Genomic DNA, 144,179 nt, shown 5'->3' with positions numbered 1-144,179 from the left:
TAGTGCGATCCACTTAGATTAGAAACATATAGGGACCATCACCCTATGGGGTCCTGGTAGTGCAACTTCTCCTATGGGATCACCTCTTTATCCGTGACCAATGACCAACAAGTGGCACGCTCACCTTGCTGCAAGGCTGCCCAGCCCTACAGACAGCAACTGCGCTTACGAGGTTAAACCAACTTCTTTTCAACGATCAGTGGTATATCCGATCTCAAACAAAGCAACGAGACAATATCATAGTGCAATCATGTTTACACAGTGACTCCATACATCAGATCAATAGCACCTATAGATCTCCTGCTCACCCTTTCTTACTGCTGCCCACACTCACAGACAGCTGTCCACGTTTTTGGGTGTGCAGTCTCAGCCTCAATGCTATAATCCACTTCCACAGTCTTATGACAGGATACCAGGCATGCCAGGCATATATCTATAAACTGAAAGGCTTCCAATAGTGTAAAATCCACGGTTTATTATATAGAATTTCAAGAGTTGTACTCACAAACATCAGAGTAAAAAGCGCTTGTATAGTAAAATCATTCAGAGGACGTCTCCTCCTGCTGCTGGTCGCTTCCCTTCCAGGCTCCGCCCTACGCGTTACGTCATACGACTCATCAGGGGCTATTGGTTAGGAAGCGACCCAGCAGTCTCATATACTCCCATATCTCATTTGCATACCAATCACTTCAAGTTATACATTCCAGTTTCCCGCCTACCATTAATAATTCTTACTTATATTAAAATCGCTCTCTATACCTTTGACATATCATGGTAGTTTTGTTATGTTCAATCCATATTTGCCTACTAAGCCACATTACATTTCCTACTCGGATTACCACCCTCCGCATAAGACAGAACTACATTCCCCACAATGCCCAAGTCTCGCTATCTCGCGAGACACTAGGCCCAATCCTATGCATCCAATATACTCTTCAGAGAGGACTCCACTTCCCATGTTCCCCACATCTCGCACTCTCGCGAGACCTCGGCCGCCATACTACACGCATTGGACGCCTTCCTCACAAAACTACATTACCCACACTCCCCTACCCTCGCGAGATTATGACTTTAACTTTGCTTTTTCCCGGCCGGGTTACATTTACACCACTCAACCTAGTACTTTGTGCAGCTTCAGTGTTGGGCTCATTTTCGACCATGATCTCTCCATTAGACCACCCCATTAGACCACCCCTTTTAAACAGTGTTTTGTGCAGCCTCAGTGTTGGGCTCATTTTCGATCATGATCTCTCCATTAGACCACCCCTTTTAAACAATCCCCACCCACTACCCAGCCTCCTCCTACCCATATCAAGAACCTTCGTAACATACAATCCTATATTCCACTTACTATACACATCCCCCCAATCTCAAGTGAACAACTTTCCACAAATTACTTCAGCCCCATATATCAGTGTAACCTTATACCACCCAAATTCTTGCTATATTCTGAACTTGAACATATAGCTCATTCTCATCTGTAATTGTAGTGTGCATACATACATACATATTGTAATAACCTGCCTTGCTATTGTGTGAATTAATGATAAACAACCTATATATGATCTATAACAACTATCCTTTACGTGAACCTCAATAAATTCTTTATGTCAAACCACACTGTCCTGAACCATATCCAGTTAAATAACACTAATTCAACCTCAAAAGTGCACCCATATTCCCCATTTTTTATATGTATATCTATATAACACATTTTCTTACTAGTGCATGTACTTTATCTCCCATCCTCCAATTTTATAATCCCCCATGTATCTATTCCCCATATCTTACTCATATTCATACTGTAAACCAGGCCCCAAAGATCCTCTGGAACTCTTGATCCCTTACATATAGGGAAATAGCCCACAAAATCTAATCATCCGAAATAAAACAATTTAGGTCCATTTCCACATTTCGACCATTAGGTGTCATTGTCTTCATCTCAAATATCCACTTTGTCTCCATTTTGGAGATTTCCCTTGTCTTGTGACAACCTCTCCAGTTGCCTGTTAGTTTTTCAATTGCACAAAATTTCATATGACTAGGATCTTTCTGATGGCACAACTTAAAATGTTTCGAAACACTATGCCCTTCAAATCCACGCTCAATATTGTATACATGTTCAGATATCCGTTTTCTTAATAGTCTAGTTGTCCTCCCAATGTATTGATATCCGCATGTGCACCATAATAGGTACACCACATGTGTAGAGTTACATGTAATACAATCCCTCATTTTGTATGACCGTCCAGTTACTTCTGACACAATCTCATATTTTCTTTCTGAGCGGGTTGCCTCACATGGTCCACACTTCCTACATGGGAAAAAACCTTTCCTGCCTAACATGTCCCCTTTTCCCTGTTGAGGACCATCCACATATGAGGGTACTAAGATGCTTTGCAAATTCCGGGCCTTTCTATATATGAATTTCGGTCGGGGTGGTAAGTGCTGTCCCAATATATGGTCACTCTTCAGTATATTCCAATGTCTTCGAATAATATTCTCAATCTCCCTATATTGACTATTGTAGTCCAGGAGTATAGCAAATTCCTGGTTGCGCCCCACCCCATTTCCATCTTCCCTATCCCTCAACAAAACCTCCCTATCCATCTTCTCCACCTTCCTAAATTCCTCCCACAGCATACTCCTGTCATATCCCCTTTCCTCAAACCTTTGGATTAGGATTCCACCTTGCTCCCTAAAATCCTCCTCATTAGTACAATTCCGTTTGATCTGGCAAAACTGTCCTTTTGGAATGTTTTTTAACCATTTTTCATGATGGCAACTATTCCTCGGAATGTATCCATTCCTGTCTGTTTTCTTGAAGAATGTTTTTGTCACAATTTTCTTCCCTACTTTTTTTAGTTCCAGGTCCCGAAAATTTATACCAGTATCACTACTTATTGCTGAAAGTACAATCCCCAAGTTGTTCTGATTGAGCCAATCAATATATTCATCTATGCCCATCTGCCCATTTTTCCACACTATCAATAGGTCGTCAATATAACGCCACCAATGTTGTACCTGTGTGCTCTTTTCATCTCTGACAACCTGCCTTTCCCATTTGTCCATAAAAATATTCGCAAGGCTGGGGGCATATTTCGCCCCCATTGCACATCCCACCTTTTGTCTGTAGTAATCCCCTGCATACCAAAAATAGTTGTGCTTCAGTGTATACACCAACAACTGGATCAAGAAATCAATTTGCTGGAACTTCAATCTTCCCTCCTGTACCAAAACCTCCCTTACAGCCTCCACTCCTTCTTCGTGTGGGATTATGGTATACAGGGAAGATACATCTGCTGTAACCAGCAGGCATTTCTCATCCACCTCATTTTCCCTCAATTTCTGTAACATCTGTTTCGTATCTCTAATTAAATATGGTAATTTCGCAACTACTGGCTGCAGGTATGTATCTATATATTCTCCTATGCGCTGATTCAGACCGCCTATTCCACTCACAATCGGTCTTCCAGGTGGGCATTGTGCATCCTTGTGGATCTTCGGGTTTTGATATAGAACCGGAATCCTGGGAGCATCTGGGAGTAAATATTTAAACTCCCTATCAAGTAGAATCCCATCCTCTAATCCTTGCCTTAAAATATGGCATAATTCCTTCCTGTATTGCTGTGTGGGGTTTCCTCTTAATTTCTCATATGTATTTTCATCTCTAACTATGCGATCCATTTCTTGCCTGTATTGTGCCCCACTCAGCACCACCACCCCTCCCCCCTTATCTGCTGGTCTAATTTCAATATCTTCCCTCTTTCTCAGGCCCTCAATGATCCTATTGTCCCGATCTTTTCTTGAATTTTCACATTTCTCAAGGTCCTTGATAACCTGATTTTTAAACGCATCCACCGTATTGCCTTTGCCTTGATCCAATGGATTGAATCTAGACTCATTTTTAAGTCCAGTGTGGACAAAGTGATCGTTTCCAATATCATTCCCCACTTTGGGACCTGGTTTACTCAGAAAATACCTCTTAATATTCAGTGTTCTCGCATATTTGTTAACATTTATGTACGTGTCAAATTTATTAAGCCCTTTTTTGGGGGCATATTTCAACCCTTTATCCAGTACCCTCACTTCATCTACTGTCAAGTTAATACCACTAATATTGAAGATTCCCTGTCCAATCACTCCTTCCTTCTTATTTTTCCCATCCCCTCCCCTGCATCCCCGTCTATTCCCCTCTTTCTTCTTATTCCTGGATCTTCTCCTATATTCCATCGCCACTCCGTTTCCGTCCCCTCACCCCCCCATGCCCTCTCTAAAAAACCTTGCTCACCATTCACATATTCGTAGTGATTATAATTAGGAACACTCCTTAGTGGTTCATATCGATTAACATTAATGGGTATCCCATATCCATCATTCCCCAAATTCGTGTCCCCCTCTCTCCCATATTCCATTCTACCACGTGACCCACTTCCCATTCTCTGACCACCCCCCTGAAATCCTCTCTGCAAATTTTCCTGATATTGTCGAGTCGGAGCTCCTCTCCAATAGCTACCACCTCTCGGGGGTCCCCCTCTCCCTCCACCCCGGGGGTTCCTCCCCCTATTTCCTTGTACAGGTTCCCACCATTCCTCTCTCTGTGCACCCCTCCCCTCTGGTCTACTAGGTTGTATGGGCCTTTGTCCTCCTCCAATGTTCCCCTGACCCGGACCCTCACCCCCAGGCACCCCAACATTACCTTGTGTGACATTTTCTTCAGTCACCTTAGTTTCCAGGTCTTTTCTCTTCTTTTGCTCCACCTGCCACTTAGATGCCTGTCCCTCTTTGTATTCCAACCAATCCCTCTGAAACTGTGTCACTCTCTGGTCTCTAGCTTCTCTCTCCACCTTTTCCATTGTTTTATTCAATTCTGCAGAATATTGGATAACATCCGTATTTTGCTTATGTGGCTCAATCTTCCCTTTAATTTCATCTATCTCCCTCCCTAGATGTACCAACCTATTTTCTTTCCTTTTAATCAAAATTTTCAACAAATTAATCCCACATTCCTCCAAGTAACCCCCCAATTCCTTATCTGTAATGTCACTCTCTTCTCCATCATTGACCATAACATCATATCTAAACCTTCTCGGTACTATCCCTCAATATCTTCCCTCTTTCTCAGGCCCTCAATGATCCTATTGTCCCGATCTTTTCTTGAATTTTCACATTTCTCAAGGTCCTTGATAACCTGATTTTTAAACGCATCCACCGTATTGCCTTTGCCTTGATCCAATGGATTGAATCTAGACTTATTTTTAAGTCCAGTGTGGACAAAGTGATCGTTTCCAATATCATTCCCCACTTTGGGACCTGGTTTACTCAGAAAATACTTCTTAATATTCAGTGTTCTCGCATATTTGTTAACATTTATGTACGTTATTGAAATTAGACCAGCAGATAAGGGGGGAGGGGTGGTGGTGCTGAGTGGGGCACAATACAGGCAAGAAATGGATCGCATAGTTAGGGATGAAAATACATATGAGAAATTAAGAGGAAACCCCCCACAGCAATACAGGAAGGAATTATGCCATATTTTAAGGCAAGGATTAGAGGATGGGATTCTACTTGATAGGGAGTTTAAATATTTACTCCCAGATGCTCCCAGGATTCCGGTTCTATATCAAAACCCGAAGATCCACAAGGATGCACAATGCCCACCTGGAAGACCGATCGTGAGTGGAATAGGCGGTCTGAATCAGCGCATAGGAGAATATATAGATACATACCTGCAGCCAGTAGTTGCGAAATTACCATATTTAATTAGAGATACGAAACAGATGAGGTGGATGAGAAATGCCTGCTGGTTACAGCAGATGTATCTTCCCTGTATACATTCCGAGGAATAGTTGCCTCATGAAAAATGGTTAAAAAACATTCCAAAAGGACAGTTTTGCCGGATCAAACGGAATTGTACTAATGAGGAGGATTTTAGGGAGCAAAGTGGAATCCTAATCCAAAGGTTTGAGGAAAGGGGATATGACAGGAGTATGCTGTGGGAGGAATTTAGGAAGGTGGAGAAGATGGATAGGGAGGTTTTGTTGAGGGATAGGGAAGATGGAAATGGGGTGGGGCGCAACCAGGAATTTGCTATACTCCTGGACTACAATAGTCAATATAGGGAGATTGAGAATATTATTCGAAGACATTGGAATATACTGAAGAGTGACCATATATTGGGACAGCACTTACCACCCCTACCGAAATTCATATATAGAAAGGCCCGGAATTTGCAAAGCATCTTAGTACCCTCATATGTGGATGGTCCTCAACAGGGAAAAGGGGACATGTTAGGCAGGAAAGGTTTTTTCCCGTGTAGGAAGTGTGGACCATGTGAGGCAACCCGCTCAGAAAGAAAATATGAGATTGTGTCAGAAGTAACTGGACGGTCATACAAAATGAGGGATTGTATTACATGTAACTCTACACATGTGGTGTACCTATTATGGTGCACATGCGGATATCAATACATTGGGAGGACAACTAGACTATTAAGAAAACGGATATCTGAACATGTATACAATATTGAAGTATTTTCTGAGTAAACCAGGTCCCAAAGTGGGGAATGATATTGGAAACGATCACTTTGTCCACACTGGACTTAAAAATGAGTCTAGATTCAATCCATTGGATCAAGGCAAAGGCAATACGGTGGATGCGTTTAAAAATCAGGTTATCAAGGACCTTGAGAAATGTGAAAATTCAAGAAAAGATTGGGACAATAGGATCATTGAGGGCCTGAGAAAGAGGGAAGATATTGAAATTAGACCAGCAGATAAGGGGGGAGGGGTGGTGGTGCTGAGTGGGGCACAATACAGGCAAGAAATGGATCGCATAGTTAGGGATGAAAATACATATGAGAAATTAAGAGGAAACCCCACACAGCAATACAGGAAGGAATTATGCCATATTTTAAGGCAAGGATTAGAGGATGGGATTCTACTTGATAGGGAGTTTAAATATTTACTCCCAGGATTCCGGTTCTATATCAAAACCCGAAGATCCACAAGGATGCACAATGCCCACCTGGAAGACCGATCGTGAGTGGAATAGGCGGTCTGAATCAGCGCATAGGAGAATATATAGATACATACCTGCAGCCAGTAGTTGCGAAATTACCATATTTAATTAGAGATACGAAACAGATGTTACAGAAATTGAGGGAAAATGAGGTGGATGAGAAATGCCTGCTGGTTACAGCAGATGTATCTTCCCTGTATACCATAATCCCACACGAAGAAGAAGTGGAGGCTGTAAGGGAGGTTTTGGTACAGGAGGGAAGATTGAAGTTCCAGCAAATTGATTTCTTGATCCAGTTGTTGGTGTATACACTGAAGCACAACTATTTTTGGTATGCAGGGGATTACTACAGACAAAAGGTGGGATGTGGAATGAGGGCGAAATATGCCCCCAGCCATGCAAATATTTTTATGGACAAATGGGAAAGGCAGGTTGTCAGAGATGAAAAGAGCACACAGGTACAACATTGGTGGCGTTATATTGACGACCTATTGATAGTGTGGAAAAATGGGCAGATGAGCATAGATGAATATATTGATTGGCTCAATCAGAACAACTTGGGGATTGTACTTTCAGCAATAAGTAGTGATACTGGTATACATTTTCTGGACCTGGAACTGAAAAAAGTAGGGAAGAAAATTGTGACAAAAACATTCTTCAAGAAAACAGACAGGAATAGATACATTCCGAGGAATAGTTGCCATCATGAAAAATGGTTAAAAAACATTCCAAAAGGACAGTTTTGCCGGATCAAACGGAATTGTACTAATGAGGAGGATTTTAGGGAGCAAAGTGGAATCCTAATCCAAAGGTTTGAGGAAAGGGACAGGAGTATGCTGTGGGAGGAATTTAGGAAGGTGGAGAAGATGGATAGGGAGGTTTTGTTGAGGGATAGGGAAGATGGAAATGGGGTGGGGCGCAACCAGGAATTTGCTATACTCCTGGACTACAATAGTCAATATAGGGAGATTGAGAATATTATTCGAAGACATTGGAATATACTGAAGAGTGACCATATATTGGGACAGCACTTACCACCCCTACCGAAATTCATATATAGAAAGGCCCGGAATTTGCAAAGCATCTTAGTACCCTCATATGTGGATGGTCCTCAACAGGGAAAAGGGGACATGTTAGGCAGGAAAGGTTTTTTCCCGTGTAGGAAGTGTGGACCATGTGAGGCAACCCGCTCAGAAAGAAAATATGAGATTGTGTCAGAAGTAACTGGACGGTCATACAAAATGAGGGATTGTATTACATGTAACTCTACACATGTGGTGTACCTATTATGGTGCACATGCGGATATCAATACATTGGGAGGACAACTAGACTATTAAGAAAACGGATATCTGAACATGTATACAATATTGAGCGTGGATTTGAAGGGCATAGTGTTTCGAAACATTTTAAGTTGTACCATCAGAAAGATCCTAGTCATATGAAATTTTGTGCAATTGAAAAACTAACAGGCAACTGGAGAGGTTGTCACAAGACAAGGGAAATCTCCAAAATGGAGACAAAGTGGATATTTGAGATGAAGACAATGACACCTAATGGTCGAAATGTGGAAATGGACCTAAATTGTTTTATTTCGGATGATTAGATTTTGTGGGCTATTTCCCTATATGTAAGGGATCAAGAGTTCCAGAGGATCTTTGGGGCCTGGTTTACAGTATGAATATGAGTAAGATATGGGGAATAGATACATGGGGGATTATAAAATTGGAGGATGGGAGATAAAGTACATGCACTAGTAAGAAAATGTGTTATATAGATATACATATAAAAAATGGGGAATATGGGTGCACTTTTGAGGTTGAATTAGTGTTATTTAACTGGATATGGTTCAGGACAGTGTGGTTTGACATAAAGAATTTATTGAGGTTCACGTAAAGGATAGTTGTTATAGATCATATATAGGTTGTTTATCATTAATTCACACAATAGCAAGGCAGGTTATTACAATATGTATGTATGTATGCACACTACAATTACAGATGAGAATGAGCTATATGTTCAAGTTCAGAATATAGCAAGAATTTGGGTGGTATAAGGTTACACTAATATATGGGGCTGAAGTAATTTGTGGAAAGTTGTTCACTTGAGATTGGGGGGATGTGTATAGTAAGTGGAATATAGGATTGTATGTTACGAAGGTTCTTGATATGGGTGGGAGGAGGCTGGGTAGTGGGTGGGGATTGTTTAAAAGGGGTGGTCTAATGGAGAGATCATGATCGAAAATGAGCCCAACACTGAGGCTGCACAAAACACTGTTTAAAAGGGGTGGTCTAATGGAGAGATCATGGTCGAAAATGAGCCCAACACTGAAGCTGCACAAAGTACTAGGTTGAGTGGTGTAAATGTAACCCGGCCGGGAAAAAGCAAAGTTAAAGTCATAATCTCGCGAGGATAGGGGAGTGTGGGTAATGTAGTTTTGTGAGGAAGGCGTCCAATGCGTGTAGTATGGCGGCCGAGGTCTCGCGAGAGTGCGAGATGTGGGGAACATGGGAAGTGGAGTCCTCTCTGAAGAGTATATTGGATGCATAGGATTGGGCCTAGTGTCTCGCGAGATAGCGAGACTTGGGCATTGTGGGGAATGTAGTTCTGTCTTATGCGGAGGGTGGTAATCCGAGTAGGAAATGTAATGTGGCTTAGTAGGCAAATATGGATTGAACATAACAAAACTACCATGATATGTCAAAGGTATAGAGAGCGATTTTAATATAAGTAAGAATTATTAATGGTAGGCGGGAAACTGGAATGTATAACTTGAAGTGATCGGTATGCAAATGAGATATGGGAGTATATGAGACTGCTGGGTCGCTTCCTAACCAATAGCCCCTGATGAGTCGTATGACGTAACGCGTAGGGCGGAGCCTGGAAGGGAAGCGACCAGCAGCAGGAGGAGACGTCCTCTGAATGATTTTACTATACAAGCGCTTTTTACTCTGTTTGTGAGTACAACTCTTGAAATTCTATATAATAAACCGTGGATTTTACACTATTGGAAGCCTTTCAGTTTATAGATATATGCCTGGCATGCCTGGTATCCTGTCATAAGACTGTGGAAGTGGATTATAGCATTGAGGCTGAGACTGCACACCCAAAAACGTGGACAGCTGTCTGTGAGTGTGGGCAGCAGTAAGAAAGGGTGAGCAGGAGATCTATAGGTGCTATTGATCTGATGTATGGAGTCACTGTGTAAACATGATTGCACTATGATATTGTCTCGTTGCTTTGTTTGAGATCGGATATACCACTGATCGTTGAAAAGAAGTTGGTTTAACCTCGTAAGCGCAGTTGCTGTCTGTAGGGCTGGGCAGCCTTGCAGCAAGGTGAGCGTGCCACTTGTTGGTCATTGGTCACGGATAAAGAGGTGATCCCATAGGAGAAGTTGCACTACCAGGACCCCATAGGGTGATGGTCCCTATATGTTTCTAATCTAAGTGGATCGCACTATGTCTTTGGCCCCTCTTTTTTTTTCATATGAACTGTGCCGATAACGGGAGAATCCCTTGAAGCATCTGAAATCGGATGGTGGACAGTGGAGGACACATTAAAGAGAACTGTTTGTATTATTGAACAGTGGGAAAGGGGCAGCGCACTCCAGAAATACTGTTTTAATAAAATATGTTTCCCTAATTTTACAATATTATTATGTAGTAATTAAAAATAGATACTAATGTTAGAGTTGATACAAATTTTAACTTAATTTTATGCAGCTTGGACTTGAACTTTACTGGTCTGTATTAAAAAAATGCTGTCTGTTTCACATATTTCATCCATTTTGCCTGCACTAAAATAATACATTAAAGAGAGACTGAAGCGAGTCTAAAAGCATATTCTTACTGTAAAGCACGGTACGTAGTGCTAAACCGCCGCATCCCCGCAGTAAAACGAGGGGTTTATACCCCCCAAATCCCCTCTACAAACTCGGGGGAGTGCATTTTGATGAGGCAGAGCTTAGTGCTGTAGCTCTGCCTCTTAGTGCGTCAATCCCCGCTGATCACCGCCTCTCCCCCGCCCCTCTCAATCTGCCTTCACTTAGAGGGGCGGGGAGAGGCGGAGATCCACCAGCAGATTGACGCACATGGAGGCAGAGCTGCAGCTCATAGCTCTGCCTCCATGAGCAGCAAAATTCACGACCAAGAAAGTTGTGGATTTTGCAGAGGGGATTTGAAGGGTATAAACCCCTCGTTTTGCCACGGGGATGCGGCGGTTTAGCACTATCTAAGGTGCTTTACAGTAAGAACATGCTTTTAGGCTCACTTCAGAGTCTCTTTAAACACCAAATTAAATACTGTAGGATTCCTTAAAATACCAAATGAAATAATGCATGAGGTAGAAGTTTTTTTGGTAAATTAGGTACATGTTTTTTGGTAAATGACCAATCTTTTCCTGCATGTGGAAAAAAATGAGTGAATTTAGGGAAAAAAAAGTCTAAAATACGGAATGCGGAACCTATTATTTTTTTTTACCAAACAGGTCTTAGTGACCTGAAGCCCATGTCGGCTATAGGGAGTATATGATACCTTATTTGGCACATGGGCTCCAGTTTGAGGTGTTATGGCTTTTTGGAGATATCAAGCAGCTCATGTCCATCCACCATTTATTTCCAGTGTATTTCAATATAAGAGCAGGAACCAGAAAACACATTCTGCTCTCAATGCTTCAAGTAAAAAAAATGAAGAGGAAATACTTTATGGCAGACCATGCTGTCAGTCAGTCAAGGGACCAAAAATGCACTATACAAATTTTGGCATAGCTGCCCTGAACAGAAACACTTGCACATTTTTTTAAACCAAACCCTTCTTCTGTTTCCTGCACATTAAATGCACATCTGCAAAAACAAGTTTGGTACAAGCAAACACAAGTATGACATTTATTGGCCATTTTTGTCTTTGTTTGCCATACAAGAAAGTAATTATTCTTGTGCCTATTGAAGAGTACTTCAAGCACTGTAAGTTATGCTGGGAATACACGGTTCGTTTTTGCCTTCGTTTAAACCTTCGATTCGTTCGGTAAACGAATCGAGTGTTGAAAACGTATGTGAAAATAGTCATAATCTCATTATAGTTTCGATTAATAGACCCCAAAAACGAACGACTAGTGATCGAACATGTTTGATATTATCTCTCTTTATCCATCTAATCGAGCCATTGGTAGGCTTGATGGCTGTTCAGATCGATTATATATTCGTTTATGCTAGTCCGTCCCTGTAAAAAGGGATTTTCGTTTCGTTTCTTTACAGCCTTCGATCATTGGAAAAACGAAACCATCAGAATCGGGAAAAAAAACGAAACCGTGGGTGGTGATATTAACCGTATGACTGATTATTTCGGGATCGAAAAGGACAAAAGGCACAATCGAAACGAAGGTTTAAACGAAGGCAAAAACGAACCGTGTATTCCCAGCATTACAGCCAGCCATTATTTGATTTTCTTTTTGGCAGAAAGGAGACATCATCACTTATCCACTCAGTCTTTCAGCTGGTGCTACACATGAATGGTTTCAGATGACTTATAATCCATGGCAATAGGAAACTCTATATCCTTTGAGCTTCAGAGCAGTTCAATAAAACAGTTAGAAATTGTTTGATTTTCAGGAAGTATTGCTGGCTCTCCATTGACTGTTTAACAAAAACACTCCTAGCTTTTCAGGTAAGAGGTTTTAATTCTTCAACACACTTTTGTTTTCTGGTATTTAGTTCATTATACAGAAAGCTGGCCCACCTGCAGGTGTCTTCTTTGTCCTCTGCATTTATTCATGCATTTTTCCCTTTCTGGAATGGTGTGGTTACAGCTGTATAACTTCCAGAGGAGCAGGCCCTGAGGCTAGAGGAGTCTGTGGAGCTTTACCCCTGAGTGCTCAAGGAAGCACTGGAACCAGATTCATATCTAAGTTTAAACTTTTTGATTGTTTGGAAGTTTCGATCAGAATCTTCGAAGTACCACACACATATTTTCGAGATTGGTGCAATTTGGGGATAAATTGGTTGGTTAGAAAAATAAAGAGAAAAATGTACTGAATAGTTACATACAATTTTTTTCTGCTTGAATACAATTTCACAATCCATCACACAGCATACAATTCTTGATAAAATTGGTCTGAATTTTGCAACATGTCCAATCTCAAACAAATCAAAATAAATGGGAAATTCGATTGGATTTCTGATTTCAAAAGAAAAAAAGCTTTCGATTTTCAGGACAACCGATCGTATTAAACAATGAGAGCCCCACACAACTGTAGTCAGCTTAATGCCTCACTAATGTACAGAAGTTACAGATTGCCCAGCAAATTTAGGATGAACCAGAACTCCTAGGAGTGTGTAATGGCCCATACTCACGAGGGACTTTTGTCGCCTCAACACGCGGCGCGCCCGTGTTGCGGCGACAGGTCGCCCGTGAGTATGGGCCGTCGCACGCGCGCGCACCCTGAACTGTCGCCCGCCGCTCTTGTCGCCATGCGATTGAAAGTTTCAATCGCATGGCAACAGTCGCCGCCGCACCTCCGCCGCAACTGTCGCTAGTCTGCGTGAGTACGCGGACTAGCGACAGCAACCTCCATAGAGGTGAATGAAGCTTCCGGCGGGGGGAGGAGGAACGTCGGCGACAGCTTCCGTCTCGCCGCTGGTCCCTCTTCCGCGTGTGTACGCGGAGGGACCTGGAGAGAAGCTGTCGCCGGCCTGTCGCTAGCACGCTCACGTGTGCTGGCGACAGGCCACTTCTGCAGCCCGTGAGTACGGGCCATTAGGGGCTAAAATGGACCAAAAGCCCTCTTACTAAAATGCTACGCAAAACAGAAGTTTGCCTTCTTAGAACAGATGGTATTTGTGATTATTAGGGTTGGAGTAAGGATGTGATGTCTCCTACAATGCACTGATGAGGACCAACCAGTCTGAAACAGTCTGTATGCATGATGGATTATTGTGGCTCTGTACAAATAAATAGCTGATTCCAGCAGTTCTGAAAGTGTTTTTATCTTACAACAAAGGGATGATTTGTATATTCCGCAGTGATGCATTGTGGGAGACATCATACGCTCACTCCAACCTGAATAATTGTCAGGTGAGCGGATAGGGATGTGGACCAGTGGCCAAAGGAGATTGTTCTATCAAGATTTAAAGAGAAACTCCAGTGAAAATAATGTAATAAAAAAGTGCTTCATTTTTACAATAATTATGTATGTGTTTGCCCATTATAAAATCTTTCCTCTCTCTGATTTACATTCTGACATTTATCACATCATAGGCAAAAGCAGGGGGGATTACAGCTGCCCGGAATCCCCCCTCAGACCAGGGCTGATGCAGTATCTGGGGACAGGCACAAGTTAAGACACCAGAATATCTGCAGGCATCCTGCAGCTCACAGCACTGCCCCCTTTCTTTCTCTGCTACAGTTGACTTTGTATGGAGCAGCTGCGTGTATACAGAGCATGGAACAGCTCTGGGGAACTTTACAGAGCACATAGCCAGGTATGAACACAGCCCTGTGCCCCTGCTGTGTGGAGGCTTCACTTTCCCCTTCATTAGCAATGTCAGCTGTCCTCATTATCTGTATCCAAACTGCTCCTGATTGATCCCGTCGTCGATCTCTAGCAGATTGGACATGTAGGAAATAATTGTCAGATCCTGTCAGTCGGATGGGAAATTGCATTATGTTTACCCAGTATGATGCCCTACCATATTATTAAACTACATTGTGTGTGGCTGAGGGAGACCTTTCAGGAATCCCCCCCCTTGAAAATCCTGGGTTTGCCCCTGCACGTGGTGACATTTTTACTGCTGGCAGGTAATGTCAGTGGAAGGAGATGCTGCTTGCTTTTTTGGCAGTTGGAAACAGCTGTAGACAGCTGTTATTTCCCACAAAGCAACAATGCTCCCACAGTGTGATGTCAGAACCATGGTCCTGACATCACACTGTGGGAGGGGTTCCACCACAATATCAGCCATACAGAGCCCCCTGATGATCCGTTTGTGTGTAGGAAAAGATTTCTCATGGGAAAGGGGGTATCAGCTACTGATTGGGATGAAGTTCAATTCTTAGTTACAATTTCTCTTTAGAGGAGAAGAAACAAGCAAGAAATAAAAGAAATGAAAGATGAAAAACAGGAGAATACAGAAGTATTTTTCCCTAATAAAGTTTATCTCATTAGTTTATTTTTAGTACAGGTTTGCTTTAACTGCAAGTGTAGTATCATATGGGCCAACAAAGTCACCAAATATTTGTGAGTTGAATATAAATTATGTCATGATATATAGAGTGGCAACAGTACAGTACACAGTACAGGGTCTTCAAATTTACCTTATGATACCAAACAGATGTGAATTTTTATTATTTTGGTCCTGGCATTGAATCTGGATGGAGAGTGAGCCACAGTTTATCTGGCCCTGTTTAATAATGAAATGCGTAGACCAGTGGCCAGAGTGCAATATGTCTAGATGTGTTGCACAGTAGTTAATAATATTAGCGCACTGCTAAGTCCCCTTGAATAATTCAAGCAATTTTTACTTATCTTCTATTCTTGTATCCCCGTCTTCCCCACACACAGGGTATGTATTGATGTTCTAAAATAAGCATCATGATTCTCTCTTGTATTTAGGTTTGTGGTTACAAGTTACCTTAAAATACGCCCCAACCCCCTTTCCCCCACATAAATCAGACACCACTTCATGACCTATGATCTACCAATCTTCTCCACTTCCTTGAATCAGATTCCTGCTCCCTTTATTGTTTGGCAGAACCTTCTGTCACAGTATTGATAGGGTTTTTGCAGGTAACTGTGGTGCCTGTGGTACGTTTGTGAAATGGGCACCACATAGATCGCAATGCTAATTGCAGCAAATGCGGCACTCAGTGGGTGCCTCGGGCGTCGGTGGCACCTGATAAACATCAGAATTAGGTGGCACAGATATCGGCAGATGGTGAATTTAGTGGCAAAGGGTGACCCTGATATTGGCGGATATTGAGGCAGGGGTTGGAGGGGTGGGGCTGGGGGGCTGGATAAGATTAGGCATCGGTAGAGGGAGGGTTAGTGTTAGAACAGGGTTAAGTTTATCGATAGTCAAATATCGTTAAATGACAGATATTCTGCAGTTGTATTACCCATTGTCCACTAGTAGAATATCAATAATTTTACCAATATTCTACTAGCGGTTTTTCCCAGCGGGTTCCCTTTTTAGATGTATGTTTTTCTCAGACTTACAGAGGTCTGATACTACAGGAGAACTGTATTGTTCAGCCACCTGATATATTTTTAAAATGGCAATTGTTTCTTGTTGGAGAAAAGAGCAGAGTAGAAGCCATCTGCTGGCAACGTTGGAAAATGCAGTCTGCTTATTATTCTGCAGGAATTACATCATAGCCCAATTTCTAAATTTAGCACAGGCAATAAAAATAAAAAGACCAGCCTGGGAAGGATGCCAGCTTTTATGTCCAATTCTGTATTTGGAAGTTACAGTGTCAGATTCTGTTAACACATGAAGGGAAAAGCAGACATGTATTTTATATTTGTTTATTCTGACAGGAGAATGCTGTTAAAATCTGCAGATTTTACAGTAATGAATCAAACCACAGAAGGAGCGCTTGAATATAAAGAATTAACGGTTATTTTACTTTCACAAATAACTGCTATGAACATTTAGGCCTCTTTCACAGTGCGACGTTAAAGTCGTGCGTTAGAAAATGTTTTAACGTGGACTAACGCACAGCAATATTAAGTCTGTGCAACATTCACAGTGCACATGTTGCGTTGTGTGTAACGTGTAGCAATATTTAGACAGTGCTGCATGCTGTGCGTTTAGCAAAAAATCTGCTGCGTTGTGTGTGTTGCACATGCTCAGTAATGTTTTTTTTTTTTTTAATGTAACGCATGCGCCATTTTCGTTCCATCACTGTGCGACAAAAACGGTGCACCAAATGCAGGGCTAAAGAATGTACTATAACGTCCAAGTTATAGTCTTTCAATGCATTGCATTAGGGGCACGTTATGCGACCTTAACGTCTCATCAAACGCACCGTCCCACTGTGAAAGAGGCCTAAGTATTTTAATATAATAAATCTTTTCTTTGTTTTTTTAAATATGCAACTAACTAATGTTCAAAAATTGTTAAAGAGAACCCAAGGTGTGTTTAAAGAATGTTATCTGCATACAGAGGCTGGATCTGCCTATACAGCCCAGCCTCTGTTGCTATCCCAAACCCCACTAAGGTCCCCCTGCACTCTGCAATCCCTCATAAATCACAGCCGTGCTGTGAGGCTGTGTTTACATCTGTAGTGTCAGTCTCAGCTGCTACCCTGCCTCCTGCATAGCTCCGGTCCCTGCCCCCGTCCCTTCCCTCCAATCAGCAGGGAGGGAAGGGAAGCAGGCAGGGACTGGAGTTCTGCAGGAGGCGGGGGGAGCAGCAGACTGACACTATAGAGATAAACACAGCCAGCTCTGACAAGCTGTTTGTCAGCAGCGTGGCTATGATTTATGAGGGATTGCAGAGTGCAGGGGGTCCTTAGGGGGGTTTGGGATAGCAACAGAGGCTGGGCTGTATAGGCAGATCCAGCCTCTGTATGCAGATAATATTCTTCAAACCCACCTCGGGTTCTCTTTAGGAAGTTCAAAATATACTTCTTTTTTGCTATGGCAGCAATTACACTGGTTGCTGTCACAGATGACAGTTGGGCAGTGGACTCTCTGTGACACTGAGGTTTTACACAGGAGTAAGACTACAGGTTACAAATAATTAGGCTGCTGAAGCCAGCACAAGTCTGAGCAAAGTTAAACACAGAGCTGCTGCAAGCACAATCTGGGTACAAGTAGACAGAAATCATAACATAAGCTATCTGCAGGCAAGGTAAGCATAACAGGCAGACTCCATGTAGCAATAAACAGCCTCTGGGGAAACAAACAAACAGTAGACAAACTATGTCACAAAAAAAAGGTAGGAGGCATGTTTGGCTACAGGTCTGAAATGAGTACATAGCAGGTGATAAGGAAAACGGGTTGCTATGGGCAACCACAAATTTATAGTCAAGGCAAAGTCCTGACTAGGAATATATGGAAATATGTATTTTTTTGGTTAAATATATATATTTTTTTTAATAAGGGGAGACCAGGGTTTGAATCCTGGCCAGGGTCAGTACTTATTCAGTAAGAAGTCCTTGGGCAAGATTTCCTTACACTTAGTGGCTACAGCTCTTGAGCGCTTTGAGTCCAACAGGAGAAAAGCGTTGTACAAATGTTAGGAGGATTATTAAAAAGTCCTAAATAGGGCCTAGTAGGTGTCAGAGGGGCCAAACTTCACTTTCTCGGTCCCGTCTCCCACCTCAGATTGCCAGAAAGACCATCAGGATTAGCCAAAGCTATTACCTTGCTTAGGGCCCCATTTCATCTTAATCCAACATTGGGCAGCAGCAAACAGTAAGTTCTAGGTCACACTTTTTTAAGGAATTGGGTAGTGTTATCATCTTTGTCCTAGGCACTAGAGAGGAGACAATAATTTCAGTAGGAGTTCTCCCTCATGAAATATATGCACAAGTTGCACCAGTAAGCACACTCCTTATCGCTTTGCAATGGAAGCAAACGTTTCTGTCATGGCAAAGCATCAGCTCACCACAATCCAATGAATAGCCTAGTTGCATGGGTTCATCAACTGTGGAAAACATTCTTAGAACCTCTCTAGTGGGAAGATATTTTGGGCAGAAGTGACAGATTTTACAGGATCCAGGTCAGAAGGCAGTGAGAAAACCGACCGTCACAGAGTTTCAATAGCTACAAGCAAGTGGTTGACAAATTGACAACATTCTAAACATCACAATGTTGTATGTTGTATTTGATTATTTTCTGGATGAATGTCAATGTATTGATCTGACTGGCTGCATTTGCTGATTCACAGCATTAGGTTCAGTGCATTCCAGCCAGAACATCATCATAGTCCATGACCAGAACAAACGATACATGTAAAATTATCTTGGGTCAGCTCAGTGTCCCTAGTTTCAGCACTAACTTTCACTACTTAAACTGGGAGGCACCTGTCACTTCCTAAACTGGGGGCACCTGTCACTACCTAAACTGGGGGGGGTACCTGACATCACCTAAGCTAGGAGGTGGTCCCTGTCACTAAACATGGGTGGTCTCTGTCACTACCTAAAACTGGGGACACCTGTGTTGGAGGCGCTCACAATCTAATTCCTACTGTAATCCTAGTCTAATGTCCCACGATTGCTAAATTCATATAAATTTGGCTCCACCCGTGACCACACCCACATCCTTGTCCATGGCCTCGCCCTGTTTTACGTGCACTGCCCATTTCCCCCCCTATATTTCAGCACGCCCCCCCCCTGGGAAATTTTCTGCGGACACTCATGCCTATAAGCCACCTCACTACATTTAAAAAAGGTCTGTGTGTAAATATTTGTAAGTCACAAATTAAGTGAAGAATGACCCAGTGTTAGTCGTGGAGCAGATGTGCTGACATCAAGCCAGCAAACATTGATTTGGGTAACCATATGGTTCAGATCCAGTTCTGTATAATGCCTAAAGAAGAAGAAACTCAACGTTTTGGAAGCTTGCAGTAAATGATGCACAGCTAGTCATTAAAGTATTACCGGAATAAACATTTGTTGGTTTGATGTCAGCATAGGTACAAATGAATAAGCATGACAGTGCACATACCCAGTACTCAGTTATCTTAGTTATCCATGACAGCTGCAGCCACAGTAAGGATGCTGTGAGTCAGTGTAACCAGCTCCCAGTCACTGATCTCAGCCAGCTGACATGGGTCAGTGACAAAGCAATATTTATTAAAGAAGAACTAAACTGAAGACTAGAGGCCCGGTTCACATCTGCATTTGTCAACGGAACCGGCTGTACGGTTCCGTGATCCGTTCCTTTGAACGGACAAAAAAAATGCTGCAGGACCTAATTTTCCGGACCGTTTTGCTCAGCGGAACAGAAACGGAAGGTTTTGCAGCTGCATAGTAACACATGGAAATATATAATAGCAAATATATCAGCGCCAAGAAACAATAGAACCGCCGCCGAGAAGAACAATGTCCAAAAGTTCAGAAGTCAGGCATACATCAAAGGTCAGCGCAGGTTTAAAAAGTCATTGTATGTAGGGAATGATAAATTCTTCACCACAATACATCAAATGCTCAGGGGTAGGTATCCGCCAAACATCAAAACAAGAAAAGGCTTACCAGCTCCCAACAACCCACATTATAAGGTTACTAGCTGATTGCCCGGCGTTGCCCGGGTATGTATTTGGCTGGTGTTGGCTCCGCCTACTTTTTCTAACCCTAACACATAATTACTCACTGACCAACTTTGGTATCAATAATATGCTTTGAAATGAAACAAATCTGATTGGCTGTGTGTGGCTCCACCCCTTTTCTGAATTTGAACCCCAGTCACACAATAACCAACTGTACCAGGTTTGAGGCCTGTGCCATTAACAGTTCAAGAATGGTAGCAATTAAATATTCCCCTTGAAAAGCAACAGATGAAGTTTGATTCACTTTTGTAGGCTCCACCCACTTTTCTGAATATTAATCCCAGTAACCAACTGTGCAAAGTTTAAAAACCCTGGCATTAACAGTGTAAGAATGGCTGCAGTTTACATTTTCCCAGTGAAATGTGTATTTGTCTCCACCCACTGATGATCCGGCGTTGCCCGGGAATGTATTTGACTGGTGTTGGCTCCGGCCACTTTCTAACCCTAACGCACAAACACTCAATGACCAAGTTTGTGAGCTTTGGGGTCCTTGTCATCAATAATTTGCATATTCCCATAGAAATGAAACAAATCAGATAGGCTGTTTGTGGCTCCGCCCCTCTCCAGCATTCAAACCCCAGTCACCCAATGACCAACTGTAGCAGGTTTGAGGCATCTGCTATTAACAGTGTAAAAATGGCAGCAATTTAAATATTCCACTTGAAAATCAACAGGCGAATTTTGATTGGCTATTATAGGCTCCACCCACTTCCCTGAATATTAATCTTAATCACCCAGTGACCATCTGGGCAAAGTTTGAGAACCCTGCCATTAACAGTGTAAGAATGGCTGCAGTTTATATTTTCCCAGTGAAATTTGGTTTTGGTTCCGCCCACTATTTGTAACCTAGACACACAGTCACTCAATGACCAATTTTGTGAGCTTTGGGGTCCTTGGCATCGATAATTTGTACTTTCCCATGAAATGAAACAAATCTGATTCACTGTTTGTGGCTCTGTCCCCTTTTCTGAATTTGAACCTCAGTGACCCAATGACCAACTGTACCAGGTTTTAGGCTTGTGCCATTAACAGTGCAAGAATTGCAGCAATTTTAATATTCTCCTTGAAAAGTGACATGTGATTTTTGATTGGCATTTTTAGGCTCCACCCACTTTTCTGAATATTAACCCCAGTCACCCAGTAACCAGCTATGCTAAGTTTGAGAACCCTGCCATTAACAGTGAAGAAGGGCTGCAGTTTACAATTTCCCAGAAAAATCTGTTTTTAACTCCACCCACTTTTTATAAGCTTGACACAGTCACTACTCAATGACCAAGTTTGTGAGCTTTTGGGTTCCTGGCATCAAAATTGTGCTAATGGAAGCAGTTTATCCAGCAAAGAAATCTGGTTCTTTTTGGCTCTGCCCCTTTACTGAATTTGAACCCCAAACACTTAACAACCGACTGTAGCAGGTTTGAGGCCTCTGCTATTAACAGTGTGAGAATGGCTGCAGTTTCAATATTCCCCTTGAAAATCAATAGGTGAATTTTGATTGGCTCTTGTAGGCTCCACCTACTTTTCCAAATATTAATCCTAGTCACCCAGTGACCAACTGTGTGAAGTTTGAGGACCCGGCCATTAACAGTGTAAGACAAGCTGCAGTTTACATTTCCCTATGTAAAAAGTTAGTTGTTTTTGGCTCCGCCCACTATTTCTAATCTTGACATACAGTCACTTAATGACCAAGTTTATGAGCTTTGGGGTCTTTGGCATCAATAAGTTGCATTTTACCTTTGAAATTAAACAAATCTGATTGGCTGTTTTTGGCCCGCTCCCTTCAGAATTTAAATCCCAGTCTCCCAGTGACTGACTGTAGCAAATGTTAGGCCTCTGCTATTAAGAGTGTATGAATGGCAGCAATGTAAATATTCCCCTTGAAAATTAAAAGGTGAATTTTGATTGGCTGCTGTAGGCTCCACCCACTTTTCTGAACATTAGTCCCAGCCACCCAGTGGCCAACTGTGTCACGTTTGAGAACCCTGCCAATAACAGAATGGCTGAAATCAATCTAACAAATCTGATTGGCTGATTGTGGCTCCACCCCTTTAGTACATTTGGACCCCAGTCACCCAATGACTGACCGTATCAGGTTTGAGGCCTCTGCCACTAACAGTGTAAGAATGGTAGCAATGTGAATATTCCCCTTGAAAATCAATAGGTACATTTTGATTGGCTGTTGTAGGCTCCACCCACATTTCTGAATGTTCATCCCAGTCACCCAGTGGCCAATTGTGTAAAGTATGAGAACCCTGCAATGTAAAAAATGAAGTTGTTGGCACTGGCCACTTTTTCTAACCTTGACATACTGTCACTCAATTATCAAGTTTATCAGCTTTGGGTTCCTTGGTATCAATACTTTGTATATTCCCATTGAAAAATAAACAAATCTGGCTGTTTGTGGCTCTGCCCCCTTCCTGAATGTGGGCCCCAGTCACCCAGTGACCAACTGTACCAGGTTTGAGGCATCTGCTTTTACCAGTATAAGAGAATGGTAGCAGATGAAATATTCCCTTTGAAAATCAAATGGGGAATTTTTATTGGCTGTTGTAGGCTCCACCCACCTTCCAAAATCTTAATCTGTCACCCAATGACCAACTGTGCAAAGTTTGAGAACCCTGCCATTAACGGTGTAAGAATGGCTGCAGTTTATATTTTCCCAGTAAAAGTTGTTTTGGCTCCGCCCACTTTTTGTAACCTCAACACACAGTCACTCAATGACCAAGTTTGTGACCTGTCAGGTTCCTGGCATCAAAAATGTGTGAATGGAAGCAGTTTATCCACCAAGGAAATCTGATTGGCTGTATGTGGCCCCGCCCCTTTAGTGAATTTGGACCCCAGTCACCCAATGACCGGCTGTAGCAAGTTTGAAGCCTCTGCAATTAAAAGTGTAAGAATAGCAGCAGTTTAAATATTCCCCTTGAAAATCAATAGGTGAATTTTGATTGTGTCATACTCACGTGGCTCTGCTCCGTCCTCGGCGTCCTCCGCGTGTTACTTCCGCGTTGCACTGGCGTCCTCTGGTCTCTGTGCGCGCGCGCGTTGCCGGCCGCGGTTTAGCGACGGCTGCCGGGGGCGTGCGTACGTTTGTGCGGAATGGCGTCAGACCTCGCGTACGCATGCGCGGGGTTTTGGCGGACGTTCGTACGCATGCGCAGCGGCCAGGATTACGCGCCAAAGTGCAGCCCTGCCCCTATAAAAGGCCTGCTCTCCCAGCAGTCGGTGCTGTTCGTTCTGACAGCTAGTGTGTGGTTCGCCTGTCTAGCCCTTGAGCTCCGGCCAGCCTTTTACTTGTTTGATCTGCCGTTGTGACCTGGATTGCCTGACTACTCTTGATCTTCTGCCCCTGGTTTGACCCTTTGCCTGATACTTGACCACGTCTGTCTGCCGCCTGCCTTGACCCTGCCTGCAACTGGATTACGTCTGCCTGCCGCCTGCCTCGACCTTACGCCTGTACTCCGACTAACGCCTGCCTGCTGCCTGCCTCGACCTCACGCCTGCCTCTCGACTACGTCTGTCTGCTGCCTGCCCTGACCTTTGCCCGGACCCGGATTACGCTTACTGGATACTCTACACTGAGGTGTCGTTGTTCTTTCAACCACCAGCTGAGATTATCCCAGTAGTGACCTGGTGCACACTAGGCAGCTAAGTCCAGCCTTCCCTTCGGGGTTGTCGGTGAAGACCCGTGGACGCTTAGACCCCACTACTGGGCAACATCTCTTCCTGCGGTGGAAGAATCAACAGCGGCCGAAGATATAACAGATACGAACAGCCAACATGGACACCTCTGGAGTATCAAGTGCTGCGGAACTCTCTCCTATGGATCAGCTATGCCAACAGATTGCTGAACTCAGGATCTCTGTACAACAGGTCCAGCAGGGTTACGTCCAAATGCAGGATCAGATTCAAGCCAGGGCACCTGCTGTCGGCATCCTTCCTCCCGCTACACTACCTGCTCCTGCGCCAGAACCAAGGATCCCGCTGCCCGAGCGTTTCTCGGGGGATCGGGGAAAATTCAGACAATTCAAGAGTGCCTGTCTCCTTCACTTCTCCTTGCTGCCCCGGACTTTTTCGTCTGAGCCAATTAAGGTGGGAACGGTCATCTCCCTTCTGCAAGGAGAGCCTCAGGTCTGGGCTCTGCAGCTGAGAGACCAGCAACATGCATCTCTTAGTACCTTGGAAACATTCTTCACTGCCCTGGCCGAACTGTATGACGATCCAGGACGAGCTGCCTCTGCAGAATCGGCTCTACAATCCCTTCGACAGGGTAGACGCCCTGTGGAGGAGTATGTCACTGACTTCCGCCGTGTGAGTCCTGATACACAGTGGAATGACGCTGCATTAAAATTCCAGTTCCGATTGGGTCTTTGTGATTCTCTTAAAGATGAGCTGGCCCGAGTGGGTATTCCCGAGACTCTTCAAGAGCTTATAAAACTAGCCATTCAAATTGATCGTAGATTAAGGGAGAGACGTTTGGAGAAATCAGGTGTATTCAGATCCGCCTGGAGTCCGTCAGTTCCTGTTATCCCACCAGTTCCGGTGGTTAGTGGTCCTTCCTCTTCATTAGAAGAGCCCGAGCCGATGCAGATTGGGCTTACCCGTTCTCCATTAACTACTGAGGAACGCCAACGTCGACGTACCGCTAACCTATGCCTTTATTGTGGAGCTACCGGTCACTTCCTCCAAGCCTGCCCTGTAAGGCCTCCAAGTAAGTCTACTATAAGTAAGGATTACTTCTCACAGGTCTCTTCAGGATCCTCAGCTCATATCTCCTTATCTCTTTCCCTGCAGGGTCCAGGAGGAGTGATCGTACTTAAAGCCATTGTCGACTCCGGAGCATGCTCTTGTTTCATGGATACCAACTTAGCCCAGCAACTACATCTACCAGTTCGAAACAAGAGCCAATGTCTTCCTGTACAATTAGCCGATGGATCGGCCATTAGTTCTGGGCCTATTACACAAGAAACCCTACCTTTACTGGTTACCCTCTCTTCTGAACACCAAGAGTATCTCAGCTTTGATCTGCTCCCATCTCCCTTATTTCCTGTGATTCTGGGTATACCATGGCTGCAGGCACATAATCCCAGCATTGACTGGACAACAGGCAGGATCAACTTCTCATCATCATACTGTGCACAGTTTTGCCTTCCTCAGATTGGACGTCTCTTATGCATTAGTTCAGAGATCAAGTCCACAGTTCCTGCCTGTTACCATGACTTCCTAGACGTCTTTGATGAAAGGGCAGCTGAGACTCTACCCCCACATCGAGTCTATGACTGTCCTATAGAACTTCTCCCAGGTTCAGAAATTCCATTTGGACACATCTTTCCTCTGTCTGACCCTGAAACCAAAGCTTTGAAAGATTATATTGAAGAAAATCTTCGGAAGGGATTTATTCGACATTCTACCTCACCCGCAGGCGCAGGCATATTTTTTGTGGAGAAGAAAGATGGAACTCTTAGGCCGTGTGTTGATTACAGAGCGTTAAATAAAATCACCATTAAGAACAGATATCCTCTGCCCTTGGTACCCGATCTCTTCCAACGTCTTCGTACAGCCCAAGTGTTCTCTAAGTTGGATCTCCGGGGAGCATACAATCTTGTCCGCATCAGGGAAGGAGACGAGTGGAAAACGGCATTCCGGTCTCGCTTCGGACATTATGAGTATCTGGTGATGCCATTCGGCCTGTGCAACGCCCCAGCAACCTTTCAGCACTTCGTGAATGACATCTTTAGGGATTTTCTGGATACTTTTATGATCGTTTATCTGGATGATATTCTTATCTACTCTTCTTCCTTGGAGGAACATCGGAAGCAGGTTAAGAGGGTGCTAGGGCGCCTGAGAGTTCATGGTCTTTTTGCAAAACCTACAAAATGTGAGTTTGAAAGATCAACTGTTCAGTTCCTGGGATTTCATATTTCTCCCGAGGGTATAGCCATGGATCCTCAGAAGATCTCTGCTATTCTTGACTGGCCAGTTCCCACTGATAAGAAGGGAATACAGAGATTCATTGGCTTTGCCAACTTTTACCGGAAGTTTATAAAGGGGTTCTCGGCAGTGGTGGCACCTATCACTCAACTCACGAAGGCTCACATTAGTTTCTGTTGGACTTCTGAGGCACAAAGAGCTTTTGAACAGTTGAAGATTCTGTTTACCTCCGCTCCAATTTTACACCATGCAGATCCTACTCAACCATTCATAGTAGAAGTGGATGCTTCAGAAACTGCGGTTGGTGCAGTTTTATCACAACGCTTTGGACCAAAGAATCTCCTTTACCCAGTGGCTTTCTTTTCCAGGAAATTAAGTGGGGCCGAGAAAAATTATGATATCGGAGATCGAGAACTTTTGGCAATTAAGCTGGCATTAGAGGAGTGGCGCTATCTACTAGAAGGTGCCCAACATCCATTCATTATCTACACCGATCATCGGAATCTGGAATACCTCCGTACTGCTAAACGTCTCCGCCCCAGACAGGCCAGGTGGGCATTATTTTTCTCCAGGTTTGAGTTTCACTTAACCTATCGACCCGGTTCCAAGAATGTTAAAGCAGATGCACTTTCCAGAATGTATCCGGGGGAAGTTGACCTCCGGACATCTGATACAATTCTCTCATCTCGGCACTTCCTCTTAATCCAGACAGATATCATATCTCAAATCAAACAAGTATCAACCTCCTGGCAACCCGATCCTTCTTTAAGTCTTCAGTTTAGGGATGGACTCTTTATGCATGAAGAGAATATTTTTGTTCCTGAACCACTAAGATGCTCGGTTTTGCAGTTATTTCATGACCATAAGATGGCCGGTCATGGTGGTGTGGCCAAAACAGCAGAGTTACTCCAAAGGAACTTCTGGTGGCCCAGTCTGAAGAAAGATTGTTGTGAATATATTTCTTCCTGCTCGACATGTGCTAGGTCTAAGAGTCTGAGGTCAAAACCATGGGGCTTGTTATCTCCACTTCCCATCCCATCCCGCCCTTGGGACATGATCGCGATGGATTTTATTGTAGAATTACCATCTTCTTCTGGTTTCACCGTGATCTTTGTGATCGTGGACCGTCTCACCAAGATGGCTCACTTTATACCATTAAAATCCATTCCAACTGCGGCCATTACAGCTGAGGTCTTCATCAGAGAGGTCGTGAGGCTTCATGGACTTCCTTCTGACGTTGTCACTGATAGAGGGGTGCAGTTCACTTCCAAATTTTGGCAAGAGTTATGCAAGAAACTGGAGATCCGTTCTTCATTGACATCAGGATATCACCCACAATCTAATGGTCAAACGGAAAGAACGAACCAGACTTTAGAACAATACCTTCGTTGCTTTTCTTCAGTAACACAAGATGACTGGTCCTCTTTACTTCCTGTTGCAGAATTTGTTTATAATAACAACATCCACTCTTCTACAGGACAGTCACCATTTCTAGCAAACTATGGTTTTCATCCTACAGTATTCCCAGATGTTAAAGTGCATTCTCAGGTTCCGGAGGTTCAGGCAAGGATGGAATGGCTTGTTGAAAATTTTAAATTACTCCAGGAAAATATTCAGCAAGCTCAGGCAAGAATGAAGACACAGGCTGATAAGAGGAGAAAGGAAAGTCCTGACTTCAAGGTGGGTGATCAAGTCTGGTTATCCACAACTAATCTGAAGATACGATGTCCTTCGAAGAAACTGGGGCCTAAGTATGTTGGTCCTTTCCCTATTATTAAAAAGATTAATGAGGTTGCTTTTAAAGTTGCATTGCCGGATTCAATGAAGATCCATCCTGTTTTTCATGTTTCTTGTTTTAAGGCAGTAGTTCCGGACAAATTTCCTGGAAGGTCGGTCGGTCAGCCTCAGTCGGTCTTGGTTGATGGTGAGGAGGAATTCGAGGTGGAGAGGATTTTGGATTGCAGGAGACGGGGAAGATCGGTTCAGTATCTTATTAAGTGGAAAGGTTTTGGTCCGGAGGAAAACTCTTGGGAACCAGCACGGAACGTTCACGCACCTAGGTTAGTCAATACGTTTCATAGACAGCATCCAGAAAAGCCTTGTCCTGAAGGCATTCGGAGACTGCCCGTAGGGGGGGGGCAGTGTCATACTCACGTGGCTCTGCTCCGTCCTCGGCGTCCTCCGCGTGTTACTTCCGCGTTGCACTGGCGTCCTCTGGTCTCTGTGCGCGCGCGCGTTGCCGGCCGCGGTTTAGCGACGGCTGCCGGGGGCGTGCGTACGTTTGTGCGGAATGGCGTCAGACCTCGCGTACGCATGCGCGGGGTTTTGGCGGACGTTCGTACGCATGCGCAGCGGCCAGGATTACGCGCCAAAGTGCAGCCCTGCCCCTATAAAAGGCCTGCTCTCCCAGCAGTCGGTGCTGTTCGTTCTGACAGCTAGTGTGTGGTTCGCCTGTCTAGCCCTTGAGCTCCGGCCAGCCTTTTACTTGTTTGATCTGCCGTTGTGACCTGGATTGCCTGACTACTCTTGATCTTCTGCCCCTGGTTTGACCCTTTGCCTGATACTTGACCACGTCTGTCTGCCGCCTGCCTTGACCCTGCCTGCAACTGGATTACGTCTGCCTGCCGCCTGCCTCGACCTTACGCCTGTACTCCGACTAACGCCTGCCTGCTGCCTGCCTCGACCTCACGCCTGCCTCTCGACTACGTCTGTCTGCTGCCTGCCCTGACCTTTGCCCGGACCCGGATTACGCTTACTGGATACTCTACACTGAGGTGTCGTTGTTCTTTCAACCACCAGCTGAGATTATCCCAGTAGTGACCTGGTGCACACTAGGCAGCTAAGTCCAGCCTTCCCTTCGGGGTTGTCGGTGAAGACCCGTGGACGCTTAGACCCCACTACTGGGCAACATCTCTTCCTGCGGTGGAAGAATCAACAGCGGCCGAAGATATAACAGATTGGCTGTTGTAGGCTCCACCCATTTTCTTGAATCTTAATCGCATTCACCCAGTGACCAAGTGTGGCAAGTTTGAGAACTCTGTGATTAACAGTCTAAGAATGGCTGCAGTTTACATTTCCCATTTAAAATGAACGGCTGAAATTTGATTGGCTGTTTTATGATCCACCCACTTTTCCTGGATTTGTAACCTCGGTCGCCAAGTGACCAACTGTGCCATGTGTGGGGACTCTGGCTTGATTACTGTGAGAATGGCAGCCTTTTAAATTTTTTCCATTGACTTGAATGGGTGGAATCTGATTTGCTGTTTGTAGCTCCGCCCAGGTGTGCAGGGGGGCCGCGAGACCCCCAGAACATATCATCCCAGGTAGTAAGGGATCTGTGTACCAAGTTTCGTTCAAATCGGTCAAGCCGTTTTCGCATGATCGCGGCACATACACACACACATACACACACATACACACACATATACACACACACATACACACACACATACACACACACATACACACACACATACACACACACATACACATACATACATACATCCGATTTTATATATATAGATAAAATGGCTCAGGTCACAGATAACTTCCAGTGAACATCAGACGTCGTGAAGATCCAGTGGACATCCGTATGGAGGTAAAGTTTCAGGAATTTATATAGGAAAACAAAAACGGCAATATCTAAGCGTAACCCGTTTATTTAGATAAAATTTCTTTAAAAGGCAGTAGATATAAAAACAATAACTCACATACGGGGCCCATAAACAGGGAACCCCAGAAGATTAGCGCGCATGTAATGGTCAATCGTAGATCAATAGACAATGGTGCCGCCTGTTACCTACCCGACCGGTTTCACAGTCTTGCATCATCAGGGGAGAAAAGACAAATGGAAAACTGACAGTTTACAACACACTGGCTGTAAAAACTGACAGTTTTTCCTGATCCTAATGGCCGGATCCGTATGGCCGGCTTCGCAAAAAAACGCTAATGTGAACTGGGTGCTCATACATGGTACACTTTTTTAATTTTTTTCGATCAAAGAAATTTGATGGATTATTCCGTTTGGTTGAATAGTTTTTAAAATTATTTTCTAGATATCATACACGAATGTTTGATTTTTCCAAAAATCAGACAACAACGATAAAATATGAAAAAAGATTGGTTTATCTAATAGTATTTTCTTATACAACCTACCATACACTATACAATTTCATTATCACCCAGATTATAAAGGTCACCCTGAGGAGATGGCCAGGAAAAAAATAATTACTGCCCATCCACTTTAAATATTTTTATACAAAATGATTACATTTTAATATAGATCATTAGAAAAAACAGCATCAGTTTGTACATTTGTAAACCTTCCAAATATATTAATAATAATCTGATCAAGAAATAACACTATCTCTGTCACCGGTGGCTGATGTAGCAATGCATGCACTGCCCAGGGCATTAACCTGGCAGCTGGAAGCATTCTACAGGTAAAGCTGTGGAGACTGTAGGGGTTGGCACATTTGTGTGCGGTCATGGCCTAGCAGCAATCTGAATGTTGCTAGGTCACATAACTGCTGCACTGTAAAATGAGCCATTTGGCTCAATTCATTGTCCAGTACTAGCCAGCTGGGTGATGTTTGCTGGGCACAGGAATGCTCACTATGTGCCGCTTTTCAAATGTGCATAGATCCAGACTCTCTGTCAGCAGTCATTCTGTGCAGCCAAGATTTCAGGACACAAACAGCAGCATCCACACCCGTGGGCTTGCTGAAAGTATATGGATTTCTTTCCATAAACTTGAATAAAGGCATTAAGAGATGATCTGTATATAAACTGTGGCCACATCTTCCTGTGTACTCATGGATTCTCTTTAATGTTGAGTTTTCACTTAGGCTACCTACACAACTGGGATAAATATTCCAAAAATCTTCAATCTCAAGATTGATTCAGGTGAAAGTTTATCCCCTGTCTGTATACAGATGTGCTTGGCTACCTGCTGACAGGCCTGTGGAGTCGGTACAAACATCCACCAACTCCTCAGATTAGGATTCCACTGAGGCTAGATTCACAGTGGGACGTTGCGTTTTGATGCCACGTTAAAGTCGCACCGCAAGCTTACAACGCAACGCGCCCAAAAAGTGGCAACGCAGCGTTACCGTCGCATACAGCAGATACAGTAAAAAATACAGGCAATGAAAAGTATGCTTCCAAGTCATTACTGAGCATGTGCAAACAGTCCAACGCAGCTAATAACGTGTATAACGCACTGCATGCAGTACTTTTACTTAACGTGCAGCGTTAGTCACTAACGCAACGTGTGCACTGTGAACAGGGCATTGATTTTTCATTGCAGTGAGTTATTCTGCGTTAAATGCTGTTTTAACGCGCGACTTTAACGTCCCACTGTGAACTTAGCCTGACTCCAACGCCTCTAATTTGCATATTACAATCTTATTGACTGAAAGCAAATAATATAAAAAGCACCTTATCACTGCCAAAACTTAGGAATTTTAGGACAACTGAAGCCAGAGGGTTATGGAGGCTGCCATATTTATTCCATTTAAAACAATACCAGTTACCTGGTTATCTGGTTATCCTGCTGATCCTCTGCCTCCAATACTTCTAACTGTAGACCCTGAATAAGCATATGCAGATCATGTGTTTCTGACATTAGCTGCATGCTTTTTCTGGTGTTATTCAGACACTACTGCAGCCAGCAGGGCTGCCAAGCAACTGGTATTGTTTAAAAGGACATAAATATGGCAGCCTCCATATTCTTCTCACCTGAGTTGTCTTTTGGGAACAAAAAGCTCCTGGCCAGGAAGCCGACACTCTACCCTGTCAGCCATCCTGGCCTGTTTTTGTCAACATGAATACCCCAGTATGTTGTCTGCATAATAAGATTCACTGGAGCCCCATGTCTGCTGGGTTTCAGTGTATAGCCCTGCTACCTTGCAGAAAAAGGCCTCTACCGTTGCTATATCGGTTATAGAAAAGGCCAGGGCCATTTTCTGCAAGGGGGCAGATCTATGCAACAAAACCCAGCTGACACAGGGTTCCAGTGAATCTTATTAAACAGACAATGTGTTAGGACACTAACTTTTAAGCATTAACGTACCTCTGTTTTTTTTTATGTACACCAGAAATGCATTTTAACAAAAACTTAGGATATTGCTGTAGAGTAGCCGTTATATAGACTAAAACTAATCCTTCGTCAAAGTACTTGTAGAGGGTATAGACAGGAACAACGAACATCAGGCCCTAGGCAATGTAACTGTGGGTCCATGTAAAGCTATGTACCCACGCCTCGATTTTACGTACTGGCAATTTTTTGAGTGCCAAAAAATCGCGGTCTTTTCTGCGATATAGCGACGTGGGTACAGTCACACGACCACAGGAGCGTCACGCCACATGGCGGATTGAATCACTAAGATCCCCGACGACTCCCGCACAAAGTACCATGATCGCTTGAAGTCTCATTTGCTCCCAACGTGTAGCGTTTTGTGACGCCGTGCATACCTGCAGGCGACCGTCATCAAGGACCCGTCAGGCAGTGAGTACAGGGCTTTAGAGTGATGTGAAGGTAGTCTGCAAGAGGATGAGGGGATTCTTCCTCTATTACACATTCCTTGTGCACAATCTGAACCAGGTTTACTGGTGATAGACAACACCTCTGCGTTCAATGTGCACAGCATTCTCAGAAGATTCACAACAGCTCTGCAGGGAAAAAATATGTATATTAATACAGTGCAACTTAAATCGTAGACGTCAAACCCAATTTTAACACTGTATCAAATTAACTGATTTCATGAACAAAGGGAGTGCATACATGTGCATGAACCTGCATCTACGCAGAATTATTTCAATCTCATTGACCATCCCTACTAGTGACAACTGCACATCAGGCTTTATTCTTACAGCACAGATGTTACTTATTCTATATAAAAGATTCCTGTGTACACATCAGAAAAATACGGTGGCTGCTTTATTGCAGCAGCACAAGTAACCAGGTATTTTTGATTGGTTTATTTCATTTTTTGTGGACTAAGCACAGCTATTAGTGTATATATACACGTTATTTATAATGCCTATTATCTGAGATATAGAACATTTTATCATATTTTCTCTTTTAATTCCAGCTTCATTTCAGTCGGAGTCGGAGTATTTTTTCCCAACTCTCACTCTAGGTACCCAAAAACTGCTCCGACGCCAGAGCCCTGCCTGCTGAGCAGCCCATTCAGCCCTATACAGAGAGATGGACAGAAAACAAGTGGATGTCTTGCTATGGCTTGCAGTAATAACTGCAACAGTGGTCAAACAAGCTGTATCTATAGCTCAGTAGATCAATGAAGGGGAGGATGCTGAGATCGGGGAACATCACAGTCAGACTAGATTTTCCAGCCAAAATTATCATGAACAGTTTTTTTAAGGTGACAAAAATCTAATGTACACAATCTGTGGCAGTGCTCCCATCCATGCTGCACAGACACGAGTATAGTCTGTGCTTACGCAGTAACATATTGCCACCGATGCCTGACCTTTCCCAGCTTTGTGCTACTGTGCAGGCTGGACCACAGTCGCATGCATAGTATGGCTGCGCTGGTGCACAGACAACAGCATGGCCACAAAGAGGGTCCTGGGCAGCAGTGCCCGAGTCAAGGAGGACATGGGAAGCTTCTGTAGCATCCAGAGGCTTCCCACTACTTGGGAATCTATTTTTGAAAACATATATTCTTTAATAGGTTTGCTTTAAGCAGGGCATTCACAATATGATTTTAGGAGGAGAGATTTTAATTGCATTCAAAGTAATACATGCATAAAAATGATTGTTTTTGTTCAATCCTAGGTGTACAGTTTTAAACCTTTGCATCAACTTGGTTTCCCAAACTACAGTGCAGATCCCTCCTATGATTCTCTTGATACTGTTGGCATTGGGACCCTGCACCCAGAGGCGTATCTAGAGGGGTGCAGGCATGGCTCGTGCCATGGGCGCCACAGCATCAGGGGCGCCATGCTTGTCCCAGAGCTGCGTTGCCATGCCTGCCCCCATGCCTCCCTGTCACTTAGACCTCAGATCAGATTAATTCTGTTATCTGGGGAACATGGCTACTTAATTTATGTATGTAAGGCGCACTTGGCTTAGTGTGAGAAAAGAGGACAGAGAGGAAATCATTTTTTTTTCAAAAAAAGTAACTTCAGCAATATCTCAAGCCCAAAAACACAACCAACCATAACACAAGTACACGAGAAAGGATGCTGTTTTTAAAGGGGAAGGGGAAGGGGGCTCTGACCAGGGTGGGGGCGCAATTTCAGTGTTTGCCATAGGCTCTATATTACCCTGCACCAGCAACCACTCTCTACAGGTGTGCGATTCTTTTGATTGGACACTTCTAAAATCTGGCCTCAGTGCATAACTTCAATCATACAGATAAGTTAATTAGCTTGCCCACCCCCCTCCCCCATTTGGCATAGAATACTATGAATTTATGACTAGGGATTAGATTATTTAGATTATAAGATCCTTTGTGGGACAGTTGGTGACAGGACTACATGCTCTGTAAAGCGCAGCAAAAGATGTCAGCGCTATATACTAAATAAGTAATAATATTACACACAGCTAGTACAACTGAAAACAAATAGTACAGTGGTTCAGCCAAATATTGTGTACCCTGAAGATTTCTCTAGGTCAGAACAATGGTGCTATTTTCCTCCTGTTTAGACTTGTTGGAGAACTGATATGATCTCTAGTTATGTTGCCCATTATCATCACAGTGTAATAAACTGTATGTGGATATATGTGAATTCTTTGGAGGTTAAGCATTTTAAAATGAGCAGTCTGGGTCTCAAAAGGCTTTTCTGTTGACAAAATTGCATGTCAGTAGTATGTATATTGACAACATCCACTCAGATGTCAAACCAGCTTATCTGGTAATTTTACTTAATAGATCGTTGATGTGCAAGATCTGCTCATCTCTCAACCATCTTGTCAATATGTTGTCTTCAGTGAATACCTATTTTCTTGATCCAGTGCTGAAAGCTAAAATATTATATGTGAGGTTTGGAAAGTATGGAGAATGGTTACGTCCTCTGTGGGCTTTAACCCTTTCCAATCCACAGTTGGACTTGGTCTTAGTTTTGTACAGTAAGCTCCTAGTAACATCCCGGAGCATATTGACTTTTAGAGACCTGCTGTGGAACTGGGCCCATTTCCCATCTAACAGGTGCTGTGGAGCAAATCAAGCCAAGGTGAGACATGATATGCCTAGAGGATGCCATCATCTCTGACCTTAGCTCAAGTTTAGAATAGAAACTAGTTTGGAGAGAACTTTCAAAATTTCAAAAAGAGACAGACACCCATGTAAGTTTATCCATCTTCCATAGATGAGAAAGTAATCCAGATAAGCAAATATAAAGCTGAATTCTCTGAAGGTGTATCATAATCCGTGAAAGAAATTCTAAAGGTTTGAAAGGAAGAGCTAGAATTCTGAACCTCTCAGGAATGAAAAAGCAGAAACCTCAATACACTTGGAATGAGCAAGCATAATTTTGCAAAGCCAAAACCACCAGCAATTTTTTGTAGTGGGTATGCTGGGACAACCCCACCTGTGCAGTTTTCAGCTCACACCTGAGATATATATACTGTATATATCCTTTGAAAACATGTCTTTGATTTGATTTATCTTACGTCCACAGTGCCTTCTATGTGGCACCACCAAAGACTTTGTGTAAAGGGTACAGATTAATTTTCTGTACTTGTGGACTCCTGTACATGCAGTCCAGTACTGACAGTCACTTGGCTTCAGTGCTGCTCGGATACCCCTTTTCGATATCCGGATCCGATTCGGATCCGGATACCCAGATATCCGATCCGGGTCGGATATCCGAGTTCAAACATTTCCGATCTGCGGATATCCGGGTTATGCGGACAAATATCCACAGATAGCTAGCCGGATTTGGGCCCAGGTATCCTGAATCCGGTTCCGGTCGGATAGCGTAAAAAAGTTCAGATATCCGGCTTACCCGGATATCCGGAATCTGGATGAGCAGCCCTGCTTGGCTCTCCTCTTGAACTTCTCAGGCAGTATAGTTCGATTTATGGACATAAAGAGAGAAATTAGATTCTGTTTGTAGCTAAGCTAGACAGCTAAGCAGAGGATAGTTACTATAGCGTTTGGATAAAAAATATTTAACCAGAAAAAGTACACTTAGAATCCTGGACTTGAAAAATACTTTAGGAATATGGAGGCTGAGATATTTCAACTCATAGATTAAGGTCCACATCATTAGGCTAACCTTGGAGTTGCACAACGATAATGAGAGGTATGTGGAGGCTGCCATATTTTCTCCTTTTAAGTAATACCAGTTGCCTGGCAGCCCTGCTGGTATTTTTGGCTACAGTAGTGTCTGAATAACACCAGAAACAAGTATGCAGCTGATCTTGTCAGATCTGACAATAATGTCAGAAACACCTTATCTGCTGCATGCTGGTTCAGGGTCTATGGCTAAAAGTATAGGAGGCAGATGATTAGCAGGATTGCCAGGCAACTAGTATTGATTAAAAGGAAATGAATATGGCAGCCTCCATATCCCTCTCACTACAATTGTCCTTTAACAAAAGCTTTGGTGGTCACAATGATGTGGGCCTTGATATATTTATAAAATATGGAAGCCTCCATATTCCTTTAGTCAAACCTGAAAAATACTTTAGTCAACACTAACCACATGCTAACCACAACACAAGCACAAAATGATGGTTATCTCCAGGGAAAGTTCCTATTGCCACCAGTGTAAAAAGTCCCGGACCTCAATCCAGAAGAACCCCATTACTTCCAAGCAAGCATAGCACCTCTGGGCACAACATCCCTTGATCAAACCCCACAGCTGCCTTTTATAATGTAAAGAGAGAGAGGAACATGAAAACTGGCACTGCACACATTTGCAATCCTGATGCTGAGCATGATTTCACAGACATCCGCTATGGAACAGTAGCTGGAGCATACTGTTGGAGTAGACAAAGTCAGAGAATGCGATGCAAATGGGTAAGGAGAAACAAAGTCCAGGCACATATGCAAATGCTAGTGCTTTTATTTTTGCAAATTGGTCGTATACAATGACATGAATGAAGAATATTGCATACTGGTGCAAGAGGCAGTGGGTCAGATTTATCAAGAGTGTCTGAGACAAAATATATGTAGGCTTTTAGAAATCCATGCAGAACTGTCTCAGGCATCTTAAGAAATCATTAGATAGTGCAGATTTCTTCTAAAACTGTTGTAAAATAGGAGGAGCTAGGAAGGTCTCTCAGACAGCGCAGTGTGTGAGGGGAATTGCTGTTGCTGAGGTAAACAACACACCTGCTGCATTGATAGCAGCAGGCTCTGAGGAGGAATTCAGCAGGGGTGGAGGGGCACCTCACAAATCATGTCTAGCCTGCACTCTGCAATAATGTCTAGCCTGTAGTTCTACATCTGTCTATCAATCACGTCTTAATCTGCGTCAGTTTAGGGATGGATTTGTACTTTTTTTAACGGTAGTGCAGCTCTAGAAATTCATGCTAAATTGCCACTATTACTTAGGATTTAAGAAGGTTCATATTATCATGCAGAACTGTTCTCCCTGCTGGTTAGAACAGATTAAGAAGAAAAAACTGTTGGTAATGCGTTGATAAATCTCCCCCAGTGAGTGCAGTGCATGGGAGGTGTCAAGCTCACCACTGGTACACTGCAACCACTTGTCTCTTGCACCAGTATGTGATATTCTTGATTTATGACATTGTACAGCACTAACAATTGCAGCTGCGCCTGCACTGTGTATCTCCCTTCCCACTTGTGTAATGTAAAGCTGGTGTAATCTCACATCAAATACATTGTGCCTGCAAACCTGTTCACACAACAGTCACCATAGTTTAGTTATAAATATAGGGAGGGAGCTAGGTGTATAGAGGGCATTTATGTGACCTTCAAATTAGTAAAGAATGAAAGAATAATTATGCAGGAATTAAAATGCACAAAAACATAATATTTTAACATCCCATCAGCAAAGGTGCTGATCAGCTAACCTCTGTGTTCACAGACATATGCCTGTTTTAAATGCTCAACCATTGTCCCAGTTCCTAAAAAAATTAAAAACTTGCATGTCTAAATGACAATATACCTGTTGCCCTTACATCACTGGTGATGAAAGCATTTAAAAAACTGATAATGGCCTAGTTGAAATCCATCACAGACCCCCTGCTGGACTCTGCAACTTACCTCTGGGTCTAATAGGTCTGCTGACCTAATAGGTCAGTGTCCTTTGGTTGAGGAAGGGTCCCATGGGACCCCTCTGGCCCAAAGGCCCGATGCGGTCGCTACCTCTGCAACCACTATTACTACACCACTGGCTTTAGACATGTGTCTACATTATTTACTAGACCTATGCCAGAATTGTATTTGTGGATTTCAGCTCTGCATTCAATACCACAATACCATTACTGCTACACAGCAAGCTCTCCCTACTACTCATGCCTGAATCCATCTGCAAAATGGATAACCAATTTTTTGACCGATAGGAGACAGCAGGTTAGGGAAACGGGAACTCTTGACTCTTTGAGAGTCAGCACAGGAGCACCCCAGGGCTGTGTGCTCTCCCCACTGCTTTACTCACTGTACACCAATGACTGCATCTCCACAGATCCATCTGTGAAGGTCCTGAAGTTTGCAAATGGCACAATAGTAGCTGGTCTCATACAAACTGGGGATGATTCTGCATACAGGCATGTAGTAGGATAGCTTTGCTCCTGGTGCAGCCGCAACAACTTGTAACTTAATACTTAACTTAAGACCATGGAGATGATAATAGACTTGAAGAGAACTCCCCCCCCCCCCCCAGCACCTCCCCCTAACACTAAGTGTATCTACAGTAACTCAAGAAGAGTCATTCACATTTCTTAGGTCCACAATCTCCAACAAACTAAAATGGGACAACAATACTGTCAATAGCATCAAAAAAGCGCTTAGGATTTACCACCTACGGCAGCTGAAAAAGTTTCCACAAAAATGAATGGTGCAGTTCTACACTGTGATCATTGAATCCATCATGACATCATCTATGACTGTCAGGTTCAGCTCTTGTTCAGTACTAGAAAAGGTAAGACTGCAGCGCATCAGCAGAAAGAATAATTGGCTATAGCTTACCTTCTCTGCAGGATCTTTATGCTAGCAGGTGCAGAAAGAGGGCAACCAAGATTGCCTCTGACCCCTCTCACTCTGCTCACTCCACCTTCCAGTTTATGCCTTCAGGTGTGAGATACCGCTCAGTGGCAACTAAAATTTCCAGGTACAGGAACAGCTTCTTCCCTCAGGCTGTAGCCATGCTTAATGCAGAACCACGCTAAAGCTGCTAGGACTGGAAAGCATAACACCACAGGACCGGAAATTAACACCTCTCACTCTGTTTACTACCACTACAGTATAACTTACATACTGTCCTTGACTTATAATATCTATACTGTATTAGGATCTTAGGATTGCAATGGTATGAATCTCTACGGTATGATAACAGTCGGAAAAAAAATACCACTGTATAACACAAACACGGTATTGCATCGCATCCCTGCCACTGCGTTTGCCATTGACCCTTTTTATTTCTTTCCTGCTTTCATAAGGCTTTTTCTGCTAGGAAAGTGTTTTATAGATGGAATGTCTTATCAGTGAGGGTCACACTGTAGTCACTTCCTGTCTGAGTCAGTCACTTACATACCTGATATTTAACTCTTTCAGGCAGAAAAAGAAAACAAAGAACACAGCTTAGTTATTTGTGTGTTAGGCACTATACATACCCATGTAGATCTCATCATGTCACATGTCACCTTGGGTATTCTTTAACCTCCTTGCCGGTTATCCCGAGCTCAGCTCGGGGTAACCTGCGCAGGAGGATATCTCAGGCCCCGCTGGACCGATTTGCATAATTTTTTTTTGTTACAAGCAGCTAGCACTTTGCTAGCTGCTTGTAACTTCCGATCGCCGCCGCTCGCCGCCGATCCGCCGCGCCGAGTCGCTCTCCCCCGCCCCAGAGCCCTGCGCTGCCTGGCCAATCAGTGCCAGGCAGCGTTGAGGGGCGGATCGGGATTCCCTATGACGTCGGTGACGTCATCCCGCCCCGTCGCCATGGCGACCGGGGAAGCCCTGCAGGAAATCCCGTTCTCAACGGGATTTCCTGCATACTCTGATCGCCGAAGGCGATTGGAGTGGGTGGGGGGATGCCGCCGCTCAGCGGCTATCATGTAGCGAGCCCTGGGCTCGCTACATGATTTAAAAAAATTTTTTTTTTTAAAAGTGCGGCGCTGCCTCCTTGCCGGATTTTTTAGACCGGCAAGGAGGTTAAACTAATAAATAAAAGAAAAGAAATTAGATATTTTGACAGATGGATTTACCATACTCAATGCAACTAGTCAAGTAGAAATAGAACAGAATCACTGAGCTGGATAAAGGATCACCTCCTGTGTCAGTACATTGTGGAAACACTTTTTTATTTGCAACAAAGTATTTTCAGGAGAAGTACAAAATTACACATCATGTCAAACAGCTGAAGCAGAGCATTGCTTACAACAAGCAACAATGTAACAGTCAGTTGCTTATAAACACAATCAACAGTATCCAAAAAGGTAGAACCACTTAGGGCCCTTTTCCACTAGCGGCAATTGCGATGCTGAATCGCAAACCGCTAGTGATTTTAAAATCACTACAGTTTGTATTTTAACATAGGAATCGTGGTAGGTAATTTCCACTACCGCAATTCATTTTTTACTGAAACGCGATCGCGCCGCGGAGCGATTTTTGCCGCGATTTTGCTATGCAGTCCTGCGCATAGCAAAATCGTAATCGCAAACGCCGGGGAAATGTGTTACTTTGCTGAATCGCAATCGTTAGCGTTTAGCGCGACCGCTAGCGATTGCTAGTGGAAAAGGGCCCTAAAAGTGGATCTAAACTCAGAACTTACTCTCTGCTCTAAAAGATTAGGCACAGTATGATAACCATTTGGGAAAACAAGGGCTAGAATAAAAATAGCAAAGAATTACCATGCATTTACCATAGCTCCTGCAAGTCAGATCAAACCTGAGCAGTACAATTTTTGTGGACAGAGGACTGCACTGAGATTCATTCAATGAATGTCACGCATCCACCACAAACCTTGCAAGGGACGACTGCACATTCCTGGAGCATATGTGTACGTATTGTGGTACTGCTCTGTACATTATAGAAACAATACTGCTCTGTACAATATGCATATGGTACTGCTCTGACTGGATCTGATGTACTGTGAACTAAGGGCCTTTTTCCACTACCCTGTGATTTGCGATTTGATTCTAATCACAAATCGAATCGCAAGGTACATTAAACGAATGGAGACTGCAGCAGCAAGTTCCATTAGTGCGATACGATTGCGATTTTGGTCAAAACGCAATCGTCGTCCTGCCACGTTTTGGATGTGATTGAGCTTTACTATACTGAGTATAGTAGCTCAATCGCAATTCCATAGTGGAAATTGAAACATTTCATAGTGGAAGACAGCCCTAAGCCTGTTTTGTTTTTTTTTAAATTAGACAACAAAGAACAGATTATCTACTGTAATAAGATTGCCTCTTCTTTTTAAATAGGCCCTAGTGTTTTGTTTTGTTGTGGTGGCTGGATGGTGTAATGGTTAAGGGCTCTGCCTCTGACATGGGAGACCAGGGTTCGAATCTCGGCTCTGCCTGTTCAGTAAGCCAGCACCTATTCAGTAGGAGACCTTTGGCAAGTCTCCCTAACACTGCTACTGCCTATAGAGCGCGCCCTAGTGGCTGCTGCTCTGGCGCTTTGAGTCCGCCAGGAGAAAAGCGCGATATAAATGTTATTTGTCTTGTCTTATTTTAAATATAGATAGGAAAACAACCTGCAGGCCTGGAACTTTGTAGGATGCGCATGTAATGTTTTCTATTTTAAAGACATATAGAGAAGATAAACTGTTGCCGGCCAGTAACATAAACATGCCATCATATGAGGAAATGATCAGTATGGTAAAACAACAACATCCACACATACAGTATGTAAGTTGCAATTAACTGATAGTTTATACATTCAATGTTTATCCGATTATTGAACAGGAGACTGAAAGGTTTGAATGAATTGTACTGTATCTGTAAGAAACTAATAGAATTGTTGCTTTACATTATTTTACAGTAAACCAACCACTAGCAATATAATAATATATGCATTCTTGTGCAACTGAGCTGGCAATGGACCAAGAAACTTTTCTTTAGTCATTAAATTATACACAAATTATACAGAAAAACAAAAGTTTGCTTTCTTAAAACAGAAAGAATTTGCGATAATTCAGGTTGGAGTGAGCTTGAGATGTCTCCCAGTGCATCACTGCTGAATATATGCAAATTAACCATTGTACCCTTAGAGGCTAAACACACCTCCAGAACCGCTGGAATGCAATGATGTGTCAGCTTGTTAATTTGTACAGAGCCATAATAATCCAACATGCATACAGACTGTTTCGGATTGTCTGATCCTCATCAGTGCATGGCATATATTAATTTGGCTCTATGCAGTAGGGCTTGTAACACCGAGAGGGACAGACTAACCAGCAAGCTCATGGTGACCCAGAACTCATTGGAGTGTGTAAGGCAGAGCCGGGACAAGGTCCTACAGCACCCAAGGCTGAGACACCAAAGTGCGCCCCTCCATCCCTCCCACCCCAGCCCTCACACACTGATTGCTATTAGACTAAGAGGCGCCACAGGGCCCACAACCTCCCCAACACCTTAATATCTAGTTATCTGGCTTGCAGTCACTGTCATGTATCCCCTTTTCTTATTTATTTCTGCTTCAAACACAATTAGGAATGACAGCTGAATGAATTCTGCGCCCCCTCCTACACTGCGCCCTGAGGCTGGAGCCTCTCCAGCCTATGCCTCGGCCCGGCCCTGGTGTAAGGGACTACAATGGTCCTAAAAGCACCCTTACTAAGATGTTAAGAAAAACTAAAGTTTGCTTTCTACATTATAGAGGTGGGAGGCTACACTGTAGCAGCACTGTGTATACATTATACAGGTGTGATAGTACACTGCAGTATCAGAGTGTATACCTTATGCAGGTGGGAGAGTACACTGTAGCAGCAGAGTGTATATATTATGCAGGTGGGAGACTACACTGTAGCAGCACTGTGTACACATTATGCAGGTGAGAGAGTACACTGTAGCAGCAGAGTGTATATATTATGTAGGTGGGAGACTACACTGTAGCAGCACTGTGTATACATTATACAGGTGTGATAGTACACTGTTGCTGCAGAGTGTATACAGGTGTGATAGTACACTGTAGAGCAGAGGGTATATATATTATGCAGGTGTCATAGTAGTACACTGTAACTGCACTGTGAATGCATTATGCAGGCGGGAGTATATAGACTGTAGCGTGTATACAGCGCGCAGATACATAGGCTGTGCATTGTGCAGGTGGGAGTGTACATATGGGCAGCAGAGTGTATACATTGCCATGCTGGGTGAGCGGCCGCCCCGTCCGGCAGAGAGTCAGTGGGGGGCGGGCACAGTAGCTCCTCCAGCTCTGGTGTGAGTGAGCGTGTGCTGTAGTTACAGAGTAGAGATGGGAAGTTCGGATCTTTTCAATGATCCGGATGATTCGAATCGGATCATTGAAGAGATCCGGATCTTTGATCCGAATCTCGGATCATTTTACTACCGGAAGCATTCGGGGGTGAAATGAACAGCAGGACAGGTCTGTGGACAGGAGAAGGGGAGGGAGTGGACACACAGAGAAGGGGAGAAGATGGACAGAGGGCAGGGAGTGGACAGAGAAGGGAGGAGGGACGAGCAGAGAGCAGAAATGTTTGCACACAATCCCCACATGCTGAAGTCATATGCTTTACATATATTTCACCTATATGCTCATCTGTACACTTTGAAAGAAAAGGTCGCACAGTGAAAGAAAGCATTCCCAGAAGATAAGTGCAGCTGTTTAGTGCCGAGTGGAGGAGGATCATTTTGCCTTTCAATCACACTGTCTGCAAAGTTACTGAGCTGTGCTGAGCCAAAAGCTTCCAATGTGTTCACTGTGCAGCACAACTACGGAACAGCCAACCTATAATAGGCAGCACGTTACAGTCAGTATGTGTGCTCTACGCATATCTGGCAGTGGCACCCATGTCCCCTCTCTCTCATCTACCTGTCTCCCTGCAAGGCTGGCTCCCATCCAACAGAGCAATCCATCTCTGCTCTGCTTCCAAGACCCCGCTGCCCGCTGAGAGGGGGCGTGTCGCTCCTGGCCCCGCCCCTTTTGCGATCCGAATCGTTCATTTTGATGATTCGGATGATCGACTCATAAAAAAGATTCGGATCAAAGATCCGAATCGTTCATGATCCGGACAACACTATTACAGAGTGCGTGTAGCCGGGTGTGTGCAGGGATGTCGGTGTGTTCGGAGCTCGGTTTCTCCAGTGAAGAGGTGCTGAACCTCCGCTTTCCTCTACACCGAGCCTGCCGGGATGGAGACCTCCATTGCCTCCGCTCCCTGCTACAGGGCCCGCCCGGGAACACCGCTCTGCAGCTCGGCAAGGAAGACTCCTGTTACGGCTGGACGCCCATACACTGGGCTGCACACTTCGGAAAGGTGACGGAATAGACGAGGCAGAGGCCGGTTTTAGGGCTCCCGTAGCGAAGTATTCAGTGGAAAGATGAAAGTGGGCGGAGCTGGCGCCATTTTCTCCGGCTCCTTCATGGCAGCGAGGTGGGCGGGGCGGACCGAGCTGTGATCGGAGACAAAGAGGAGGGGCGGAGATAGGGAGGAGTGTGCTAATCGCAAGGGGAGGATTCTATAGTGTGGAGGAGAACCATTTGCTGGGAGAACAAAGATGGGAAGGGCCTAACTATCGAGCAGGCGTAGAGATGGGAAGTCCGGATCTTTTCAAGGATTCGGATGATTCGAATCGGATCATTGAAAAGATCCGGATCTTTGAACCAAATCTTTGAATCCTTTTACTAGGGAAGCAGGGGGGGGGAGGGGGGTGAAATGACTGACAGGACTTTCACTGCACTGTACATTCTGTTCAAGCCTGGCTGCTAGTATAGCAAGCTGTGTGTCAACTTCACTGATCTATTTTACTTTTAGTTCTGTGTTAAAGGACTCATGAGGCCAAATAGTAAAAAAAAGTTTAAATACATGCATGATATTTGAATGCACGGAGGATGCCATCCGCGCCCTTAGTGCCGTTCCGCCGGGTCCCCGCTGCTCATTAGCCCCCAGGGCCGGCTCCCGACCCCACAGCCTGGGTCGGGCTCTCCTGCCTCTACTAAAATGGCCACTTGAGCCGGCCGCGGCTGCGCAGTCTGCACAGACCCGAGTGCGGCTGAGCAGCTCTAGGGCCTCCCCCCAATCCACGCTGCAGGAGACAGCCTGTAGCGTAAATCGGGGGGATGCCCTAGAGCTGTGCAGCTGCTCTCGCGTCTGTGCGGACTGCGCAGCCGCGGCCGGCTCAAGCGGCAATTTTAGTAGAGGCAGGAGAGCCCGGGCTGTGGGTCGGGAGCCGGCCCAGGGGGCTAATGAGCAGCGGGGACCCGGCAGAACGGCACGGAGGGAGCGGATGGCGTCCTCCGTGCATTCAAATATCATGCAGGTATTGACTTTTTTTTTTACTATTTGGCCTCGTGAGTCCTTTAAGACATGATATGTGGACTCGTGCTGTGCACAGTGAGGGGTGCAGCAGAGTGAGGGGTGTTGCGGTGCAGTGAGGGGTGCAGAAGAGTGAGGAGTGCTGGGTGCACAGTCAGGGGTGCAGCAGAGTGAGAGGTGTAGGGGTGCACAGTGAGGAGTGCAGCAGAGTGAGAGGTGTTGGGGTGCACAGCAGGGCTGTGGAGTTGGAGTCGGGGCAATTTTGGGCACCCGGAGTCGGAGTTGTGGTTTCAGAAACTGAGGAGTCAGGAGTCGGAGTCGCATGATTTGTGTACAAAATCCACAGCCCTGTTAAGTATTAGACTAAGGAGTCGGAGTCTGAGCAATTTTGGGTACCCGGAGTTGGAGTCGGAGTCGTGGTTTCAGAAACTGAGGAGTTGGAGTCAGAAGATTTTTGTACAGACTCCACAGCCCTGGTGCACAGTGAGGGGAGCAGCAGAGTGAGAGGTGTTGGGGTGCACAGTGAGGGGAGCAGCAGAGTGAGGAGTGCTGGCTGCACAGTCGGGTGCAGCAGAGTGAGAGGTGTTGGGGTTCACAGTGAGGGGTGCAGCAGAGTGAGAGGTGTTGGGGTGCACAGTGAGGGGTGCAGAAGAGTGAGGAGTGCTGGGTGCACAGTGAGGGGTGCATCAGAGTGAGGTGTTGGGGTGCACAGTAAAGGGTGCAGCAGATTGAGGAGTGCTGGTGGCACAGTGAAGGGTGGTGGGGCAGAGTGTGGGGTGCAACAGAGTGAGAGGTGCAGGAGAGTGAGGGCACATTGAGGGTGCTAATGGGGAAGGGAGAGATGCAGCAGGAAGCTTGTGCACATACTGAGGATCTGGAGAAAGGGCAAAAAGCACATCTACAGCCAGTCTCTGTATTGTCTCCCCCTTGCCTCCCACTGTGCTGACAAACACTGTACAGGAGGCGGGGAGGGGTTCTCTAATGCTGGATACACACGTTGCGTTTTGCCGCACGATTCACGGGATCGATTCGATTATTTCCAACATGTTCTATCGTGTTTCAATGGATATAGCCGTCGATTTTGCATACTTAATATGCAAAATCGACGGCTGTATCCATCGAAAAACACGATCGAACATGTTGGAAATAATGGAATCGATCCCGCGAATCGCGCGGCAAAACGCAACGTGTGTATCCAGCATCACACACTGAACACAGGCACTCAGGCAGAAGCTGCAGTTCCTGTTTCATCCACTGAACCAAATTGTTCATTGTGGTGATCCGGATGATTCGACTCTCAAAAAAGATCCGGATCAAAGATCCGAATCGTTCATGATCCGGACAACACTAGCAGGCAGCTGTAGGGTGGCTCTGTGAGCTGTATGGATGTTAATTTGTAGTTGCGTAGTCTGGGTTACCTGTAGCCTGCAGGGAGGATGCCGTGTGTAGAGCCTATAGCAATTCCTGAGTGTTTCCCTGGGAGCATTGCTGACTGCTGCTTGTCCCCTAGTTTATTTATGTCGTGCCAACAGCTTAGATACTGGGGAGCATAGATGCCTTAGTGCAAAATACAGTAAATTTGGTGCATTTAGCGACACAGGTAGAAAATGCATGGGTGATATTTATTTTGATACGTTGCCAAGCTGGTATGGTTTAATGTAGCGAGGGCTCACACGCAGAGAGTCTTGGCTATCAATTTTTCAACACCATAGTCTTTGACTGAGGCAGGGAACCCACTAGCTGCGATTATGTGTATTGCGCACTGCAAAACAATCCTGACTCCACAGGCTACTGAAGTCAATAGCCTTGCTCAGGAAATGCTTGTGACCATTCATTTCCGATTTTCTGTGTATTTGTCTGGCATAAAATAAAAAATCAATTCTTTATTTTTATCTGGTAAACAAGTAATAAGGATGCTAATCAGGCAATCCAAAAGTTAAAGTCACTATTACTTTTCTTGTTGATAAATTATCATTCCTGAGTTTACCTGACTCTTATTTAGTACACAGAAAATTTGGTACACAAAAGAGAAGTTGCAGGGCATGCTGAGTTGTCTTTTTTTGCTTCTGTACTTCCCCTCAGACTTAACTAATGCAGCCTGATTGGCTGAAGCCTCTTTCCCTCCTGGTTTCCCCTTCCCACACCTCTGTTCCTCTCTGATTGGCCAAAATTTCTCAGGCTGAAACAATTCACTTTCTATAGTGAAGGGCGGGCAAATAAGGCAGAGGAGACTTAAGGCTCATACACACATCAGACCATAGTCTTTGGAAAATGAAAGATCACAGACCAATTTTACCCCCTTCCATGTAGTACGAGAGCTATACCTACAGTATATTCTATGGAGCTGAACTCCCCATCAGACAGAAACCTTTGCAAGATGCTGCACACAAAGATGCTGTATGGACACAAAAGATCTGTTCCTGCAAAAGATCTGTTCCTGCAAAATGCATTCATAGTCTATGATATCTGCAGATCATCATACACACCTTGTTTAACAGACACTCACCTGCAGATCAGATCCACCAGGATGGATTTTCAGATCTGCAGATGATTGTCTGATCTGCAGATGAATGTCAGTTAAACAAGGTGTGTATGATGATCTGCAGATCTCATAGACTATGAATGCAATTTGCAGGAACGGATCTTAGGCAGGAACAGATCTTTTGCAGATACTGATCTTTTGTGTCCATACAGCATCTGTGTGTGCAGCATCTTGCAAAGATTTTTTTCTGATGGGGAGTTCAGCTCCATAGAAAAGGCTGTGAAGGGATGGTTCTCATACTACATGAAGGGTGGTAAGATTGGTCTGTGATCTTTCATTTTTCAAAGACTATAGTCTGATGTGTGTATGAGCCTTAAAGAGACTCTGAAGCGAGAATAAATCTCGCTTCAGAGCTCATAAATAGCAGGGGCACGTGTGCCCCTGCTAAAACGCCGCTATCCCGCGGCTAAACGGGGGTCCCTTCACCCCCAACCCACCCCCCGCAAAAGTGTGTCGTAGAAAGGTCGCAGAATTTCCCTTCCTGGAGGCAGGGCTAACGGCTGCAGCCCTGCCTCCAGTCGCGTCTGTCAGCGGCGCATCGCCGCCTCTCCCCCGCCCCTCTCAGTGAAGGAAGACTGAGAGGGGCGGGGGAGAGGCGGCGATGCGCGCTGACAGACGCGCTTGGGGCAGGGCTGCGGCGGTTAGCCCTGTCCCAACCAGGAAGCGCTCCCCGGGTGTATCGAGGGAGATTTGGGGGTGAAGGGACCCCCGTTAAGCCGCGCTATAGCGGCGTTTTAGCAGGGGCACACGTGCCCCTGCTATTTATGAGGTCTGAAGCGAGATTTATTCTCGCTTCAGACTCTCTTTAAGGGCGGATATTGCATCACGACTGGCTTCAAAATAGCCACAGTAAATATGGAAACTGTCTAGAATATGATTCTCTACTTTTCCTTTATAAAATTCACAGGAATCATAATGTGGACAGTGCAATACATATGTAAGTAGAGCAAGTATTTATCTATATATAATATTATTATTGTTATTATTATTTTTTTCTGAGATAGTATGGCTGACAGCTCCTCTTTAAATCGCACAGCTTTCCGCTTTTTCCCGCATGACGCTCAAGTTTGTAATGACAGTATATGCTACCGCAAACAAAAATTCACAGTACGTTAGTGGGAACCGGGAATTGCAGGGGAAAAAGGCTCTGCGGCCTTGTTCACATTGCGTTTCGTTTGCATGTCCGTCCGCATTGGGTTTTGGTCTTTTTTTCTGAGGAGTCTTTTTTTTATTTATTTTATTTTTTTCTGGGGCTTGGGTGGGCGATTCGTTTTTTTGCATAAGCGTTTTCTAATGGTTTTTCCGAGCGGTTTTGTAATTCACTACCTGACGCAAGTCAGGAAGTGAACTCTTTGACCCGGAAAAAAATAAATACAATGTATTTATTCTTAAAAAAACGCAAGCACAATCGCCTTATTGCGGGTTTTTGTACGTGTTCGCTGGTTTTCCTATACCTTCCATTGACGTGGAATCTCCCCGAAAATGGACACGCACTGCTTTCCTAGCCCCACTGTGAACGGCCCGCCCTGATATGAACTTTTTCATAGACATTAATTGGCCACACGGTCGTGGGGACGTTTTTAAAAACCGCAGGCGGCTGAAAAAAACCCTGAAAATGCCTGCAATGTGAACAAGCCCTGCAAGTGTGTTCCCTACTTTAGGTGTTTTTACAGTAGCCAGTGAATTTGTACGAGAAATTGCATGCGGTGTGTGTGAAAAGAAGGTTGTTGTGTGTGTGTGTGTGTGTGTGTGTGGTTTTTTTTTTTTTAAGCTATACACAATCGTAGAGGTTTCCATTCCATTTTTGCATGTGATTTCACATTGCGGTAAAATGTCTACAATTTTAAAGTGTACTTGTAGGGAATAAAAGTGCCCCCAATGGTTGTTAGCCTTAAAGTGACCCTGAGCTGGGGCCACAGCACTAAAATATACAAACCTGGGGCTTCCTCTAACCTACTCTGGCCTGATCACTCCCACACCGTCCTCTTCCGACTCCCCGTTCTTTCGCAATTGGCCCTGAAAAGTCCTGCCGTGATCACTTTGCCTTGGGTGTTCTGCGACTGCGCAGTCTTACTGTGCAGGCGCACAACAGTCCCAGCGGCGAGAGTGAGATTGGAGTGTGCGCCTGACCAGACTGCGCATGTGCCGACTGGAGGATATTTTGGGACGAGTTGTGGGCGAAGGAGAAGGTGACTGGGGATTAAGAGGGGGCTGGAGGAAGCCCCAGGTATGTATACATTTTAAGGGGAACCATCTCCGGTGCACTTTAAAGGGAACCAGAAGCGAGAGGTACATAGAGGCTGCCATATGTTTTCTTTTAGCCTATACTAGTTGCCTCGCAGTCCTGCTGATCTCTGGCTGCAGTAGTGTCTGAATCACATTCCGGAAATAAGCAGGCAAGCTAATTTTGGCAGAAACTTCTGATTGGCATGCTTGTTCAGGGTCTCTGGCTAAACGTATGAGGGCACACTGTTTGTTTGCAGCTGGTCCTCTCCTTGCCAATCATCAGTCAGGTGCCGGGTTGTGTCTGGTTGGAACAGATGCCCCAATATACTGTATATATGTCTTGTCTCCTAGATTATGTATGTTATCTTGTAAAGATATTCATTTTGCTTTGTAAAGGCCTGACAAAGGGTTAACAACCCGAAACGGTCTAGTGTCGTTGCCTGAAATTAATGATGGTCAGGTAGATGGAAATAACTTCGAGTTGATGCAGATTTATGCAGCTTGAAAATGAAGCAATCAAATTTTACTTCAGCAGGATTTGATTGGTTAATTTTCAAGCTGCATAAACTTGCATATAAATGTGCATCAACTTGAAGTTATTTGCATCTACTTGACCATCAGTACCTGAAATGTACTGTTTCATCAAACAAAGCACATAATGTCTGCTGTCTGTCAAAATAGAATGATCTTCAACATTTACTATGAAGAACTTTTATTGACAAAATACAAAGTTTTTTTTTTTTTTTTTTCTTTTGAAAATTTGGATATAATTAGGCTTCTTGCACACAGGGACGTTACAGGCGCACGTTAGTGCAGCCTGTAACGCTCCCCCAACGCACAGCAATGTAACACAAGTGGGCTGTTCACACTGCCCACGTTGCGTTACATTGTAACGCAGCAAAGTGCTGCATGCTGTGCGTTCTCCGTGGCTAAGCCGCGTTAGACTGTTTGCACATGCTCAGTCATGTTGGGAAGGAGGGGAGAGCGGCCAGGCACATGGCTAATTAATATTCACTGCACTCAGTGACATGCAGTGTTTACTTCCTGGAGCGGCCGCTCTGTGCGGCGATTGGCCGGGCGGGACCACGTGATGCCGCATGAGTGAGCTGCACAACGCGGCTCACTCCAACGTCCACACCAGAGAGCACCAGGCGTTGCGTTAGGGGCACGTTATGTGCCCTATAACGTCCCCTAAACGCAACGTCCTGGTGTGTAACTAGCCTCAAGTGTGATATTGAACTTTGGAAACAAAATACTGCTTTGTGGTTTCATCACATATATAGATCCTCCTATACAGAAACCTAAAAGTATGAGGGCATCAGGGTCAGCAGGACAGCCAGCAACTGGTATTATTTAAAAGTAAATAAATATGGCAGCCTCCATCTCTCTTTCACTTCAGGTGTCTTTTAATAGAGGGAAGCCTGTGTATAATCCAGTAAACTTGTTGAAGGCTCATGCGCAGAAGCACAGGTCTGATTGAGCTCCGCTTTTTGCGCCATAGCCCAAGCAGGTCCGTGCTAATGTGCAGGCGTAGTGCAGCCGTGCTCATTCTTGCACGGGAGCTTCAGGAGGATACAGCGTTGGAACACGGTGAGGTGGATGGAGATGGAGAAAGCTTCTGGAAGATACCAGGGCTGTGGAGTCGATACAAAAATCTTCCGACTCAGACTCCTCAGTTTATGAAAACACGACTCCAACTCCGGGTTCCCAAAATTGCTCCGACTCCTCGACTCCGATTCCTTAGTCTAATACTTAACAGGGCTGTGGATTTTGTACAAAAATCCTCTGACTCCTCAGTTTATGAAACTCCGACTCCGGGTGCCCAAAATTACTCCGACTCCACAGCCCTGGAAAATACAGAGGCTTCCCTATCCTGGGGTAAGTATCTTCTACTTAGAGTTTACTTTAACAAGTGTGATCCCTGCGTCGAAGCAAAAATTCGTAAGAGGAGGACCCTGCTTTTGCAAAGTGACAATAGCTAAAGAATAGCGGTGTTTAGGTATAAGGTGAGGTGATGAAAAGGCTAGCAGCTGACAGTGAGCTTTAACATCTGGCTAAGACAAATTATAAGCTTGTCTCAAGTAGTTTGTTTTAAAGAGAACCCGAGGTGTGTTTAAAGAATGTTATCTGCATACAGAGGCTGGATCTGCCTATACAGCCCAGCCTCTGTTGCTATCCCAAACCCCACTAAGGTCCCCCTGCACTCTGCAATCCCTCATAAATCACAGCCCTGCTGTGAGGCTATGTTTACATCTGTAGTGTCAGTCTCAGCTGCTCCCCCGCCTTCTGCATAGCTCCGGTCCCAATCAGCAGGGAGGGAAGGGATGCAGGCGGGGACTGGAGTTCTGCAGGAGGCGGGGAGAGCAGCAGACTGACACTATAGAGATAAACACAGCCAGCTCTAAGGGCCCTTTTCCACTAGCAATCGCTAGCGTTCACGCTGAACGCTAGCGATTGCTGAATCGCAATTACCGGCGATTCCCCGACGTTCGCGGCCGCGATTTTGCTATGCTATGCACTGCATAGCAAAATCGCGGCAATAATCGCTCCGCCGCGCGATCGCGATCCGGTCAAAAACGAATCGCGGTAGTGGAAATGACCTACCGCGATTCCTATGCTAAAAGCAAACTGTAGCGATTTGACAAATCACTAGCGGTTTGCGGTTTTGCGATTAAGCAATCGCAAACGCTGTAGTGGAAAAGGGCCCTGACAAGCTGTTTGTCAGCAGCGTGGCTGTGATTTATGAGGGATTGCAGAGTGCAGGGGGACCTTAGGGGGGTTTGGGATAGCAACAGAGGCTGGGCTGTATAGGCAGATCCAGCCTCTGTATGCAGATAATATTCTTCAAACCCACCTCGGGTTCTCTTTAAGGGTGCATTTGAAGGTTTCCTGGCTTGGTGCATGAAGGATAAGCTACATTGGGGTCCTTTGATGTTTAGTGAACTTGAGTAATAATTTATTGTTGGGAAATTACTTCCAAGCTATGATTCTTATTAAAGTGGACCTGAACTCAGAACTGCTCTAAAAGATGCATAACAGCATTATAAACTTTAAACAAAAACATTTCTTTGCTACAGCTGATACAAATCCTTAAATAAATCTGCACTGATTCATGGAAGCAGACATATTGTTTACAGCCTGTACTTTCAAATAGGCTTATCTGCCATAGGCAGTCATGTGACACATGGGGAGATCACATTACAACTAGTGATTACACACAAATGAGGGGGGGGGGGGGGGAGATTACACTGGCTAAACTCTTTTAATACATACAGGGTACATTTGTTGTTTTCCTTGTGTCCTGTGCAATCTGTCATATGTCTGCACTTATCTGATGAAGGGGACCCTCCGCGGCCCCGAAACAATTGTCATGCTGTGCATTCAATAAATGTGCTTGGGGACTCGAATTGGTGTGCCGACCGACCTTGAATTGATTGTACTGAACTGATGTTGCTTCTACATCAAGGTTGTGCACCCAACTACTCACGGCAAGGTGTGCCTTTCCTAAATCTGCTACTACAAATGAGGGGGGGGGGGGGGGGAGATTACACTGGCTAAACTCTTTCAATACATACAGGGTACATTTGTTTTCCTTGTGTCCTGTGCAAGAGTTCAGGTCCACTTTAAAGATGGAGAACTTGCACATCAAAGTTTTTCTTTTTTATATGTGATAGACATTAAACAAACCTATGCACTAATGTGGCATTGTTTTTAAAATGTCTTTGTCAAGTTTGTGGTGGTAAATCAAGCACAACTTTAAAGTGTACCTAAGACCAGGACCCCCCAATAAAATACCCTTACCTGGGTCTTCCTCCGGCCTGATTGCTTCCACAGCATTTTCTTCTGTCTCTCCGTTCGTCTGGTACTGGCTCTGGAAATTCCATCAGTTGGGGCTAGTCGGCGCATGCGTGGTCCGGCCAGGCACGCTCCTCTGTCTCACTCCCATCGCTAGGAGCGTTCTGCACCTGCGCAGAATGTTCAAGGCGACGTGAACGCAGCGGGAGTGCACGGCGGGCTGCGCATAAGTAGTTGGCCACGGACCAGAGCACTTTCCAGGGCCAATCGCGGAGAAATGGAGTGAGAGGAGGATGCTGTGGGGGAGATCAGGCCGGAGGGGGCTGGAGAAAGCAAGAAATCAAGATCAGCAAGAGAGTCAGATTCCCTTTAAGTGTTTCCGAAGCTGTGGCCACCCCCATCTGTATTGCTGTGGCTGCCGAGCTGGGGGTGGGCTGCAGCCATGCAGTTGGGGGTAGCCACAGCTTTGGAAGCACTTATAACTAAAAGGTCCTTGACAGTCTTGCCAATCGGGGGAGCTTTGTTTCAAAGTAGTACCGATGAGCAGGTGTTATTTTCCCTGGCACCTGACCGGTGTAGTACTGTAACTTTCAAGGTGGTTTACATTCATTATTCTTGGTAGTCTGAGTGCTTGAATTAGCATCAAAAGGAACCATATAGGGCTAAAAGGTTGATCACAGCAAATGTTAGAAATGTAGATTTCTTTGGCTAGAAACAACCACTTTTAAGTTTTTTTTCATAGTCAGTGAAATAGTAAAATAGTTTTAGTTTTCATCACCTTCATAAAGCTGCATGCAGATATGTTTTTTTTTTTTTCATTGCCTGAGGCATAGTTAACATTGAAAATCTATTTTTGATACAGGTTTCTCAGAATTCCGTGTCTCATCACTGACATCTTTAGTAAGGGTATTATACCCTTTGCACCTGAGCGCCTTCTTCTTCTTTTTCAGCCACTTGACAGATAACTAAGCAGTGTAACTGTACAGCAATCATTTTTTCTTGGGGGGGGGGGGGTCTCGGGCGGGTGATGTTTTTTGAGCCTCTGCACAGTCCCAGTGGCCTAGCTCACTCCTACCCTTCTGCTCCCTCGTAGAGACTGAAAATTAACCCATACTGTGCTATTGCTAGGTAGAAGAGTAATGTAAATGGCTTTCAACTGGCCCAATACCACAGTCTGAAGTCACAGCCACACATTTACATTTCCGAATGACATATCGACTGTTGGAAAGGTTTCTCTACAAGGGAGAAGTGAGCTCTAAGCAGAAGAGTGCATACTACACCTTCCAGTATACTAGGAAGCGCAGGGACAGAGGTAATATATACATTTTAATTTAAAAACAAAAATGATAGGAGAGAACTGTTAATTAATACTATTCTACCTAGCTATAGGTACAAGAGTTTTCAGTTTACAGTTTCATCCCACTTTAAAAGTCAAATGCGTTGTGTGTCGCACTGCAAGTGATTACTGGCGGTTACTACAGCTGTAGCAAAATGCTAGGACATTGTAAAGGCTAGTACACACTAGCAATTTTGATTGACCAATGATTGCTCAATTTTACCACCTCCATGTAGTATGACCATTTACCTATATAATCTGCATAGAACTGAAAATCTGTTTGGCCCTCATACTACATGGAGGTGGTAAAATTGAGCAATCATTGGTCAATCAAAATTGCTAGTGTGTACTAGCCTTTAGCTGTATTGTGCTCAATGAGTTGCAGTCCTCAGCAAAATACTTGTATAGACTGACTTATCTAACAATCATGCTAAAAGTACTTTGGTAGTGTTGATCAGGCATGGGCTTTCGAATGGTTTACTACTCTAATTCGGAATTCAAATGAAGTCTGACTTCACATGTGACAACAGGCTGCGGGGAGTTAACTTAACCAGAAGTCTTGGACGTCTGCATTTTATTACACGTCATAGACGTAATGAAAGTCGCGTTCCAAGACTCACTTCCGCGCTTCCTCTTTCTGGCTTGAAAGGGGAAGCGCGATAGTGAGTCATAGAACGCGACTTTCATTACGTCTATGACGTGTAATAAAATGCAGACGTCCAAGACTTCTGGTTAAGTTAACTCCCCGCTGCCTGTGGGCACACGTGAAGTCATTAGACTTCATTTGAATACCGATTTCGAGTAGTAAACTACTGGAAAGCCCATCCCTGGTGTTGATTCATGATGCGACAGCCGTATGTGCCAGTGAAAAGTGCCTGAAATCGCTTGTGAAATAACTAGCAAGGATCAGTCAGTGCTTCCTTGCATACACTAATGCGTTTTTTTGGGGGAGGAGATCTACTTTCCGATCGTTTTCTGATAGACTTCCATTCACTTTTATGAGAAAATCGATAAGACGGTCAAAATCAAATTGGACCTGTTGGAAATTATCTATCGAGCCACCTATCTGCCGAAAAAATTCATGGTGTTTCCAGCATAAACGTCCCAAGTAATGGCAAGCAACTCCTAAAAAATAACCAGTTACAGTTGTGTTCAAAATTATTCAACCCACAATGCTGTAAAGGTTTTTAGGGAATTAAGTGTTCATTTGTAATTGTGTTCAGAATGATATTGGATGAAAATGTGATGCAGTCCGTCACAACCCTGAGACTTGGGAGACGTTGGACCTTTCAACAGGACAATGATCCCAAGCATACCTCCAAGTCCACTAGAACAGAGTTTCCCCAACCCTGTCCTCAAGGCCCACCAACAGTACATGTTTTGCAGGAAACCACACACTTGCACAGGTGAGGTAATTAGTGTGTCAGCAGAGCGGATTAACTACCTCTCTGGATTTCCATAAAACATGCACTGTTGGTGGGCCTTGAGGACAGGGTTGGGGAACCCTGCACTAGAGCATGGTTGCAGATTAAAGGCTGGAACATTTTGGAGTGGCCATCCCAGCCACCAGACTTAAATCCGACTTAGAACCTCTCGCGGGACTTAAAGAAAGCAGTTGCAGCGCGCAAGCGTAAGAATGTGACTGAACTGGAGGCTTTTGCCCATGAAGCATGGGCTAAGATATCCGTAGATCGCTGCAAGACACTTGTGTCAAGATATGCTTCAAGTTTAAATGCTGTTATAACTGGAAAAGGATGTTGTACTAAGTACTAAGAATGAATGTCACTTGGGGGTTGAATAAAACTGATAATGATGTGAGCACAGAAAAGACATTTGTGGTTATTTCATTATAAATGTTATGTTATACAGGGAGTGCAGAATTATTAGGCAAATGAGTATTTTGACCACATCATCCTCTTTATGCATGTTGTCTTACTCCAAGCTGTATAGGCTCGAAAGCCTACTACCAATTAAGCATATTAGGTGATGTGCATCTCTGTAATGAGAAGGGGTGTGGTCTAATGACATCAACACCCTATATCAGGTGTGCATAATTATTAGGCAACTTCCTTTCCTTTGGCAAAATGGGTCAAAAGAAGGACTTGACAGGCTCAGAAAAGTAAAAAATAGTGAGATATCTTGCAGAGGGATGCAGCACTCTTAAAATTGCAAAGCTTCTGAAGCGTGATCATCGAACAATCAAGCGTTTCATTCAAAATAGTCAACAGGGTCGCAAGAATCGTGTGGAAAAACCAAGGCGCAAAATAACTGCCCATGAACTGAGAAAAGTCAAGCGTGCAGCTGCCAAGATGCCACTTGCCACCAGTTTGGCCATATTTCAGAGCTGCAACATCACTGGAGTGCCCAAAAGCCCAAAGTGTGCAAAACTCAGAGACATGGCCAAGGTAAGAAAGGCTGAAAGACGACCACCACTGAACAAGACACACAAGCTGAAATGTCAAGACTGGGCCAAGAAATATCTCAAGACTGATTTTTCTAAGGTTTTATGGACTGATGAAATGAGTGAGTCTTAATGGGCCAGATGGATGGGCCCGTGGCTGGATTGGTAAAAGGCAGAGAGCTCCAGTCTGACTCAGACGCCAGCAAGGTGGAGGTGGAGTACTGGTTTGGGCTGGTATCATCAAAGATGAGCTTGTGGGGCCTTTTTGGGTTGAGGATGGAGTCAAGCTCAACTCCCAGTCCTACTGCCAGTTTCTGGAAGACACCTTCTTCAAGCAGTGGTACAGGAAGAAGTCTGCATCCTTCAAGAAAAACATGATTTTTGTGCAGGACAATGCTCCATCACACGCGTCCAAGTACTCCACGGCGTGGCTGGCAAGAAAGGGTATACAAGAAGAAAAACTAATGACATGGCCTCCTTGTTCACCTGATCTGAACCCCATTGAGAACCTGTGGTCCATCATAAAATGTGAGATTTACAACGGGGGAAAACAGTACACCTCTCTGAACAGTGTCTGGGAGGCTGTGGTTGCTGCTGCACGCAATGTTGATGGTGAACAGATCAAAACACTGACAGAATCCATGGATGGCAGGCCTTGGGTGTCCTTGCAAAGAAAGGTGGCTATATTGGTCACTGATTTGTTTTTGTTTTGTTTTTGAATGTCAGAAATGTATATTTGTGAATGTTGAGATGTTATATTGGTTTCACTGGTAAAAATAATTGAAATGGGTATATATTTGTTTTTGGTTAAGTTGCCTAATAATTGTGCACAGTAACAGTCACCTGCACACACAGATATCCCCCTGAAATAACTAAAACTAAAAATAAACTAAAAACTACTTTCAAAAATATGCAGCTTTGATATTGAGTTTTTTGGGTTCATTGAGAACATGGTTGTTCAATAATAAAATTATTCTTCAAAAATACAATTTGCCTAATAATTCTGCACTCCCTGTATTTGTCTGACTTACAAGTGCCTCTTTGATTTAATTGTAAACAATATGACTGAAATGATCAAAATCAATGTCAAACTGGCCAAAACACTCAATTTCAGTGGGGGTTGAATAATTTTGAACACAACTGTAGTGCTAGCATTTGGATTTTTATAACTGCCCGTTTTAAAGAGAAACCGTGACCAAGAATTGAACTTCAGCCCAATCAGTGGCTGATACCCACTTTTACATGAGAAATCTATTCCTTTTCACAAACAGATCATCAGGGGCTCTGTATGACTGATATTGTGGTGAAACCCCTCCCACAAGAAACTCTGAGGACCATGGTCCTGGCAGTTTCCTGTCTGTGAACCTTGTTGCATTGTGGGAAATGGCTGTTTCCAACTGTCGAAAAAGTAAGCAGCAGCTACATCACCTGCCAGCAGTAAAAAATGTCCCCTATGTGATAAATGTCAGAATGTAAATCAGGGATTTAAAATATTTTACAATGGGCAAACACTGACTAAATCTAATTGTAAAAATGAAGCACTTTTTTATTACATTATTTTCACTGAAGTTCCTCTTTAACCACTTAGCGACCCTTGGTATGCTTATCTACTCCCCGCAGAACTTCACTACAGGCTCAGGGGAGTAGATAAGCGTACTGTTTATTTACAGATGCCGCTCACGATCACCGCTTGTCTCCCGTCCGCAATCTTGTCCCTCCGTGATCGGGGAATGGATAACAGCTGTTTCCATCCCCGATCACTGTGTCTCCGATGACTCACAGCTTCCTGCAGCGCTGATTAACAAAAATCGGATGGAAACAAATGTACACATTTGGTTCCTTGTTATATTTACTCAACACAGAACTTAGTCTAGCACCATCTTGTGGCAAAAAGTAAAAATACATCTAAATGCACCCTAATACACTAATTCATAGGATACTTAAATTGTTTGTTTTATTTTTAACCCCTTTCTCCACTACCCCATAGTTACCAAAATAAAACACGGGGAATTTTTAAAGGATACCAAAACTGAAATGTGACATAATGAGATAGACATGTGTATGTACAGTGCCTAGCACACAGATAACTATGCTGTGTTCCTTTTTTTCTTTCTCTGCCGGAAAGAGTTAAATATCAGGTATGTAAGTGGCTGACTCAGTCCTGACTCAGACAGGAAGTGACTACAGTGTGACCCTCACTGATAAGAAATTCCAACTATAAAACACTTTCCTAGCAGAAAATGGCTTCTGAGAGCAAGAAAGAGGTAAAAAAAGGGAATTTCTTATCAGTGAGGGTCACACTGTAGTCACTTCCTGTCTGAGTCAGGACTGAGTCAGCCACTTACATACCTGATATTTAACTCTTTCAGGCAGAGAAAGGGAAAAAAAAGGAACACAGCATAGTTATCTGTGTGCTAGGCACTGTACATACACATGTCTATCTCATTATGTCACATTTCAGTTGTGGTATCCTTTAAATATGTATGTCTGTATGTATGTTGGAAAACTTTGTTCCAATTTTTATACTATCTTCCTGCAGTGCCATGGAAGCCTTCTTTTTATTCAAAACAAGAGTGAAGCGTGTCTTTTCAAGGCTTCATTTAGGGCCTCCTTGCACAAAGAAAAGCAATTGTTTTCTATTTTCCACCACCGTTATTCCGCCACAATCTTTCAGGTGTACGCTGTGCTTGCAGTGCGTTTGTGATTTTCGATAGGAGGGGAAAAAAACCCAGCAAGGAAAGTATTTGAATTGCTGAATCATGAGGAAATCGCATAGCGGCATGTTGCTGAGTGATTTTACTATGCTCCTATACTTTGTGTATGAGCTGAGGAGCAGCATGCTGGCGATTGCGATCAGAAAAAATTGCAAAGCAAACACATTGCACTAATTAAAACGTTCACTTTGATTGTTCCTAGCATTTTGTGGTCCACAGGCATTCCTAATCGAATCACAAAATCTTGATGATGGAAAAGGGCCCTTGTACTGATTTGTAGATTTTCACTTTAGGATATGGAAACCTAATGCAAAGTTTCTTCCATTGTACTAATGTCTTTTGCATTCCTGTTTATTTAGTAGCGAATGCTTAGTTTGGTTAACCAGATAATGTGATGCTACAGCATTTCTGATCATGGAGCAAAGCAAAGGCTGGGATTTATGCAGTTTGCATTCTGATTAACGGTGTCCCTCGTTTTTCACAGTTGGATTGCCTGGTTCAGCTGGTTGGAGCAGGTTGCTCTGTTAATGCCAGTACAACTCGGTTCGCTCAGACGCCTGCACATATTGCTGCTTTCGGAGGACATCCTCACTGCCTAATGTGGCTTATTCAAGCAGGTGCTAATGTAAATAAACAGGTAAGGGAATGGTGAATGCTTAGAACTTCCAAGTTGACTCGGCTGTTGCAAGAATATGCAGGAAAACTCAGGTGCTGTTGTGGCTACTCTCATTGGTGATTTGTAATTTTTCACATTTTTGTTACTGCATCCAATATCGTTAAATAGTTACAGTAGTAAAATCCAGAGCTGTAGAGTCTTCGTACCTGAAGTTGGAGTGAGGAAAAAATGCACCAACTCCTGCAGGGCTGTGGATTCGGAGCAACCTGGAGTCGGTTGAAGTCGGATGATTTTTGTACCGACTCCACAGCCCTAAGCTTCTAATAAATGTTAACTGTAATTAAGAGAAAATATGTTAGTGTTCTATTTCTCAGATAAGTCATAAATAACTTGAATATAAAGTAATAACCGTGCATAGACCACAAAAATGAAATAAAGCAGTCACTATTTTTAAAATCCAATATACATATCTGGCTTTTATGTGTACACAGGAATCTTTTCTATACAGTATACTGTAGAATCTTGTTATATAGTAAACCTCTGGCTATAGCAAGTTCGGCCTTAGGTCCCAGCAACTGCATCCGTATAAATATTCAGTGTATGAACAATTCTGATATAGTAAAGTTCTGATATAGTAAACTACTTTTTTCTGGTCCCTTGGAGTTTACTATAAAGGGATTCTACTGAAATAACATCTCTGCTGTAATAATAAAGCCAATTGTGTAATTTGCCACTCGTAGGGATGGTCAATGAAGTGCAAATAATTCTCTGTTGATGCAGGTTTGTGCACATTTTTTCAGCTTGAAAATGAACTAATCAAATTCCACCTGTAAAAGACTGATTGGTACATTTTCATACAACATTTGCGTAATTCTGCATCAAATCATTTGCATCGTATTGACCTTCCCTAGTCACTATTGTGACATCCAGCTGAGCTATTATGCAAACTAAAATTGATATAGCATTTTAATATGTAATAGTATATTACAAAAGAGTAATAATTTTATATGAGCTGTCATTTGTTTAAACAGGTGCATTTGACTTAAAAGGGTTCTGTGGAATGGTTAAATAAACCAAAACTGACACTTACCTGGGGCTTCTATTGGCCCCCTGCATCTGCATGCACTATGAACGTCGCATAGACACACTATTGCAGTGCGATGAATGTAGCATAACTCATGTAACTTTTGTCAGCTACTGTGCCAATTTTCAAAATCCCTTTGCAATTAATTTGATATGTTGTTAAATTTAGGGTTGGTGACTACAAATTAAGTAATATAGTAGTACTATACTCTACATATGACCTCCTTGCAGAGTCTGAAGTAAATTTAAAAAACAAAACTGATACTTAAGGACAGGGAAGCCTCTGGGTCCTACAGAGCTTTTTCTTGCCCTTCATGGTTCTCGTGTTCCAGCGATGGCTCCCCTGTTAGCAGTCTCCGACCGTTGGATCGGTGGCTGCTCTCTGCCACTGCAGGAGGCTTTGGAAGTCTTCGGGAGTCTAAGTGCTTCCGAAGATGGGCCGCTCCATACTGCACGAGCACGCTCTCTCATGCATGTGCAGTATGGTGCCACTTGCAGCAGAACATTAGAACGGAAGAGCTAGCGATGGAACACGGGGACCGTGAGGGGAACGGGGAGGCTCATTAGGACCCAGAGCCTTCCCTCTCCTTAGGTAAGTGTTTTTTGTTTTTTTGTTTTGTTCACCTGAAATTCTATTTAAAACTCTGCTCCTCAGTGCCCTCCACCACATAAAGTAAAATAAAATTCACATCGTACATCATAGCGAACATCTTCCATCCCTCCCTCCTAACTTACTAGTACCTATTTAACCTCCTGGGCGTTACGGACGAGCTCAGCTCGTCCAGTAACGCCTCAGGGCACTGCTCAGGCCCTGGTGGGCCGATTTGAAGAAATTTTTTTTTTTTTTTGAAACACGCAGCTAGCACTTTGCTAGCTGCGTGTTTCTCCGATGCGCCGCTACCCGCCGCGTAAAAGTCATTCCGTTCGGCGCCATGGCGACAGGGGAAGCCCTGAAGGAAATCCTGTTCAGAACGGGATTTCCTGATGGATATGATCGCTGGCAGCGATGGGAAGGGTGGGAGGGAGGAAGCAAGGAGGGGGGAATCGTGTAGCTAGCGCTAGGCTAGGATTCAGAACGCCAGGGAGGTTAAGTGCTGAAGAATCAGAACCCCTGATGTGCTGAGGGCCAAAAAGCCCTATACTGAAAAAAGCTATACAAAGTACAATTATGACTTCTTGGATCAGGCGGAATTTGAGAACACTTGGCTTCATGTGAGCAAGAAATTACTTTTACAATATTGTAATGCACTTGAGGTCCGTGAGTAAATCTGCTAATTTAGGATTGTAAAGGGATTTCACTTGAAAACTTTTTAAAGTTCACTGTTTAGAAAGTATTACATTGCGATTAGCATGTTTTTTAGCATTTCCTTATGCTTAAATGCTTACTGTTAGATTTAATAAAAGATACATAAAGGGAAAATGTCTGTGGGGGTATGTAGCTAACTGCAGTGGGTAGGGGAAAAAAAAATCAGTTGAGCGTGTCTGTAAATCTTATCCAGTTGCTCTTCCCAAAGATAAATAACACAGACAGCATCTCCCACTCATTGCCTCCGTCCCATAAGCATATACAGGTACACTTAGTGAAATGTTGTTGCTGTGTTAGCAGCCAGAATGTCCTGAGTGTGACCATTCATACAATCAGCGTGAAAGGAGTTTGTAGTATTAGTATATAAAAGTGGTTTATGCAGCTACCAGTAATTCCCCAAATCTATATAGATTCTGCCCAGCACACCCCCGCTGCACATACATGTACACCACCAAACACTCTTCCCCCTTATTGCACAGGCAGTTGTAATATGCGCACGCAACACTATGTCCACGCTGTGCATGCTACATTTGCCTTTTCGGGATCTATATGCTGTAGTGTTCCATAGTTACTGTAGCCCACGTGATTGGTAGCGTGTCAGTTCTCAGAACAAGCACTGTACAGACACTATTTGGCTACAGCTAAACAATATGTACCCTTCAGTGGTCTGGGAGATTTAAAGGGTAAATGAACAAGCAGCATCCTGCGATTTTGGGGGTGCAAAAGAGCTCAATATGCTTGTTTATTCATTGTTAAGCAATCTGACAAGTGGTGAATTGCAGAATATCAGGAGTGGGGTGAGATATGAAATGTGATCAGGAATCAGGAATTCTTTATTTCGCCAAGCATGACTGGGTCATGCCCGGAATTGGATTTGGCACAGTACATATAGCTCAAGAGACAACGATGGGTAGCATAGAACAGCAGAACAGAAAAATTACAGAAGTTACACTCAACTTATATACAGAGGGCAAGCAATTACATTCACATTATGTTGCACTAACATTTGCATTCCGTGCCAGAGCAACAGTCCCGTAACAGTTCAAAGTCATGGAATGGCTTGTTCTTAGTTATTGTGTGCTGATGGGAGTATGTGTAGGGAATTTAGTAGGCTGACGGCCGAGGGAAAGAAAGAGTTACTGTGTCTGGCAGTCCTTGTGGAGATGGCCCGAAGCCTCCGTCCTAGATGTCTTCTTATTAACATTACCACAGGTAATTGGTGTGGTAATAGCTGAATAAAGGTGGTAGACTTGCATGTGAGCTCCTGGATAATAGGACAATAGACAGCAGTGAGTGTGCAGCCTGACAGCCGTTTTGCGGACACTTCTGCTTCGTCAGAGGCAGTTATGCAGATTGCGTGCCGCTGAAGAAGTGGAAGTGTTCGCAAAATGACGGTCAGGACAAAGGCTGTTACCTCACTGCTGTCTGTTTATCCTATGATGTACCTCTAATCCATTGAAGAATAATGAAGTCTGTATTAGTGGACATCACAGCTGCTTGTGCATTCTAGTGCCAGAAGCCACCTCTCAATATTGGATATTCTACAAAGATTTGTGTTTTTAAGGTTTCATTGCTGTTTCTTGTTTTGATCATGGGAAGAAAATTTTGTTTGCCCGCAAAACTCCGGAAACAGCTGAACACCATGTTCAGCTGTTTTCCTGAGTTTTGCCCTTTGGAGGGGTCAGGCTGTGCAGGAGGAATCTGGTTGCAAGCTGCATCACACAGTAGCATGAGGCAGGAAGTATTTCCTTAAGCCTGGTACACACTCGCACACACTCTCACGCACTCTCACTCACACGTACTCTTGATTGGCCAATCCTACAGTCTTGAATACCATGAACAGATTGTGTAGGTAAGCTCTACTGCATTGGAGTGGTAAAACTGGCAAATCATTGGTCAAATAAAATTGGATGTGTGGATGTATCCTTACGCCCCATTCACACTTGAGCATTTTGCCGGCGATTTCGGCAAAACGCTCAAGCACTTTCGCTTTTTTAAAGCGTTAGTGCAATACCCTATGGGCCCGTTATCACTTGGGCGATTAATGCACATTGGCAAACTTGTATCCTGCACCATTTTCAGGCGATTTCCCTGTGATCGCGTTCAGTGCTATAGAAGCGCTAAACGTGATCGCGAAAAAAATTGCCAAATGTGAATGTCGAATTTTTTTTTTTTTCTCCCTTTCTCACGTTAATGCCAAAAATCACCTGAGCAAAACGCTACCAAAAGCACTAGCATTTTGAAAGTGTGAATGGGCCCTTAAGCCTGGTATACACTTTTAATTATGATTGGCCAGTCGCTGACCAATTTTACCACCTCCATGTAGAATGAGGATTTACATACATAATCTTTCCCTAGTATTCAATATCTGTTGACTCTCATGCTACATGGAGGTGGTAAAATTTGTCAATGATTGGCCAATCGTAATTTAAAGCGTGTACCAGGCGTGTACCAGGAGGAGACCACAGAGAATCTGGGTGCATGGTAGACCATTATCCAATAAACCTTTTCAGGTGGGCAGTTTTGAGTAACCAATAGCACAAGTACAGTGATAGGTCAGTTACATTTTTACAGTGTGTACAAAAAGCTAATAGAATTCAATGCTTTTAAATGGACAGTAGACTATCTTCATCTATATTTTGTCATGGGTGTAGTCATGGCACTGTCCTAGGACAGTGCTGTCCAACTTCAAGGGTAGGGTTTGTGTCTAGCACCAGATTTTTCGGCTGGAGGAGCAGAGCATCAATTTCCTGGCTTTGGGGGCAGAGCCAAGTGCAAACCGAAGGTGGTCCTGCCATAGGAGGGTGCTTGACACAAAAAATAAATACAGGTCACGTACACTGCCCACTGCAGTTGCACACTAGTTTGGTGACCGCACATTTTTTACGTGGAGAGTGTGATCTGGTAAAAATCTTTATTTGAACATATGCAAATCTGTCACATACACTGTCTATGAATTAATGCATATCCAGGGGTATTTTCCTGGGAGTCTTCGTGATATTTATACATACAGTGTGACAGATCATTGTTTTCGAACAATTGTACATTATCATTGGTTGTATCATCCATAGAATTTATTTATCTATTCAGGCCACAAACTCTGTCCATTCATGGTTGATTGATTTCTGTCATGGTTACGGGACCGTTATGACATTTTACATGGACATTGTGGCACTAATTATGCTTGCTTGTCACCTAGAAAAGATTTGATGGCCATACCTTGTTTTTAAAATATGTCCCTCAATAAAGATCATGGCTGTTTTTTGTGAATCAAGGCCAAAAGCATGTTTATTACGAATACCTATTAGGGTACATTCTATGTGGGGAGTCTGTGTTTCTTTTTCTTGTTTGTAGTTATGTTATTGAGTCGAGTGACTCATTTCCACCACTGGGAGTTCTTAAGAAATTTGATATTATAGGAAGACTCCCAACCATGTTTAAATGTTTTTTTTTTTTTTTTTTTTTTTTTTTAAACAAAAAAAATAGTATGGGCAGCCCGCGGACCGCCAGTTGGACAACTCTGTCCTAGGACAAAGGTGGTAGCATGTTTCCAAAAGAGTTATAGTATAAGGATTACTATCTCTGATCGGCTTATATGTATTGCTAACATTTTCTTTTTCAGGACTACGTAGGTGAGACTCCTGTACACAAAGCAGCAAGGGCAGGTAGTATGGACTGCCTCAAAGCCCTTGTATCCAGTGGAGCACAGATAGAGTATGTACCAGTTTGTTCTCTTCTCGTTTTGTTCTGTTTTTTTGTTTTATTTTTTATTTCTAGTCGCTAATCAGCCTACAGACATATCATCATTGTTACTTACAAGTAACTGAACCCATTTATGCTTGGGTTTCTCTTTGGTCTAAAGAACATTTATCATACACGCTAGTTTTATATGATGCATGATGCGTCTAACATTTACATTTAATCAGCACACATATACTGTAAGCAAATGTCAATAACTAATTGCTGCATTACTAGACTATTGGTTGTATTATGTATGAGCTGTTTGCATTTTGTTTAACCATTTTGTTTTAAGGTTACCGATTATTTCCATACTAGAATAAATGGAAATCTGTTTCAAAAGGAATTGACACAGCAGTCATGTTTACCAACTTGGTGAATAAAAATCATGTTCCTCTTCATGCTGCAAAATACACAACTAAAAAGGCAGGGAGGGTAATTTCATGCCTGGTTTCTTTAATATACATTTCTGTGTTCTTGCCAAGTCATAAACCATGTATTGCTGTACCTTTTTATTTTTCTGTATTAGGCATTGATCATAGCTTTAAATCTTTATTTGATTTTTTTAAAATCTATGTCTAGATTTATACCATAAGGGTAAATTTCACTTTTGTTGAGTCAATGTTAAGTTTGATTCATTTTAGCTTGCTGATCATTTTATGTCCACCAAAAAATGTTTTTTCATTAGTGCTGATCTTTACATTGCATAACAATAATAAGGTTCCTGTCCTGTGCAACTAAGTACTCCTGCAGCAAGGTGGGAGGTTGTGGCTAGTCTCTTGACCACCAAAGCAGTAAATTGTGCACCGCAGCAAAGAAGGGCATTTTCAGCTTGTTGACAGTTTTGAGCATTCAGATGACTGAAGAATTGAAATAATTTTTAATATTACATTTGCAAAAATACTTCTGAAGTGCCAGTCTGTTTATGGCACTTTTATAACAAAAGTGAAATTTCTCCTTAACCTTTTTATTTTTGTTTGACCTGAGCAGTGTGTAAACCACTGAGCTTATGGACTAGTGTCTGGAAAGCAGAGACACTGGGGTTTATTAGGTTGTAGTGAATGGCCAAATGGAACTAAAAATCAATCTAATGACATACTTCAGTCATCATTAACACAATTATTTGAGAGTTACTGCTTCCATTATGAGCTGGAAAGCTGGCAGTGTCTGTACTTTAAAGGAGAGCTCTAGGATGTGATAGATGTATTTTAGTTCTCTTCATAAACTGCTTTAACTTGTTGTAGCTACAACAGATTTGTAACTACTCTTAACATTTGTCATTAGATTAAAGGTTTACTCCACTGTTGGACATTTTGTATTTGAATTTCTTAGTATATTTTAGCTTCTGACTGAAGGTGCATTTTTAGAAAATATATTAAAAATCGTGACAACGGTATACAGCTTGCTGTAAGATGCACAAAATTCTCCTTTCTGTTTTTCATTGGTTCACAAGTCTGCACAAAGCAGACTCTGCTCAGACCCTGCTTGCCTAACTTAATTTACTGTAATGACATGCTGTGTTGGGAGTAATGGGGGGGGGGGGTCTTCTGCATCCACAAGGGTGCAGACTGTAGGTATAAAAGTAAAATGTAGTTATTCCCAGCTAACAGCTGGAAGCAAAAGCAAGCCAGCTTTCAAAATGGAATTCGCAGAGCTCATGAGTGGTGACCTGAGAAAATGCCAGTGATTGCAGTTATTTCTATATAGTAGTTAAAAATGCTTGAAATATACAGAGATATTTTAAATTTCACTTCAGGAAAGTGTTTTGCACTACCTCATATATTAACAGTGAGTTCCCTCCAGGGCAAAATGCCATTCTAGAATAAGCTATCTTTGAAACTGTGAAACCATCTGTCTATACTTTCAGCCAATGAGCATGATTCACAAAGCTTTTTCACGTTTCCTCTGTTTTACCCTTATCTATGTTACTTTTTAAGCTCCCGAACAACTTGCTTTGAGTGATTTATTTTGCTTGTAAATGTGCTGAAAGGTTATTTTTATAAATTGAGCGATAAATAAGTCATTTATGAGAAGTTTTATAAATAGAGCCCATTCAAATATAACATTTGGCTATACAGGGAGTAACCTTTCACAGCTGTTTTGTAAAGACATAAATTATAAATGTTATTCGGTGGATCATGAGACTTCATGGAGTTATCCTTTTAAGGATATTGACCCTGGTTTTGTTATGCTTCAGAAATTGATACACAGCCCAAATGTGTGGCTTACAGCAAAGATAAACTTAAAATATAGCTCCATTTGTCAAAGCTGCATACAGTTGTTGGCTCTAATTGTTGGAGATTTGGGAACTCGCAGCATTTTTTCTTTTGTGTGCCTTCACGTAGCCCAGTTAATCCAGTGGAAGGCAAAACACCCTTACAAGACTTGGGCCAATTAACCTTTAAAGGGAAAGTAAATATAGTTTGCATAGCAAAGGTTGCCAGCATTTAACTTTTGGATCTTCTTTTCTTTTTAAACATTTTATTACATTTTTATAATTTTTCATAGTCTTCTGGAGCGTTTTGGCGTGCAAGCCTTCAGTCAACGTCCAGTATTAGTAGCAATGTGACATATTCAATAATAACACAGAATATAACATTTCCCTTCTACGCCCGCCCTCTATCCTCTCCCCACCCACCCTGTCCGGCTTGTTTGGTTTTGAAAATCCGTACATAAATGTGTCCTCCCTAGCACACAGACAGACATGGTAAACATTATGTTTAAAAACTCTTCCAAATACTTTTAGGCTAACACAGTTTTACAGAAATGTGTTGAATTAGCCTTTGACTGTCATGTGAAGACACTGAAATTTGGAGGATACTTGATAATTGACTGTCGGTGTCATTTACTCTTTTAGAGAACAAATTAATTTACAGTTAAATTATTAAGGGTTTTTTTCTGTTCTAATTTACCCTTTTAATATACCTCCATGTTAATGATTTTAATTATATTACTCTTATTTTTATGGGAAGTGTGTTTGATATGATCTGAGATTTTGAGTTAATTGATAGTTGCTGAGAGACACATTGATTTTTTGTTGTTGTTTTTAGTAGATTTATTTTTAGCAGCATGTGGCAGATCTATAAGGCTTGAATTCCAGCTTTAGCCTACACAGGAAATGCAGAGAACACATGATCGTAACCAGCAAATTTAAGCTTTACAAATCTATCACATGATCAACTTTATTCTTCAGCTATTAGTTTGAGATAAGTACCAGATATCACATGATATTTTACTATTTGATACAGTTTTACATACTGTGGGAAGGCACTGAAGTATGCTGTACTTGGTAATACTTTAACTTAAAAACCGTTATCTGCACTGTTTCCCTCACAAGAAATACTAGAATTATGTAAAATTATACATTTGAAAGCCTCTTTTGATCTACAGCTTCTCCCCAGAGACGTATTTTAGCTGGGTTCTTGAAGTAAGACAAACACTTATATAGCGCTTTTCTCCTTGCGGACTCAAAGCGCCAGAGCTGCAGCCACTAGGATGCGCTCTATAGGCAGTAGCAATGTTAGGGAGACTTGCCTAAGGTCTTCTACTGAATAGGTACTGGCTTACTGAACAGGCAGAGCCGAGATTCGAACCCTGGTCTCCCATGTCAGAAGCAAAGCCCTTAACCATTACACTTTTCTCCAATGGGAGCCTGTCAAAGGGCCAGTGCCCATTGTAATGTGGTGTATCTTTCCTTTGCTTCCCTTAAATTGCTAGTTTTTCTATTGCTCTTTGTCTGTATTCCAGCCTTGTTGAGCTTCTGATGTGTCACTAGCTGAGTGGTGCTTCCAAAATAACCAGAGAGTCTGGGACTACCTGTGACTGCTGACAGATTTGGAAGCTGCATTATGATGACCAGGTTTTGGGGAAGGATGGCTCACCTGTAGAAGTTGGGGAGCACACTGCTCTAAACTGGGTTTCTTGGGCCAACTGTAAGTCTTTACTGGCAGATATGGTATGCATTAAGATTTTTACTATCCCTTCTAAAAGCTTATCAACAAACTCACATAAATTCAGTTTAAATTCTCACAATGTAGCAGTCAGTTTAGTTCTTCTTTCTCATTCTGGTTCAATTGTAAATGATACAAAAAGCATGGATACACTTAAAAATAAAAAAAAACTGCTCAGTTACAAACCTTAATATCTTTAGCTCATAGTGCTTCATTCATCTTTTATTTAGCCATACTTTCACAGTATTTGTGACAGGAAACCGCTTATATTTAGAGACACTGAAACGTATTCCCTCATTTATACTATAAATAACCTGTAAAATATCCTTTTACATAGTTTGGTTGAAAAAAAAAAGGCATTCGTGTATCAAGTCCAACCAGAAAATAATAAAATAAAACATCATCCTGAACTTGCACATACCCCAGTTGATCCAGGGGAAGGCAAAAAAACTCACAAGGCTTGGGCCAGCTAGCCTTAAAAGGGGAAAAATTCCATCTTGACTCCAGATGGCAGTCAGATAAATCTCTGGATCAACGCTTCCAGGAATTGCCTAAAAATTATAGCCGTGAATGCCATGCAATGCAAGAAAAGCATCCTAGCCCTTTTTAAATGCAGATATAGAGTTTGCCATAACTACTTCCGGAGGTAAGTTGTTCCAGATTTTAACCACTCTCACTGTGAAGGACCCTTTCTAAATAGATGGCAAATACGTTTTTCCTCCACGCACAAATCCTGTCCCTTTGTCCGTCCTACAACCCTAGGAACAAAAAGCTCATTTGCCAAGCTTTTGTATTGCCCTCTGATGTACTTGTACTTATACATGTTAATCAGGTCACCGCTCAGTTGCCTTTTTTTCCAAGCTAAATGAGCCCAGTTTGTCCAACCTTTCTTAGTAAGTGAGATCTTCCATCCCTCGAATTAATTTAGTTGCCAGTCTTTGTACCTGTTCCAGAAGGTCAATGTCCTTTCTATAGTGTGGTGCCCAAAACTGTATTCCATACTCCAGATGTGGCCTCACAGGTGATTTATACAGAGGGAGTAGTATACTAGCTTCTCGAGACATTTCCCTTTTATGCATCCCAGAATTTTATTTGCTTTAGCTGCTGCTGCTTGGCATTGTATAAGATTACCTAATTTGTTATCGACCAGTATTCCTAAATCCTTCTCCAAGTCAGATGTTTCCAGCTGTATGCCATTTATTTTATATGATGATCTACAATCGGTACATCCAAGGTGCATGACTTTACATTTATCAACATTAAATTTAATCTGCCACGTGCCTGCCCATACGACCATGTTGTCAGTCCTGTTGTAATATGTCACTATCAGTCTTAGTGTTGATATTTCTGCATAATTTTGTATCAGCAAAGATGGCTACATTACTCTGTATTCTGTCTACTAGATCATTAATAAATACATTTGAAAAGAAAAGGACCAAGTACTGACCTCTGTGGTACCCCACTACTAACCGTTTCCCATTTTGAGTATTCTGTTTACCACCACGATTTGCCTTCTATCCCTTAACCAGTTCTCTTTTGATTTTCAATATCTTTTTGCTTGATGATGATTTTTTATTTTTTAACCTCTGTTCACTTTCTATTCAGTTGTCCTTTACAGTGTCACTGAAATGTAAGGACTTTCCTTTTATATTGCTTAATCACAATTTCTGTTACTGTCCCAACACATGTAGCACACATTCATGCATATTTGTCATATTTGTAAGGCTTTTTTTCATTATATTTTACACTTATTCTGCAGCTTCTGTCTATGTAGGTTTATTATTCCATGGTAGTACAATACATTGCATTGTAAAACTATTGTGGACCATTAACGGTACTCCCCAGCGATGCATGAAATAATTTCATGTAATCTAACACAGGGCACAGCTTACCTGCGGATGCCTTTTTAATGTGGGCAGTTTAGTGTTCTTCTCTTTTGAATAGCCCACAGTCTGAGCAGTTCCTTATTTGCCCGCCCCCCCTCCCCATAGACTACTGCAGCTCTGCACAATAAATTGTGATAGCCACAATGTACATTATCTTGCAACACTAGATAGGCCTAAACTCTGTGTGATGTCTTTGGGGCTGAGGTCACTATATTTTTATAAAACTCCAATCAAATTAAATTTGTCACTTTGTTCACAAATAGTCTGCTATTCAGAATGAGCTTACTGAATTTGCCTCTTATTGTTGGCAGCCATTAGTGAGGTATTTGTAGATGAGTAGGCTGCCATAATGTAATTTCTAGAAGTGACTAGCTAGTGAGCTACTGATCCTGAGGAGTGAGGCCTGCTTCTTCAAATCTCTGTCCAGTATCTGCTGTTTTGACTCTTCTTAGTCAGCAAGTTTTTTTTCCTCATGCTAAAATCTGCTTGCTTGCTTTTATTCAGACCCAAATCAAAAATGGATTATGCCTTGCCTAAAAGGGCTTCCTACTGATGCAGGATCATACTGTATGCTGGGAAAACTACACAGGCTCCCAGAATCACAAATAGAAAAGTTGCGGAAAACTTGCATGTTTGCATTTTTCATTCATTTGCGTTTTCTTGTGTTTGCGTGTTTATGGTGGTAGCCTGAATTTGATGCAGCAATCCACTTCTCAAACATTTTAATCAATGGTGGGGTACTTGCTACTAAGTATTGTTGTATTTTCTATTTATAATGCTGTAGGCGCATTAAGGTCAAAACTTTTTTTTTTTTTTTTTTTTTTTTTTTTTTTTTTTTTAATTGGTTCCTCTTTAAGGTAAATTGAGCAGATTATCAAGTTCTCAGGTATTACTCACTCACATTTTACTTCCTTAACATTGCAGTTTAAGGCTACTACCTACTATGCAAACATCACTGCCTATTTATCTTCTTGTTTTCTACGGTGCTCTTCAAAGCATCAAGTGAATCACAGCAGACCAAACTACTGAGGCACATTCTACATGGTGTTGCTTCACAGTGACTTGCACTTATTATTTAATTTATAACCATCCCCTGTTCCAGGCAGAAGACACTGCAGTATTTAATTTTAGCAAATACTTATTTGTGTTCTTACTATAGTATTACCATAGTTATTCAATTTCCCAGATTTTCTCTCAACTTGACATGCATCTTCTCTCATAAAATGTTCTCCTCTTTGCCTATTAGAACTATTTTGTTCAAGGACAACTGACGTGAGAGGGATATGGAGGCTGCCATATTTATTTCCATCTAAGCAATGCCAGTTGCCAGGCCCTCCTGCTGATCCTCTGCCTCTAATACTATTAGCCATAGCCCCTGAACAAGCATGCAGCAGATCAGGTGTTTCTGACATTAATGTCAGATCTGACAAGATTAGCTGCATGCTTGTTTCTGATGTTATTCAGATACTACTGCAGAGAAATAGATCAGCAGGGCTGCCAGGCAACTGGTATTGATTAAAAGGAAATAAATATGGCAGCCTCTGTATACCTCTCACTTCAGTTCCCCTTTAAAGGGAACTAGAGCTAAAGTAAAGAAAAGATTCTATACATACCTGGGGCTTCCTCCAGCCCCATACGCGCTGATCGATCCCACGCCGCCATCCACCGCTGCCCGCATCTACGAGAACCGGCTCCCGTCACTGACGTCATCGGAGCTGGGCTACGCGGGAGAAGTGCGCCCTCTACGTATCTCTCTAGACTGGCTCCGACTGACGGAAGAGCGGGGAGCTGGTTCTCGTAGATGCGGGCGGCGTGGGATCGATCAGCGCGTATGGGGCTGGAGGAAGCCCCAGGTATGTATAGAATCTTTTTTTTTTTTTTTTTTTTTTTTTTTTTTTTTTTTTTTAAGCTCTTATTCTCTTTAAGCTGAAAAGTCTGCTAATTTCTAAATCCATCCAAAGCAATGGGAAATTCTATAAATCACAATTTCTATTTAATCACACTTCTGTTTTCTGATCGATGTAGAGGAGCAATGATTTAATCATCTCTTTTAAAGGGGAACTGAAGAGAGAGGTATATGGAGGCTGTCATGTTTATTTCCTTTTAGACAATACCAGTTGCCTGGCAGCCCTGCTGAGCCTCTGCCTCTAATACTATTAGCCATAGCCCCCGAACAAGCATTCAGCAGATCAGGTGTTTCAGTGGTTCAGACTTATAAGTCTGATCTGACGAGACTAGCTGCATGCTTGTTTCTGGTTTTAATCAGATACTACTGCAGAGAAATAGACCAGCAGGGCTGCCAGGCAACTGGTATTGATTAAAAGGAATAAACATGACAGCCTCCATATAACTCTCTCTTCAGTTCCCCTTTAAGACTTGATTGTAGAGTCTTGTATCTGCAGCTTTTTTTATGATATAAGTTTTTCAAGTAGAATAGAGAAGTTGTAGATACTGTATGGTCTTTGAATTTTAAGAACCAATCTTGCAGCAAAAGCCTCACTTGCTTCCATGCTTTTTTCTTTTCCCTGCTCATTTATTCAACTTAGTTATCATTTCTTCTATTTGATCATCATTCTTTACTTCAGTGGGCAATGGGAAATATTTACAAGCCATTTCCACCTAAGTAATGGTGCTCACAGGCTTTGACTTGTACATCCCCCTGTTGACATCAGCCTTTGTGTTTGCGCTAAACTGGTAAGTGAAGAGAGTCCTTATGCTTCTCCTGCAATGTTTTTATCCTTGCAGTTGACCTGCACTAATCACTTACACTAGTTTTTCTGTTTTATAACTCTTTAGTAGTGTTCATCTTCTCTAAATGTAAATCCATCTTCAGCTAATAACTAGAGAAGGAACTCTTCACAGCTTCCTAATTTTCCATTATTTTGGTTCAATAAATGACATCTTTTTCTTAGGCGGACACCAGAGACTCCTGGCACACAGGACTGTCTTGTAACTTGCTGGCGTTGTTCTGTTATTTTCTTCTTTGGAGTTAACCAGAAAGGCCCAGATGGTCAGCCATTTCTTATCTACTTTTCTGGTATTCGATTTACTCCTTGAATGTTCATTTGGATATGAAAACATTTAAAAATGTAATCTTATAAAGGTCATTAACCATAAAGGTTTATACAGATTGTACAGGGGTTGTGTATTTTGCAGCATGGGTTGATGAATGTGAAATGTTTTATTTTTGTAATTCATATGATTGTCAAGCTGCACAAACCTTGTTCTTATTTTAATCTGACAATGTGCTTTTGTCTTATTTGTGCAACAGTTAACTTCCTGACTATGTTTCATCCAATCACTTTAGACCTATTAAAATAGTTCATAGATAATTAATACTTTCTGGAGCAAATATCCCTCTAATAAGGGGGTTGTTACAATTTCTTTACACTGGTCATTTGACCTAAAATACATAAATATGTGCTCCAGCACACTTTTTGGGTGTATATAGATTTAATTGAAATTTTATATGTTGGCTGAAAATATGTGATCCCTTATGATCAGTTACCTGTTTATTTTTCTGTAACTTGCCATACCCTCTTTAAATTAGACGTTTTTTTAAAACTGTAAAAACTACACATGTCAATGTTTTACAGCTACGTAATTTGAATTGACTTGATTTTTTCAAGTAATCCTAGAAAGGGGAGCATCCCAAATAGAAACTGCTGAAACTGCCACAGGTGCTTCTCCGAAAACCTTACAGTTGTGGCAATGAGTGTTCAGTATCGCTTCCTTTCTGCACACAAGGCATACTGTTGAGGTATTTGTTGCGGTGATTGGTTTTAATGCTAATTTAGGAATTCAGTTATAGAAATTTTAGTTTTGCATGCATATGTTACCCTAATAAATGATCTCTGCCATATGTAAACTAACAATAGCAAAGTCAAGGCTAGTTAATATTTCTAGTAAGAGGAGTAGGATGTAACTGATAACTAGTGAAATTGTCTAGTGGCATTTCTGTTATATTTGCTATGTTTGAATATTCTATAAACCTCTTCATGTCTCATTAAATAAAAATATACTGTACATGTTTGTTTTATTGATTTTTCCACACAGGGGTCTTTTATTTTGAAAGGAGTGATAAAGTTTAACCATTTTTGATATTATGCACAGTTATGTTGCCACCATGCAATAATCCTACTGGCTTCTTTTAATTTCACAATGTCCTATGCCATTTTATACTTGCGGTTCAATCCATCTTTCATCCAGTTTACCCTACAATACTGTACTTATCAGCGGAACGCTCCGTAACACTTGTCCCTGTGGTGTTTTGCTCTAAAAATCAGTACAACGGGGGGGGGCGGCATCAGTCTCATCCATGCCCTAGAACAATTCATATTTCTGTCCTAATGTGGAATATCAATTTGGAATCTAAATACACCTTTGGCATCTCTACAAATTCTGTTTCTTTGTGATCTCTTTTGATTCTATAGCAAAACGAATTAATGGCTAGTTAATTGCACATAACCCAACTTGATAAACTCATTTTGACATTTTGGAATGTCTTTTGTCAGTGTCTACTCCTTCGTAACATCATAAATGTGCAGTCCAGGGAGTATTATGTTAAATCTGTGCAATCAGACCGAAAACATACTTAAGACCTATGTAGCCATGGGCTTCTCTCCCAGCACTGTAGTGTGAATTCTGATCCTATAACGCACAGCTTTCTAAAAATGGCTTACTGTAATGGGTTATCTCATTACAACATCACAGTTATGAATTGAGGATGTTTTGTGTTAACTAATTACACTTCGGGGCTCGATACCTCTGATATTATACTTTTGATCTAGTCGCACAACAGCCTTCGAACAGTAACACAGTTGAGGAGGGAAAGTGCACATGATCATTTAAATACTGTGCTCAGCTCACTTGCAGGGGTCTTGCTGGAATAATTGGGTAAAGCTAATTTTTTTCTGTTAACCCACCTGCCACTTAATGATCCAAAACAAACAAGTCTGCCCCATGTAGAGTATAATTAATGCTATTAATATGCTTCTTCATTTTACATAAGCAGCCAGTTTCTAGATGATCAGTTCATCAAGTCACTCTTTAAATGTCTGCCCAATCAGCTTCTGCTTCAATGTGAAGCCCCACCCATTCCTATCTTTGTTTCCTGTGGCTGCTCAGTTATGTGACTTTCCTTGCAGCAGAATTGGTAGCTCATTGCTTATTATTGGCTACTACAGCCATTCTTTAGTGTTCCCTTTAAAAAGGAAATGCGAGATTTAATTTGCATATTTATGCAACAGTTGATATACCTTGTCTTATTAATGTTGACTTTTTTTTTTTAATATGGTATGAAGTATTCTCATCTCTTATTCTTAGTTGTAGAGATTCCTTTAACAAAATGATATCAAGTTAATCAAAATCACAGGCTTATTTTTGGTGAGATGGTCTGCATGGGTGATGAAGATGCTGCTGCTTTATCTACCGCTAGTCCTTGTGCACATCACGTGCTGTACATACTCTGGTGTGCATTAATACCTCAGTCACACATTCTCTTACACAAGTAGCATTTATTACGGAAAACCTTCAGTCCTAGGAGACTGGCTCCATTCAGATTGAGTGATATTCTTCACTGGGAAAAGTATTTAGCAACATTCAGAGCTGTCTGATCTTTTTTCAACATAATACTTGTATGATGAAGTGAAAATACAGCTCCACGAAAGCTTCATTGAAATTGTGTGTAGTAAGCACAAATCTGATAATAAGATGCAGTGTAAGTTACCTCCTACATGGCGCTGCATACTTTTAATTTCTGAGACATTCCTCCTGTGATGTCAGTGTTCTGTTTTTGTTTCCCTTCTTTTGTATGGTTCTGGCACTAATCCATGAACCTCCGTGCCAGATTTATGCCCTCACGTCCTTCCAATTCCTTCTTCCAAATACAGCAGTTTTGCGACGTGCTGGAGCTGAGTGTGCAACCACGAATTATTACCATTTGAGGACCATGTATAGCGCTTATACAGTAGCTCCCACTATGGCATGCCTAACGCGGGACCCTAGGAAGACCCTCTGAAGTAGGGACCTGGTTGCAGCTGTAACCTCCGCACCATCTATTCCTCCGCACCATCTATTCCTACGCTGTTGTCTGGCACTTTTCCACAGCGTTATAGAGAGAACATCGAACCATTCAGTTAAGGCTATACTTTTTCTCAAGGAGTGTGTTGTTCAGATTTGAGTTGGTGCTCATGTTTGACATTAATCTCCTCCAAGTCCATTCAGGGAACCTCTAGTAGTTGGCCAAACTTTTAAGTTACTGACAATTTAAGTCATCATTACTTAAGGTTCTGCTTTATATTCAAGTGTACAACACTGTAACTGAAGGCAGAAACTTCCCTGTGGAGACCAGGCATATCTATAATATTTTACTGTATTTTATTCTAGAGCTTCCTTTGTTTGAGAGAACCTGTATGATTTTCTATTTGACTGGAATAATTTTACATGAATATTTAGATACTAGTAGCAGTTCGTACACTTTCAGGTTTTGTCTCATATCCATACTTAGAACCACCAGCATAGATGAAGAATTATCTGTCCACATCTGATGGACATTTGTGTTTTTCATATAGTGAATATTTTGTGTCCACTTGTTTTCAGCTGCACTTTTTTAATTCATTGTGGGAAAACTTATTTCCTAAGCCTCCTAAAAGTGAGCAGACTTTCTACTTTTGTAGCCAACTTATCTGTGCCAGCTTTTTTCTGTTTACCTTTTAAACTTCTTCTTTGTGACTCGCCTTGTGCTATATATAACTTGTGCTGTTACTTTGAAGCTGGCACTGTCCTTACTTTAGGACTGGACTGTTTATTCATGTTCAGTATCTGCACCTTTCAGCCAGTGGGATTAACATGTTTGTGGAACTAACTGTGATGCACTCCTATTATGTATTTTATCACAACCGAGACATGAAAATGCCACTGACAGACTACAGAATCATGTAAAGCTTTATCAATTTGTTTTCTTTTTCAGTGTTTGAAGCCAAAGCTAGTGTAGTGTTTGAATCTGTGTTCTGCAGTTCAATGTAAATTTAGGAACTTCAGGCATCTTGTAGATTATTTTATGTACTGTTAATAGGCTATAGGAGAATCAGATATGATATTTGAATAGTAAAGTTTACATTTACGCTGAGTTAGAAATGCTGATAATAGAAAACTGTACTTTGAATTATGCAAAATCCTTCTTTACTGTTGGAAAGACCTTTAACACAGAGAAGTCTTTCTGGAAGCAAAGATTGTAGACCTTTGCAGTAGGCTAGTACAAATGCTTGGCCTTCAGATAGACAACTGAGGGCTTGCCCTTTACAGTATTGAGTATCTAATTCAGTTATTTGTTACACAGCTTTAGGAATGCCAGTGACTTGACAGCGGCTGACCTTGCACACTCCCAAGGCTTTACAGAGTGTGCTCAGTTCCTCCTTAACCTCCAGAACAGTCAGCTGAATGGTTTCTATTGCACTAGCTCCTTAAATGGAGTTCACCAGAACACAGCTAGTCGCCTTAATGGAGGGATAAACAATCGCAAGAGGTTATTCCATGATTTGGAAGCATCTGTTGTCAAAAAGCTTAGAACTGAAGGTGAGCTATATATGTATACAATTTTCCATGACCTACACAATCCTTTTTTCCTCTCACAAAGTCTGTGTGGACATTTGGAACATTATACTGTACTAAGTATTTTTTATCTACATAGAGAACGGAGCAGTGCTTTACAGCGCTGCTAGATTTGGGCGCAGTCGGCGCCTCCATATTCCTCAATAGGAATCATTCCTATTGCAGCGCTCAGTGAGTAACGTCGGCTCCGTCAGAAGACAGAGCCAAGGTTGGTTAAAAAACACAATAATTTGGCCTCCAGCAATCTCTGGAAGCCGAATTATTTCATTCCCCCACTATCCATGGCGGCCTGGAGGGGGAATAGTAATTAAAACGGCCTGGACTTGTGCAGAAACAGCCATATATATTGGCTGTATCCTGCTCCCAAGTCTACCGGCGCCGATTTCAAATGTACTCCATAGAGGCACCATTGTCACACATAGTAGAAGGTAATGCATGATTCAGGATGCCAACTCTTACATTTATCATCCTGGTTTCAGAAACACTTCCTATCTATATATAAAAGTGTGTGTGTGTGTGTGTATGTGTGTGTCGGTGTGTGGGTGTGTGTGTGTGTGTGTGTGTGTGTGTGTGTGTGTGTGTGTGTGTGTGGGTCGGTGTGTGGGTGGGTCAGTGTGTGGGTGGGTCAGTGTGTGGGTGGGTCGGTGTGTGTGTGTGTGTGTGTGTGTGTGTGTGTGTGTGTGTGGGTCGGTGTGTGTGTGTGGGTCGGTGTGTGTGTGTGGGTCGGTGTGTGTGTGTGGGTCGGTGTGTGTGTGTGGGTCGGTGTGTGTGTGTGGGTCGGTGTGTGTGTGTGGGTCGGTGTGTGTGTGTGGGTCGGTGTGTGTGTGTGGGTCGGTGTGTGTGTGTGTGGGTCGGTGTGTGTGTGTGTGTGGGTCGGTGTGTGTGTGTGTGTGGGTCGGTGTGGGTCGGTGTGTGTGTGGGTCGGTGTGTGTGTGTGTGGGTCGGTGTGTGTGTGTGTGGGTCGGTGTGTGTGTGTGTGGGTCGGTGTGTGTGTGTGTGGGTCGGTGTGTGTGTGTGTGGGTCGGTGTGTGTGTGTGGGTCGGTGTGTGTGTGTGGGTCGGTGTGTGTGTGTGGGTCGGTGTGTGTGTGTGTGTGTGTGTGTGTGTGTGTGTGTGTGTGTGTGTGTGGGTCGGTGTGTGTGTGTGTGTGTGTGTGTGTGTGTGTGTGTGTGTGTGTGTGTGTGTGGTCAGTGTGTGGGTGGGTCGGTGTGTGGGTGGGTCGGTGTGTGTGTGTGTGTGTGTGTGTGTGTGTGTGTGGGTCGGTGTGTGTGTGTGGGTCGGTGTGTGTGTGTGGGTCGGTGTGTGTGTGTGGGTCGGTGTGTGTGTGTGGGTCGGTGTGTGTGTGTGTGGGTCGGTGTGTGTGTGTGGGTCGGTGTGTGTGTGTGGGTCGGTGTGTGTGTGTGTGGGTCGGTGTGTGTGTGTGTGTGGGTCGGTGTGTGTGTGTGTGTGGGTCGGTGTGGGTCGGTGTGTGTGGGTCGGTGTGGGTCGGTGTGTGTGGGTCGGTGTGGGTCGGTGTGTGTGTGTGTGTGGGTCGGTGTGTGTGTGTGTGGGTCGGTGTGTGTGTGTGTGGGTCGGTGTGTGTGTGTGTGGGTCGGTGTGTGTGTGTGGGTCGGTGTGTGTGTGTGGGTCGGTGTGTGTGTGTGGGTCGGTGTGTGTGTGTGTGTGTGTGTGTGTGTGTGTGTGGGTCGGTGTGTGTGTGTGTGTGTGTGTGTGTGTGTGTGTGTGTGTGTGTGTGGGTCGGTGTGTGTGTGTGTGTGTGTGTGTGTGTGTGTGTGTGTGTGTGTGTGTGTGTGTGTGTGTGTGTGTGTGTGTGTGTGTGTGTGTGTGTGTGTGTGTGTGTGTGTGTGTGTGTGTGTGTGTGTGTGTGTGTGGGTCGGTGTGTGTGTGTGGGTCGGTGTGTGTGTGTGTGTGTGTGTGTGTGTGTGTGTGTGTGTGTGTGTGTGGGTCGGTGTGTGTGTGTGTGTGGGTCGGTGTGTGTGTGTGTGTGGGGGTCGGTGTGTGTGTGTGGGGGGGTCACTGTGGGTCGTGGGGGGGTCGGTGTGTCTCTGTGGGTCGGTGTGTGTGTGTGTGGGTGTCACTGGGGGGGGGGGGTCTCTGTGGGTCGGTGTGTCTGTGGGTCGGTGTGTCTCTGTGGGTGTGTGGGGGGGGTCTGTGGGTCAGTGTGTCTCTGTGGGTCTGTGTGGGGAGTCTGTGTGTGTGTGTGGGTCTCTGTGGGTCTCTGTGTGTGTGGGTCGGTGGGTGTGTGTGTCGGTGTGTCGAGATCACTCAAACGGCTTGATCGATTTGAACAAAACATGGTATGCAGATCCCTTACTACCTGGGATGATAGGTTCTGGGGGTCTCGCCGCCCCCCCTCACACCTGGGCGGAGCTACAAACAGCAAATTAGATCTCACCCATTCAAGTCAATGGAAAAAATGTAAAAGGCTGCCATTCTCACAGTAATCAAGCCAAAGTCCCCACACTTGGCACAGTTGGTCACTTGGTGACTGAGGTTACAAATCCAGGAAAAGTGGGCGGAGCATAGAACAGCCAATCAAATTTCAGCCATTCATTTTAAATGGGAAAATGTAAACTGCAGCCATTCTGACACGGTTAATGGCAGATGCCTCAAACATGGCACACTTGGTCACTGGGTGAATGAGAATAAGATTCAGGAAAGTGGGTGGAGCCTACAACAGCCAATCAAAATTCACCTATTGATTTTCTAGGGGAATATTGAAACTGCTGCCATTCTTACACTGTTAATGGCAGAGGCTTCAAACTTGCTACTGTCGGTCATTGGGTGACTGGGGTCCAATTTCACTAAAGGGGTGGGGCCACATACAGCCAATCAGATTTCCTTGGTGGATAGACTGCTTCCATTCACACATTTTGATGCCAGGAACCTGAAAGCTCACAAACTTGCTCTTTGAGTGACTATGTGTCAAGGTTACAAAAAGTGGGCGGAGCCAAAAACCAAGTTCATTGGGAAAATATAAACTGCAGCCATTCTTACACTGTTAATGGCTGAGGCCTCAAACTTGATACAGTCAGTCATTGGGTGACTGGGGTCCAAATTCAGTAAAGAGGGTGGAGCCACAAACGGCCAATCATATTTGTTAGATAGATTTCAGCCATTCTGTTATTGGAAGGGTTCTCAAACTTGACACAGTTGGTCACTGGGTGACTGGGACTAATATTCAGGAAAGTGGGTGGAGCCTACAGCAGCCAATCAAAATTCACCTTTTGATTTTCAAGGGGAATATTTACATTGCTGCCATTCATTCACTCTTAATGGCAGAGGCCTCAAATCTGGTACAGTCAGTCACTGGGAGACTGGGGTTTAAATTCTGAAAAGGGAGTGGGCCAAAAACAGCCAATCAGCTTTCAATAGTAAAATGCAACTTATTGATGCCAAAGACCCCACAGCTCATAAACTTGGTCATTGAGTGACTGTGTGTCAAGGTTAGAAATAGTGGGCGGAGCCAAAAACGACTAACATTTTACATGGGAAAATATAAACTGCAGCTATTCTTGCACTGTAAATGGCAGGGTTCTCAAACTTTGCCCAGGTGGTCACTAGGTGACTGGGATTAATATTTGGAAAAGTAGGTGGAGCCTACAAGAGCCAATCAAAATTCACCTATTGATTTTTTAAAGGGAATATTGAAACTGCTGCTATTCTTACACTGTTAATGGCAGAGGCCTCAAACCTGCTACAGTCGGTCGTTAAGTGAATAGGGTCCAAATTTACTAAAGGGGCGGAGCGGAAAACAGCCAGATTTACTTGCTGGATAAACTGCTTCCATTCACACAATTTTGATGCCAGGAACCCAAAAGCTCAAAAACTTGGTCATTGAGTGACTGTGTCAAGGTTACAAAAAGTGGGTGGAGTCAAATACAGATTTATTTATTTTTTTCTGGGAAATTGTGCAGCCCTTCTTCACTGTTAATGGCAGGCTTATTAAACTTTGCACAGCTGGTTACTGGGTGAGATTAATATTCAGGAAAGTGGGTGGAGCGTAAAAATGGCAATCAAAATTCACCTGTTGATTTTCACTGGGAATATTAAAATTGCTTCCATTCTTGCACTGTTAATGGCACAAGCCTCAAACCTGGTACAGTTGGTCATTGGGTCACTGGGGTTCAAATTCAGAAAAGGAGACAGAGCCACAAACAGTCAATCAGATTTGTTTCATTTCTTGGGAAAATAAAAATTATTGATGCCAAGGACCCAGAAGCTAACAAACTTGGTCATTGAGTGACTGTGTGTCCAGGTTACAAAAAGTGGGCAGAGCCAAAAACAAATTTCACTGGGAAAATGTAAACTGCAGCCCTTACACAGTTTATGGCAGGGTTCTCAAACTTTGCCCAGATGGTCACTGGACAAAGTTAATATTCAGGGAAGTGGGTGGAGCCTATGATAGCCAATCAAAATTCACCTGTTGATTTTCAAGGGGAATATTTAAATTGCTGTCATTTTTACACTGTTAATAGCAGATTCCTCAAACCTGCTACAGTTCGTCATTGGGTGACTGGGGGGTCAAATGCTGGAGAGGGGCGGAGCCACAAACTGCCAATCTGATTTAATTGCTATGGGAATATACAAATTATTGATGCCAAGGACACCAAAGCTCACAAACTTGGTCATAGTGTTTGTGCATTAGGGTAAGAAAAAGTGGGCAAAGCCAACACCAGTCAAATACATTCCTGGGCAACGCCAGGTCATCAGTGGGTGGAGACAAATACAAATTTCACTGGGAAAATGTAAACTGCAGCCATTCTTACACTGTTAGTGGCAGGGTTCTTAAACTTTGCACAGTTGGTCACTGGGTGACTGGGATTAATATTCAGAAAAGTGAGTGGAGCCTACAAAAGTGAATCAAACGTCACCTATTGCTTTTCAAGGGCAATATTTAATTGCTGCCATTCTTGCACTGTTAATGCCACAGGCCTCAAAGCTGGCACAGTTGGTCATTGGGTGACTGGGGTTCAAATTCAGAAAAGGTGGTGAAGCCACAAAACATCCAATCAGATTTTTTTAGTTTCAGTGCAAATTATTGATGGCAAAGCTCACAAATGTGGTCATAGAGTAATTGTGTGTTAGGGTTAGAAAAAGTGGGCGGAGTCAACACCAGCCAAATACATACCCAGGCAACAGCGGACAATCAGCTAGTAACTATATAAAGCTGTATATTGACATGTAAATCCACCTTCCCAATGATGTTTGATTATGCGCAATTTGCTTCCCAGAGCATTCTATGATACCAAGGCCCATATGCAATTAACTTTTTCTCAATAAAATGCCCTTTAAAGGGAAGGTTCAGGGACGATACAAAAAAAAAAATTAAAATCCAAATCCACTTACCTGGGGCTTCCTCCAGCCCGTGGCAGGCAGGAGGTGCCCTCGGCGCCGCTCCGCAAGCTCCCGGTGGCCGACCCGACTTGGCCAGGCCGGCGGTCAGGTCGGGCTTCTTCTGCGCTCCATTCTACGTTTCACGCCGGCGTGCTGACGTCATCGGACGTCCTCCGGGCTGTACTGCGCAGTAGTTCTGAGCCTGCGCAGTACAGCCCGGAGGACGTCCGATGACGTCAGCGCACTGGTCGTGAAATACAGAATGCAGCGCAGAAGCCCGACCTGGCCGCCGGCCTGGCCAGGTCGGGTCGGCCACCGGGAGCCCGCGGAGCGGCGCCAAGGGCACCTCCTGCCTGCCACGGGCTGGAGGAAGCCCCAGGTAAGTGGATATGGATTTTTATTTTTTTTGTATCGTCCCTGAACCTTCCCTTTAAACTACTTGCATGCAAGAAAATAATCAAAATAACTTTAATAGTACTTTCTCACCTCCTTTTTTGGTACTTTTTCAATAGAGAAGTGCTGTAAAGTTGTTTTAAAACGTTATCTCGCAGGAGAAAATTTAGAAAAAAAAGTGAATTGCATATGGGCACAGGTGTTTCTACGGAATTTCGAACCCACAGTAAACAAACATTCTGCAGTGATGCACCTATCCGCAGTAAAGCTGTCTCCACCTGTGATGAATTTTAAGAATGTAAATCGGGGAAAGGTTTGTTTTTTTTGTTTGCTTGGTTTTTGTTTGTTTTTTTAGTGTGCCAACACTGACTAAATGTATAAAGTTATGTTAAAAATAAGCAATTTCTTTAATTAAGCTGTATTCATTAAGTTCCTCTTTAAAGTGGACTTGAACACAGAGTGTATCCCTAGGACCTATAATGTCCAAACCTGCACCTCTACAATTCGGAGTGCCACAAGGATCAATACTATCCCCTCTGCTGTTTGCAATCTACATGTTGCCACTCGGTACACTTATCCAACGACATGGCCTGACGTACCACTTCTACGTCGATGACACACAGCTATACCTGTCCTTCAAACCTGGTGGAACAGACCCTACTCCAAAATAAACTCTTGCTTAGCTGAGCTACAGGCATGGATGAATGATAACTGGTTGAAACTGAATGCTGACAAAACTGAGGTCCTCTTTGTCCAAAGCCAGTGCTCGCCATCAAAACAGCTCTATCCTAAAGCAACACCAATCAGGATTGGGAATTCGGACATACACAGCTCCAACCTTGTGCGCAGCCTTGGCGTACTAATCGATGGGGATTTAAGTTTCAGAAACCAAATTTCATCTGTAGTTAAATCTTCCTACTATCATCTGAAGAACATTGCAAAGATTAAACATCTGATTCCCCCAGAGGATCTTCCAACCCTAGTTCACGCCTTCATCACATCACGGCTGGATTACTGCAATGCCCTTTATGCTGGCCTCCCCAAAAACAACCTGCGTCGCCTGCAATTAGTGCAGAATGCTGCTGCCAGATTGGTAACAAACCAGCCTCGCCACTGTCACATTACACCGATCCTTCGCTTACTGCACTGGCTACCAGTAGAATGGAGAATACTCTTCAAGATTGGACTGCTGACATTCAAATCCCTGCACAATCTGGGCCCTGGATACATGAAGGACTTGCTGAAGCTGCACCACACCTCTCACAACCTCAGATCAGCAAGTTCTATAAACTTAGTCACTCCCAGAGTGCCCCTCAAAAAATCTGGAGATAGAGCCTTCTGTCATGCTGCCCCTACTCTTTGGAACTCCCTGCCACACCCAGTAAAGACAACACCATCCCTGGAGCTATTCAAATCCAGACTGAAAAGCCACCTGTTTAGCCTGGCATTTCCGGACTTATAAAATTCTGCCTCTGTACCACGATGGTCGGAGCCATGCTTATGCGCTTTGAGTCCTATGGGAGAAAAGCGCTCTACAAATGTTGTTTGTTGTTGTTGTTGAACTCTTGCTTAGGAGAGAAGGAAAACCTAGAGAAATGCATCCTGTATGTATTTAGAGAGTTTATCCTGTCTTAATTCCCCCTCATCTGTGATAAATCACAAATTGTAATTTGATCTCTGACACAACAGATAAGCTAATTTGAAAGCACAGGATTTTAACAATGTTTGCTTCTATGAAAGCAGGAAGTAGAAACACTGCAGAATTATTGTAGGATTTATATAATCTGTAACCATGTTTTCCTTTAAAGATTATTATGCTGTTGCGTATCTTTTAGAACACAGAGGAGGTTTTGAGTTCAGGTCTGCTTTAAAGTGAATCTTAAGTCAAGGGGGAAAATGAGTTTAACTCACCTGGGGCTTTCCTCAGCCCCCTGCAGCCGATCGCAGCCCCGCTCTGATGGTCCTGTACCCGCCGGCGGCGACTTCCGGTTTCGCCGTCACCGGCTGACAGGCATGGGAACGCGAGTGATTCTTCGCGTTCCAGCCACAATAGCGGCCTCCTGGCCGCAATAGCAGCATAGGGGGCGATATTATGGCTGGGAACGGGGAGAATCACTCGCGTTCCCATGCCTGTCGGCCGGTGACGGCCAAACCGGAAGTGTTCGCTGGCGGGTGCAGGACCATTAGAGCGGGGCTGCGAGGGCAACGATCGGCTGCAGCGGGCTGAGGAAAGCTCAGCGGCATCCCCCCAGCCCCGCCGATCGCCTCCGGCGATAGGCGATCAGGAAATCATGTTCAAAGAACGGGATTTCCTGGAGGGCTGACGGGGCGGGATGACGTCAGCGACGTCGGGACGTCATTGGGAGACCCGATCCACCCCTTGGCGCTGCCTGGCACTGATTGGCCAGGCAGCGCAGGGGTCTGGGGGGGGCCCGCGCGCCGCACCGGATAGCGGCGATCGGGCGCGCGGCGGCGATCGGGGTGCTGGCGCAGCTAGCAAAGTGCTAGCTGCGTCCAGCAAAAAAAAAATTATTTAAATCGGCCCAGCAGGGCCTGAGCGGCACCCTCCGGCGGCTTACCCCGTGTCACACACGGGGTTACCGCTAAGGAGGTTAAAAGGAAATAAATATGGCAGCCGATATATACTTTTTGTCTCAGGCTCCCTTTAAGGACCACCTTTCAGCTAGATGATATTTTCTCACCTTGTCAAGAAAATTACAAACTACAAAATACTCAAAATGTTTATAGAACTAATTTACCTACCTTTGGTACTTATTTGCAAAGTGCTGAAAAGTTATTTTAAATAGAAGATGAAAAATTATCTGCTAGGAGAAAAAGTGAATTGCATATGGGCCAGAGTGTGTAGAGATCACTTTAAGTGTTGTTGTGCCGTGGATTTGAAAGCAGGGCTCCTCTTTTAAACCTGTATTATTGCTATAGACATTTCATGCTATTAAAATTGCTAAATTAATACACAATCGCCCACCTGTTAACCATTTCTGCCACTGGGGCGTGAGCCTCGCGTCGGCAGCTGCTACAGCTGCAGGGACGCGCTAGTCACGTCCCTGCAGTTTGGGGTGCTGTGCGAGTAAATGCCCGTGATCGCAATGTTGCCGGCAACGGGGGGGGGGGGGGGATTGGCTGCAGGGGACACCTCTTAAACAAAGATAATCAACAGCAGCAATAGCAACATTTTAATAAAAAATAAAAATATTTTATATAAAAACAAGCACTGGGGGAGCGATCAGACCCCACCAACCGAGAACTGTTGGTGGGGGGAAATCATTTGTGTGCTATGTTGTGCGGACCTGCAGCTTGGCCTTAAAGCTGCAGTGGCCCATTTCACATAAAATGGCCTGGTCTTTAGGGGGGTTAACACTGCAATCCTCAAGAGGTTAAAGCAGATTTGTGATTTTTTTTTTTTTCTTAAATCTTACAATCCTACCCACTGTATTTGTTCATTTATTATAAACCACTTTTTTCCTTCAAAGTGTTAAATTTTCAAATATTATGTTCAGGGGAAATTGGCACCTGTCTGTCAATGTAACAATCCACCCATGTTTCTTTCTTTAGGGTCCTTTCACACTACGTGTGTTGCATGCTATCACAACAGACAATATAATCGCACCTCGATGCTGTGCAATTTTCTATGGTACGGTCACATCTGGTACGGCAGTTTCTGTTGGAGTAACACACATGCTTATGCTTCACATAGCGATTCTAATGTGCAATGTGAATTTTCACCACAGCTACTTCTTATCAATGTGTATAGTGTGTGAAAGACTATAAATTATATGCCTGCCTAGCATGAGTATGTAGGAAGATGCCTGTGCCTGCACAGAATCTTGTTAGCAGCCCTTTAAAACATGACGAATAACCAATTAACACCCCCCTTTCATTTATTTTGACTCTTAAGCCGCATCTACACGCGTAGATGCGGCCGCGATGCTCCTTATCAATCGAGCCGCTGATGCAGCTCGATTGATGAGATCCGACAGGACGGATCTCCGCACCGCCGATTCCCTGCTCGATCCCCGCGAGGGGACAATGGCAGGGAATCGTGCAGGAGATAAGCGGCGGCGGCAGGGACGAGCGGGCACGAGCGGGGAATCGAATGCGGCGCGGCGGGCACGCGGAAGAGGCGATCCGGCGACTAATCGAGCCGCCGGATCGCTACAACCTCTCCCTGTGTAGACGGGGCTTAAAGCTGCTATTCAGTTGTCAGGAGACTTTTCAGAGCAATACAGAAGCATCCAAGAAAGTATAAAGTACATTTTGGTGACTTGCGCATCTAATTGTTTCGTTTTTTTTCTTCCAGCAAATGGCTTTGATACGGTTTACATGAGTGGACGCATGGATGATGATGAAGAGAGCATGCATGTAGAAAATCACTCAGAGATATCAGGTGGGATTGGGCAGTTTTCTGACAGATGCTGCAACAAGCAGATGATTGAAGATCTGAGACCACAGGAGAGTCCATCTATTAGACCAACAGATGCTAATATTTGCACAGTGGCTGCATTGCAAACCCCTTTTCGTTGCATCAGTCAATATGCTTACTTTTAAAGTGATCTACGTTGCCTACATTATGGTGAACATACCAAAGTTATACCATTTTGTTCAATAACAGCATGTTATACCTGTTAAAGACTTTGGTGGAATACATAGTATACATTAAGAGAATAATATTCCCATCAAGCACAATCTGTTTCCTGCAGTGATATAAATATACTCTGCAAAGTCTGTGTAACTATTTGTTTTTATAAGCCTCTACTTTAATTTTAATATTTATTTTTCAGAAGCAGGTTTAAAAGTGCCCTGTGATTTATCTTAAAAGAAATTTTGTTTTTATTAACAATTTGAAGTCTGAAGTTGTTTCTTTTTTGGTTTTGAGAACCATTAAAACGTGATGTGTAGTAAAAGCCTTGATGCATTTCTATAGATGGTAAACCGGCAGTTGTTACTATGAACTGCACCAAAATGGACAATGTTTTAGATTAGTACAGCTAACATATAGTTGCTCAACATTCTTTAAAAACAGATTTGTCTTGTCTGTTTCCAACCGGCACCATAGTCCTTCAGGCTTCAGTAATATAACATACTTCACTTCTCAGAGACCATGCTAGACTATTAAACATTGTGTGTTGCAGAGCTGGTATTAAAGCAGATTGGTTCCTATATCAGTCTGGCCTAGATTTGTTAAAAATCCGCAACGTCAACCATGGGCATGCACTTATAACCACCTGCATATTCATTAACCTTATATCCACCTTTATTGTGGTCTGATATGGCACAGACAAGGGTTGCAACCTCTTTTCACCTCTTGACCAAAGATAATCAACAGCAGCAAGCAATATATTATTCTGAGAGAGAACACAACAAGATTGTGGTTCGTTTTGATAACATGAGTGGTTTACAAGCTAGCCAATCAGACCCTTGGATAACCTCATCAAGGACATTTATTTAAAGTGATTTTAATAACTTTAGGCCAGTTTTGAAGGAACACTTTGATTCCAGGCTGCATCTATAACCTAGGATGCTTAGTGTGAACCTGAAGGGGGAAAAAATGCCTTCAAATGGGTACTAACCATAGAGGGAAGCATCCTGTCCTCCTTGCCTCCACCGATCCAGTGCTAGGACACCAGAAACCACTTTGACAAGGGGTTGTCACGAACTAGCACGAATGCGAGGTGCAGAACATCTCATGCCTGTGCTGTAGCACTGAGCTGTTCCAGTTTCTTTGCCAAGTCTAGGTGGACTCCGTGCCACTTTGCAGGTGTGAGCTCGGCTGCGCCGTGCTCGTTCATGGACAGACTTGCGGCTGCAAACTTCCAGAGGGTCCCAGTGCTGAATTGGTGGTTGGGAACAGGATGTTGGAGGCCTCTGGAGGATCCAGAAGCTTTCTTCGACTGAGGTATGTATCCAACTTTTGCTTTTCTAAAACAATTATAGGTTTAGTTTAATAAAGAAGATCGTAGTCTTACCATATCAGCACCAATGTTGTCCTTGCCAAATCACTTGGATGGGGTATGAAAAAGGAATATAGAAATGCTCTGGTTACTAGAATGCATTCAGTATAAGCAGGGTTGGTTGTTCACTTATGTCAAGATTACATGAACTTCAAAGTCTGTTACTACCAATCACTCTGGGACTATTGCATGAAAAAAAAATCAGAAGGAATCCTAATTACTACTTTTGTTGGTGTTCAAGTTCGGTATATTGAATTCACCAGTGTTTAGCACCCGAACAAGCAGGCAGTCAGGAGGAGCTCACTATGCTGCATGTCACATTGCCATTCACGTGACTCCGATGCTTCCACTTTCCAAACCGGATGGAGGAAGTATAGGTGTCATGTGAAACACAATGTGACATTCAGGGCAGTGAACTCCACCTAACCCTGTCCGCTCGTTCAGATGTTGAACAACGGCGGTTGGAAGTATTCAGGTGTTTAAATTCACTATACCAAATGCAAACACCAACACTACTCGCTACACACAACACAGTGGTTGTTTAAAAGAAGGGAATACTGAGAATAAAGAAATGGATTGCACAAAGCATAGCATTTCTCCCAAAGATCAAAATCTCATAGATGAAGGTGGAGTGGTTTACTTAAAATGCACTTATAACATCAGTGCTCCACATAAGCCTAAGCCAAGTGAGATGTTGAACTGTTAAAAATGCAACTCCACTTTTGCTGAGCGACATTTCATCAGTTGTGCTCTTCTGACCATCAGTTTTGAGCGTTTTTAAAAAAAAAAAAACTCTCCCATCGACCTACATTAACCACTTGACGACCAGGGATTTTTTCAGTGATCGGTGCTGCGTGGGCTCTACAGCCCGCAGCACCGATCAGGAGTGCAGCAGGGTGATCAGACTACCCCCCTTTTTTTCCCCACTAGGGGGATGTCCTGCTGGGGGGGTCTGATAACCGCCAGCTGCATTTGCTTAGCAGGGGGGGGCTCTTCAAAGCTCCCCTCCGCAGCGTTCTCCGCTCCCTCCCTCTCCCTTCCCCTCTGAGCCCCCCTCTGCCTATCAGATGCCGGCGATCCCCGGCCAATCAGAGGCCGGGGATCGCCGATCTACGTCACGGCGCTGCTGTGCAGCAGCGCCGTATGATGTAAACAGCGGGGATTTCTTCCCCGTGTGTTTACATTTTGCCGCGATCGGCGGCTCTCCGGCTGTTCACGGAGACACCCTCCGTGAACTGACATGGAAAGTTTCCATGGAAACCCTCAGACAACCAGTTTACGCCAATCGGGAGGTTAAGATCTTTGTAAAATTGCTGCGATCATGATTTAAAAAAAAAAAAATCACCATCGCTGTAATTTTACTGTTTTTTTTTTTTTTTTTTTGCAAGTCAGTGGGAGCGTTTTTGAAAAAATGCTCAAAGCTCTGATGGTCTGAAAAGCACTCAAAGCGCTCATAGTATGTCTACAGCCTTATTCATAATAAACTTGTACCAACATGCTGAAGCTACTGCAGGAATGCCAACTAGAAAAAAGACTGAGTCTCTACCTGGATTTTCAGGCCAATGGGCCAAATTTATTTTGCAAATAACAGTGATAAAGCACTGCAGGAATGGACTTTTACATTGTACTTCGTATAGCCATTCAGTGTGATGCAATGCAGTGTTTAAAACACGGGTATGTTTTGGGGTTTTTTTATACTGGGATGCATGGCCATGTTCAGCTATATGGAATAAAACTGCATGACATTATGGTGTGTTTTTGTATATCATGCTGTCAAATTGTTTAGTGTGATCAATCCCCAAGACTACAATTTACACTTGTCTGCACTTAAGCCATTAGGCCATATTCATATTGGAATACATTTCCAGACATAAGATTTGTGGGGCATTTATGATTTACACCATTTCTACCATTGAGAAAGCTATCCACACTTGTAATGAGATAAGACTTCCAAAAGAGGGGGAAAAAGTACATGGATAAGATCCACAATAGTGTTTGAGGATGTGATTATGTATTTTAAGTAAAGGAGAGCTACTCACAAACCCAGGTTATTGCTACGACAGGCACTGTAAAGGCAAGCAGGGAGTTTGACCTGGTACCCTCTGATGTACCTGGACTCTCCTCAATCTGCTGGTCTCACTCAAAAGAAAGATTAGTGGAGCACAAAAATATAAATGCAGCTTCTAAGGAGGTAAATGGAGACTATGCTGCAAATAAGATGTGCTCAAAACATTACAATTTAAAAAATAGTTTTAAAAGGTGTAGTAAGGGTCACTTCCCACAAAGGGCAACAAATGATAGACTAGGTGGTTTTAGTTTTAGTCAACAATGCTTTTTATGGGCTGTAATCCCTCTTCCTCAGGTCATACAACATCCATAATGGAGCTGTATGACCATGAAGTGGTTGACAAAAGTAGTCCAATTTTCCAATTTCTTAGGAGTATTTTGTTTGTCATTCATTTTTTAACATCAGACAATGTGAAAAATGGATCTTGTGATTGGTCTAAAATTTCAGAGCATTATTTTTAGCTCACAATTTTATTGGTTCTTTAAAACAGGGCTGGTCTAAAATTACCACAGTAATCTGATTTTTGCATTATCTGATTGGTCCAATTCTTCAGTTCTGATTGGGTTAAAATTACCAAGTTTCAGTAAATTGGGTTTCTGTGGAATACTGATTTCCGAATTCCAATCGGAGATGTGTACATTTCAATTCCGTGGAATCCTGAGTGGTTATAGACAACCTGATTGTATTGAACATTGGTGTTGCACATTTTTTCCCGACAGATATCTACTGAAAGCTTATGCTGGGTACACACTACACAACTTCCCGTACAATCGACAGGATTGGACCAATTATTTCTCACATGTCCGATTGGCTTCTGATCAATTATGGGATTGATTTTGGGAAGTTATGATCAGAAAATCGATTCTGTTAACGATCAGGAGCAGTTTGGACATGCACACGCGATGCAACTTCCTGTCAATTACCCATAGATATGAGAGGAAATTGCATCACGTGTAACCAGCAATATACAGTAGATGGCAAGTGTTGCAAGAGGATAATCCAACTGGATAATCAGTATCAAGGAGACCTCAATTGTCCAGCTGTTTCAGTGAAAATTACAGCATGCATGCTCTGCTTGGTTAGCAAAAACAATTGACTGGACTTCCACTATAAGCAAGTATGTGTACACATGTAAAGTTTTTTTTTTTTAAACAGCAATATGTTTAGTAATTTTTGTTGTTGGTTTTATAAACCTCTAAGACGACCAATATCAAACTGTACTACATTACAACAAACATAGGGCTCAATTCACTGGTGATACTTAAGAAACTGCAGAATAGCACACTTTGCTGATCGCCAACGAACAGCAAAATATTACCAAAGCACACAGTGTGAACTAGCCCATATAAGGACTGTCCCTTGCATGGATCTGGGTTAGGCCTGGGACCCACTAGTAGCACTTTTCTAAACTTTCTAAAAAAAGAAAGGTTGACTGTATAGGAATCCTAAAGGATGAGGGTGGGAACTCAATGGTGGATGACCAAGGTAAGGCAGAGTTATTAAATGCTTTCTTTGCTTCTGTCTTCACAAAGGAAACAGCACTATTGCAAATTACAGAGGCAGAAGAGTCTCAATCTTCTAACTGTAATATTAAATACTTAACGCAGGAAGAAGTAAAGGCAAGACTAAATAAATTAAAAATAGACAAGGCACCTGGCCCGGATGGCATGCATCCTCGGGTCCTAAGAGAATTAAGTTCAGTTATAGCTAAGCCCCTTTATCTTATCTTTTGTGACTCTCTTGCAACTAGCAGAGTCCCAGTGGATTGGCGTACAGCCCACGTTTTCCCATTATTTAAGAAGGGCAAAAAATCTGATCCAGGAAATTATAGACCTGTAAGCTTAACATCAGTTGTATGCAAACTGTATAAACAGATAATATATAGTATATATGTATTTGAGGGGTTACTAAGAGATACTATACATGACTTCATAGTAGAAAATAATCTTATTTCTCAGCATCAACATGGGTTTACTAAAGACAGGTCCTGTTTGACGAACATGCTCAGCTTTTATGAGGTAGTGAATGCTAATATGGATATTGGGAATGCTGTAGATGTGATATACTTGGACTTTGCAAAGGCCTTCGACACTGTTCCCCACAGAAGTCTGGTGCAAAAGTTGAGGATGCAAGGACTGGGGAAGAGTTTGTGTGCATGGATAGGGAACTGGCTAATGGACAGAAAACAAAGAGTTGTGGTCAATGGATCGTACTCAAAATGGGAGACTGTTAGCAGTGGGGTCCTACAGGGGTCTGTACTGGGTCCAGTGCTCTTCAATTTATTTATTAATGACCTAGTAGATGCAGTAGTGAGCAATGTTGCTATTTTTGCAGATGATACAAAATTGTGCAGAATCATCAACTCTCAGGAAGATAGTGTCATATTGCAACAGGATCTGGATAGGATGGCTATATGGGCACATACATGGCAGATGAAATTCAATGTTGACAAATGTAACGTCATGCATTTTGGTCGTACCAATGGTCTAGCACCATACAAAATAAATGGGATACAGTTGGGAACATCAAACTTGGAGAAGGACTTAGGAGTACTCATCGACAACAAGTTAAATAATCATACTCAATGCCAAGCCGCTGCAGCTAAAGCGAACAAAATTTTGGGATGCATTAAAAGGGAAATAAAAACTCGAGATGCTAGCATAATATTGCCACTGTTTAACTCTCTAGTAAGGCCACATCTGGAATATGGAATTCAGTTCTGGGCACCACATTTACAAAAAAGATATTGCAGTTTTAGAGCAGGTACAGAGGCGAGCTACAAAATTGATACGTGGGATGGAAGGTCTTGCTTACCAAGAAAGGTTAGATAAACTGGGTTTATTTAGTCTAGAGAAAAGACGCCTTAGAGGAGATCTAATTAACATGTATAAATACATCAGAGGGCAATATAATAGCTTGGCGGATGAGCTTTTTGTCCCTAGGCCTTCTCAAAGGACTAGAGGACATGAGATGCGCATGGAGGAAAAACGTTTTAGCCATTTATTTAGGAAAGGGTTCTTTACAGTAAGCGTGATTAAGATGTGGAATGCATTGCCACAGGAAGTAGTTATGGCAAACTCTATACCTGCATTTAAAGGGGGCTTAGATGCTTTCCTTGCGTTGAAAGACATCCATGGCTACAATTACTAGGTTATGCCTAATGATGCTGATCCAGGGATTTTATCTGATTGCCATCTGGAGTCAGGAAGGAATTTTTCCCTTTTGGGGCTAATTGGACCATGCCTTGTGGGGGGTTTTTCACCTTCCTCTGGATCAACAGGGGTATGTGGGGGACGGGCTGGAGATGTACTTTGTACTGGTTGAACTCGATGGACGTATGTCTTTTTTCAACCAAAATAACTATGTAACTATGTGATTTGACAAGCTCTTGCTAATGTAATGCTATGGGGGATTTAAAAAAAAAAAATCACATCTTTCAAGTGTGATCACATACATTGCATTACATTAGCAATAGCTTTTTAAAGCACAAGCACTTATGGCGTGTTCACACTACAAGAGCTTTATAAGTGTTAGTTATTTGAAAAGCTAATGCAATGCTATAGTCACATCACTCCAGTAAGAACACACACATAGTAATTTTAAAAGCTCTTGCTAATGCTAAGTGCTTAGGAACACTCTAGTAGTGTGAACAGGCCCTTACAAAAGATTTAGAAAAGTGCTGCTAGTGGGATCCAGGCCTAATTGGCCAATACTAATTGGTTCAACATCCCTCTAATATTTCAGAGCTGTCCTTGGAGGAAATGTACCGGTAGACATTACAGACCCTTCTCCTCCTTTGCCAGCTTCGCTATAGCCTTTTTAAAAATGTACAAAACCTGCTCAAAAGGCTTAATTTCTACAGAACTATTTTCTCTCAACAGTGAAGTTAAATTAAGAACCGGTTGAGAGTTGTGATTAAACTAAAAAAAAAAATAGCTTAGACATTACCAAATACGTAGCACTTGTGAATTGACTCCATGCGTTGAAGAGAACCCGAGGTGTGTTTAAAGAATGTTATCTGCATACAGTGGCTGGATCTGCCTATACAGCCCAGCCTCTGTTGTTATCCCAAACCCCACTAAGGTCCCCCTGCACTCTGCAATCCCTCATAAATCACAGCCATGCTGTGAGGCTGTGTTTACATCTGTAGTGTCAGTCTCAGCTGCTCCCCCCCCCCCCACCTCCTGCATAGCTCCGGTCACTGCCCCCATCCCTTCCCTCCAATCAGCAGGGAGGGAAGGGATGCAGGCGGGGACTGGAGTTCTGCAGGAGGCGGGGAGAGCAGCAGACTGACACTATAGAGATAAACTCAGCCAGCTCTGACAAGCTGTTTGTCAGCAGCGTGGCTGTGATTTATGAGGGATTGCAGAGTGCAGGGGGACCTTAGGGGGGATTTGGGATAACAGAGGCTGGGCTGTATAGGCAGATCCAGCCTCTGTATGCAGATAATAATCTTCAAACCCACCTCGGGTTCTCTTTAAAATAAAGCTCAAAGTGGGGGGGGGGGGGGGGGAGAGAGTCGGCACTGCCGATAACTGGTGTATTGTAATCATATGCTTATGTGAAATATACAGCTTGTGGCAGTTATGTCCATATTAAAGAATGCACATACTGATACAAAGTGGAAAATTGGAAATGTAGGGTGTTGGGCACTGAAACTTCCATAGAATTGAGGTGTGGGGGTGAAATGGCCGGCTACGGTGCCCAGCACCCTTCGTCACCAACTTTCCACTTTGTACCAGTGTGTGCAATTTTTAATATGGACATGATTCTTGTCATAAGTTGTGTATTACACCTATGCATATGTTTGCAATAAAACAGTGATCAGCAGTGCCGACTTTCCCCTCCACTTCTTGCTCTACAGATTACATCGCCAGTCAGGCCTAGTGCACACCAGAGTGGTTCGGTCGCGGTTTCAGATCAGATTGCGGATGTGGAAACGCTAGGGTAATGCATTTCATTGGGGTGGTGCACACCAGAGCGGGATGTGTTTTGCAGAAACTCATACTCCATGGGCTGCTGCAGATTTTGGATTGCGGAGGCGTTTCTGCCTCCAATGTAAAGTATAGGAAAAATGCAAACCGCTCTGAAAAACGGCAGTTCAGAGCAGTTTTGCAGGTGTTTTTGTTACAGAAGCTGTTCAGTAACAGCTTTACTGTAACAATATATGAAATCTACTGCACCAAAAACGCTTCCCAAAACCGCAAAATGCTAGCTGAAACGCTACAGAAAAATAAGACAAAGCGTTTCAAAATCTGCTAGCATTTTGCGTATCTGCTAGCGGTTTTTGGTGTGCACCAGGCCTCAGAGCTCACGTGACCTGCATTGTCCACAGGCACAAGATGGATGTATGCTAACCCCTATTTCCTATGCTGCATAAAACGCACTAGTGCAGACATTTCTACTATTTCCTATATGTTAAAATAAAGCACGCATGCTTTATTTTATGAATTTTGTCTGTAATTTAAGAACTCTGTCTATATTTTAAGAATTGTCTTTATTTTAACACTGCAGTCTGTAAAATAAGAACAAACAGCTTGGAGAATTCACCTCAGTGAAAGGCCTGGTACACACCAGAGGAGTTTTTATGAGCGTTTTGAGTTTTTAAAACCTCCTGCTAATGTTATCTTATGGGTCTGTGCACCCTGGCGCGATGAGGTTTTGTAAAAAAACAAACCCATAGCATTACATTGGGAAGAGCTTTTGAAACCTCTAGCGTTTGGGGAGCTTTTCTGGTGTGTCTCAGCCCAAAAACCATATGCAAATGAACAAATACCTCCAGAAATATCACCATTGAAAACGCTTAGTGAATTGAGGCCAGAATGTTGTTGTATAAAACCTTTGCAATCACCCCCTGTGCCTATTCTGCAGCTACATGCAGTCTTTCTCAGGATTGCTATCTGCATAGTCTAGTGACTATGCAGATAGCAATCCTGAGAAAGACTGCATGTAGCTGCAGAATAGGCACAGGGGGTGATTGCAAAGGTTAGATGCCATCATTAATATACCTTGTAGTTGAGTTGCACTATTGTCTAATGTAGCGGAAGCAGGTGGATCAAAACTTGACACAACTGCAAAGCGCATGGTATTATGTCTCTTCATCTGATTTGATATATAGCAAAATGGGAGCTAGGACTGCCAAAAATAATTTCATTGCAATCCATGCAAAGTAGAGGGCTGGATACCCAGCAGTGAGAGGTTGTTAAATGATACCAGAGCTGAAACAAATAAGAGAAATGGGGGAGCAGTCCTGATGGGCTCTATTCCCCGTGTTCTCCTCTGTCCTGTCTTTTTCACCTAAGTGCCCTCCAGCAGCCTCTTCCGGAGTCGTGCATCAGTGTGCAGGTGCTTGCCCGGCTGCGCATGGCTGGAAGCACTCTGCACATGACCTAATTGTGAGCTCATAGGTAGAGCGCCCCCGGCCGTGTGAAGCCAGCACCTGCGCACTGATGCCTGACTCAAGCAACCCGGAAAAGGCTGTCGGGAGATTTTGGGTGCAGGGTCAAACTAATAAACTGCTTACCCTGCACAAGTACCGGCGGTGTTAATTACTATTCCCCCTCCAGGCCGCCATGGATTGTGGGGGAAAGATGTAATTCGGCTTCCAGCTATTTCTGGTGTTTTTGCAGTGATTTGTGCTCCGTCCTCTGATGGCTCACAAATCGCTCACTGAGCACTGCTCTAGCCGTAATTCCGATTACCGTCTATGGTGGCGACAGCTGTGCCCAAATCGCCTGCATTTTTACAGCGCTCCTGCCCGTTTCTTCCATTTGTTTCAGATCTGGCATTATTTTAAAGCTGTTGCCTATGAAAAATGGCACTGGGAGGTGGTAAGAGACACAAGGCAGTAACACTAGGCTTGCTGTTTGAACTAAAGTTTTTAAAAATACACCTGTCATTTGGTATGGTTAAGGTTAGGAGCATACAGTGTACTGAAGAATCATTTGTCAATTTGCAGTCCGTTGGTGTGTTCTATAAGGTTTATCAAGATGCTTTGTGACAGGTTTGTTTCTCAATACAGATATGAATGGTAGCATGCACTTCAGTACGATAACACGTGGACCAGCAAGTAACGGACCTGTTGCACCACTCTTCAAAATGGATAATCCTGCAAAGTGCCTTCCATCCCCTAACGGATACAGCATTGTCACAAATGGGAACAAAGATAATGATGTGAATGGGACATTTATTGAAAATAAGTTGGAGGGTGTGAATTCATTGTCTTGTGGCTCATTGCATCTTAATGGAAGTCCGAGTAATTGTGTCACTCCTAGACCCTCATGGGGTGAGGATTTTTCTGATGTCTTGCAGTATGGATATTACCATGGGTTTGGAGATTCTGCTGAAGGTTTGCCTGAGCACAGTAGTTACAGAGAACATTCTGACTCAGTCCAGGTTGAGCAGAAGTATAAACATACATTCATAAGCACACTTCACCAGTACCAGGGATTTTAAGTCAAAATTCCTGTGTTTTATAATTTCCCTCAATGTTCAATTTACATTTCAGTTTAATACTTGCATTAAAATACTTCATTATAATGCAAGCTGGTCAGGAGGTTTCTTTCAGAGTTAACTGTCACTTGAAGTAAACTCTTCTATGTTAGTGCTGTCTGGATTCACACTCTATTCTACTACATTACCCTTGCTTAAGTGGCGTTGTGCCAATACTAAAAAAAAAATTATTGTTGAGCAATATGAATTAATGATTTATAAATGCACTTTCGAAACTGGAAGATTTTTTTTTATTAAAAAAAAAAACAAAACTATTTTGTAAACCATATATAATTTGTTTAGCCTTTAAGCATCATTTGACCGTCTTTTTTTAGTTTGCTGTTATATTCGTAGTTAAATGATGCACCTTGCATTCCAGTGAACATACAGTAGTAAAAATGCAACTGACCCCTGCAAAGTATTCTTGTCCAGTCCCTGCAAATACCCATTTAGTCAGTACCTATTTGGAGAACGATTCAGTGGTCAGGCAGTACATTGCAGATATATTTGTTACATTGCCCATTTGAAATTCAATAGTTACTGTAGATGAGTCTGTGTTTAAAGTGGATCTGAGGTGAACTTTTACTCATTGCATAATTGTGTTCCTTTCCCATAGTTTATAGGGCATTCCTCAAGCCAAATACTTTTTTGTTTTTGTTTTAATACTCTTAATTCCCTATAAACTAAATAAACCACGCCCACAGGTTTTCAGAGAGCCTTGGCAGTAGCAAGGGCTCATGGGAGCTCAGTCTGGGCAGGAGGAGGTGTTACTAGTCATTGATTTCAGGGAGGAGGGGGGATTAGGTTTTTTTCACAGGCTGAGTGCTGAAGATGCAGATGCTTGCCTCTGTAATGTTTACAACATGGCTGCTGTCATTGTTTCACAGGAAGAAATATTAATTTTCTATTAAAGCTGTTTGCAGCTAGATTTGCTGTGTAAACTATCTAAACTTTAGATAAGATATATAGACAAGTTATTTGTTATAGTTAGTTTTTCATCTCGGATCCGCTTTAAAGTGTTTTTAAATCGGTCTTCTCAGCAGGAAAACTATGCTTATGGTAAGGAAGTTTGTCAACAAATGTAGCCAAATACTTAAGTGAATATGTACTTTTAAAGTTAAATGTTTAAAGGAGAATTCCACAATTCGTTATAGGTCATTGCCATGTTATATCAGTTATGCAAATTTTATTCAAATGCATACCTTGCTTACAGTCTGCTTAGAAATGGCACTTAAATATGCTTTTTACAACTAAAAAAGTTGATGGCCCATATACTACTGACTTTTCTCCAAGGAGACATTTTCAAACCTTAATGCCTATAAAGCTCACAGCATGCAAAAAATACGGAAAATAAGTTTTTATTATTTGTTAGTTCTTTTCCAAGGACTGGGTGCTGAAAAGTTGTTTTTAGATGAGATGAAAAATGGTCTCCTCGGAGAAAACTCAAGAGAAGAAGTGAATTGGATGAGGGCTGACTATGTTAATTCGTCTCACTTGAAATAAATCAGAAGTATTTTTGGTTATACATAATTTTTTAGTTATTTTTCAATGACTAGGCTCTGAAAGTTATTTTTAGATAAGATGAAAAACTCTCCTGGTAGAAAACTCAGGGGAAAAAAAGTGAATTGAAAAAGGGCCGACATTGGTTCGCCTCAGTTGAAATAAGCCAGAAGGCATTCCTATATACATTCTGTGCTAACAGATGATTTAAATTCTCACAGAGTCCGTTCAAGTTGACTATTCTCTTCAAATATGTCAGTCAATATATCGCTCCCTCTAATTGTATATTGGATTCACTCATGGGCATTATGCCAGGCATACATTATACAATTTGATCAGGTTAAAAATCAATATCTTCCAGGTATTGATTGTTTACCAGATCTACCATGTTGCATAAGTAGATTTTGGAAATATTTTTTGATATTTCTTACACCACTGTTGGAGCTCGTTTTATACTTCCAGATGAAGTAAATGCCGCGCACCTACCACTCCTGCCGGCACCAGTCAGGAAAATAAAATGTTCAATTGATGTTGTGTTACTTATATTATAAATGCCATTGCGTAAAATAGATTTCTATTACATTTTAATGTTTATATTGGTGTAGTGTATGCCTTCAATTCAGCATGACTTGACTGTGTATAGCACCTGAACATTGCAGAGGTTTTGATACTAAGAATGTTAGAATGCTTGAAAGGGAAAAAAAATCTATATTTAAATGTTTTCTATTTAATTCTCAATCTAATTACATTTTGTGGAATTCTCCTTTGGCATAAACTCGCCAACAGTGAACAATGGGTCTAATTTGTTAGCGAATTGCCTGATTAGTGCGACTTGCGTCACATAAGTACCAAACATTAAAAAGGAGACATTCTTAACAGAAATTGCAACCACTTTTAAAGCATCTGAAATCATCATTCTTTGCAGTGGTGACTGCCTAGAAAGTTCTGCATCCTTGCATAAATTATTAGCTGCACAGAGCAGGAGCTCTGTACATCTGCACTAGTTAAGTTTCAACAAGCTTGAATTTTGCCAGTGTCAGACGTGTATAGTATATGTTTGAGGGGGGTGGGGGTTGTGACAACTATCCACTGGGAAAATATAACCTGGTTGGTTGGTATTTCTCCCATAGAGGGTCAAAAAGGTATACAGACATCCAATCCAACTATAAAAGGTCAGGCTAGGCAACAGTCACCTCATCTATAGATCACTTAAAGGGAACCAGAGAGGATCAAAAAAAGGTTTTATACATACCTGGGGCTTCCTCCAGCCCCATACGCACGGATCGCTCCCACGCCGCCATCCTCTGCTGCCTGGATCCACCGGTATGAGGTCCCGTCATTGCTGCGAGTCGGCCGATTCTCCGCATCACACGGAGCTCCCTCTATAGAAGTACGCATGAGGCTGCCTACTGCGCAGCCGCATGCGTACGGGTATGGAGAGAGCGCCTGTGATGCGGACAATTGGCCGTGTCCGCCGGAAGTGACGGGCCCGGTACCGGCGGTTCCAGGAAGCGGAGGATGGCGGCGTGGGAGCGATCCAGGCTTATTGGGCTGGAAGAAGCCCCAGGTATGTATAAAAGCTTTTTCTATTTTAACAAGCCATTCCTCTCTGGTTCCCTTTAACCTCCTGAGCGTTACGCCGCTCAGGTGATTTTGCATTTTCCGTGCCCCCCACGCTTTCTTATTAATTTAAATGTCTCATTTATATACTAGCTAGCACTAGGCTAGCTAGTATTGTTTGCTGGAACCCAGATTGCCTGTTGGATACATTACCACGCCGGGATCCCGTGAAAGCTCAGCTCCATTCTTCACTATGAGGAGGATCGTACATGATGTCTTGCCGTCATGCGCAGTCCCGATCCTTGTAGTGCTCCCGATCCTAGCGTAGTGCTAGCTAGTATCTAAATGACACATATAAACTAACAGATTAATTTCTGCACACAGTGTCGGGCATACCGCTAAGGAGGTTAAGGTCCATCTTAAAATTTTGGAGACACCGAGACATTTTTCACTAGGAAGGGTACAAGGCAAAACCTTCCTTGAATACTGTTGCAGAATAAACTAGTATTTTTTTTCATTGCTATGCAACTTACAAATCAAAGTTCATAGAGGAGTTTTGTATACCAGGTGTATTTTTCTAATGCAAGTATGGACGCTAAAATTTTCTTTATATGATTTAAATGCAACCTTTTCTTTCAGCATAAATGTGCCTATCACAACCACAGTTTTCATTCCACTTCCCATTTTATGTTCCAAACATACAAAAATGCTTCAATTACTGTATGTGTTTTGAACATATTCTTCAAGATTTTTTTATTTTTTTGTTGTTAAGGTCCATAAACATTTTCTGACGTTTAAGATGCAAGGCTTAACTTAGAAACCGTGCATTTACTTAAGGTTTTTTTTTTTTTTTTTTTGTATGAAGGTAATTTGAAAGTCATTGTCCTCCATATTTCATTAAAACAAATTTGTCTTCAAAAACTTTTGTATTTGTTACACAGTCTCAGCAATGTTGTGTTTGAGTAATATTTGTGTTTACAATAGACATATTAAAATGTCAGGAAAGCATAGCTGACATACGCATCCAGAACAGGCAATAATTCAATGCTTGGTTGTGATAAACTGCTATTTTGGTGATGTTACTGTATGTACTTTTTTTTTTTTTTTTTTTTTTTTTTTTCTTTTTTAGGCAAAGTTGGATTTTATTTTCCTCAGATATTACTTGTGGTTTTTTTTGTGAAGCTTGAAGTCACTTGCTTTTTATATTGACCTGTTTGCGCAGTGCAAGAACATTGTAGCAGTTTTGTTATGTAGATTTTGCCACTTTCTCAGGAGGATTAGCAGTCACTTTTTGTTTTTTCAATGACTATGTATCTTTATGAATTGGAAAACCTTGAATTTTCATACAGATATTCATGGATTGGGTGTCTGTAAACTACCCCACTATTTCCATTGAAGCCATAAATTCTCTTAAATCTTTTCATTCAATGAATTTGATAATTTATTGAAGTGGTAATCCTCCCTGAATAAGTGGCATAAGCTAATGTGCTTTAAAACTGACATATGTTTGTTTCTGTTTGGCCTCTCATTTGCCATTTGTTTTACAGTTGCAAAGGGAATGCATGTGCCCTAAAAAAATTGTTTAAAAAAATAAAAAAACAAACTTGTCCATGCATTACTGTTGTTTCGCTTTGCATGTTTATTTATGGAGTAATTTCTTCTTCAGCCAACAGTTAAAATAGACATGAAGTTGAATATGATGGTCTTCACTGTCTATATTTTTGTTTATTTTCTAAGGGGATGGGGAGTGCTGGTAGTTTGAGGAAAAATTCACCAGAAACGAGCAAGCAACCAGTGGGAGCTGAGTGCAGTTGCTACAGCTGCTCTACCCACTTGTTTTTGTCAATGATTTTTTAGAGGATGATAAAACAAGCTAGGCAAGTGACATTAAAGTGAACTAAGCAGCTCCTGGCTTCAAATAGCGGCAAGGGCTGCCATTGTTCAGAAGCTCAACCCCTGCTGTTTTACAACTAGCATTGTCCAGGCTAGGTGTGAAATTCTTCAACTGTAACTGATGTTTTCTGTTTGAAGTACAATGGGGTCAGTTAAGTCTAATGAGGTGATTTCTTATCTGTGTTCCACAATCTCCTGCTCAGCGACCGCAGGTCCTTTGCAGACGGACAAAGTGGCTATTTTAACCCATAGATGTAAAAAAAAAATGAGGTAAATTGAAAGGGTTTTTTTTTTTATAATAAACCACATTTTTAGAATGCATTTTTAATTTGCTATAGAGCTGCCCTGGGTGTTAAAAATGATGCTCGGTTCACTTTAACAATGGCAGCATGCATTTTTCTTTCTAGCTTCAGGCAAACATTTTTTTCATGCACACATTTTACAGACCTTATGTATGTTTACCTGTGGTTATTCACACGTGTTTTTTCGCATTTGTTAGTCTATGAGAAATCCCATGCAGTGTGCTAATTTATCTATCTTAAAGGGACCCGAGCAGTAGATAAAAATAAAATTGGTACTTACTGTTATAAATCGCCTTAACTGTTTCGACACCAGCAACTTCTTATAGTTGCGTCGCACAGACTGTGAGATAACTTGACTCTCAACACAGCAAGCAGGAGATAGACTTTTCTCAGGCTTCTTCAATATTTAAGGAGTTTATTCACTACACCAATATACAGATACAGTTCATCATATCCTAGCGAAGCAGATCCTCATGTTTAAGTTCTTGGCGTTACAGCTCTTGACTAACCTTCCTCCTGAATGTTAGTCAGTTACCTTCTTTCTAGACTACGTTACTCTAGACTACCTATGTACAGCATACATTAGATCGGATTACATAAAGAATGGAAATACTTAGAGGTCCCAGTCAGCATCTAGATAGCATGAAAGTAGGAAGCAGAGCAGGAATCAGAGTGAGCTCCGTTCGCCCACCCGGCTCTTTAATACAGACTAGGAAAGAGTTAAATGTGACCTCATCTTAGCCATCCCCCAGATCGGACTATTGGCTTAGACCCCTCATGGTGTCATAATACACACCTACTCGATTAATATTTAATGATGCCTTTTGCTTACATACTGGAATGTGGTATTTTGTAAACATGGCCTATGTTGATTGTTCTTGTGATGTACATGTTGAGGTCAGTGAGACCTGTGGCCTTGTCCATAGAACAGCTTCTTGGTATGTCCTCGTTCTGCTGACAGAACTGTAGATTTTCTCTCTAAGAGAAAATCCGCTTAAAGGGCAGGTCTGCACCCCAAGCCTTTTTGACTAACTCAGTCCAAATAACTGAGGCCTACTTAAATTATAACAATCCCCCCTAAAAAGGCTTGATCCGCAGATCCCTGCTTCTGAACCCAGCAGTACCTGGTTTCTTTTCTTTGTTTCACTTTTCGATGTTCGTGCTCACACCACAACTTCTCTGCTCTAGGCGGTTATCCCTGGGAGAGAGGGCAAGACCTCTTGGTCTTCCTGTAACCAGGCTCTCTGGGGATGCCCTACTTCTAAATCCCTCTATACCACATGCTCAGCATTTGCGTCACTTGCGTATCACTCACAAACTTGCACGACCACAGAAAAGTGAAAATTTGTTACACAATGGAGCAGTGCCAGGTGCCTTCTAAAAGAGCGCCTTTATACAATCGGCTCCCTCACAGGTACTGCTACACCTATACCCGTAACCCTGTATATCCCTTAATTTGGAAATATTGGTTCATGAGGTTGTTTGAGGCACCAATCTCTTGACCGTATTAGTTTGTTTGCGTAATTTAACCACTTCAGCCTAACTGGATGAAAATTTTCGTCCAGTTAGGTCGTGCGCGCTCCCGTGGGCCCCCCGTGCGTGCCCCCGCTGCTGGCCGTTAGCCCACCGATCCGTGAAAGGGATTATAAATCCCTTTCGCTGATCGGACCCCCCCGGAGAAAAGCCGACAGCGTCTCTTCAGACGCTGCGGCTTTTCTGAGCTCTGGTCTCCTTTCTTCTGCCTGGGAGCGAGATCGATCGCTCCCAGGACTTTTTGGACTGTGGCCATCTTGTGGCCAAATAGCAAATTACACCAAAAACACACTTTGTGTTAAATAAATAAATTTTAATACATTACAAAACCCCTGTTTACCTCCCACACCAAAAAATACCCACATACAAGTTTAAATAAAAAAATACAAAAAATTACAATAAAAAAAACATAAATAGTTACCTAAGGGTCTGAACTTTTTAAATATGCATGTCAAAGGAGTATATCAATATGATTTATTAAATTATGGGCTTCTAAATAGTGATGGACGCAAATTGAAAAAATGCACCTTTATTTCCAAATTGAATATCGGCGCCATACATTGTGATAGGGACATAATTGAAATGGGTGTAATAAGCGGGACAAATTGGTAAATAAAGTACATAGGTTTTAATTATGGTAGCATGTATTAATTTCAAACTATAATGGCCAAAAGCTGAGGAATAATGATTTTTTTCCATTTCTTAATATTCCTGTTAAAATGGATTTACAATAAATTAATTCTCAGCATTATGTATCACCCCCAGAAAGCCTAATTGGTGGCGGAAAAAACATTGTGCCGAGTAGTGATAAAGTTATTAGCAAATGAATGGGAGGTGAAAGTTGCTCAGATGCAAAAAAAAATTCAACCCTGTGAGCTTAAGTGGTTAACACACAACCACACCTGGATAATGACGCCCAAAGTTGTCATCCCCATCCAGACGACCAGTGGGTGTAGGAAGAACTTGTGAAGTGCAGAGGCCCAGTCCGAGTGTCCCTGGAACATCGCCGGAAACCTTTTCCACCAGGTCAGACTGGAACTCACCTGCTTATTTTTGTGTTCTACCTCGTTAAGATCACCTGGATCATGGTGAAATCTTACCTCTAACTTGGTGTACTGTTTGTTTAACCGTTGTAACAAAGTGGCCGTCTTGGGTCAAAACCTGTTCCCCTTTGTCCCATGTTGTGTTATCTTTCAGGAGGGGAACTTCCCGTGACACTTTGAACTTTAGAGTTCTCTTAACAATTTGAGAAATAACATCATCAAACTTGGATGACTCGATCCATATGGGATCTCCGCTCACACAATATGTTCCCCTTGAAAGATCCACCTTATCGGAACAATTATGAAAATGTACCTTGAATGTGTCCTTAGACATGATGCTAAAAAAACAAACCTTTCCTTCAGCCACCGGAACTATTGGTTTGGCTTCAGGGCGGATCTTTTGAATGGTAGCCTCGCATTCTGTGTTATTGAGCCAGCAGGTTTCTTCACTAAATTTTACTTGCCCCGGCAAACACAGGTACCTCTGAGAATTTCCCGCATGAGGACAACTCTACTCGGTTTACCTCCCCGTCTAGCACCAAAAAAGGTTGACCTCTCAGGTCATGGTGTAAGACGTGTTAAGGTGGGAACTAAGGAAGTGGCGGTGCCTAAAGAAATGTTGCACCGTTTCCATTGGTTCACCCCAAACATCTCGAAGCTTCCATGCAAAAGATCCTTCTCCAGAAAAATCGATATACCTCTCCTTGTCCAATCTCAGTTGTACAGGATCTTTTAGCATCTCCCTGACAAAATATGTCCCCAACTGTCCTGATTGGACCTCTTCCCCCCCCCCCTTATGTCCTGAGGCACAATATGTACCTGAGGTCGGGGAAGACTGTACTCTCTGCAATCTTTCAATTAAGAGTACCTCTTCACTTATCCAACTAGCATGAGGATAAATGGCTGCATATGGACTGTGTAATATCGTCCCCTGTTGTGACCCATGTAGTGAGAATGGGGTTCCCTGTGTTGGCTTTCCCTCCCCTGGGATCGCTCACCCCACCCTCTTTGTCACCTGGAAATGTGGCTTGATCTCGATTTTTACTTCTTGTTTCGAGAACCACAAACCCTCGGCTTTCCCGCCTTTACGTGTGTATAGTTGTTTCAGAGACACCCTCTGTTGGTAACCCCAGAGTGTGATGATGTCCCTTGCGTCTCTCTGGTAGGAGAATTGACGCCTCCTGCTCGTTCCTCTCCAATCTGGAACCATCTCACTCTGTATAACCAAGACAAGGTACCCCTGAATCACACACTCCACGTGTTGCATGTACCCATTGTACTGCAATGTACCTTTTAACAAAACTTTGGATTGGTGCATCGATTCTGGGAGTGTGACAGTCAATAGCAGATTTACACTGCCGTTCAAGTCACCCTGCCAGCGCACCTGACCTTTCACCCACATTTTGCCATGAAATTTGTCTGCACCTGGCACTTGTGCTCTTTTCCTCCATCCCGGCTTGGTCCATCTGTGCCAATCAGAGGGAGGTGTCAAAGGATCAGTACCTTTGTCACCCAACATCAACATGTTTGGGCCTTGTGTTCTCATTAACCCCTTTATTATTCATGAGAATGTCCTCTCTTCGTTCTCCTAGGACGAAATGGCAGCCTAGGATCACCATCAGCACGGTACTCTTCATTATAAAAGCACCTCCTCGGGAAAGAAAAACATTAGCACTTCGCATTATGCTTTGCTCAGTCAGTTTTTTTTTGTCTCTTTCCGATCTCCGGAATCTCGCTGTTCTCCAAACTCAGATTGGCATCTGGAACCTTTCGCTTATCCGACTGACATCTCCATCTTTGCTGCCAGCACTGCAGCTGGCTCGAGTCCATATTGCCAAACTCCTGAAATCGAAATACAAACAAATCAATTCTTATTAATGATTTGGGATTCGCCCTGCGGCTTTTACTCTGTACACTTTAGATTGATCAATATTTACCGTAATTGATCTCGTTGCTTTATGGTTCTCATGAACTCTGTTTACTCTTTTTGGTAGATTGGAGTTAAACTTCTCTCTCTCCCCTTCCTAAGTACTATCCTAAGTACTTACCTGTTTAAAATATGCTCCCGCGGACTTCACCTTTGGAACCTCTCACCTCATTGCAAGCTCCCTCCACATCCCTCCCCCTCCTTTTCTGTACATACGCGGCTGTCGCATGCACAGTTTATGGATGCCACACACCTTTTGTTGCTTTGCAGGTGAGCCTGCAATGCTCTTACTCCTTTTCACATTTACTTACCTAGAACCTCCTTGCGATACCAGCTCTGCTAGAAGTTGTGTGTGTTGTACCCTTTGACCAATGTTTGCTGTGCTACTACCCCCATACTACATAAAAAATGGCTGCTTCCCTGTAGGAAGGAGCACTTTGCACTTAAACTACACAGGGTGCAGGGCTAAGCATTCCAGCATCAAATGCCTGTATGCAGATCCCTGAATGCCCACTGGGTAGGTAGTCGTATGGCAAACCTGTACTGATACACTGTCACTCTGTAAATGGCAATTCTTTCATCTTTATAATTGCCCCCCCATGAACTGCTGTCAGTTCTTGTTCTTTGTGCTACACTTGGTAGGAGCTGGAAAAAACATATTTGACCAATCAGTGGACGAGGAAAACGCACAAACAGTCCCAGCCCAGCATTGACCTCTTAGTCAAGCTCTGGCCCTGTCCACGACAAAAACCGGGAAAAAAACTTTACCGCTCTGCAGCCGTGGCGACGGATACCTGGATTGGTCAACTCCACTTTTTTCCATCTCCGGCACCCCCTGATGCACTGTCACCCCTTTTACTCTATTGGGAACTCATGCTGCACCACCTGTTAAGGTGCCTCACTTAAAGGAATAATCCCATAAGCAACCCACTACAGATACTTTCCTGATCTGCACTGCGCTTGCAAATCACACCCTGGGAAATATCTGACTTCTACGTGTCTCCCTGCACCTAGCTGGGAAACCCTTCCTATCCGTGACCATGCTAGTCTCGCAGCAACTGCTTGGTGCACGTACTCTGGCATTCCTTTCCCTGGACCCAAGCTCTGGGGAAATACTCCGGGATCCGAGATACTCAGTAGAATGTTTTATCGCTACCCCCCTTCCTTTCAGCTGCTCTGCCCGGAGCTGCGAGCACAACCTGGCGTGATGTGGATCCCCCAGCCCCTCCTCCCCTCTGTCATGACGTGTGGGGGCCATGACTCATGGGGGCGGGCCCTCCCCAATGCCGCCATTTTGAGTCCTGGGCTGCCAGCTAAGATGGCTGCTATACAATCTCCCATAGCAACCTCATTAATTCTATACACATTAGGAGAAAAAACAAAATCAACAGAACAAACATTTTATGCCTAGTTACACATAGCATACTTACACATTGCAGAAAATCAGCATTCCGCTACATACACTCTTGGATGGAAAAACACAACCACAAAAGAAATACCAGAAATTCCACCGTAGCTCGTGGAGTCCCTTATCTTCCCCCACCTCAGGAAAACCTAAGCAGATGTTCCCGATACACACATCTCTGAACTACAGGCTCTACCCTGCAGAACATCTCACAGGCACCCCTACGGACAGAGGGAAAAAACATGCTGACCGAAAAAAACGACCGAGTACAGTAGCACCTCACCCACTATCTCAGGTGTGGCTATAAACTGCTTCATACGAAGAAAAAAACATACCTCACACAGCTAACCAGTGCTATTCACCCTACAAACTGCTAAAGACACAGCTTGAATACCTGCAAAAACCTGAGAAAAAAAAACCCGTCCCAGCTGTAATCCTAAATGCTATATACCTTAGTATCACCCAGTGACGTGCGTTTTTCTCCACAAAACCAGCCTTCAGCTTTTCTCAGACATAGCTCAGAACTACTAGAGCATGTTGTGTCCTCGTCTCACACAAAACCATCGCTGTATGACTCTAGGGGCCATATGCAATTCACTTTTTCTCCTGAGTTTTCTCCTAGGTGATATTTTTAAACTTGTGAATAAAATGCCTTTTAAGCTACCAGAAAGCAAGAAAATACTCAAAAAAATTTGATAGTACCTTTTCTCTTACTTTTTGGTACTTTTTTAGTTGAAAAGTGCTGTAAAGTTATTTAACATTGAAGATGAAAAATTATCTCCTAGGAGAAAACTCAGGTGAAAAAGAGAATTGCATATGGCCCTAAATCACCATCCCAGTAACAAACTTATTCTGAGATGAACATCCCTCATCCTCAGCTCCACAATCCGTGAAACCAACAGAAACCTAAGGAGACATTAAACAAAACATTTAAAATATTCAGCACTAACTGGAACCAGAGAAGCTTGCTTTCCTCTATGCTTTCCTCTACCAGCCTCTCCCTCATCCACTACTAATAGACTGAAACACCGCTGGCTTATCTCTCCAAGCTCTCCTAACATCCTACGCAGACCGCAGCAGACCTTCTCTGTGACATGAGAGCGAGAGAAAGACAAAAAAAAGAACAGAGAAGGAAAAAAAAAACCCAATTGACATCTGACCAGCAAAAAAAAAAAACCATGCCTGTGACAAATGTGGATATAACCACTATGTAAACCGTAACATGCAACACAGAAACATTAAAGCCAGTACTATGTACGCTTTACACCGAAGCTGCACATAACACAGAACACATTATCAACTCCTTGTACAAAAAAGATAATGCAATATAACAACGTAAATCATACTTGCCTGGACCCGGACGTCATATGCCTGGCAATTCATCAGCCTGTGCAACTTTCCCGTGAAACTTCTGATTAGACCCCCTGGAACTCCTGAGCGCAATCTCTCTCTGTCCCCACACTGGCTCAGTGGATCGGTGTCTCCCGCGGCAGTTGCGGCTGGCCTTGGAGCGTTCCAGTAACCTGTGATCCAGTTTAGGCTTTTAACTGCATGTGCACCTGCAGCGTACGTTTAACGTCCAAGAGTTTCGCCACTGATTTCCTCGAATTGCAGCCCGTGTGCTGGCTCTCGCACACCACTTATCAGCTTGATAAGCTTTCCAGTCCGCATCTACTCCGCTTGTGTCGCTGTGGAATATCTAGAAAACTTCGGCCCCTGGCCCCTGTCTGCCTATTTTGCTAGACAGTGAAGGGTTTCAGCACCACTGTTATAAATCGCCTTAACTGTTTCGACACCAGCAACTTCTTATAGTTGCGTCTCACAGACTGTGAGATAACTTGACTCTCAACACAGCAAGCAGGAGATAGACTTTTCTCAGGCTTCTTCAATATTTAAGGAGTTATTTACTACACCAATATACAGATACAGTTCATCATATCCTAGCGAAGCAAATCCTCATGTTTAAGTTCTTGGCGTTACAGCTCTTGACTAACCTTCCTCCTGAATGTTAGTCAGTTACCTTCTTTCTACACTACGTTACTCTAGACTACCTATGTACAGCATACATTAGATCAGATTACATAAAGAATGGAAATACTTAGAGGTCCCAGTCGCATACGAGCGAGAACGGCGCCGGAGACTTGGGCGCAGGACACAGCCAGTATATGGCTGATCCTGCTGCCGCACAAGTCCGGGCCGTGTTAATTACTATTCCCCCTCCAGGCCGACATGGATAGTGGGGAATGAAATAATTCGGCTTCCAGCAATCGCTGGAATCCGAATTATTGTTTTAAAAGCAACTTCAGGTCCGTCTTCTGATGGCGCTGAAGTTACTCCCTGTGCCTGCGATAGCCGTAGTTCCTATTACGGCCTATGGTGGCGCCGGCTGCGCCCAAGTCTCCAGCGCTGGATTTACCGTGTTCGTCCCAGTCAGCATCTAGATAGCATGAAAGTAGGAAGCGGAGCAGGAATCAGAGTGAGCTCCGTTCGCCCACCCGGCTCTTTAATACCAACTAGGAATGAGTTAAATGTGACCTCATCTTAGCCATCCCCCAGACCGGACTATTGGCTTAGACCCCTCGTGGTGTCATAATACACACCTACTTGATTAATATTTAATGATTTGGTATTCGCCCTGCGGCTTGTACTCTGTACACTTTAGATTGATCAATATATACCGTAATTGATCTCGTTGCTTTATGGTTCTCATGAACTCTGTTTACTCTTTTTGGTAGATTGGAGTTAAACTTCTCTCTCTCACCTACCTAAGTACTATCCTAAGTACTTACCTGTTTAAAATATGTTCCCGCGGACTTCACCTTTGGAACCTCTCACCTCATTGCAAGCTCCCTCCACATCCTTAAATTATAACACTTACCTGGGGCTTCCTCCAGCCCACTGTAGGCCATGAGGTCCCCCTGCATCCTCCTGGCTCCTCTCTTGGTCCTGCTTGCAACTTCATTACCGGCGACACCCGGGCTACACAGCTGCATGACAGGTCTGCGCATGCGTGGTTCAGAGTTAGAAAACCGTACATGCGCAGGACTGTCACGCCGGCCGTCGTCATGACGCGTAGCAGCCGGCATGTTGACACGAAGCGTCACCGTTTAGGTAGTGTTGAGTTGCCAGCGGGACTGGGAGAGGAGCCAGAAGGATGCCTTGGGACCTCACAGCCTACGGTGGGCTGGAGGAAGCCCCAGGGAAGTACCAATTTCACTTTTATCTACTGTTCAGGGTCCCTTTTTAAGTTGCAAGGGTTTTTTTTTATTTATTTTTTTATTTGCGCAGATGAAGAAAAACATACTTTAAAAAAAAAAGTGTCTATATTGACTTCCATTGTATTGTGCATATTTATAATTTGCACCCAATTTTTGATCCCCTACCTCTGGCCTGAAAGTGAAGAGCTGGTGTTATAGCCATGCAATTGGATTCTGACAAATTTGTATGTCTCAATTGAAACACAACAAAGTCCCCGTTATACAGAACTCGGGCAACCGTAAGTCTCAACTAACTGGCATACCTGAAAGGGATAGCAAAGACAGAACTTTTGGGGGTTTGCATGGTATAAATTACTTAACCTCCTTGGCGGTATGAAAAATACCGCCAGGAGGGAGCGCAGCAGTTTTTAAAAAAAAATTTTTTTTTTTAATCATGTAGCGAGCCGAGGGCTCGCTACATGATAGCCGCTGCTGAGCAGCATCCCCCCGCTTCGATCGCCTTCGGTGATCTCCGATCAGGAAATCCCGTTCATAGAACGGGATTTCCTGGAGGGCTTCCCCCGTCGCCATGGCGACGGGGCGGGATGACGTCACCGACGTCGGGACGTCATTGGGAGTCCCGGGCCACCCCTCGGCGCTGCCTGGCACTGATTGGCCAGGCAGTGCTGGGGTCTGGGGGGGGGGGGGCCGCGCGCCGCAGCAAATAGCGGCGATCGGGCGGGGGCCGGCGGCGATCAGAGTGCTGGCGCAGCTAGCAAAGTGCTAGCTGCGTCCAGCAAAAAAAAATTATGAAAATCGGCCCAGCAGGGCCTGAGCGGCACCCTCCGGCGGCTTACCCCGTGTCCAGCACGGGGTTACCGCTAAGGAGGTTAAGGATCCTCCAGGCACCACCTTCTATGAATCTTGCAGCTCCCAGCGGCTTTCTGGCATCCATGCATGGCTCCTGGCATGTCACACGACCCAGTGCGGGTCAGGTAACCTGTTTGGAGCCGTACACAGAGGACGTAGGAAAGCCGCTGGTAGCTACAGGAAGGGTAGAAGATGGTACCCGGAGAATCCGTATGTAAATTTCTGCTGCACAGGAGAGGTTTGTGCTATTTTTGGCTGGTTGCTCTTGCAACCAGTAAGCACACGTATCCGGCATCAGGCAATCCGATATTGGGGACTTTGCTGTACCTGTATGGGAACAGGTTCACCTGCTGAAACAGGAGGTGACCCGGCATACTGCGCATGCGCAGCCAGTATAGTATCCGGGTCAGAGGGCGCGGATCTGTTTAGTGATATAGAGGTGGTTTTCAGAGGCGCAGAGTGACGCCAGGGCACGGGAGGTGTGCGGTATGTAGCTGCTCACCTCCCCACACACACATGGTGTCTTACGAGCAATGTTAAAGTACTTAATAACTCGTAAATCATAAAAATCTGGCGCTGTCCTGACTTATGGACAGATTCAGGTTAAGAACGAGATGACAGTCCCTATCTTGTTCGTTAACCGAGGACTACCTGTAAACTTTAAAAAAAAAAAAAAAGAAAAGGTGAAAGTATTAGTTTCCTGAAAATAAAAAGAAGCTGAAACCGTGGTATCTTGTCTGGGAGAAGACAAATAAGGTTTTACTGCAGGAAAGTTAAAAGGCAGTGTGTGGATTCTAAACAGCTGTGACAGTCTGCGATCTTAAAGAGACTCTGAATGGGGGGAAAAAAAAACACCTCTGAGCGATACTTGCCTCAGGAGCGGGAAGCTTCAGGGTCCCAATGAGGATTCCCAGTCCTCTGTAGCTTGAGGGAATGCAGCGCTGGCTCCCCCAAAACCTCCTTGACAAGTTCTGTGCATAAATATTTACCTACCACGATCCAGCGCAGGCGTAGTAGAGTCTCTTCGTTCGGGCTAAGGTGGAAATAACTGAGCATGATCGTATCTGCTCTACTGCACAGGCGCAAAGGACTTACGCCTGCGCAGTAGAGCAGATATGATCGGCCTTGGCTTTTTCCGCCTTAGCCCGAATGAAGAGCTGATACTGTGCCTGCGCTGGATCGCGGTAGGTAAATATTTACCCTGCTGCTGTTTGGGGGGAGTCGCAGCGCTGGATTGCCAGGACGGGGGAAGCCTAGTTGGGTTCCAGAAGCTTCCCCCTCCCGAGGTAAGTATCCCACAGAGGGTTTTTTTTTTTTTTCAACTTTTCTTTAAAGGGAAGGTTCAAGCAAAAAAAAAAAATGAGCTTTACTTACCTGGGGCTTCTACCAGCCCCATGTAGCCATCCTGTGCCCTTGTAGTCACTCACTGCTGCTCCAGTCCCCCGCTGGCAGCTTTCTGACCTCGGAGGTCAGGGCCACATTGCATACATTTTTACGCATTACAGCTAGTGCAGGAACAAAAATTTACGCGTTGCACCACTAACGCGTAAAAATGTATGCGTTAATGTTCCTGCACTAGCGGAAATGTGTAAAAATGTACGCAATTCGGCTCTGACCTCCGAGGTCAGAAAGCTCCCAGCGGGGGACTGGAGCAGCAGTGAGTGACTACGAGGGCACAGGATGGCTGCATGGGGCTGGTAGAAGCCCCAGGTAAGTGAAACTCATTTTTTTTTTTTTGCTTGGACCTTCCCTTTAAAGGAATACTATCGATTGAAGCATTTAAAAAAAAAAAAGCTGTATGTTAAGGCACACATTACCACAAGTACTAGGAGCAGTTTCCTTTCTCACACAGCTCTGCCTCTCTGCTGTAAAATCCTCTGTCAGTTTTTAGATACAAAAGTGATGGCTCTAATGCTGGGAATACACGTTACGTTTTTTGCGAAGAATGGTTCCGATAGATGTCTTCGATGATAAAATTCCGACATGTCCGATTTTCAGATCGATTCTGTTCTGCTCGATTTCTCATACAAGTGAATGGAAAAAAAGATAAGAAAAACAAGTGGAAGAAAATCGAATGGCTAATAGATCACGCCCTGAATCGAATGCGAAAAACGTAATGTGTATTCCCAGCATTAACCTCCTTGCCGGTCTAAAAAATCCGGCAAGGAGGCAGCGCCGCACATTTTTTTCTTTTTTTTTTTCTTTAAATCATGTAGCGAGCCAAGGGCTCGCTACATGATAGCCGCTAAGCGGCGTCATCCCCCCACCCACTCCGATCGCCTTCGGCGATCAGAGTATGCAGGGAATCCCGTTGAGAACGGGATTTCCTGCAGGGCTTCCCCGGTCGCCATGGCGACGGGGCGGGATGACGTCACCGACGTCATGGACGTCGGGACGTCATAGGGAATCCCGATCCGCCCCTCAACGCTGCCTGGCACTGATTGGCCAGGCAGCGCAGGGCTCTGGGGCGGGGGGGAGCGACTCGGCGCGGCGGATCGCGGCGGATCGGCGGCGATCGGAAGTTACAAGCAGCTAGCAAAGTGCTAGCTGCTTGTAACAAAAAAAAAATTATGCAAATCGGCCCAGCGGGGCCTGAGATATCCTCCTGCGCAGGTTACCCCGAGCTGAGCTCGGGATAACCGGCAAGGAGGTTAAAAGGCTAGACCATGTCCCTGCACAGGGGGGTTGCTATCCATTCCTCAGTGTATAGTTTACTTATCCCTTCGCTGCAACAATCTTATTCAGATGGTGGTTAGCAGAAGCGGCTCTAGGGACCAGCAGATAAGCTAATTGCCTGGAGCACAGCTTTATCTAGGGGCGGACTTCCAGGGGGAAAAAAAAGTTTAATATTTTTTCCTGTCCTTAGAGACTTAAAGGAATACTGTAGTGATCAGGGGAAAATGAGTTGAACTTACCCGGGGCTGCGTCCCACGCATACATCCTGTGCCCATGCAGCCACTCACCGATGCTCCGGCCCCGCCTCCGGTTCACTTCTGGAATTTCAGACTGAAAAGCACTGTGCCTGCATTGCAGTGTCTTCACTCCTGCTGATGTCACCAGGAGCGTACTGCGCAGGTCCAGTATGGTCTGTGCCTGCGCAGTACGCCCTTGGTGACATCAGTGGGAACAAGGACATGGCAACGCAGGCGCAGTTAAAGTCTGAAATTCCAAAAGTGAACCGGAGGCGGGGCTGGACCATCAGTGGATCGGTGAGTGGCTGTGCGGGTACAGGATGCCTGCGCGGGACCATTAGAAGCCCTGGGTAAGTTCAACTCATTCTCCCCCGACCCCCCCCCCCCCCACAGAATTCCTTTAAAGTGAATGGGTACTGTGTATTAAAAAAAAAAAAGAAGCAGATTCCCCCCCCCCCCGCGCCCCCCCCGGTTTCAACTCCCCACCGAAAGGGTATTTGGAAGTCTTCGGGAGCCGTTTCCTCCAGAAGACGTGCGGCTCCATACTGCACAGGCGTCAGCGTGCAAGAGAGCGTGCGTGCTTGCGCAGGCGCAGTACAGGGCTGCCCTTCTTCAGGAGCACTCGGGCTCCCTGAAGACTTCTGAAGCCTCTTTCGGCCGGGTAAAGCAGTATTTGACTAAATTAGTCAAATACTGCTACCGGGCGAGCCAGCATTGGAATGAGAGGACCAGGAGAAGAGCGTGAAGGCTCTATAGGACCCAGAGCCTTCCCTCTCCGTGGGTAAGTATCTGTCTCATTTTTTTAAATGCGATTCCCATTCACTTTAAGGTGGCCATACACTAGCAGCAGATACAGTGGGTTGCAAAAGTATTTGGCCCCCTTGAAGTTTTCCACATTTTGTCATATTACTGCCACAAGCATGCATCAATTTTATTGGAATTCCACATGAAAGACCAACACAAAGTGGTGTACACATGAGAAGTGGAATGAAAATCATACATGATTTCAAACATTTTTTTTTTTTTTACAAATAACTGCAAAGTGGTGTGTGTATAATTATTTGCCCCCCTTTGATCTGAGTGCAGTCAGTTGCCTATAGACATTGCCTGATGAGTGCTAATGACTAAATAGAGTGCACCTGTGTGTAATCTAATGTCAGTACAAATACAGCTGCTCTGTGAGGGCCTCAGAAGTTGTCTAAGAGAATATTGGGAGCAACAACACCGTGAAGTCCAAAGAACACACAAGACAGGTCAGGGATCAAGTTATTGAGAAATTTAAAGCAGGCTTAGGCTTCAAAAAGATTTCCAAAGCATTGAACATCCCACGGAGCACTGTTCAAGCGATCATTCAGAAATGGAAGGATTATGGCACAACTGTACACCTACCAAGACAAGGCCATCCACCTAAACTCACAGGCCGAACAAGGAGAGCGCTGATCAGAAATGCAGTCAAGAGGCCCATGGTGACTCTGGATGAGCTGCAGAGATCTACAGCTCAGGTGGGAGACTCTGTCCATAGGACAACTATTAGTCATGCACTGTACAAAGTTGACCTTTATGGAAGAGTGGCAGGAAGAAAGGCATTGTTAACAGAAAGCATAAGAAGTCCTGTTTGCAGTTTGCCACAAGCCATGTGGGGGGACACAGCAACCATGTGGAAGAAGGTGCTCTGGTCAGATGAGACCAAAATGGAACTTTTTGGGCAAAATGCAAAAACGCTGTGTGGCAGAAAACTAACACTGCACATCACTCTGAACACACCATCCCCACTGTCAAATATGGTGGTGGCAGCATCATGCTCTTCAGCAGGGACAGGGAAGCTGGTCAGAGGTGATGGGAAGATGGATGGAGCCAAATACAGGGCAAACTTGGAAGAAAACCTCTTAGAGACTGCAAAAGACTTGAGACTGGGGGGGAGGTTCACCTTCCAGCAGGACAATGACCCTAAACATAAAGCCAGGGCAACAATGGAATGGTTTAAAACAAAACATATCTATGTGTTAGAATGGCCAAGTCAAAGTCCAGATCTAAATCCAATCAAGAATCTGTGGCATGATCTGAAAACTGCTGTTCACAAACGCTGACCATCTAATCTGAGCTGGAGCTGTTTTGCAAAGAAGAATGGGCAAGGATTTCAGTCTCTAGATGTGCAAAGCTGGTAGAGACATACCCTAAAAGACTGGCAGCTGTAATTGCAGCAAAAGGTGGTTCTACAAAGTATTGACTTAGGGAGCCGAATAATTACGTACACCCCACTTTGCAGTTATTTATTTGTAAAAAATGTTTGGCATGATGTATGAGTTTCGTTCCACTTCTCACGTGTACAGGGCCGGATTTGTACCTTCTACCGCCCAAGGCCCACTGTCACCAGCCGCCCCCCCCCCCCCACCACCACCACCACAACAACAGCATCTCAACTCCCCAATTTTTCACCAATCAAAAAGTCTTCAAGTGAACCTGGCACACAAAAAAAAAATCTTACCTTAATAGATCTTTCCCATGCCCACTGTTACTGCATTGAGACCCTCTGAACATATTCAGAACCCACACAGCTGTCTGGGACCCTCTTTTTCCTTGTGCCTGCACTCCCATCTGAGTACAACCGTACTGGGTCTGCGTGAGCATGGTCCGCACATGCCCAGTAGCTTGAAGCCTTTCGCGCTTGTCTGTTTCCTCTGTGCAGAAGTGACTTTGTGCTAATGGGAATGTGAGGACCATACTCGTGCATGCCTAGTACAGTTACACTTGTACATGGGAGCGCAGCCACAAGGAAAAAATAGGGTCATGGGCAGCAATGGGGGTTAAGTACGTTCATGACATTGACACCCCAATATAGGTAGCTAGATCCTGTTTACCCTTTTAGTATAGGTAGACAGGTGCCCCCCCCCCCCCCCTTAGTGTAGGTAGTCAGATGCTGATCCTTTCCCCCAGTACAGGTAGCCTGATGATGTTCCCTGATGCCCCCAAATTAGTTTTGGTAGTCAGATGGTGCCCCCTCCCCCATAGTATAGGTAGCCTGATGATGTCCCGTCACCCCCATTAGTATAGGTAGTCAGATGCTTACCCCCCTTGGCCTCTACCCCTTAGTATAGGTGATGCTGAGTTCCCCCCCCCCATCTCTTTGTATAGGAAGTCAGATGCTTTCTCCTCCCCCCCCCCCCCCCCCCCCCCCCTCCGTATAGGTAGTCAGATCGCTGGGCTGCTTGCCCTCCCTCAGTATAGGCAGCTAGATGCTGTCTCGTGTCACCCACCACTTGCAGAGGAAGGAGCTGCCTGCCTGGCGCGGATGTCCTCTTAACATTAACCCCCCCTTCCGAAGCAGAATCACTCACCTCTCACCAGGCTTCCAGCGCCGAGGCTTCCTCTGTCAGCCGCCGCCTTGCATTGCTCTCTCCTGCTGGCGACTCCCCTGCATGTGACTCTCGCCGGTAACATGCCAGCATGTCACATGTGAGGGAGACGCCAGCAGGAGAAAGTGAAGCACGCCGGCGGCTGACAGAGCAGGGACAGAGGACTCATCGGCGCTGGAAGCCTTGTGAGAGCTGAGCGATTCTGCATCTGCTCTCCGGGGAAGGAAAGGGGGTGGATCGGTTTGTTGGTGGCGGCTGAGCTGATTGATCCAGCCGCTGCCCGCCTCAGCAAGCCGCTCGGCGCTGCCCAGGTCTCCAGAAGAGAGCCTGCATGTAGCCGACTACTGGCAGCTGCAGTAGTGAAGGGACGGCTCAGTCAGGACTTTGCAGAGCGGTTCTCGGAGCTGGTGACAAGTGTAGTCAACTTGTCACCACTTGCCGCCCCACATTTTCTGGTAAATTCTGGCGCCCTAGGAACCAGCCTTGGGGGCCTTTCCACAAATCCGGCCCTGCACGTGTACACCACTTTGTATTGGTCTTTCATGTGGAATTTCAATAAAATTGATGCATGTTTGTGGCAGTAATATGACAAAATGTGGAAAACTTCAAGGGGGTCGAATACTTTTGCAACCCACTGTAGATCATCAGATAGATTTCTTATCTATCTGATGTGTTTAGGAACATTTTTTTACTAGGATTAGAATTCCAATAGATTTCAATTTGAAATCTATTGAAAATCGATCTGATCCATCAGATTTCCATTAGGGCCAATGCAAAATAATAAGCAATCTCAACAGATCGATCTAGATTTTCCACCCTGCCAGATCGATTGAAATCAATAGAAATCAGCCGCCGATTGGTCAAACTATTTGCAATGATCGATTTTGATCGATCGGCCAGAAAGTCGTCTGAGTGTATGGGCCACTTAACGACCAGCCAACGCCTATCGGCGGTGACTGGTCTCACCTGGGTGTCCATGGAAACGGCCGCTCGTTTGAGCAGCTGTGTCCTGTCCGTTCACGGCGGGGGGCTCCGTGAACAGCCTGCAAGCATCCGATCGCGGCTCGCAGGCTAAATGTAAACACCCGGGGACGTAATTCCTGGTGTTTACATGTTACGGCGCTGCTTTTACAGTAAAAGCAGCGCCGTAAAGGAGATCAGCGATCCCCAGCCTCTGATTGGCCGGGGATTGCCGCCATCTGATAGGCTAAAGCCTATCTGAGGCAGTACAGGACGGATTGCTGTCCTGTACCGCCTATATGGAGAAGGGTAGGGAGGGGGAATATCGCTGCGGAGGGGGGCTTTGGGATGCCCCCCCACTAGTCACAACAAGCCAGTGGCGATCAGACCCCCCCCCAACAGGAGATCCCCCTAGTGGGAAAAAAAGGGGGTGGGGAGAAGTCTGATCGCCCTGCCTGCCACCTGATTTGTGCTGGGGGCTGAAGAGCCCACGCAGCACAGATTATAGAAAAATCTGCCGGTCCTTAAAGTGGACCCAAATTAAAAATGCAAGAATTCACAAGGAATCCCCCCCCCCCCCCCCCCCCGACACACACACACACACACACACACACACACACACTTATGGCCTTGTAAAGAAAACACATCAGAAGAGGAGGATGGTGTATTTCTATGGAAGCAGGTACAAGGCATTCCAGAATGGACTGGCTGGGGGGAAGGGACTAGATTTTTCCCCCAGGCTGCTGGTACAGTGTATAACGCAATGTACAGGAGAATGGCAAGCTGGCAAATGTTCACAGCATTATGCAAATGGAAAGAAAAAGCCTGGCACTAGATGTCCACCAAAGGGTGTGTGACTTCACCGGATTACGTACTTCATATTCTCAAATGTGCACTCCGGAGGCAAGCATGCATATGTGAAGATAAAGAGGAGGAGGCACTAATTGTTGCAAAGAAGGTACCTTTAATCCAGGGTGGTAGGATACATCGGGATGGAGTGGGGGTGAAGGAGGCCTGACAGCTGTTTCGCTTACAAAGCTTCCTCAGAGGCCAGTAGAAGGAACTGTTCCTTCTACTGGCCTCTGAGGAAGCTTTGTAAGCGAAACAGCTGTCAGGCCTCCTTCACCCCCACTCCATCCCGATGTATCCTACCACCCTGGATTAAAGGTACCTTCTTTGCAACAATTAGTGCCTCCTCCTCTTTATCTTCACGTTCACAGCATTATGCAGAAGAAAGGCTTGCCTCCTAAAGAGTCTGTAGAAAAAACTCTGTCTGCTGTCTCACCATTGTAAAGACTGTATGTGGACAGCTGGATAAGGTATTACACAGGGTGAAAAGTTTGACAGTTCCTAGACTCCAGGGGCGCTGCTGCAGGTTTTCTCGCCCCTAGTGGTAAGGGGTTAAATATTCCAGCTTTGGCCTCGATTCATAAACAGCAGTGCGATAACAAAAATCTTGTCGGGAAAATACCGCACTCGGTATTTTCCCGGTCTGTGTGCTAATTCATAAAGATTTCCCCAGCTGCCCTTGGAGGTCGGTAAATTACCGCAGCCCATTGAGCGGTAGAGTAGGGCAGTGTCCCGATTCCCTCTTTGCTCTGCAGAAATGAATCACAGAGATGGCTCTCTCTGGCTCTCCCACTGATGACTCAGACAGATGAGTCACACAGTCTTTCCCTGCCTGCAGAAATTACTCACACAGCCAGCTCTTACCACTGATGACTCAGACAGATGAGTCACACAGTCTTTCCCTGCCTGCAGAAATGATTCACACAAAGGGCTTTCTGGCTCTCTCCACAGATGAATCAAACAGACTTTCGGATCTCTGCACTTTGCATTAATCAGAGCTGTCAGAGCTGTCGGTAACTTGTTAAGACCTCACCAGAGGTGTCGGTAACTACCGCCAGGCTTACCGCATGTTGAAGGCTTTATGAATTGACATTTGCTGACAATTTACTGACGTGTTGTCGGTAACTGCAGCCAAGTTGGTAATTTAGCTCCCTGGTCGGTAATGTCAGCTTTTCATGCGGTAACAGCCTTTATGAATTGACATTTTGCTAAGTGGTCGGTAAAGTCTGCTGTTTTCAGCATTACCGCATGAGGTAATGCTTTATGAATCGAGGCCAATGTGTGTTCCTTGTCTTCTTTTCTCTGACTAATTAAGATCCTGATAATGCCTTTGTAAACAGCTGTCTCTCCCTCTCAGCAGCCTAGGAAGTAGATGCAGCCTGGAGTGTATCATCATCACAAGGCAGTCAGTCAGGAATAGTGTACAGTATACATAATACACATCTCCCTCTTTCAGCAATATTACAGCACATCTAGTTACCTGTTATCTCCTCAGATCAGCCTCCCCCTCAGATTCTCTTGCATGCTGTGAGTGTGACAGTGAAGTATATTTGTAAACTGTGTGAGGAATGAAGGATGATTTTTAAACAGAGAGAGAGCTAGAGAGAACTGGGTGAACAAATAGTTTCCCTAGCACTAGTAATGTTTACCCTAATATAGAGTATTAAAAAAAAAAGTTGTTTTAATAGGTAGTATTCCTTTAAGAAAAAAGGCTATAAAACTGAAAATTCTCAGCATGAGAAATCAGAGAGGAACAGAGGTGTGGGAGGGAGAGAGGCTTCAGCCAATCAGGCTGCATTAGTTATGTCTGAGGGGATAGTAAAGAAGAAAAAGAAAACCCAGCATGCCCTGCACCTTCCTTTGTACGGCAGATGTACCGAAAAAGAGCCAGAGAAACTGGGGAATGATGTTTTATGGAGAAGGGTGATTTTTAACTTTTGGATTGCCTGGTTAGCACCCTTATTACTTACCAGGTAAAAAGAATTGGCTTGATTTTATGCCTGACAATTACACTTTAAGCAGTATAGCTTGGTAACCAGCCTACCTTAGTCTAGTGGGCAATTGAGGCATATTAAATTGTGATATTTAAAGTTATTTTTTTATTGTATCTGCCTGAAGATCAGTTTGATACTTACAGGTATTCTTTACCATCCACATCCCATGCCATCACATGTCTCTGAGGCATTACGGTTTGCACAGAGAGGTTCAGTTATTGTGTATTAGGTCTTGCGTGCCACAAATGATACTTTTCAACAAATGCAGTCATACAAATGCTAGAAGTGCAGTTCTGTTTTGTATTAGGTTGGACAAATGCCGTCACATGTAAAAACCTAATAGTTTAAGAGTTAGAGTGTAAAAAGTGCCAACAATTTAAACAACTTCAGTGATGTTAAAAAATAAAGTGTGTTCTATGAACTTGCACAACATCAGATGCAAAAGAAGTGCAATATTCTGTTATTAACCACATAAGTTCAGTGGTTCTATCACCTGGAAGCTCAACTTTGAAAGGTAAAGTGACTATGATGCAAAGAGGCTAAAAGCGACACTGAAGCGAAAACAAAACCTCATGATATAATGAATTGTTTGTGTAATATGGATAATTAATTACTTGAAGACTGCCCCACGCCAATGGGCGTGACCGCGGCGGCAGCCCCAGGACCGCCTAACGCCAATTGGTGTCAAGTCCTGGGGCTGCAGTTTCCCAGGGAACGGCCGCGCGCATGCGCGATCGTTCCCTGCCCGTTCATGGAGCGGAGTTCCGTGAATAGCCTGCTAGCCGGCGATCGCGGCTAGCAGGCTGCTTGTAAACGTAAGGGGAAGCAATCCCCTTTCTTTACAAGCGTACAGCGCTGCCGGGGGCCGCAGGGCTGTACGAGATTGGCGATCCCCGGCCTCTCATAGGCTGAAGCCTATGAGAGGCGGAACAGGACGGATCGCCGTCCTGTTCCAATGCAGGCATCAGAGTAGAGGAGTGAAGGGGAGGGAGGGAGGAAGGGGAGAGAAACAGCCTCGATGAGGCTTGAAGAAAATAAAAAGTGGCAGCAGCGATCGGACCCCTCTGGCGGCATGTCCCTTTAGGAACGAAAAAAAGGAGGTGAGTCTGATCGCTGATCACCTAAGCTGGGCTGTACAGGAGGCTGAAAAGCCTGCACAGCCCAGCGCTGCAACAAAGAGCCTGGTCTTTAGGGGGGGTTACCACTGCGGACGTCAAGTGGTTAATAGAATAGTAGCAAAGACAATGTCATATTTCTATTTTCAGGTATATAGCTTTTTTTTTTTTTTTTTTAATATAACATTGCATCATTCTCTCATAATTGCAGTCTCCACAATACACTAAGCATTTTCAATGATTTCACAGAGCAGACTACTGACCTGTTGAACTTTTCTCTGCAGAAAAACCATAAACAAAAAAAAAACAATGGAAGTGGCCATACACTTATAGATTTACAGCAGATTTGACCATCAGATAGATTTCTCAGATGCCTGTCAGGTCGAATCTGACAGGAATCTATCTGATGTGTGCCACACACTAGGAACAGATTTCCAATAGATTTCCGAATGAAATCTATTGGAAATCGATCTAAATGCATTATTGGACCATTAGCTCCAATGCAACTCTATGGGCCATCGACCTAGATTTTCCATCCTGTCAGATCAAATCGATTGAAATCGGCCGCAAATCGATTTGATAGAGTTGATTTCCGATTGATCAATCTATTCCATAGAATCGATCGATGTATGGGCCCCTTATGAGACAGTTGAGATAAGAGCTTCTAAAAACAGTGCTGTCCACGACTTTGCAGAGCTCAAAGAAGCTCTTTTGCATAGATAAGTGAAGTTTAACTCTTCCTGCACTGGAAACAATATGAGACTCATATCTGTGCTACTAACGTTTTATTTCACTTGAGATTCCCTTTAAGTGAAAATCAGTCTTGGGCTACATACAGATAATTGCTCATAATGTGCCTGTGATTGTTCACAATAACCTTCTGGGCAAGGGCACCCCTGCTGATGGGAATTGTGATTCCCCCTTTTTTTCTCCAGATTTTATTATTTAGCAGGTTGGATCCTGTTCACCTTTCTTCAATAGGAATTAACATTCTGGCTTGGCAGAGCATTGCAGTTCACATGTATTTTGGGACATAAGAAGGCCACGATTTACAGTTTGTTTGTTTTTATTCCATTATTCTATACAATTTTTGCATCTAAAAACGGTTGAGAACATACGTGATATGCTTTTCTATTTACATTAACTAAAAGTGTAGGATTGTTTTGGAATCTCACTTCACCAAACTGCAAGGATCAGTATAGGTTTGTAGTAGTTTTTGTGATGAAATCATCTACCAAGTTGTCACCTGCATGAGACAGCATTAGCACATATGCACATTTATTAACCTTTAAATAAAACTGTAGCTTTCAGTATGAACCTGTCAGGATTTCTCCTGTAGCATGTTCTGTCGCTTGCAGTAGAGTTGCAACTGGGCAGTTCTGACTTGTCTGCTTGCATTCGGTTGTAAATTCGCAATGATTCTCATTGTCATTTGCGATCGCTATGCAGTTCGGGGAAGCTTAGGATGCTGTCGTTATTCCACCTATTGCTTGCATCCATTGGATGCGTTTGAGTAGGTGAGCAATGAGAGGCGTTGGGGGAAAGACGTATGCTAACTTGCATCCCCATGGTGCCGTTATTGCATCCCACTGCTGTGCCTGCTTGCAGCGGAACCTGGTTATAAATTTTGCACATTTCGAGTTTTGTGGGGTCGCCATCAAGTCGATCTGTGGCTCCCCCCATCTGCGACAGATCTGTTTGAAGATACCTGGGTTGAGTTCCCACTCGTTGTGGTCTATCCATCCTCGGCTCAGTGTATCCGCTATTATGTTCTGAGTCCCTGGGATGTGTATGGCTGATAATGACAGAAGGTTGTTTTGAGCCCATTTCATGATCGGTGCTACTTCCCTTAGAAGTGCTGCACTGCGGGTGCCCCCTTGATTCCGTACATAGGCAACGGCTGTTGTATTGTCCATCCTCAGGAATAATTGAGCCTCCTCTGCATGTGTCATCGTAATGTGTTAGCGCTCTTCACGCTGCTCGAATTTCCAGAATGTTGGCGGGTATTCCCTCTGCAGGTGACTCCCACCTTCCTTGAATATAGCTGTGGTTCAGATGAGCACCCCATCCCCACATGCTCGCATCGGTCGTAATGCATATTGGTTCTTGTTCCTGTAGCTTGTGGTGTCTTTGTAGATTGTGAACATTCTGCCACCATCTGAGTTCCTCCTTCATGCAGGGGAAGATTCTTATGGTCTGCTCGTAGCTTCTCCCTCCCCATTAGTATCTTTGGGATATTCTCATGTTCCATCTGGCCCACTTGACCATGGGGATAGCTGCTACCATTAGGCCAATCACCCTCATGCATTGCCTTGCGGACATCCATGTCGTTCCTTCTGCGTCTGACATCCTCTGAATCATTGAATGGAGTTTCTCTCTCTGTAATCTGATTGCATTGTCTGTTGTGCTGATCTCTGCCCCGAGAAAAATTAGAGTCTGAGTAGGGATTAACTTGCTCTTTTTCCAATTTATCAACCACCCAAAGGACTGCAGGGTCTCTAGGAGAACCTTACTGTGCTGGATTAAATTGTCCCTCGATGGTGCAATTAACAAAATGTCATCTAGATAGTGGTGTGTCCGAAGACCCTGTTCCCTGAGCAATGCCACGACGTTCACCAGAATCTTTGTAAACGTTCTTGGTGCTGTGCATATGCCAAACGGCAGTACCCTGAATTGGAAATGGCGGTCTCCTATAGCGAATCTGAGGAATCTTTCGAATTGACTGCGAACAGGTATATGCAAGTATGTGTCTTTTAAGTCGACAGATAACAGCCATTCTTCTAAGTGAATTGATGGAATGATGGTCTGAAGTGACTCCATTTTGAACTTGCTCTGTAATATGTGATTGACTCTGAGATCTAGGACTGGGCAAAGTTCGCCCGTCTTCTTTGTGACAAAGAATAATGGGGAATATGTTCCCCTGAATCTCTCGTCCTGGGGAACTTGAATTATGGCATTCTTTTCTAACAGTTCCTCTACATACGTCTGGAGAATTTGTAGCTTGTCTGGGGATGCTGGTATGTTTGTCGCAGTAAATGAATCGTCTGGAGGCTGGACCTTGAAAGTCCAAGAATGTCCTTTCCGTATAGTGTCTGTCACCCACTGGTTGTCGAATTTCTCCACCCACAGTTGAACAAAGTTCTCCAGCCTGCCTCCTACTGTCTCTCTATGGGTGGGCAATCTTTCAGAAGGACTTTTGATCCTGATTGTTGGGCGTATTACGCTGCTTGTTATATTTGGACTGTGACTGTGTTCCTTGCCACCTGCGGCGAAAATTCGGAGTCGTCTTGCTAGTTCTAAAGTCTCTCTGTCTGGGCTGAAAAGGCCTCTTGTCCCCGGGCCTTTGCCTCTTTAGTCGTCTATCCTGAGGGAGCAGCCCCGACTTTCCACCCGTGACTCTAGATATAGCTGTGTCTAACTTACTTCCGAACAAATTTTGGCCGTCAAAACCAATCTTACACCATGTGACTATCAATTACCAAATGAATTTGGCGGCCTCAATATAATTTGCGCACCACCCTATTGGGGAGATACTCAGGTACCTTGAACCATATTCATGCAACAACTCCAAACCAGAGTATCTTCATGTGCTTCAATAATTTTAATTTACAGCCTGCAAAACTTTGTACAAAAACATGGTTCACAATACATCTAAAATTTCTAAAACCAAAGCTACACATGTGAGCTCTTCTAATTTCCCACTGTCCCCATCATGGTAAATAACTGTATTGATCGCCCAGCATAAAGCCTATGCAAATCAACTGGTAAATCCAATCATGTCTGGACAATTGTGGGCCCTCCACCAGGCACACACCACAGGCCTCCTCATTCACACTCCAGCAACCGTGCACTGTTGCTTTAAGAAGTAACTTGTTATATCTTCTGCTACAACCGGCCAGTCCTTGGCATTTCACTGATCTTAGATGACCTAACAAGCCTACAAAGCGATGGGGATATAGCCACTTTAGAAACATCAATCACTTTCCTTTCTCATCTCCATATTTCCATAGGTCAGATCTTCTCAATATAATTGACATGTGCTGGCCAGCAACAAGATCACAGTCCACTGCCTCTCTGACCGCTCAGTGGTATCAACCGCATTTACTGTAGCATTACAAACTTCCATGTGATGATTGCTATAAGCTGACTTGCTACTCACGACCTTCCTACAGACATAGCGGACTTCAGAGGGAGCTACGCTCAGGGCTTTCCCTAGTCAGCAGCCGCCTGATGCTTGGATCGCATCACCTCATACACTTCCTGCTTTGGTTCCTGCTTTGGTCTCGTAACATCTCCCAGCTGTAGTGGTGTGCAGCCCGGCGTCCCGGGTAGTGAGCACTCACATGCGTCTGCCGAGCCCCGCCCACTGATGCGTTTTGCCCCGCCCACGGGACTTTCTCAAAGTGTGTGGGGTTTGGCTCTCCCAGCAGCAATGCCTCCTTATAGAGGCCATCATTCACCGCTTCCTGGCTCCTCCCTGATTCACCGTCCACCATCTTTATTTCAGTCAAGCTAAGGGCATAAGGAGCTATTGTCTTTTCCTTCAAATATCGAATCCTTTTTCTTCACGGAACATATTGCATCATTCTTATTTGTTCTTCACTATATCCCCATCATTACTTTAGGAAATACACCATATTTAAGTCTGAATTTAAACCGTCTGGTATTCTTGTCCCCAGACGGTAGATCCAGGTTGCTTCAATTTTGTACAAGTCATTTTCAATATCCCCTCTTCTGTGGGGCAATTTTTGTTTTATAATACCTTTAAATCTCAGCACTGTGGGATCTTTATTATGAAACCGGGCAACATGTGTCCCCAACGGACTTTTTCTGCCTTTTCAATGTTTTTCACATGTTCCCCAATACGAGTGCCCAGACGTCGTTTCGTTTTCCCAATGTACAATAAATTGCATGGGCATTTAATGCAGTATACCACTCTTTCTGAATTGCAATTTATGTTGTCCCTAATCTCAAAGGACCTAGTGCCCTTTGCGTTGGAGAACTCTTTTGTTCTCTCTACCAGGCCACACACATTACAATCCCCACAGCTAAACATTCCAAATTTTTGAGGGAATTTATTTAACCAAGTTTCTTTCCTTTTACTCACAAATTCAGATCTCACTAATTTGTTCTTTAGATTTGGGGCTTTTCTAGCTGTCATATATGGTCTTTCCCCTACCAAATTTCTTATCCTATCTAATAACAGGATACCCCACCCCAGTGTTTTTGCAACACTCTCTGCAGTGGATACCAGTGGGCCCCATAAGCTGTAATGAATCTAATAGGATCTTTCTTGTCAGGCCTGATCCCACTTTTTTTGCGTGGCGATCGGCCTCTTCTCAACTCCTCCCTTTTTGTCTCAATCATTTTCTGGTATTCCTGTTCCACCAATTCCTCAAGGTATCCTCTCTCCACCAGCCTCTGGCTCAATTCCCGACCTTCCCTTATAAAATCCTCGTCCCGAGTGCAATTTCTTTTATGTCTAAAGAACTGTCCCCTTGGGACCGCTCTTTTTTGTGATTCCAAATGATGGCTGGAGTAATGCAACCCCAGCAGTGGGTTTCCTAAAGGTGGAGGTTATCAACCTATCCCCCTCCCTTTGAATTTTCAAATCCAAGAAAGACAATTCTTTCTCACTCCACTCATAAGTAAATTTGAGATTTCTCTCATTTTCATTTAAGCTTTCAATAAAGTAGCCTAGCTGATCCCTAGTGCCTCGCCAGACCAGGAGCACATCGTCAATAAACCTCAACCAGAGGCGCACATGTCTCTGGAAGAGGTCCATGGGTTAAACATCCTGCCGTTCCCACAGCCCCAGATGGAGACAAGCGTAGGCTGGGGCACAGGATTCCCCCATCGACGTGCCCCTGGTCTGGCGATTAAAAACGGCCATCAAAGCAAAAACAGTTGTACTCCAAAATCAATTGTAGGGCCTCCACTGTGAACTCATTGTGGAGTCCGGAGTCTGGGAAATGCTCACGTAAGAAGAAGGCCGCAGCGGCCACCCCCACCTCATGGGGAATAGAGGTATATAGGCCCTCGACATCCACACTAACAATAAAATCCTCCCCACTCACAGGAACCCCCTCCAGGACCACCAACACGTCTCCAGTGTCCCTAACAAATGAGGGCAACGCCTCGACCAGAGGCTTTAATTTCCCATCGAGAAACTTTCCCAGTCTCTCTAATGGACCATCAATTCCTGACACTATTGGCCTCCCTGGTGGTTCTGTCCTGTATTTGTGGATCATGGGGATAATGTAAAAAATTGGTGCCTTAAAAGTTGTGACCCTAAAAAAATCAGCCTCCCTCACCGTGAGCACCCCCATCTCCTTCCCCGTGTCAACCAGGGAATTCACCCTGTTTTTTATTGCCAAAAACAGATTTTCCTTTAATCTCATATGTATTTTGATCACTCAAAAGTCTGAGACATTCCTTTTTATAGTAGTCACTTGTGAGGATTACAACAGTTCCCCCTTTATCACTTGCTCGGATGATAATATCATCCCTTTCCTTCAAAAACTCCATGGCTTGTCTTTCGCCCGGGGTTAAATTGTCACTTTTGGGGGTTCTTATTATCCCCTCCACAGAGGAGGGGATATTGAAAATGACTTGTACAAAATTGAAGCAACCTGGATCTACCGTCTGGGGACAAAAATACCAGACAGTTTAAATTCAGACTTAAATATGGTGTATTTCCTAAAGTAATGATGGGGATATAGTGAAGAACAAATAAGAATGATGCAATATGTTCCGTGAAGAAAAAGGATTCGATATTTGAAGGAAAAGACAATAGCTCCTTATGCCCTTAGCTTGACTGAAATAAAGATGGTGGACGGTGAATCAGGGAGGAGCCAGGAAGCGGTGAATGATGGCCTCTATAAGGAGGCATTGCTGCTGGGAGAGCCAAACCCCACACACTTTGAGAAAGCCCCGTGGGCGGGGCAAAACGCGTCAGTGGGCGGGGCTCGGCAGACGCATGTGAGCGCTCACTACCCGGGACGCCGGGCTGCACACCACTACAGCTGGGAAATGTTACGAGACCAAAGCAGGAACCAAAGCAGGAAGTGTATGAGGTGATGCGATCCAAGCATCGGGCGGCTGCTGACTAGGGAAAGCCCTGAGCGTAGCTCCCTCTGAAGTCCGCTATGTTTGCAGGAAGGTCGTGAGTAGCAAGTCAGCTTATAGCAATCATCACATGGAAGTTTGTAATGCTACAGTAAATGCGGTTGATACCACTGAGCGGTCAGAGAGGCAGTGGACTGTGATCTTGTTGCTGGCCAGCACATGTCAATTATATTGAGAAGATCTGACGTATGGAAATATGGAGATGAGAAAGGAAAGTGATTGATGTTTCTAAAGTGGCTATATCCCCATCGCTTTGTAGGCTTGTTAGGTCATCTAAGATCAGTGAAATGCCAAGGACTGGCCGGTTGTAGCAGAAGATATAACAAGTTACTTCTTAAAGCAACAGTGCACGGTGGCTGGAGTGTGAATGAGGAGGCCTGTGGTGTGCGCCTGGTGGAGGGCCCACAATTGTCCAGACATGATTGGATTTACCAGTTGATTTGCATAGGCTTTATGCTAGGCGATCAATACGGTTATTTACCATGATGGGGACAGTGGGAAATTAGAAGAGCTCACATGTGTAGCTTTGGTTTTAAACATTTTAGATGTATTGTGAACCATGTTTTTGTACAAAGTTTTGCAGGCTGTAAATTAAAATTATTGAAGCACATGAAGATACTCCGGTTTGGAGTTGTTGCTTACACCATGTGATACGCAAGTTAGGATCCGCCTACCAGGGTTTTAACCACATCGCGCGCTTAGCAGTTACTGAGTGAAGCATAGCGCGACTGGAGCATCTTAACACGTCGAACGCAGCTTCACCGATAAAGCCGGAAGCAAGTCTAAACTCCTCTAGAGCCGAGAGGATAGTCTTGGTATCAACTCCCACCTGGACTGCCCCCTCTAGATTTTCCACCCAGGTTCTGATGGCCTTGGCAACAGAAGTAAGCGCTATGGCTGGTCTGCAAGCGTTACCCATAGAAATATAGGCACGTTTTAAATCTTGGTCCATTCTTCTATCTAAGGGGTCCCTGAAGGAAACAGAGTCCTCAGTTGGCAATGTGACATGACGTGCCAGCCTACTGACAGATGCATCTACCACGGGTGCTGTGTCCAGCTTCCTAGTTATATCTCCCTCTAACGGATACAATTTCCCCAGCCTATTGGCTAATGGTGGTTTTTTTATCTACTTTAGACCACTCCTCTTCAAAAATGTCATTAACTTCGTCCATTATAGGAAAGGATAATACTTTCTTTTTTAGATGTGGATAATACGTCTTGGATTTAGAGGGGGGCTCCTCCCACTCTAAGGCTTCGCGGACTGACTTTAGAAAAGGAGGCACTAGTGCAAAGTTGAATCCTACAGCAATATCATTAAGGGTATCTACATCATCCTCTGCAGAAACATTTCCTGCCTCCTTTAGATCGTGGGGGGCACCCACAGGTGTAGCAGTTTGGTCTTTAAGTGTCTGTTGGACTATGTCCTTAATTAAGGTTGGAAGATCCTGCTCTGGCGGACATTCTTCCACCGGGAAAGAGAAGAAGCATGTTGAAAACACTAGTTTGCCCGGCATTGTTTTATCACCGCATGCCCAACACTAATTAGCCTGTGGCTGTCTATGGGATCTCCTCCTGTCCTGGGACTTTTGGGATGCTTTAGAGGAGGAGTATTGCGTAGTAGAGGATGAGGTTCCTGGTTGGGGTTCTGGGCTGAAAAAAACACACAAGAATATATTATATTCAGAGTGTGAATACTCCCTTCCTTTCCCAAAATAGGGAAAGAAAAAAAAATTAACAGTGTCACGCTGCCTTACCAATCATTTTGTGGCTGATCTGTTTCTGAAGCAGATGCATCCATGATTTACATAGATTACTGCAAGAAAATAATAATACAATAACTTTTCCCACAATCTAACTTGCATAACAAAGCATATTGAGGTCATATGATATTAGGAAGGTGAGTACCTGAAAGCAAACACCGCAGCAGCTGTAACAGAGATTTCCTACACACCAATAATCCTATAAACATGAACATAAGGAATCTGCATTAGGCTTTGCACCAACTTCCAAAAACCAATAAACCAAATCCACAACTTTTAGCCTGTTAAAGCCCTTCCTCTCTTACCGGTCCGGGGATCACTGTGCGCTCTGTCTGCTGTCCTCTCGCTGCACTCGCTTCTTCCCACGAGTGTGACTATATGCAGTGAGGTCAGCGTCTTACCTCAATTCCTGTTGGCCCGGAAGTAAACCTGCTGGAGCGCACGGAAATCCTCTTTCCCGTCTGGCAGGCCAACGACTGACACGCACTGCACAGAGGGCGACCTGTCCGATCCTCGTGTATGCAGCGCTATACACCATGCGCCCCCCAAAAAGACCAGCCAGAAAAACGGGGGTGACTTCTCCCGGCCTGTCAGCACCTTTAGTAGCTATGGCCGGGGCATCGCAGCGGTGGGGAGTAGCCGTGCGGAGGGCTGCATAAATACAGCAGGTAGGCAGTAAAGAAAACAAGGGGAAAAGAAAACAAAAACCTGTATCATTAAAAACTCGACTAGTCCCGGCGTAGGACGGGGAAAAAAAAAGCACTGACTAGTGGGTGGAGTTAAAATTTATAGAGCCTGGTCCAGGCAGGGTTAGGGGCTGAGCTAACCCGTAGTATGCTGCCATGATTCTACAGGAAATATTTATCCGTTGAGCCGTTTGTTATTTTTCAGTATTATTTGTGTATTGCCTTGTTTCCATGCCTGATGGACGTTCGCTGCATCCGGGTGGGTCAGTGAAGTCCACTATCCTGATAGCTTGGATTCTGCCATCACGTTAGTGACTGGTAGTACTCCTGCTACTCTAGTTTCGGGGAACGTAACTATAGGCTGCGGTTGCTATTAGTTACGTTATTTTCTGTAGTCTTGCCTGTGTGGATGCTTACTGGTGACTGTTGTTAGCCTGCTTGCTCTGCTTCTGTGGACGTGACTGTGAGCTGCGGTTGCTACTAGTTACGCTCCAATCTATAGTCCTGTCTTGTACCTGTCTAAATGCTTGCTATCGCTAAGGCAGCGCAACATCGCACTGCGCTGCCATTGTGTCTTATTTGTAGTGATATCGGAAGCCCAGAGCTGCAGTTGCTCTGGGCAACTTGTGTAGCCTCTTCCATTATTCAGCTACCAGCCTTGTTGCTCTGGGTGGTCAAAGTATAACCCCCAGGCATTACAGAACCATGGGTTAGTTCTGGTGATTTACCATCTAATAGCAGATCATTTAAAAAATAAATCTGGCCCAGGTCTGCTGGAACACTTGTGATAAATTCACTGAAAATGCCTTGGTGCATAATATTTGCCATGGATCCTTGGATGAAAGTTAAGTTACACTTTTTGTTTAAAAAAAAAAAAAAAGTTAAGTGACACTAATGCCTCAAAGCGGAATTGTATTTTTACTTGTTACTTTAGGCTTCTATAAAAACTGGGCAAGAGTGAGAGAGAGAGTCCCCCCCCCCCCCAAAAAAAAAAAAAATACTGAGCCTGCCCTGTTCTTAAATTTAGTCAGTGAACTTTTCAGTAAGGCTGGTTTCACAGTAGGACGTTGCGTTTTAGGGGACGTTATGGTCGCATAACGTGCCCCTAACGCAACGCCTGGTGCTCTCTGACGTGGACGTCAGAGTGAGCCGCGTTGTGCAGCTCACTCTAGTGTCCGTGATGCCGTGATGCGTACTCTTGGACGCAAGCGGCATCACATGGTCCTGCCCGGCCAATCGCCGCACAGAGCAGCCGCTCCAGGAAGTAAACACTGCACGTCACTGAGTGCAGTGAATATTAATTAGCCATGTGCCTGGCCGCTCTCCTCTCCTCCCCAACATTACTGAGCATGTGCAAGCAGTCTAACGCGGCTCTGCCGCTTATAAAGTACTGCATGCAGTACGTTGTCTTATGGCGCAGCGTTACTAAGTAACGCAACGTGGGCACTGTGAACAGCCCATTGATTTTTCATTGTTGTGCGGTGGGCTGCGTTACAGGCTGCTCTAACGTGCGCCTGTAACGTCCCACTGTGAAACCAGCCTAAATGTACCTAGCATTAAATCTGGGGACAATTAACCTGTATTACACAAAATGTTACTGCTACTGAGAAGCCTGGTGCATGGAATGTAGTGTGGGCTGTTTAGCTACTCAGTGACCTTTTTGGTTTGCAGTCATGTAAGATATAAGGAATTCAGTGTATAGACTTTCTTAAACTGTAACTGTCGGGCATAAAATCAATAATCTGTTCTTTATTTTTATCTGGTAAAAAAGTAATAAGGATGCTAATCAGGCAATCCAAAAGTTAAAATCTCTATTAATTTTCTTGTTTATAAATTATCATTCCCCAGTTTACCTGACTCTTATTTGGTACGTTGCCGCACAAAGGAAGTTGCAGGGCATGCTGGGTTGTCCTTTTTTGCTTCTGTACATTAGTTAAGTCTGAGGGGAAAGAAAGAAACAAAAGAAGGACAACCCAGCATGCCCTGCAACTTCCTTTGCGCGGCAACGTACCACATAAGAGTCAGGTAAACTGGGGAATGATCATTTATAAACAAGAAAAGTAATATAGATTTTAACTTTTGGATTGCCTGATTAGCATCCTTATTACTTGTTTACCAGATAAAAATAAAGAACTGATTTTTGATTTTATGCCCAATAGTTACACTTTAAACAGAATGTGGGGCACGTGTCTAAGCTATAGAACTTAAGAAAAGGAAAAGCAGAATAACTGGGCACCTTATTTTTGTGTTCAGTTGAAATTTCTTTGCAAGTATAGAGCACTGGAAAAGCTTAACCTCTTGTGGACCGGACAGCTGAAGGAAGCCCCAGGTAAGTCCAGATTTCCTTTTTCAGCACTGCTCATGATCCCTTTAAAGTGGCCAGAACTGTCCGATCCACAAAAGGTTAAGCTTCTCCAGTTCTCTATGCTTGCAAAGAAATATTTGTAAATCAAGGGTGTCAGACCAAAACACTTAATATTTTGGTGGCCAAATACTGAGTTCCATGGAAATACAGTCATAATAATTAAAAGTAATACATGTAAAATAAAAAGGGTTTCTATACAACTACGGTATATCCTAAACTGCCTATGCCTCAACTTTGCATTAAAAAGCCCAGTTAAGCTTGCACAACAGATTAAGGGAAAAGTGCCTTTGTTCCATAGAGAAACTAAGTCCAAAAAGTGTTAGGGTCCCCTTTGTCAAGGTTATTTGTCTGCTTTGACAAAGGGGATCTATGCGGCCCCCAAAACTGTTGAGCTGGGATTCTCTATGGAATATAGGTACTTTTTCCTTAACCTATTGATGTGCACTGAGGTTTTGCTGCTATATTGGAATCAGATTCTGGTATCCCCAAGCCAAATACTTTCCCTGGTGTGTAATCTCAAACCAACAATGTTCAATTTTGAACTGGTCTCGAGTCATTAGTAAACGGAACATTTTTAGGTGAGAGCGCTACAAATAACATTGGGCCCACCAGTTACTTACTATAGGGGTTTATATAATATTTCCAACAGGGCCCTTTCACAGAGTTGCAATTCATACAAGATTGCAATGCAATGATAGTCTTATGGGGCTTTTACATCCAGTGCAGTGAGCGGGTTCCGACGCAGCATGCTGTGTGTTAACCTGGTAGCATGCGTTTATAGTGGCAGTCAGGCAAACGTTCATGGTAATGTATGTGCTGTGATGTTTTGGCTATGCTGTGATTTCATCAAAATGCAACTGACTGAAAATGCCCTCAATGGTCTTGATTGTTTAAGCCTGTGGTTCTCAAACTTCTCCAGGTCAAGGCATCCTTGATGTCTCCCCTTGACAAAAACAATTACCAAAATACACGCTCGCCATTTTATGCATCAAATATGGCCCAAGAATATGCATTACAAATGCAATATTAAACATTTCCCCTCTAGTTGCACAGCATCATAGTAAGGCCAGTAACATCCAGCTTTAGTTAGGAAGAGTCCCCCCTTTAGATAGGCATTAATCATGTTTGACTTCTAATGTCCCCCTTTAGTTATGCAGTGTACCTTTTCCAGGTGGACAGATTACGTCAGTCTCTGTATGACATTTAACTGGAAACAGAAGAAAATCACTTATAATAGAGACTGGCTTTGTGATTCTAGTGTGCCCTTTGGGGGACAGTAAAAAAAAGAAAAAAATAAAGGTTGGATGGTTCGTAGGTTGAGCATCACCTATTCTAAATGGTGTAACTAATATTGTGTAGTTATTAAACTTTTAGTGTGTAAGACACATTTTAGTAAGTCTTCCCAACATTTTTTTTACACTGCAAACAAAAGCAATACATTTGTTTTTTGGAACAAAATGTGCATTGATTTGAAAAATGTGAATGTTACAATATTTTAGAGGCAACAATACACAACTGGAAAGTGTAGCTTATTGTAAAAATGAAATACAGGGTGGGCCATTTATATGGATACACTTTAATAAAATGGGAATGGTTAGTGATATTAACTTCCTGTTTGTGGTACATTAGTATATGTGAGGGGGCAACCTTTTCAAGATGGGTGGTGACCATGGTGGCCATTTTGAAGTCTGCCATTTTGAATCCAACTTTTGTTTTTTCAATAGGAAGAGGGTCGTGTGATACATCATACTTATTGGGAATTTCACAAGAAAAATAATGGTGTGCTTGGTTTTAACGTAACTTTATTCTTTCATTAGTTATTTACAAGTTTCTGACCACTTATAAAATGTTTTCAATGTGCTGCCCATTGTGTTGGATTGTCAATGCAACCCTGTTCTCCCACTCATCACACACTGATAGCAACACCGCTCACACGCTTTATGGACCTGAACCAGTTTTATATGCTCCTGTACTGCCTGATGAAGCGGGACTGTTGACCGCGAAACGCGTTGTGATTTTATGGAGCTGTGAATAAATTGTATATTTTTTACTATGCATTTGAGTATATGTCCACTACCAGAGGGAGGTAAGTCCACCTCGACTTCCCTCTTTTTATCATTTTTAGAACATTGTTTTACTCTGCTTGGCGCCTCTGTTCGTACACATTTCCAGGAAACTGTTCATCTAAGAATGCTCGGACCTGACACCCATAATGTGGTGGTGTACTATCTTGCTGGAAAAACTCAGGGAACATGCCAGCTTCAGTGCATAAAGAGGGAAACACCTCATCATGTAGCAATTTTGCATATTCAGTGGCCTTGAGGTTTCCATTGATGAAGAATGGCCCCACTATCTTTGTACCCCATATACCACACCATACCATCAATTTTTTTGTTCCAACAGTCTTGGAGGGATCTAGCCAATGTGGGTTAGTGTCAGACCAATAGCACTGGTTTTGTTTGTTAACTTCACCATTCACATAAAAGTTTGCTTCATCACTGAACAAAATCTTCTGCGTAAACTGAGGGTCCTGTTCCAATTTTTGTTTTGCCCATTTTGCAAATTCAGTGCGCCGATCTGGGTCATCCTCATTGAGATGCTGCAGTAGCTGGAGTTTGTAAGGGTGCCATTTGTGAGTAGCTAATATCCGCCGAAGGGATGTTCGACTAATGCCACTCTCCAGTGACATGCGGCGAGTGCTACGCTGTGGGCTCTTGCTGAATGAAGCTAGGACAGCCACTGATGTTTCTTCATTAGTGACAGATTCCATGCGTCCACATTTTGGTAAATCCAATACCGAGCCAGTTTCACGAAACTTAGCAAGCAGTTTTCTAACTGTAGCATGGGAGATGAGTGGTCTCGTAGGGTGTCTTGCATTGAAATCTTCTGCAATGACCCGGTTACTGCGTTCACCAGACATCAACACAATTTCTATCTGCTCCTCACGTGTTAATCTCGGCGACACGTCAATGGCTGTAAACAAAGAGATACTTGTAAATAACTCATGAAAGAATAAAGCTATGTTAAAGAGACTCTGTAACAAAAATTGCATCCTGTTTTTTATCATCCTACAAGTTCCAAAAGCTATTCTAATGTGTTCTGGCTTACTGCAGCACGTTCTACTATCACCATCTCTGTAATAAATCAACTTATCTCTCTCTTGTCAGACTTGTCGGCCTGTGTCTGGAAGGCTGCCAAGTTCTTCAGTGTTGTGGTTCTGTGATGCATCTCCCCCTTCCAGGCCCCTCTCTGCACACTGCCTGTGTGTTATTTAGATTAGAGCAGCTTCTCTCTGCTCTCTTATCTTTTACAAGCTGGATAAATCCTCCTCTGAGCTGGCTGGGCTTTCACATACTGAGGAATTACATACAGGCAGAGCTGTCTGCACTCTGCAGGAAGAAACAGCCTGACACTTCAGTGGAAGATAGCTGCAGGGGGAAAGAAACACACAAATGATCTCTTGAGATTCAAAAGGAAGGCTGTATACAGCCTGCTTGTGTATGGAAGTATTTTCTATGTGTGGACATACTGTACATCAACCTACT

At 43.6% G+C, this 144,179-nt stretch overlaps 1 protein-coding gene across 1 annotated transcript; it reads left to right on the top strand.

Moving 5' to 3' along the window:
* Window positions 1-44,554: 44,554 nt before the first annotated feature.
* Window positions 44,555-106,960, top strand: ANKRD10 (ankyrin repeat domain 10). Its single transcript, XM_068268050.1, has 6 exons — window positions 44,555-44,822; window positions 61,320-61,472; window positions 67,463-67,554; window positions 80,754-80,989; window positions 91,073-91,159; window positions 101,813-106,960. Exons 1-6 carry the CDS (start codon window positions 44,568-44,570, stop codon window positions 102,244-102,246), a joined length of 1,257 nt encoding a protein of 418 aa, XP_068124151.1. The 5' UTR covers window positions 44,555-44,567; the 3' UTR covers window positions 102,247-106,960.
* Window positions 106,961-144,179: the final 37,219 nt, after the last annotated feature.

The sequence above is a fragment of the Hyperolius riggenbachi genome, chromosome 2 (assembly GCF_040937935.1).
Source record: "Hyperolius riggenbachi isolate aHypRig1 chromosome 2, aHypRig1.pri, whole genome shotgun sequence".
NCBI classification, from domain to species: Eukaryota; Metazoa; Chordata; class Amphibia; order Anura; family Hyperoliidae; genus Hyperolius; species Hyperolius riggenbachi.
This window is presented reverse-complemented; position numbering and strand designations above follow the sequence as displayed.

Coding starts and splice junctions, on each gene's coding strand:
- ANKRD10 (XM_068268050.1), top strand. CDS start 44,568: ATGATCCGGACAACACTATTACAGAGTGCGTGTAGCCGGGTGTGTGCA. Junction 44,823..61,319: donor GGGCTGCACACTTCGGAAAG/GTGACGGAATAG, acceptor CGTTTTTCACAG/TTGGATTGCCTGGTTCAGCT. Junction 61,473..67,462: donor GTGCTAATGTAAATAAACAG/GTAAGGGAATGG, acceptor TTTCTTTTTCAG/GACTACGTAGGTGAGACTCC.